This window comes from Sturnus vulgaris, chromosome W (genome assembly GCF_052056855.1).
Source record: "Sturnus vulgaris isolate bStuVul1 chromosome W, bStuVul1.hap1, whole genome shotgun sequence".
Classification (NCBI taxonomy): Eukaryota; Metazoa; Chordata; class Aves; order Passeriformes; family Sturnidae; genus Sturnus; species Sturnus vulgaris.
In genome coordinates, this window is record NC_142282.1 from 38,283,896 (window position 1) to 38,428,074 (window position 144,179).

Below are 144,179 nucleotides of genomic sequence, written 5' to 3' on the forward strand. Positions count from 1 at the left end.
TACACCTGCCTCAGGGTTGGTAGAGAGCTGCTCCATGAGTTAGTCTCCTTCTCACATATCCTAATACTCCTTAACCTTTCCACCTCCTCTTTAAGTTGTACCAATAGGCTGAGCAGGTCCTTGACCTGCTCACACCTCACACAGGTATCATCTCTGTTGCCTTCTGATACCAATGCCAGGCTCTGGCATTCCTTGCATCCTGAGACCTGGACCCTTGCATGTTTCCTTGGCAGCTTGGTTTGTGTTGTCATGTTCTTTCTAGCACATGCAGAGGACATAGCTCCCTGACGAGTAGATACCATTTCTAAGGTCACCTCTTGAGCTGATGGGTGAGTGACTGCACCCTTCCCCATGTTGTGGGGGGACCATGTCAAAGGCTTTACAGAAGGCCAGGTATATATCTGTAGCTCTTCCCTAGTCCACTGATGTAGTCACTCCATCATAGAAAGCCACTAGGTTGGCCAGGCAGGACTTCCTCTTGGTGAAGCAATGCTGGCTGTCTCAAATCGCGTCCCTGTCCTCCATGTACCTTAGCATAGCTTCCAGAAGGATGTGTTCCATGACCTTCCCAGGCACAGAGGTGAAGCTGACAGGGCAGTAGTTCTCAGGGTCCTCCTTTCTACTCTCTTTAAAAATGAGGGCATTTTTTCCTTTTTCCAATGTCTTGGGGTGACTGTATAATGCATATATCCCCAAATCGTCTGTTCTGTTAGTATTGAATATTAAATTCTGCAACTTTAAGACTGGTTCCAGGAGTAAAGGGGGGGGAAAAAGAAGTGCAAAGTTTGTTATCAAAGACTGCACTGGCTCCCCCGCATTGCTGCTCACAGACTGTGTTGTCTGTGGTAAACAGCGAGAGAGGGCTCTCCTTTGCTCTTAGTTAGTTTTCTGGCTAGCTGAGGCAAAGAAGCCCCCTGGATTGTTTTTTTTTCCTTTTTCTTTTTTCCTGGAACTGTTTGAACCTGCTCTGGACTGAAAACCCAGAAGAGCACCAGGAGCTCACACCTGTGGCCCACCAGGCCTGGACTGGGCCACAGCATTTCCCAGCACAGGAGGGACTGAGAACAGACTGAGTGAGCCGGACTGCCCACGGAAAGAACTCTTCTAAATCTCTCATCTCTTCAGAACGGCAAGAGGTTTTGCTGTTTAGTATTGTACATTTTTGTGCCGGAAAGTGTGTTGCCTGTTGAATAAACAGTTTTTCTTTTTTCTATTTCTCTCCAAAGAATTTTTTTTTCCCAAGCCGACTTGGAGAGGGACTGCTTAGATTTTTTCCTTTTTTTTTTCCTGAAAAGACCTCATTCAGAAGTTTTCTCCCAAATTTACCCTAAACTAGAACAAATATATTTTGGCACCCAACGTGGGGCTTGAGAAAGTAGAAAAAAAAAAGCCTGTTCTGATTGCATTTTGGTTATACTTCCTCTGTATTGGGGTAAAGCAGTCAGTAACCATGTTGTCTGAATTCATAATGTCTGTCGTGTCTGTCAGTGTAGAGGCCTTTATGGGTCTCAGGTCTCTAGGCTTTTTTGAGGTTTTAATACCTTTCTGGTCTCTAGGCTTATTTTCTTATCCGAAGATGGCTCCAGTAGTGTCCCTAACGTAGTTTTTTCAGCAGTGGAGCACGAATTAGAATAGCTATTGTGCTGGGCTCAGTGATAATGATTTATAGAAAGTTTATAAAACTACTGGAGTTTGTTCCAGATATTTATGGTTTATGGTTTCTTCGTCCTACCCTGCATCCCAGTTCCAATAGCATGTTTTGGGGGTTCATTAGTAATTGCACCCAGTTTGTTAGAGGAGGAGCAGGAGATGAGGCTTTTCAGCCTTTCCTTTCCTTTTTCTCCCTTGAATCTGTTAAGTCATTTTTTGAGAATGTTCAGTTTCCCCTGAATGTCAAGGATACCACCGTTCCTAGTATTTAATCTGGTAAGCTTCCTCTACACAGTCTGCAGCCTCTCTAGAATGAGGGCTGAGATGTCCAGAGGAGCTGATGGGACCCGTGACCAAGGAGTAGGCCCAGGCGTGGAAAATTCTGAGTAGTGTAGGGAATGGGAGAAAATGGGGAGAACCCTGAAGAAATTTTCTGATCCCCAGCCTGGGAATTTTCACGTGAACAAATTCAGAACCCAGACAAAGTGGGAAAATATCTGGAAGAGAAGTGACATGATAATTCTAATTAAAAAAAAGATCATTGCAATAAGCTGGGCCCTGGCATATGCTTATTGCACACTGCTAAATACTGTAGGGCATCAGAGAGAGGCAGGGGGCAGGGAGATAAATCAGCCAATACCCCAGTCACTCAGGTTGTAGCTAAACCAGATAGTAAATCTAAGCCACTGGCAGTTGCTGTGGGAAGGAAGCACACCAGTGTGTTGGTTTGAAAGTAAAACCAGTGCGAGACTCCAAGTCAGTAATGCAATTTAATAGGAGAAAAGAGAAAAAATAAAATACATGCAATAATATAAAAGAAAAACCACCAACAAAGTCAGAAATACAACCTGACACCCTGTCAGTCAGGGTGTTGGTAGCAGTCCGTATAAATGGTGGCTGCAGTCCTCCTGGATGACAGATGTGGTTCAGTTGAAGCAGTGCTCCTGTAGAAGGTGCAGTTTTCCTCCGAAGATCCAGTGATGATGTGGAAAAAGGTCCCACTTTCCTCTGGGATCCAATGGAAAGGTCTGCCTTCGCGTTCCAAACCCCAGTTTTTTATCTAGGTAGGAAAGGCTTGGCTCCTGCCCCTGGCTGGGGCATCTCCCAATGGGATGATGTAATCTTATCAGTCACACAATAGGACTTAATGGCCCATTAACGGAATATATCTTCTGGAGGAAGGATGGGTTGTGAATAGATAACGATGATCATCCCCCTGATCTTATCAGATGGCACATCAGCAGAGGATATCTCCCACAGAGATAAGGATCACCACTCCTCCCACATTTTAACAGATGGTGATAGAATACACATTTTTGCATTGTACCCCAGGACAATTAGTTAGAGGGTCTTTGTCTGTGATTATACTGTTTTTTTTTAGCGATTCACCTTCCTTTCCTGATTTCTTACACCTGGGTATCCAAAGCTCTTGCACTCTATGAAAAGCATCCTTAAAGATCTGCCAGCTCTGTTCTGCTCACTTGTTCCTGAGGGCAGTTTCCCAGGGCATCCTATTGACTGACTCCTTGAAGAGCTGGAAGTCTGCTTTCCTAAAATTCAAGTTCCTGACTGCACTCCACCTGGCCCATATCCCTCAGGAATGCAAACTCTATCAATGCATGATCACTGCAGCCCAGGCTGCCTCCAATTAGCTCACTTGCATTGGTGGCCATCTGGGCAGTATTGCATCCCCTCTGGTAGGGCTGTCTTTTACCTGGCTCAAGAAGTTATCTGTGGAGGGAGCAGAAAACATTCATAAAGAACAAAGTCTCCCTGCATCCTCAGAACAAGCCCCTTGGAAAACCATAGATTAAAGATAAGAAATGGCTTGTAAAATGTCGAATACAAAAAGGAATCCAGTTCCCCCCCTTGATAGACCCTCTTATCTATCTTCAATATTAGTGGTTCATTCTCTTTTAGTATCCATAGGCCGGCTTTGAATGTAAAATCCCTCAGGGATTGGTTAGAATGTCGAATTCCCTTGGTAATTGGTGCAAACTGTAAAACCCTCAAAAGATATAAAAACCCCTGTAAAACAATAACCGTTGGTATATGCTAGATAGGATGCCTTCATAGAATAAACTACAGATTTGTGCCTTTCTGTATATCCCGGTCTTTTTACCCTGCTGGTCTGAGAGCTCACCATGAGTCAAAATTCTATCTGGGCAAGGCTCGGGAACTTGCTTTGTTGCTGAGGGCTGCAGAAGCAGTCTCAGAGATCCCAAAGGGACCCCAAAAACCCAACCAGCGACAGTTATCCTATATGCATTCCAGGAGTCTCCTGGATTGCCTACAGCTCATCATGCTACTTTTCCAGCAGATGTTGGGGTGGTTGAAGTCCCTCAGCAGGACAAGAGTCTGCAAGCATGATGTGTCTTGTAGCTGGATCAAGAAGGTTTCGTCAATTGGCTCTTGTGTTGGTTTGAAAGACAGGCATTTTTCTAAGGAAAGGCGAGAACCCCTTTCATGAGATGCAGAGTGCAATCCCCTCCCTTCTAATTATTTTAGTTTCAAATCAGAGGCTGTCAGGCAGGAGATATGGGGATAGGAATAACAGTTCTTTACTGATATCTAACAAGGCAAAATAGCAGAAACAACAACAGCTATAAAAAATGACAACAAAACAGAACAGTATAGCTCAGTTCCAGTCCCTTTTTTGGCTACAGGCTCCCTCTCTCCCTGCGCTCAGTTACCGGTGCTGTGGGCAGGGCAGGTCCCGTGCAGTTGAAGAGGGCTGGAGTAATGGCGGCAGCGGCCCAGGGGTGAGAGGGATGGAGGAGCGACTCCCCCCCTCATGGTGTCGGTCTTGGTGCTCGGCAGAGTGTCCGGAGGTAGTAGGAAGAAGTGGGAAAGCAGCAGAGCGATGTCCAACGGCAGGGAATGTGGCTCTCGGCACTGGGATGGCGGGGAAGATGCTGGATCGGAGCACTGGCTGTCCTCCTTTCCACGAGCCAAGCGAGAGAGAGAGAGCCCACTCCAGACCCCTCTCCTACCTTTTCCTTTTCCGGTCTCCCCCCATCCCCCCACCACCCTGCGAGAGAAAGCTATAGCTACTAAGGTGTTGCCACAAATACTTAGCATAACAATGGGAGAAATTCAACAGAAAGAAAAGGGAACAATTCATCCCCCAACAGCTCTCCTTGATGGGGCAGCCTGTAGTAGAAACTGACCTTGAGGTTCCTTTTGTTGCCTTGGTCTCTGGTCCTTACACACAGGCTTTCAACCTGCTCATGGCTGTTCTTCAGAGACAGCTCTTCACAGTCAATCCACCTCTTGATGTAGAGGGCAACCCCTCCACCTCTCCTTCCTCCCCTGTTCCTTCTGAACAGCCTGTAGCCATCAGTAGCCATAGTCCAGTTATGGAATTCGTCCCACCAAGTTTCACGAATGGCAATTAGGTCAGAGTTTTCTAGAAGCATGGTGGATTCCAACTCCTGTTTGTTTCCCAGTCTGCATGCATTGGTGTAAAGGCACCTCAGCTGGGCTGTTGGCTGTGTCACATTCTTAGAGGAACACCCCATAATTCCTTTGAGATTTTTCACTGCTGTTTCCCTGTTGGCTCCTGTTACCTCAGGAAGCCCGGTTCATCTCTATAAGGCTTCAAGTGTTCTGCAGTGGACCAAGCTGTTGTGGATTAAGGAAGTCTGGTTTTCAGTTGGAGGGGGGGTGGTTCCTGGTGGGGAACCTGGTAGAGCCAATGAGCTGATTAGTTTTGAAGAGCCAATCATCTGACTAGGTTTGAAGATTGACACCTGGTTAAACCACTTAAAAGAGTTGAATATGTCTCTGTGTAAAAGCACATTTAAAAATGAGCAAAGTCAGTTTTCGTCTGTCAGCCACAGTAAACTCACTATTATGACATAAGAGTACTTGATACAGTTGTGTGATGGGTTGACTTGGGAAGAAGAAACTCAGAGAGAAGTTCTCTCTAAGGGAGCTTCTTCTGTGGGGGTTGGGACAACTTCAACAACCAATGGGAGAAAGTTAGTTCGCTCCGTGAACACACATTTTGAAGGAGGTAATCCGGAACTCAGTCTCTTTGTCTTTCCGGTGGCAGTGCAGGTAACACCAACCTGAGCTTATCCCCCCCCCCCCCCCCCCCCATGCGGGGGGGGAGGCTTGGGAGGCCGCTTGGGCCCCCTTTGCAAATGAGGGGACCCGATGGCCGGGACGAGGAGACACTTGTTGATAAGACCTTCATGGCTTCCTCCTCCACAGGCCTGTGGCTCTAGGCGGGGGGGGGGGGGGGGGGGGGCGGCTGATTCCTGCTGCTGGCTTGGAGCAGTTTCAGAAGGGCCAGGCCTGCCCAGCCCCCACGTGGCCTGGGGGAGGCAGCCGGGCCCTGTCTGGAAGCAGGGGTGGCCATGAGCAGTCTGGGGCTGCAGCAAGCCCCAGAAAGGCTGACTGACACCTCAGCAGCCCCCCTTCACCCAGCGCGGCCTGAGCCTGGCCCAACTCTTGTAGTTGTGTTAAACTTTAACTCTTTAGTGCTCAGATAAGATTTGCAAAACCTCCGGCCTTCCTTTGAATATGAAAGGGAATAAGATTTCTGTAGTCAGTGAAGCAAGAGCTAAGTTTTTTTAGATGGAAGGAGAATGAGGAGATGCTGTCAAGATGGCTGAAAATCCTTTTGTAAGATTGTAGGGATGAACTGATGTACTGAATATTCCTATAAACCATGGAGAAAGACATGGGGTGTTTGGAGATGTTCCATTTGATGGATGTTTTTACCAAAAAGCACCTGTGTTGAGAATCTTTTGCCCCGAGGAAAGAAGGGGATCTCAGTATTCTGAGGATGATGCATGAACAGAGAGAAAATAAATGAAGAGAACCTTTGCTGTGAAACATTTCATTCTTAAAAGTCATACCCCATGAGACAGACATGGCCCACATCTACAGCTTTGGGAAGGCTGTGGAGTTGGGAAGAGTGTCACAATTGCAGGTTCCTGGGCGGATGCAATTCGTGAAAAATGAAACCACGAGAGGACTGTTTTCTTCCTTCTTGTGGAAAAAATCCCTACAGCTTCAACAAGAGGAGGCTTCTCTCTCCGGAAGTGAACTGAAAAAGACTGAGTTGTGAACTGACAGAAGTATTTGTTGTATATTTGTTTTGTTGTTATGAAGGTTGGGAGAGGGAAGGAAGGAGTGGTCTGAGAAAAATCTTATTCTGAATTTGTTTTTTTCCCCCCTTTGTTTGTGTAGTTAATAAATTTCTTTTTTTATATACTCTCTTAAGTTTTAGGCCTGCCTTGCTTTTTTACTCCTGGTTCTGTCTCACAACCGAAAAATGAGTATATTTAAATTGGCAAATCAAAACCAAGACATTATTTAGTGCATTGGCCAGGAAACAAAATTAAATCAAGACATTTTTTTAAGAAATTAAATTAAACCAAGAGTTCAACAGATGCAGATGGGAATCACATCACTTATGAACATCTGTGCGGTGAAGGGGAGTGGGCTAACCCCGAGGACCAAGCTCGGGTGTTACCTAAATTCATTCTAGATCAAATCTGTGCGGTGGCACAAAAGATTTTTAACCAATTACCAACTATTGAAACTATGGGTAGTTATATTAATATTAAACAGTTTGCCTCTGAGCCCTTTCTGCAGTTTTTGGACCTCCTTCGTGCACAGGTGGAAAGACAAGTAGACGATCCAGTAGCACAGGCAGAACTTATTAAAGAGATGGCTCAGAGAAATGCCAACAAAGCCTGCTGTAGGGTAATCCTCTATGGATCCTCCATCCACACTAGTACAGATGATCAAAGCTCGTGCTAAGAACGCAGAACTCTTCTGTGCACCAGAGAAAAGGCTGGGACTGGGAAACCCAAAGACTGCAGCAGCTGTAACATCAGGAGTGAAGAGGCAACCGATGTCACCAGAGCAGCTCCGACATGTCATCTGCTTCCAGTGCAAGAAGCCAGGACACTTTGCCAGAGACTGTCCTGAAAGCCAAAAACACAGGAAGAAAAATCAAAGAGAAGGAGACACCAACAAAGAAAAAAACTAAGACCTGAGCGCGGACCCACCCAGTGCCATGGTATAAATACAGTGGGCTCCACAGTTGGGAAAGTCTCTCCCTTAACAAAAAAGGGGGAGGAAGGGAAGCAGGATACAGGACAGTTAGAAAATAAAAATGACAAACGTTTACTTAACAAAGTTTGGCAGCCTCACAGGCGTTTCAGGCTCATGACTTCCAAAGCTTTTCTTTTCAGATCTACTGGTTGGACAGTCATTGCAGTGGACTTGCTGGACAATTCACAGGACGATAAACCACACGGGACTGGACAGCAGTGAGTATTTTGTTATTGAGGACACTGCACACACACTCCTGGAGATGGAGGTGGCTCCCATGACCATCAAGGGAGGCATAACTCACCTAATTCTCCTGGCGCGCTGTCCTCAGCCACCCTTCTATTTGGCCAAGGGGAAAATCCTTGTCCAGGCCTGTGATTACTGCGCTAGAGAGAGAAAGAGACAGCAAAAGGAACAACATACATGGGCCTCTTTAGGGAAAAAAGATTAACTTTGTTGAACGGAAAACCCATATTTAAAGCATATTACAGAGAGCTAAGACAGGACAGTAGCTCATTGGATAATTGGGAAAAACATCAGTGAGACCGTACTTTAGAATGTGTCCCACAGAAAAACACCAGGTGTTAATCTTTATTGTGAATTCCATTCATTTTGACCAGATTATTTTCCTGGGAGAATTTCTCCCCAACTGAAGCTAAATCAGCTTATCAGCCTGGGAATGGAGCTGAGAAGCTACGGCCTAGAAGTAACTTTCCAGGCTGTAATTTTTCTAGCTTTCTAACAGTGTGTCCACACAGGCCATTCCCATTCCAACGGAGGTTCCAGTAGTTGAAAAAGCACCTGAAGTCTCCTGGGCAGAAGTGATTGGCGAGGACAAAACCTCTATGGCATGCAACCTAACCTGTGGGTCAGACCATCTCCACGTGGAAGGCTTCCTTGACATGGGGGTAGATGTGACTATCATACCTGAGAGGGTGTGACTGTCATATTGGGAATTGCAACCCGTGGCTGGCAAAATCCAAGGTGTAGGAGGGGTCAAATTGGCAAGGATCTCAAAAATTGAAGGGCTGGATGGAAAATTGGCCAGTGTCCATCCATTTGTCACTGACTACAAGTGCCCCCTTGTGGGGGAGAGACACCATGTACCAGTGGGGAGTCAAATTAGTTATCCCTAAGGCTCCCCAGGATTTTTAGATGCGGCCACTGTGGAGCGCCCTACCCACAAGTTAACATGGCTGGGTGACACTACAAGATGGGTAGGTCAGTGGCCATTAAGTAAGGAAAAGCTTAAGGTGCTCGAGGAGCTCATGGAGGAGAAATTAGCCCAAGGTCACATAGAAGAGACAACTAGCCCCTGGAATTTCCTGGTCTTCGAGATTAAGAAGCCACTAAAGTATAAGTGGCAGCTCCTCCATGACCTCTGGGAAATAAACAAAGTAATTGAGGAAATGGGGTCACTCCAACCTGGGATGCCTTCCCCAATGATGCTTCCCTGAAATTGGCAATTGGCTGTCCTGGATATAAAAGACTGTTTCTTCCACATTCCCCTACACCCAGAAGATGCCCCATGGTTTGCCTTCTCAGTTCCTACCATCAATCGAGAAGCCCCAATGAAGTGCTACCACTGAAGAGTATTGCCACAAGGCATGAAGTGTAGTCTTTCCATCTGCCAGTGGTACGTGGCCTCATTGCTGTCCCCTTTACGTGCCCAAAAAGGGGAGGCCACCATCCTCCACTACATGGATGATGTGCTTGTATGTGCCCCTGATGACTCTATACTCCAACACACACTTGATCTAGTGGTTAAAGTTTTAACCTCTGCTGTATTCCACCTACAGGAAGACAAGGCCCAAAGGATGCCACCTTGGAAATACCTGGGCTTGGAGATCCCTGTGCAGATCGTTGTTCCACAGAAATTGGAAATCATTAGTGATCCCAAAACCCTAGCAGATCTCCATTCCCTTTGTGGGTCTTTGAACTGGGTCAGGCCCTGGTTAGGCCACGCCAATGAGGATCTAAGCCCCCTCCTCAATTTATATAAGGAGAGAGAGAGCTGGTTTCTCCCAGAGAACTGACCCCAGAGGCAAAAGCCACAATCCAAAAGGCACAGAAAGCTTTGGCCCAGAGGCAGGCTCACAGTTTTCAGCCCAAGTTGCCTTTCAAATTCATTGTCCTGGGAAAGCTGTCACACTTGCATGATTTACTATTCCAATGGGTCAAAGGGCAGAAAGATCCACTCTTAATCATAGAGTGTGTTTTCCTCTCCCATCAACGATCCAAGACCATCACCAAGCCACAAGAGCTGATGGCTCAGCTGATCAGGAAAGCCCGGGTAAGACTGCGTGAGCTGGCTGGTTGTGACTTTGTGTGCATTCACCTCCCGGTCAAACTTTCTAAGGAGGGAAAGAACTCTCCCGAGAAGTTGACCAAGCAGATGTTTTGACTACCTGCCCCAGAGCAATGCCAACCTCCAATTATCTCTGGACAGCTATAGGGGACAAATATCAGTCCACGCCCCATCACACAAGCTGTTCAGTGAGGAATTCCACTTCATTCCTCATGAGAAAAGGAGCCGTAGGCTGCTCAAAGCTCTCACAGTGTTCACTGTCGTGTCTGGGGCATCCCACAAGTCAGTGATGACTTGGAGAAATCCCCAGACTCAGCATTGGGAAACTGATGTTGAGTTTGTGGAGGGGTCGCCCCAGGTTGCAGAACTGGTGGCAGTTGTGAGAACCTTTGAGAAGTTCTCAGAGACAATTAATTTGGTAACCAAATCAGCTGACATGGCGGGGGTAGTGTCCAGGGTGGAGTAGGCTGTTCTCAAAGACATTGAGAACAAGCATCTCTTCAGGTTGCTCTTGAAACTAATTTATTTAGTTTCCCATAGAGAACATTCATTCTATGTGATGCATGTGAGGTCACACACAGATTTGCCAGGCAAAATCGCAGAAGGGAATCGTAAAGCCGACTCCCTTGCTGCCCCAGCTGAGAAGGCACGCCTCCCAGACATCTTCCAACAGGCAAAGCTGAGTCACCAGCAATACCATCAGAATGTGCCAGGTCTGATCCTTCAGTTCCAACTAACACAGTCAGGCCCGGGCCATTGTGGCTACCTGTCGCAGTTGCTAGCTGCAGGCCATGCCATCACTGGGTGTTGGGGTTAACACCTCAGGCCTTGGGAGCTGCGAGGTGTGGCAGACAGACATTACACACATTCCCAGTTTTCATCACCTCAAATATGTATATACAAGCATTGACCCATATTCAGGTGCGGTTTATGCCTCTGCCCAGGCAGGAAAAAGGGCTGTGCATGCCAAACAACACCTAGTGCAACCCTTTTCAGTGTTGGGGATCCCTAGGGTAATCAAGACCAATAATGGCCCAGCGTATACATCCAAGGAATTCCTAGAGTTTGTCCAGCAGTGGGGAGTGGAACATAAAACTGGCATCCCCCACTCCCTCACAGGCCAAGGTGTGATTGAGTGTGCCCATTAGATGTTCAAGCAAGTTCTGTCTAAACAGAGCAGTTCAACAGTGTGGATGTCATCACAACAAAAGCTCTGCCAAGCCATGTTTACCATTAATTTTCTAAATTGTTCATTTGAAAATATGAGTCCTCTGGTGGTACGTCACTTTAACAACAGTGATCAGTTTAAGTTGTCCCAGAGTGCACCTGTCCTAATTAGAGACCCAGAAACTTGGGACACCAAGGGCCCTTATGAACTTATTACCTGGTGGCTTGGCTATGTGTGTGTATCCACCCCCTCAGGGCCACGTTGGATACCCCAAAAGTGGGTAAAAACTTTCGTTCCCAAAAACTCAACTCCAGCAGAAGGGGATGAGAAGCAAGTAGCACTTGCTTCAAAAAGAAGACGCAGCCTGAAGAGGGAGAGAAAACCTTCCTGAGATCTGGTTCCATTCCGACTGACACCCTGACTTTTAATATGCTTTTAAATATTTGTTTTTGCTTTTTAGAAAAACCTACCTCCCACCCAACCTCGCAATGAGCCCCATCCAAGTTGTCATCCTGTTCTCACTGAGCAGTCTGACAACTGTGTGGATCGTCCCTCAGCCATGCCAAAGCATCTGGGTGACCGTGGCACAGACACTGTATTGCCAGGAATTTGAAGGGCTTTGTTGCATGAACCTGACCTCAAAAGCTCCCAACATCCACGCAGCCCTCCGAGACATGAAAAGCTTGAGTGGACAAGTGAATCAAGAGTCTGAGGATTGCTTCAGTGAACTGTTCAAAGGCTGGGGACTCACGGGGTGGTGGACTTCAATAGTTAAAACGATTTTGTAGTTTTTTGTTCTTCTTTTCCTTATAGTGTTGGTGTTTGGAATTCTACGTTGCTTAATTTTCAAAACAATCAATGGCTTAATTTCTGCTACCTCAGAAGTCAGCCACGTGTCGTTAACAAACCATAAACAGTCTAACTCGCCCACAAATCATAAGTGGTCGGCAAATCCATATTCTGAATCTGAATAAGTCCGACGCTTTTCCTTTGATTTTATTTAACAAAAAAGGGGGAGATGTTGTATTGCACTGTTTGTTTCATAAGTTGCACTCTTCATAGTTTTATATTGCACTGTTATATTTAGATATTGCACTGTGAAAATGGTTTGCCCTTTATCTCCCCGGGGCTTGTGAAGTTGGTTCAGCCCTCCCTTAGCCCCTACCCGTCGGCGGTGTCCCATTGGTCACGGGCCTGTTCCTCCCCGCCCCTTTCCCTGAGTTTAAAAGTGCCTGCCATCTTCTCTCTCTCTCTTTCTCCTTTCGCCATGTGGACAGAATAAACCATGGATCACCTTCCCAAGGGAGAAAAGAGCCTTCTTTGATTTTTTGCCTTAGTCTATGAGGATTTCCCACCCTTCTCTAGTCCAGAGCTAGCCGGAGGACTGGAGAGGAAAAAGGGATTTACCTCACCCACCACCACCCTTCCTGCTACCTCAAAGCACCAAAACTCCTGGCAAATGCCGAAACAGGAGAAGCAGCGAGTTGGCAGGTCTCCCCACATTGCCACCACTGTTGATGCCTTTTCCCTGGTGCTAAAATTACAAGCTACACACAATTAGGTGATAAAAATGCGGCTACCTTTACAAGGATCCTTATGGTGTTCAACACAGTGGAATATATGCCAAAAATACGCCAAAGATGCACACCATAACAAAACGGGCACAATTTTATATGTTCAGCAAATTAGTATAACTCACAAGAATCCCCAATTAGAGACATAAATGATGAGGTAATTCCCTCCTTGTTTGACCCTTTCCTGAAACCTCCCCTTTGGATAGTAACTCAACTTTGTTTATGAAAAAGTGTCTTGAGAAGCCATTTTCACCTTGGTTCCCAGAGAATCTAACCTTGGTCCCCTTGGGGGTGGAATCTCTGGGGAATGTATTTTCTCTTTCTGTCTAATAGAGTAGGTAAAATGATAGCTACCAATCTATGCAGTTATACAATATTAGGCTACAGAGCTACAAATATATAGATGAAGAATATAGAGAATATGTAAAAGCCCAAAGGCAAAAATCAATTTAGCATCATTCTCCCCTTTAAAGTCTGACAAGACTCTACCTTGTCTCGTCTCTACTCCATATGTAACCACAGCACTGATTTACACAACCAGCTATCATAAAGAAACCAACTATAATTACAGCTACTATGAACACTTCTTTTATCCAGGTGCAGCTTGGTAATCATGAAGTGAGGGTGTGGAAGATCTAGTCAAAGTTCAAGGTGTTATTTTTGAAAGATATTTCATGTAAAATTTGAGTCTGCTTCCGAATTTCAGCCAAATCCTTCCAATTCTTCCACTCTGGTCCGCATAAGAACAACAGGTGGCGTTAAAGATAGCACATACACTTCTTTGTGTGGCCAGCAGGAAATTGAGAGCCATTCTGTTCTGCAAAATCATACAAGACAAATCATGGATTTCTTCTTGTAAGGACAAAATTGCATCTGCAGTCCACCGTTCAATATGTTCAATAATGGCTGAGATGTTTGCAACTGCTCTCCAGTGCAATTACTCCCGAAGAAGGAATGAGAGCTCTGATTACACTATGGAAAAGAGTGGGAAACTCAGCGAGGGGATTAATGGGTCCTGTCTTCCTCCCCATCCTTCCATTTGGATCCTCAATATGATCAAATATTGTTGTTTGGAATTACAGCCCCAAGGGCACAGGCCTGATCTTTATCTAAGGGCAGAATTTTCCAGCCCTCCTTTTTCCATATCCAATATCACCATCCCATGTGGTGGAATGAGTCTCCATGATGTCTGTGCCATCTTTCTCACAGATTTTGGACTTACTCTTGTTGCATATAGATAAAACCTTACAAAAGAATGGCATTGTTACCCTTGTAAAATCATGGGTCAGCCCTGCTACTTTGGCCAAGTAGAAAAGGACTATGGGAAAGTGACTCAGCTGAATTGGAGGTAGGAAAACAAGTTATACAAACATTACATGTTCACATCGTGGTTTATGGTGGTTGGTTGAATTACATCTGTTGTGCTTAAATGGAATGTAACTGGTAAAGGCCTAACTGCTTTAAAAGGCCTGTTTTTTTGCAATAAAGAGCCCTCTCTTGCACCTGTCTGGGGACTCTGTGTCTCTCTGCTTCATAACATTTGGCGCCCAACAATGGGAGATCAGATTACAGTGAGGAGGTGAACTGCAGCAAACACCTAAGCCCCACAGACCCAGAACAACAGGATACCAGACTGCAATGAAGAGATGGACTGCAACTCATCTAGGCAGCCCTTACAAGCCTGGAACCCTCAGACTGCAAGCAGAAAGCAGAGCTCAGACCCTGCTACAACAATAGGGGACTTTCTTTGCAAATCACCTTCCGGCAGAGATCAAGATGCAGGCATAGCCTACAAGGTTAGGTCAGTGGTGTTTGCTGGACGAAGAACCACGGGACTGTGAGTATCCTGGGACTGGGGAGGTTTCCCAGTAGCATCGGTGCAGCTTATAAATATTGCAGCACATTCTCTACATTGATGCAACTTTTATTATTGGTTAAAGAACCCTGTAACTATTTCCTAAATGAAAGAGACTTTGATGTTAAAAACTCCTGCACACAGCTGTGGCAGGGACTTCTGGAAAGGCTACTGATAAAGAACCTGGGCACAGATCCACAGAATTAATCCAGGGAACAGATCTGTTATAAATGACAATATAGTATTGACTATTGCATTTATGTATTAGCCTTTGCAAGTTATTATTAACCACAAAGATTTTGATATAGTACAATTTATACTTCCTTTTAGCTACTTTTTGGTATAGTATAATCTGTCAGTTTATGTATGTACCATATAGCTTATATAAATAGTAGTGTGATAAATATATATATTACGTATTAGGCATTAGCATAATATTAAAATAGAAACTATGTAATGTTAAAATACTTTTATTTGTGTAACTAACTCAAATAATAGTGTGAAATAGCTATGCTGTTTCTCACATTTGTGGACTATCTTATCTGAATGATAACAGTGACAAAAACCAGGATACCAAGAGGAAAAAATTACTGACTCTCTGTTATCAAGAAGTGTAAAAACAACAGAAGGGAGTTTCGAGAAGAAATAAAATATATTGATTTAATCTACAGAATGGCATGCAGACAAGTCAAAGGTTAAAACCAAGCAAAAAACTTCTAGAACATCTAAACTCACAAAATCTTTAAATATGTACAAAGGCTCATGAATATGCATTAACCCATGTAATGTAAAAGTATATACGAACATTGTTTTTAGCTAATGGTGTGTTTTTGGCAGATTGCCAAACACTCCAGCACTGAATATTGTTCCTTTTTCTCCCTTATTAAACTTTTAAAAATTCTAAAGAGTAAACTTTATTTTTCACAGATAGATCCTCCTTTTAGCACGCAATGTTGTGGGCACTAGTGAGGCTCCCCCGGAGCAGGATGTTCCCCCCAGAGCAAGACATTCCCCCCAGGAGCAGGACACTCCCTCCTGGAGCAGGAGCTTCCCCCAAGCAGGCTGCTCATCTCCCCCCCCCGCCGCGGTGGCTCTTCAGGCTGCTCTGCACAGTGACTCCCACGCAAGCAGCTTCTCGGCTGCCAGCTCCCCTTGCAGTTGCTCCTTTGCCCCTTTGCCAGCTGCCCCCCAATGCCCCCCCCCCCCCACCGAGGCTGCGTCACTGGCCCTTATAGGGCCCCCTTGGCCCTTGTTGGCTCCCTTGGCCCCCCCTGGGCCCATCAGTGAGGCCTCTTCACATACTGCCTCCGGTGCAGTGACTGCTCTCTAGGGTGCGTCTCCTGCTGCGACTTCTCTAGTGCCCACCCCTCCAACCTTGGCTTCTTCACTGCCCACTCTTCCTGCAGTCTCTCCGGCTTCCATAGCCCCCGTTCACCCAGCGGCAGTTGGCCCTTAATAGCTACCGTGGCTCAGCCTACCGTCCTGACCCCGAAATCATAAATTACGGCACTTGGCAGATTTGTAGCCTACACGGAATGCTGATGCTGTGGCACATTGCTGTCAGAATGCCAAGAAGACGCACTGAAACATGGAGATGTTTGGCTACTCTATTATCAGAGAATTGCAGAGACTAGTACAGGAGAGTTTCTCAGTCAGTTAACAGATGACACTGTGTACTCAAACCCCAGAATGCAGACAGGCTATCCTCATGAAATTTGTGACATTGTTACCTGGAACTCTCTTAAAACTAACCTTGTATTTTCAGTGAACTGTGGATTTTGACAGGACTGTTTATTGGGGAGATTCCAGGCTGTCTGTGTGAAAGTAGTGTCTTCCTGCATACTGGTAGCATAGCAAGGTCTGAATTCTTCAACAGAAATACTGATATATTGCATGATTGGCAAAACTTGCCATGTGGGATGTATACTGCCTTTTCAGGAATTTTGATTTGAAAGTCTGATTGGACTGAATTAATACCAAGTCTTTGCTCAGTTATAACGATGTTAGCTGTTACCATGAAAATTAGAATCTTGTATACCTGGAAAAATAATTGCAAGTAATTGCAAGTCCTCAGAGTACTATTCATCACTGTGTGGCTAACGTTTTAGTTCATGGATAGGAAGATTCATGTTTGTAAGATATTGTGGCCCCTTAGATAATTCAGTAGATCCCTCCTTAGAAATATTTCATGTGGATATTAACGGAACAAAATGTCAAGCCTAATATCAAAACACTGCATGATTTACAGGTTACTGGGAGCAATTAGATGAGTGAGTCCCATGCTGCTTTGCTCACTTGAAGGCAAACCTTGAGCTTTATCTGCAACAGTTATTTGAGAATTAGATATAATTAGCACACGAAACTCCACTGCAAAAGCAGGCAGAACAGATCTGGCTGTGCCTGTTTGCTTGCTTTTTTACCCCACAACTTTAATAAGGTAATTTTATTATGAATGATCCCAAAATTAATCCAAAGTAGGACACCTCTAAAAGCTCTAACCATTTTTACCGTTGGCTCAGGGTCATCCCACAAGTCAGTGATGACTTGGAGGGATCCCAGGACTCAGGAATGGGACTCTGATGTCCGAGTGGTGGAGAGATCCCCACACATTGCAGAGTTAGCCGCAGTCATTAGAGCCTTTGAGAAGTTCAAGGATCGACCCCTTAATTTGGTCACAGATTCAGCCTATGTTGCTGGGGTAGGTATGAGGGCTGAGCATGCTTTTCTAAAGGAGGTCTCAAACCAAAATTTGCACAAGTTGCTTTCTAAACTAATCCATCTAATCTCCCACAGAAAGCAATCTTACCATATTATGCATGTGAGGTCACACCTCCCAGGCGCTGTCACAGAAGGGAACATTAGCCATGGCAGTGGGGAGTGCCAGCCTTCCGGAAACCTTCGCACAGGCAAAACTCTCCCACTCCTTTTACCACCAAAATGTACCTGCCATCATGAGGATGTTCAAGTTGTCAAAGGATCAGGCAAGGGCAATCGTGGCGACCTGTCCAAATTGCCAGGCCTACCAAATTCCATCAATGGGTTCTGGGGTTAACCCCCGGGGCCTCAGTAGTTGCCAGTTATGACAATCCGATGCCACACACATTTCCTCCTTTGGCAAGCTAAAATATGTCCATGTATCTGTTGATATGTTCTCTTGAACAGTGTTTGCATCGGCCCATGCAGGAGAAAGTGCCAGTCATACCATTCGGCATTTTCTCCTAGCATTTGCTACCCTGGGAGTCCCAGATCAAATTAAAACAGATAATGGGCCCGCTTACACCTCCCACAAGTTGAAGGGTTTCTTCGACCAGCGGGGGGCAAAGCACAAGAGGGGCATACCAATTAATTCCATAGGGCAATCCATCGTGGAAATGACCTACCAGACCATCAAGAGAGTCCTTGATCAGCGGGGAGAAACAGAGATTATGTCTCCCATTGAGACACTCTGTAAAGGTATTAAAACCTCAAAAAAGCCTAGGGACCTGAGACCCATAAAGGCTTCCACCCCAACAGACACGACAGACATGAATTTAAACAACATGATTACTGACTGCTTTACTCTAATACAGAGTAAATATAACTAAAATGCAATCAGAACAGGTTTGTTGTTTTTTTTCCTACTTTCTCAAGCCACGTGTTGGGCGCCAAAATGTATTTGTTCTGGTTTAGGGCAAATTTGGGAGAAAACTTTTGAATGGGGTCCTTCTAGGAAAAAAAGATCTAAGCAGTCCCTCCCCCAGTTGGCTTGGGGAAAAAAAAAGATTTATTCGGAGAGAAGTGGAAAAAAGAAAAACTGTTTATTCAACAGGCAACACACCTCTCAGCACAAAAATGAACAATACCAAACAGTAAAACCTTTCGCCGTTCTGAAGAGATGACAGATTTAGAAGAGTTCTTTCTGTGGGCTGCCCGGCTCAGTCTGTTTACAGTCCCTCCTGTGCTGGGGAATGCCACGGCCCAGGCCAGGCCTGGTGGGCCACAGGTGTGAGCTCCCGGTGCTTTTCTGGGTTTTTAGTTTAGAGCAGGTTCAAACAGTTCCAGGAAAAAAGAAAAAGGAAAAAAAAATCTAGGGAGCTTCTCTGCCTTAGCTAGCCAGAAAACTAACTAAGAGCAAAGGAAAGCTCTCTCTCCCTGTCTACAGCAGACAACACAGTCTGTCAGCAGGAATGTGGGGAAGCCAGTGCAGTTTCTGATAACAAACTTTGCACTTCTTTTTTCCCCCCCTTCACTCCTGGAACCAGTCTTAAAGTTGGAGAATTTAATATTCAACACTAACAGAACAGACGATTTGGGGATACAGGCATTATACAGTTATTCCAAGACAGGGGGTCTTCTTTATCTATGGTGACAGGGCATGGGCTGGGATCCCCTCACACCCTCAAGGGGGTCCCTGTAGCCTTGGTCGGCTTGCTACCTTCACCCCAAACATAACAATTCTTCTAGACTTAAAGAATAATTCAGCACACAAATTGGCATGCCAAAAAAGATCCTGTACAGAATTTGATAAAAACTGTGATTCGCAAATTACCAATTGGAGCAAAGGAAAGAGGGTAGCAGTCTCCCTGTTTTTACCTTCGGTGGCCACAGCTAAAGTCCTTGGTGAGTGTAAGGGTTGGTCCGAAGTTCCCCTCGATTTTGCCTCCCGACCGTCACAAGGAGACCTCGAGGACCCCCACCCAGGCTGACTCTGAACAATGGTTTCCTGGCCGGGCCAAGGTGGATGCTCGTGACTGTGTGCTGGTGTATTGTGTTCACTGGACTGTGCTGTCATGGCACCAACCAGAGGTTGTGTTGTACCACCAACTGAGGACTGTTTGACCGTACCTGTCTCCTGCAGCACCACACAATGGTCCATAAATCTTCCCACCTCTTGGCCAGAGGCCACTCGCTTTGGAGAAGGACTATAAAAGAGCGACCCTCTGAGAAAGACCCTTTGAGATCTCTCCACTGATGAAGACCCGTCTACCCTCTGAAGAACACCCCTGAGATCTCCCCACGGACGAAGACTCGTCTATAGGATGACCCGTGAGGACCCCCATCTCGTCTGTTGGTAGCTATTTTCCCATCCCTTTCTTTCCTTCCCCTTTCCCTATACTTTGTTTCCTATACCCCTCCCCCTTACCGTAACTGAGTTGTTGGCATTTGATGAAATGCATTGCTGTTGTTGAATAAACTGATTTTCTGCTGTTGAATAAACTGATTTTGTCCCCTGCACTTTGCCTGTTTGCACCTTTAAGATCAAAAGAACCATCATGACTCCTGCTCTGTATTAATAGCGGATCGTGACAGTGAGCTAAATCACCTGGGGTGTTGGCTTAGCAAGAAGGCCAATGCGACATCTGCTGCCCTTAGCAATCTACTAAAAGATGAAGAGACTACCAGGCACACAACATTGCAAAATTGGGCAGCCATCGATTTCCTGCTCTTAGTCCATGAACATGGCTGTCAAGACTTTGAGGGCATGTGTCATGTTTTAATTTAACATCTTACAGTAAATCCATCTCAAAGACCATCAAGTTGCTAAAAGATCAAGTCCACCAGATCAAGACCGAGGAAAAGATCACGGACAGATTTAACGATTTCCTTGGACAGTGGGGACTCAAGGGTTGGGCGCTTTCTTTAGTTAAGGATGTTTTGTGGATTTTTGTTGTGATTATTATCATGTTGTTTATGTTTTCATGTTTTTTACGTTGCTTTAAAAAGGCCGTTGGGGAAGCTTTTTTAATAAACAAAGAAGAGGGAGTTGTGGAGGGCGATAAGCCCTCAGCACAGGAACCCCATGTGCTCTCGTGGAGGAGCGAGGCCTGAAGGCCAAAAATATCTAAAATACTCCGCAGGGATAGGGCTCCCAAGCAAGTCCCCTTATAGTTGTGACAAGAAGAGAGCTACTCCCATCATGCTCTGTTTCTTCATATTAATAGCCTGTACCCCGTTCGTCTCTTTCCCTTGTTTTGGTTCTGAGCCCTCAAACTATTTTCCCTGTTGCTCTACCACACCTCCTGCCTTCCCCATATAATCCCCTGTTTCTCCCCAGTTTGAGGGAGCTATCGCCCCTGGCACACTTCACAGAGTGGCCTCCTATAATAAAGACTCTGGTCTCTGTGAAATGCTATACGAGGCTCCTGTCCTTTATCCCCGCGTCACCCAGGAGTGACTTCACAGATCTAGAAATCACTAGAGCTGAAGTCACTCGCCGCTAACGGACGTGCCTGTGGCCCCTTGGGACGTCCCCTGCTGGATGCCTCTCCAGGAAGGTGGTGGCACCCCGGGAAGACCACCACCAGAACCCCAGACCGTGGCACTTTATGTCATACATTTTATGTCGCTTTCATTCCTCAGCAACTTGTATGCTATTTACGGAACTCATGAGCTGTCGTGAACTTCTCTGGGCACACTGGTCAAGTTTTAGTGTACTTCTTTGGAAATAATTTGTTCTGCCTACCTGTGGTTTTGTCTTTGGGCATTTAAAGGAACAAGTTTCTGTAGGTGCCACTGAGAGGGTGATATTCTATGGAAATAACAAGCAAAAGTTCTATAATGTATTTAAATGATAATGGATGGATTTCCAGTATTAACCAACCTGCTGAGTCTACAGTTCTCCAGCTGAGCTTTAAGATAAGGTCTGTGTCACTGTTGACCTCGTTTCAGAGAGACAAGACACACACTTTCAAGGAGTGTAAAAAGCTGCTCACTTATTTCATACATCCCTTTATATAGTTTTACGATCTATCCCTTGTCTATTCCCTATTGGTCAGTAACAAACTGTTACTCTGTAATAATTGATCAGTCCAGAAAAGGTGTCTACTTTCCTGGTTGCAGAGAGGGGGAGGAGCTTAGCACCATGTGGGTGTGACTAGGTTGCTATTCTATACCATCCATTCATTGCTGGGGGTCATGATTTTGGGGAAAGTTGAGTGCATCCCCCATCTCCAGCAGGATGGTTTTCAGGATCAGCCCTGTGGACCCTGTCTTCAGCCACTACTGCCCATCCCCCTACCTCTTCCTCTGAGATGCAGCTCCAAGATGTGGTGCTGAAAAGCAGCACAGGTGCAGGAAGTGCCATGTGGAACCAAGTGGCAGAGGCAAGTCTGAGCCCAAATGAGTCCAATCCAAGATGAAAGGAGCCAAGTCAAAGGCAGCTGAACAGAGTTGTGGGGAGTGGGATGGAGTGGTCAAAAGTGGCAGCACCAGCAGCAGCTGCATGGAATCAAGTCCAATATCCAAAGTGGTGGTGCGGCATGAGGTGGATGATCTAGTTTTTGGGGCTTTGTCAGTGTTTTCCATTGTCTAGGGCTTGGAAATGGGGACAGCCAGCTGTGGAAAGTGGATGCCATCTTGTCTTTGTCCTGGACACCATGTGGATGCAACCTCCATGGAGTGTTGGCTATCCTGTCTTTGTTTTGGTGGCTACAAGGAATTAAATCAAGGTAGTGAACACCTTTTGTGTGCAAAGGACATTTTTGTGTACTTTTGTTATTAATATTAATGCTGTTACTGTGCATTTTTTGTTCCATTGGGTTTTTTCTTTGGTGCTTTTTTTTTGCTTTCAATAGATTGTTATCTCAACACATAGTCTCTTCCTTTGTCCCTCTCTTACCAGAAGGGGTGGGGGGAAAGGAGTGGCTAATTTAAAGTTTAATTTCCAGCTGGTGTTAAACCACCACTAGCTTCTCAAGATTTGAATTAAACTTTGTAATTTTTTTTAGTTGTTAATCAGTAACTATAACTCGACAGTTATGGTTAAACAATTGCAATGTGAATGTCATATGTTTTTATTTTAAGGGAAAGAGAAGACAATCCCAAGATGAATGGGTTGTCTGGATGAGAGCCACCAGAAGTGAAGTCAGCAGGACTGAGCAGTAACTGGGGGAAAGGTAATTCTGGCAGTGGGCAATCTCAACCACCAGCTCATTAACCACCTACTCAAAATGGATCCCCAACTCAAATGAAGAGATGAACTGTGCTTGATGTTTAATTAGCATGCGAAGCAAGAGATATAACTAGCAAATAGGTGTTTGATTTCTTAAAAAGTACAAACAGTGTAAAGTTCTGGTGATCAGAGAGCCAGCCTTTTGTGGGTTACCACCCAGCTCCATACTTTGTGCAAACTAGAATAAAAAAAGAGAGATACCTTGCTTTGGTGTGTGAATTGGTCCTGAGCACTGGGCAACAAGTCCATGTTAGGAACAACAGATTTTGGCGACCCAGATGGCTTTGCCTAGATCGACTGACTGCTCTAGGCAATGGGGCTCAGCTGGAAAACCTCCAGCACACACTGACCTTTTGATTGTGGACTTGGGATGACCAGCCCTGAAGCCAGGACAACCAGCAACACAACAGCACAGTGCTTTATAGAGTTATTTCATTGGTAAAGGGGGATGATTGGTAAGTGTCAAAAAAGCAAGAGAATTTTGTTTTTGGACTCTGCATAAGCTGCAGGAACAATTACTTTGTTTCTACATTTAGGTGACACACGTCTTGGCTTTTTGGTATTTGGCACACGTTTTCAAGTTTGAAATATTTAGCACAAACGTTTTCACACTCAGATTTGTGTTGGGAGTTGGTTTTTCTTTTACTCATTGCCTGAGTAATTTTTTTCCCATTGACTTGCTAAAGAAGCACTGATGGCTAAGCACTTGAGATAGGGGAGGGGGAACCCCTCTAGTTTTTTGGGAGTTTCTCTCAGAGGGAGGGACAGAGACACCTCGAGATTAGAAACAGGTAAAAGGAGGGGGGGGGGGCATTTGCTCTTTCTTGCTTGCTCTTGGCTTCGGAGGCTACCACCCCCATAGCCCAGCCGGGAGTTCCCTTCTTCTGCTGCTGCTGGACCCCCCACCCCTGCCCTTCTAGGATATCCTGCCACTTCAGCTTGCTGTTTTCTGTGAGTCCTGCTGGAACACTGGGTCCAACACTGCCCCAGGGTTCATGAAGCAAAGCCTCTCTTTTCCATTCCTTCCCTTCTAGGACACAGCCACCATTACTAAGTGCTCCCTGAGCTCGCTCCACAGTGCCCCCTTCAGCCATGAGGGGATCATCGCACCTGCCCTGCCCACCAGGAGTCTGCCAGCGCTCCCTGCCAGCTGTGACGGTAACTGCACCAAAGGGGAAAGTGCCTGCAGCTGAGAGGACTGCTACTGGGTTCCTGGTTCTGTTTGTTATTCATTCCATAGGTGTTGTTTTGTTTGCCTTGTTGTACATACTAGTAAAGAACTGTTATTCCTATCCTCATATCTTTGCCTGAGAGCCCCTTAATTTCAAAAACATAATAATCAGAGGGAGAGGGTTTACAATCTCCAATCCAGGGGAGGTTTCTGCCTTCCCTAGCAAACACCTGTCTTTCAAAGCAAGACAATTTGGTAGTGTGAAAACTTGGGATTAAGGTGTGTGCACTTGGATAGTGTATGAAACACTGGAAGTTTTGGGACCAAGATGGGTTCCTCTGCTTCTGGAGAAATTCCCCTTTGCTCTCCCCTCAGATGCATTCTAAAGAATTGGAGTACTCACGATAAATTTAAAGGATATTGAAATGAATGGTAGCCTCAATATGAATTAGATGATGGTGAAAAAAGGCCAGAAAATGAGTCTTTGAAATATAATGCAATTTTGTAGTCGATATTATTTTATAAGAAGCAATAAAAGTGAGATGAAGTCCCTTATGTAGATTTGGTTTTCACTTTAAGAAATATCTGGGATATAAGAAAAAATGTGATTTAGTAGATTCAAATATGAAAATAGAATACATTCTTTGTTCAATGAAAAAAAAAGTCAAAATTCTTGTTGTGTGAGACAAAAAAAGAAAAAATATAAAAACTCCAAAGAGGAAGTCCAATTATTGGCAGCTTCTCCAAAGTGAGGAACAATTCAGAAGGTGGACAGTGAATCTAGCGATTAAGAACTTGTTGGTTTTGATGCAAGCCTTGTTTCTAGTAGGACCGGAGGAAAAGATAAAGTGGTATTACAAACACCTTTAAGGCAGCAGTCAGACTGGAAGAGAAGGCAGTGTATGTACATGTGCCTTTCACCACTTCAGACTTGCTGAATTGGAAGCAGTTAGCAGGGTCTTATTGCAGTAATCCCAATGGAATGCACAGTAAGATTAAAATGGTGACATTAACTCATAATCATCCAGGCTCTCATGGAATATTTGTTTACCCATGAGGAATGGAGGGCAGTTTTATAAAGGACTCATGAAGGAATAGTTAGGAAAAAAAAAAGGATTAGATCAAAAAGTTCAGGACGTTCTAAATCCTGACAAATTTCTCCCTAAGAATGACCTAAAGTGAAATTCCAATCAGAGTGCAGGACTAAATTAATTAAAAATATATCATAAACCATTTTTGTTTGTGCTGGTTTTACCTGGGGAAGGACAGACTCAGAGTTTTTTCTCTATGAGAACTTGCTCTGAGTTGATGGGACCAATTAGAGGCTGGTTTGGTTATTGACAGTCTGAGGAACCAATTGGAGGAAGTTAATTCACTCAGTGAAAACACATTTTGAAGGAGGTAACCCGGAAAAAAGCCTTCTTTTTTTTTTTTTTCCAGCAGCAGTGCAGGTAACAGGGCCCACCTGGCCCCATTGCAGACCTGCAGGTCTGGCAGGGGGGCAGGGCCGGGCCCCCTGTCTGGGGAGCTGGCATGTCTCGGCAGGGAGGAGGGGTGGCCATCAACAGTGAATGCTGTAGCTGAGCCCCAGGGAGGCTGAGTGAGGTCCCAGCCCTTTCCCCTCCTCCCCCTTTCCAGCACGGCCTGAGTGTTCCAAGATCCTGGCACAGCTCCAGCATTGCAGCCTTGCGTTCCCCGTGTGAAATCTTAACTCTTTCAATGCTCAGATAAGACTTGCAGACTTGAGATGAAAGGAGAATGAGGAGATGCTGTGAAGATGGCTGAAAATCCTTTTGTAAGGTTGTAGGGATGAACTGATATCACACTGAAAATTCCTATAAACCGTGGAGAAAAGACATGGGGGATTAGAGTGTTCCATTTGATAGATCATTTGACCAAAAGCAGCTGTGTTGAGAATCTTTGCCCGGAGAAAGAAAGAAGGGGATCTTAGTTTTCTGCGGATGAAGCATAAACAGAGAGAAAAGAGATAAAGAGAACTTCTGCTTTAGAACAGTTCATTCTTAAAAGTAATACCCCATGAGTTTAACATGGCCCATGAGCACAGCTTTGGGAAAGCTGTGAAGATAGGAGGAGCTTCACGACTTGCAATTTTTTTCCTGGGTGGATGCAAATCGTGAAAGTGAAGCCACGAAAGGACTGGGTTTTTTCCCTCCTTGTGGAGAAGTCCCTATAGCCGAACAAGAGGAAGCTTCTCTCCCTGAAGTGAACTGAATAGGATTATTTAAGTGGGGAACTGACTGAAGTGTCTTTGTATGTTGTTGTTAAGAAGGAATGGGAAGAGGGAGGAAGGAGTGGTCTGAAAATCTTATTCTGAATTTACTGTCTTCTTTTTCTTTGTGTAGTTAATAAATTTCTTTCTATACCCTTTTAAGTTTTAAGTCTGCCTTGCTCTTTTGCTCCTGGTTCTGTCTCACAACAGAAAAAATGAGTATATTTAAATTGGCAAGTCAAAACTATAACAGGTATCCAGAAGGGAGTGGAGAAACTGATAAACCTTTCCAAGTTGTAAGAAGTGAAGTAGGGAGCAAAGGAGTCTCCGTCGGCTTTTTATGAAAGACTGTGTGATGCACTCATAAATGGACTGATTTAGATCCAGAAAGTGAAGGAAACAGGATGCTGTTTAACACTACTTTTATTGGGCATTCTACAACAGACACTAAAAAGAAACTCCAAAAGATAGAAGGAGCAGAGGGAATGGTGTAACGCCCCAGAACACTTAAATGCTAGGGGGTTAACTGAGGTTCCTTTACTCTAGTTAGGCACACAGGAAAAATACCAACCAGATATTCTCAAGAAGTCAAAATGACACAAAAGTTTACTTACAAAATATAGAAAATCAACCAATTTCAGCATAAAACAGCCTTAACTTAGTCCATTTAACCTAGAAACCTTTGAACCCATGTTAAGTTACCCAAAATGTTCCATGAAAAGAGAATTAGGAGAAGAAGAGAGAGAGAGAAAAAGGCACATAATATATAGAGAAACACACATATTGCTACCAATTCCTGGGTTTCCACATGGAGTCCAAGAGAAGACAGGGTCAAGACAATGGCCATCTCATGGTCAGCCCTTTTGTCTTGGATTACAATGTAAGGTGTAAACAAAAGTAGGTATTCTACTACCATCTACATGAGCTGTCAAAAGGGGTGGAGCAGTGTTCTTTATCTTCTCCATGACTCAGCCCTGATCACTCCCTCGGGGGAAGCAGCAGCCACCCTGGGGGGAGGGGGGGGGCATCTCCGCTAATGGGACATCAAGGTCTCCCAAAATGACTCATAGAATTACATCATCCCATTGCTAGATGCCCTGCCCTGGGGGAGTTACTGAACATTCCTACCTGAATATAATTTGGGTTTTGGGACACCACGATACCACAACCACTGGGTACCCAGAGGATGAGCTCTCCACAACCACCACTGGACCCCCAGAGAAGGACCAGACCTTTCTACAGGATCACCACTTCGACAAGGCCACATCCATCACTTCAGTCAGACTGCTGCCACCACCCTGACCAACAGGGTTGTATTCTGACTTTGTCAGTTTAAGCCAGTGTTTCTGTACCATTGCCTTTATTGTAATTTTTTCCTATTAAATTGTAGTTCTGACTTGGAACCTCTCGCAACATATTTGTGTGGACTTAATTTCTCCCACTGGTATGCCTTTAAACCAGTACACCCTTTTAAACCTTTGGGCATTTATGGGCCTTCCCCGCAGGTGGGACTTTCAGCCACTCAGGGGCTGGCTTAGCACTGCCTCCAGTGTGTGTTTGATTGACAGCTCTGCTGGGGCTGGGGGGCCTACCTGAGGCCTGACTTGCCCTTCCCACCAGACACACACATAGAGGTATTCCAAGCATCCCAAAATGTCTTGAGACATCAGTCTTATCCAGTCTGTGACAGACGGTTATTTCACAATTGAAGCAATGTATTTTTTAGTGAATACTGGAGCAACTTATTCTGTAGTTACTAGCTGTAAGGGACCTTTAAGTAAAAGAAAAGTAAACATTGGTGCGACAGGGAGGAAATCCCTCAGAGTGTTTTTCACAATTGGAAACACAAAATTAACACATCAGTTTCTCTATATGCTCAAGTGCCCTTTGCCATTGCTTTGATGGGATTTGCTATGTAAATTAAATGCACGAGTAACTTTTTCTTAGTGCAAGATTTATGAGCATCAGGTAGTCCCAAATCCTCAATACCAGAGACTAATATGTACTTTCAACTTGTCTTTGCCTTTTAATGGGAGAATCCAACTGCAAGTTGGAAGATGCAGCTCTGTTTGACCATCCTCCCATAGGGATTACCCTAGAAAAAGAGCTGGAACAGTGGCATTATGAGTCTTTACCCAGCCACTTTACTTTCAGTCTCAGAGACAGAACTGCATCATGACTGTTTGATAACTATTGAACAAGTTTATTGAACAAGTTTATTCCAGTAGGCTGGATGTCCAAGACAAGCTGCTACCTGAGGCAGAGACAGAGCTTTGTACTGACAGGAGCAGTTCAATGGACAACAGAAAGCTAATTATGCAGTGGTAATTGTCAGAGAGGTACTGAAAGGTGAACCACTGCCCAGCAACACCTCTGCCCAAAAAGCCAAATTGGTACCTCTCACTCGGGGCTTAGAATTGAGCCAAGGAAAGAAAAAGTTTCATTATAAGTGTATTGGTTTTGAATGGCTAGGGTTTTTGTTTTTTATTTTTTTGGGGGGGGGGCTACAGGGGTGTCTTGGTTTAAGACAAATGTCTGCCAAGGAAGGTGGGAACCTTCCTGGAATGGAAAGATGACCCCTTCCTCCAAATTATTGAAACTTCTTGATAATGAGGCTTCAAGGCAAAAATATGGGAAAAGGAATAACAGTTCTTTACTAGAAAATATATATGTAACAAGACAGAACAAGCAGCAACAAAACAAGAAACCCCCCAATAACAGAAGTTTCCCACCCACTAAGCAGTTTCCCCTTTGGTGTAGTTATGACCACAACCAGCGTGGGTCCACTGGTGGCTCAGCTGAGGCAGAGAGGCTGCAATGAATTCCTCGTGGTTTCAGGGGGCGCTCTAATGCAAGTCCAGGACTTCCCCAGGACTTAATGGCGACCTCAGAGAGAGAAAGAAGATGGGAGGTTCATTTCCCCTGGAACACTCATGTAGACAGTGTGGGTTTCCTGGTGCTGGCGGCTGCCAAAGCCTCAGTCAACAGGCAGCTGAGAGCTGAGACCCTCTCTACCTCTTGTAAGCAGCAGGCTTAGAAGCGGGCAGCCGGGAGAACTTCACAGCAAGGCCAAGCCACTGAGCCGAAGTCCAGCACCAAAACCACTCAAACTCTTTCCGCTCCAAGCGCAGACTGAGTGTCGCCCTCCAGCTAAACCATGCCCAACCCCCCATTTCCCACCCTGAACGGTTTTCAGTGGAATGCTGGAGTGATTGGCCAGCTCTCTTGTGTCTTAATCATCAGCTTTTCATCCCCCTGGGGTCACCCCTTCTCCTCCTAGCGTCTTTTCAGGTGACAAACCCGAAAAATTCATCGAAAAATCCAAACCCACAAGGGATGGCTTTCTGTGAGAAGCTGCCATAAGCTTCCTCCATGTCCAGCAGAGCCAATCCCTGGTGGCTTCTGAAACACGGGGCTCCTTTAACATATGAAACATAGGACTCCTTTAACACAAGCACATTAGTATAAAGTATAGATAAATAAAAGTTGGGTGTTGGCTGCTATGCTCGATCACAACTGCTTTTGAAAGACAAGAAGTCTAACCCTGGAAGGGGCTACCGTGATAAGTAAATAGTAGATGCTATGCCTAATGTGAACTGTGTCACAGCACAAGCTGGCTTGTAGCTGGGCAATTAATTCAGTCATAGATAAGAAATTCAGTTCAGTTACCCTGGTTTGAGAAACGGGCCCCTAGGTGAACAATAATAGGATATATTCAAACACAAACAGGGACTTCACCCAATGATGTTCCATCCTAAGCTGCAGACACCTCACTGGTTAGAGAGGTGGGCAGTCCGAAGTCCCAACCAATCAGCTGTCTTGAGCTGAGGGATTCAAACCCCCTATATAAGAAAGGCCAGAACAATAAAATAGGCTTTTGTCATATGGATGTCTGAGAGTTCATGTCATCTCTGTCTCTGAGCCACGACTCCACTTAACACTAACCCCTCTTGAAAAAAACAAACCCAAGTGGGCTAAGATGATAAGGGAAAGGAATGCAAACTAATGGTTTGATTAGCCGCTTTTCTGCAGGACAAGGGCTTAACCCTTATGGGCTAAGCAATAAGAAGGAAGATGCATACTAACTGCTGTTTTAATGACAAATAGAAGAACTGTCACAAAAGGGTAGAATAATGTAATAAGAGAATAGGAACATAATACCCAATTATAGATGAAGTATAACTAATATAGCAACAAAGTGTGTAATAGTAAAATTGTGTATTAGCAAAATAGGTGTGTGATGAATGTATTAGATAAGAATACTGTGCCATGTTTGTAACCCTAAGATAAGGAAGCCACAAGTTATGTAAGACTCCAACCGCTTAAGACTGTAACTTTAAGATATATGAACAAAAAAGGAAGATGCCAAACATGTAAACCTATAAATAACCTCTGTAAGATGAACATGGTGGACATGCATATGGAGGTGCAAATCCTTGCATGCTGCCCCTGGCTAGGCCAATAAAGTTGTGCTTTACTTTACAGTACCTTACTGTGGAGTAGATTCCTTTGAATCAGTTCAAAGACATGTGCCACTGATCAAGGCTGGGCCAATTAGAATTGGTGGCAACACCTCTGTGATAACATATTTAAGAAGAAAGAAAAAAAATAAAGTGTTTGCACAGTTGTAATTGCAGCCAGAGAGGTGTGGGGTGAGAACATGTGAGAAGAACAACTATGCAGATACCAAGGTGAGTGAAGAAGGAAGGGGAGGAGGTACTCCATGTGCCAGAGTGGAGATGCCTCTACAGCCTATAGTGCAGACCATGGTGAAGTAGGTTGCCCCCTGCAGCCCGTGGAGATCCATGGTGATGCAGAGATCCATCCACAACCTGTGGAGGAGACCCATGCCTGAGCACATGGATTTGTGAGAGAAGGCTGTGGGCCAGTGTCAATTCACTACAGTCTTTTTGGTGAAAAATGTGGGCAAGATGGGGAGACCTTATGTTTTCCTCAAGGAGATTTAACCTTGGGGGAAAAATAATCTGTGGCGTAAGTTGTATTATTAAGAAAGTAAAGTAGCAAGAGTGACATGAACTGATGAGGAATTAATTTTTCGAGGAGCAAGGAGAATGCGACAATGACCCAAGCTGGGCCAGTGTCGGTGCCTAACGATCAAGTGTACTGCTTCTCCTATCCTGACCACTCATCCTAATGGAATGGAGCCCAAGTCATGGATCTGGAGGTATGGAGGAATCCCATGAAACAGGAAAATAATATGTGTCTGTGAAAAGATATAATATATCTGTGAAAAGAGGGGGGATAGTATTTAATGAAAATTTATGTTTCGTACAGAGATGGTTTAAGGATCTAGTTTAAGCTGTATGTGTGGGTAAAAAGGGATTGCAGTAATGAGAAATAAATACAGTGGAACAGTTGGAAGATATCAGAATTATGTGGGATCTGAGTATGATGCAAATAGTATGGAATAAGGGGTGGAGATTGTATTAGGTCTGACTGAGATAGAGTTAATTTTTCCTTAGCAGCCCTCACAGTGATGTGCTTTGCATTGGGAGCTGAAAGGGTGTTGATAACACACCAGTGTTTTGGCTATTGCTGAGTGGTTCTGTCCTTCTAACAACACCTCCCTCCCCCCACCCCACCCTCCATCAAGGGACTGGGAGTGGGCAAGATCCCAGGAAGGAATACAACTAGGCCAACTTACCCAAATTAACCAAAGTGATATTCCATACTATATGATGTCAGCTCAGATATTAATGCTAAGGGAGGGAGGAGGAACTGGGGGGCATTCTTTATTCTACGTTTGCCTTCTGGAGCAACTGCTGTGCATGCTGAAGCCCTGCTTCCCAGGAAGTGTCTGAACATCATTCGCTGATGGGAAGTAGAGATTAGCTTTTCCCTTTGCTTATGGGGTCACAAACTTTCTCTTTTCTTTTTTTGCCTTAGGAAACTGCCTTATCTCAACCTACTAATTGTTTTCCATTTTACTTTCTCTTCCCTGTCCCTCTGGGAAGGGGAATGATAGAGCAGCTTGGTGGGCACCTGGTGCCCAGCCAAGGTCAACTCGCTATATGCCACCTCTGTGTGCTGCCATACCAGACATGTTGGAAATTCAATATTAGCTGGAGTCAAAGGCAGCCAAATGGTATGCCAAACTTGATATCGTTAATGCATTTTTCTCAATCCCTCTGGCAGCAGAGGGCCTGCTGTAGATTTATCTCCAACTAATTATACAAAAGAATAAGACCAATTAGTAAAACAGCTGGAAAAATAAAGAAAGATAGTGGGAAACACCTGAAAAGCAGCTCTGGGTCCCTGAGAAGCTAGTGGAAACCTTACTTAAAAGGATGCATCAAGAGACATGCAGGAGCAGATGCATTGCAACTTTTAGCACAAAAGGAATTTTCAACCCAAAATGCAAAGTCTTGCAGATATAGTAATTAAAAAATGTGTAATTTGTGGTGCTTTTAATGCAAAAATAGGAAAGAAAATGCAGGGAGGAAGTGTAAAGTGAGGGATAACACCCAGGGAACATTGGCAACTAGACTTTAAAGAATTACTAAGATGTAATCAGTATAAATATGTATTAGCATTAGTAGATATTTTTTCTGGTTGGCCAGAGGCTCTCCCCTGTTGAACCAACAAGAGTAGAGAAGTAATTATGGTTTTGTTAAAATAAATAATACCCAGATTTGGTATACCAGAAGGAATATTCAGATAATGGGCCCAAATTTATAGCAGAAACAGTGCAGGAGATGTTGAAGTTTTTGCAGATTAATTGGAAATTACACACCCCAAGGAGACCACAGTCTAGCAAGAAGGTAGAAAGCATGAATTAGACAATAAAGAGGCAAATATCAAAGTTATGCCAAGAGACTCAGCTGAAATGGATGGTTGGCTAACAACAAGACTAGTAATTGCTACAATAATTACTACAATTACAATCATAATTATGATAGATTCCTAGTATTCCAGTCAGCCATCTTCTCAGTGATTATCTCCCTATTCCTTGAATCATTTTATTAAGCCAATTAATTTCAGAGGCCTTTTGCTACCTTGCTATCTTCAGCAGCTTGTCACATTTTGTCCTTAAGAAGGCCAGTTCCCCTTTGCCTACATCTCTCCTTCTTATCCAAACGGTTGATGATGTTCAGTTTGTCTATTGCATTATATTGCATTCCCCAAGGAATAGGTTCCCCTGCTAAACCAGGGATAGGGAGGCAGGCTATAATGCTGGACAGATTGTGGATCTTACTAAAGCCTTGAATTTAAGTAAATTTTAAGTTTTCTTAAACCCTCACCACCTAAAGACAAAAGATTCCCATAAACATTAGCCTATACATTTCACTACTTGTCTACAGATATCTGAAATTTTCAACTGCAGAGGTTTGGTGTTTTCCACTGTCCACTCTTGTCACCGGTGGGTTCTGGGGTCCCTTTGGGATCCCCGAGACTGCCTCAGCAGTCCTCGGCGACAGAGCACGTTCCCAAGCCTGGCTCGGATAGAATTTGGTTTGCGGCGTGCTCTCAAGCCAACAGGGTGAAGAGATTGGAACATGAAGAAGGGAACAAATCCATAGTTTATTCTATGAAGGCATCCAGTCTTGCATATTCAACTGTTGGGGTTTTTCAGGGGTTTTTATATCTTTTGAGGGTTTTACATTTTGCACCAATTACTAAGGGAATTCTACTTTCTAACCAATCCCCGAGGGATTTTACATTCAAAACTAGCCTATAGATACTAAAGGAAAATGAACCACTTATATTACAGATAGATAACAGGGGGGCCCCTAATGGGAGTTTGAATTCCTTTTGGTATTCATCATTTAACAAGCAGTTTCTTATCTTTTAAGCTATGGTTTTCCAAGGGGCCTGTTCTGGGGACACAAAGGGGCTCTCTGCTTTGGGAATGTTTTCTGCTCCCTCCACACTGAATCAAGAGCCTTCTTAATTCTAGTCCAACGAATCTAGGAATTAAGTCCTTTCACTTTAACTGCCATTCTTGTAGTCAACAGAACAAGATAAAGTCCTTTTCACTGTTTCTGATGTATACTTGATCTCCGGGCTGAAATGAATGAACTGGGGTCTATTGTAAGAAATTATGAGAGACAGATAAACTTTCTAATTAATTCTAGGATTTCCCCAGCAAAATTACTTACTAAGTTGCTATAGCATTTTAAATACTAAATGAGATCCTTTATCAGATAGGACCTTATAGACACTCCAAACCTTGATGACTCCCCTAGCCTTGTTGGTGCAGCAGGGGAAAGCTTCTGGCCGTCTGGAAAAAGGTATCTACCAACACCAGGAGACAGCTGTATCCCTGTTGATGTGGTAGCTCAGAAAACTCAATTTACCAGTAATCTCTGGTAGTGTTTCCTCTTTTGCTGATACCTGGAGGCAGTCCTTTTAAATTCAAAGGGCTATTCTTGAACAGACTTGACAATTCTTGTCATATGGACACTAAGTATCTGAATCTATAGACTAGTCACCATAACATTGTTTTCCCAGTGAGTTTGCTCCTTTGCAATTTGTAACATCAGTTGTGGTGGGATTATAATCTGATTATTGGGAATCACTATTCATCCACCCTCTTTGTTTTGGGCTTTTAGATAATTAGCTAATTTTAATTATTTTTGTCTGTCCAGGGTGAAATTCTGGAAGCAAAATAGCTTTCTCTGGTATTAATGCCAGGATACCTTGTTGTACAACCTCTTGTGCAGTATTATCTGCAAGTATATTTCTTACATGAATTTCAGAAACCCCATGTTGGTGTGTTATGATGGGGTCGTTGGTTGGAGACAGATGACATGAATTTACCAAAGGTCATCAAGAAACAGCCCTGATTTTATTATGGCCACCCCTTTTTATAAGGGGTTTGAATTTCCTGGGCTTAGACAGCTGATTAGTTGAGATCTCAGACTGCCCAGCTCTCTGACCAGTGAGATGTTTGCAGCTTAGGATGGAACATGATTGATCGAATTCCCTGTTTGGGTTTGAATATATCCTATCATTGTTCACCTAGGGACCTGTTTATCAAACCAGGCTAGCTGAACTCAGTTTCTTATTTATGGGTGAGTTATTTGCCCAGCTACAGACTAGCTGTGCTATGACAATTCTCCCTTTCCTTTTTATTAAAAATGCAAAATGTTCTCTGTTATCTTACCTGCAAGGGCCCTTTGCAGGTAAGATGACACAGACAGCATGAGTTTAATTTGAATGAGGATTTCCACCTAATTTGACAAACCTAGTTCCCCCAAGCAGCGATGTGTCCCATGTATCATTAGAGCTGCAGCACTCACGTCTTGGGAGCTGTCAGGCGAGACCACAATCCTTCAGGCTAGCATGTCATGAGTTAACTGCTTAAGGTTACAAATTACAACTTAACACTAAAAATAAGAAACCATTTAACCCTTAGAACCATCAGAAAAACTCAACTAACAGAAAAACAATTTGTAAACAGAAAAAACAATTTGTGAACAAATAATGTCCTTAAATGAGCTGTCACTTCAAGAGTCCCAGATTTCCATGACGTAGGTCAACAAGTTGTTTCAATCACTGTTCCACACACGGCTCCATGATGTCTGTTGAAGGACTGTCAGGAGGATGCTGCCTGTGGTCCGGAGCAGGACGTAGTGCCGGCCAAACACATCTGGCAGGTATCCAATGAGTTCCAGTGTCCATGGAAATGCAAGCATATCCACGTTACCAGGTGATGAGATTCCACGGGCCTTCCTGTGGAGGGAGCAGAAAACATTCATAAAGAAGAAGGTTCCTCTGTGTTCCCAGAACAAGCTCCTTGGAAAACCATAGCTTAAAGATAAGAAATGGCTTGTTAAATGACGAATACAAAAGGGAATCCAGCTTCCTCCCCTTGGTAGACCCTCTTATCTATCTCCAATACTAGTGGTTCATTTTCTTTTAATATCCATAGGCTAGCTTTGAATGTAAAATCCCTTGGGGATTGGTCTAAATGCAGAATTCCCTTGGTAATTGGTGCAAAATGTGAAACCCTCAAAAGATATAAAAATCCCTGTAAAACAATAACCTTTGAACATGTTAGATTGGATGCCTTCATAGAATAAACTATGGATTTGAGCCTCTCTTCATGTTTCGATCTTTTCACCCTGCTGGTCTGAGAGCTTGCCGCGAGCCAAAATTCTATCTGGGCAAGGCTCGGGAACGTGCTCCATCACTGAGGACTGCAGAAGCAGTCTCAGGGATCCCAAAGGGACCCCAAAAACCCGCCAGCGACACCTTCCCACCTATTGGTGATAAGGTCTCACACCATTACCTTGGGTTTGGGCAACTGGTCATTGATGGATGATTGTAGTGATAGGAAGTGATTTAAAATTAATGGGTTCTTGTCGCTGGTAGCTATATGATTAGCTATGGAACGATGAGAGTGAAACACAGAGACATGGTCTCCTTTCAAGATAGGAAAAGGACGACTTTATTATAACACTACATTTCTTATAAACACTAAATCACAGAACCGAGGATAAAATCAAACTCATTGGTCTAAGGATGACAACACTCCTTGTAAACACACTTTCACCAAAACATCATGTTTCTCACACATCCCTCCTGTCACAAGACCAGATGTTAGATGTTGTTATGAATTCTTTCACTCTCTGTTTTCCTTTGAGCAACCTGAGAAAACTCTGATTGCTCTTTTCCCTGGCTGTCCAGTATAGCACAGGTTCTGGGACTTGTCTAATACTCTCAAATGATTTAGTGTACAGATAGCTTTAGCTACCCTGCTCTGTGGAGATATACCACACATTCCTCCCTTTTGTTTTTCAAGTATATGTTTTAAAGTGCCATGAGCACGTTCCACAATGGCTTGTCCTGTTGCTAATTGGGGAATACCAGTGCCATGTGACACACCCCAGAGCTGTAGGAAATGTCTTGTTTTCTGTGAAATGCATGCAGGGCCATTGTCTGTTTTGATGGTACAGGGGATATCTAAAGCAGCAAAGGCTGAACGCCAATATGTGATGGCATCCCGACCTTTTTCTCCTGTGTGTACTGTAGCCCATATTGCTGATGAAAAGGTATCAATAGATAAACGTACATATTTTAGACGTCCGAATTCAGGGATGTGAGTGACATCAGTTTGCCAGATTTGCAAAGCACGCAGTCCATGAGGGTTTACCCCCATCTGCAGTGGTGCACAGTGGCCTTGGCAATCAGCACAGGTGTTAACTATATTACAAGCCTCTGTGTTTGACAGCTGAGGTTGCCTCTGCAAGGCTCGAACACCTTGATGGAAAAAATCATGTGATATCTTTCCTTGTGCCAGCATATCTGTCTGTGGTGCTGTCAAAGCAGGGCCAGCTACCATATCTGCTCTAGCATTTCCCTCTGTGATGAAACCTGGTAAATTTGTGTGACTCCTGATGTGTAAGATATAATAAGGGTAAGTTCTAGCTTGGATGCTATGGCATAGAGTTTTTAGTAAGTTAAATAATTGTGCATTGTCAATTTCCCTTAATAGTGCTCAGTCTAATCTCTGAGTGATGTCAGTTACATATGCAGAATCAGTTACAATATTTAGAGGAATGTGGGGAAAACATTGTAAAGCCATAGATACAGGCCTCAGTTCTACTGAGGTGATCCATTCTCATAACCCTCCAACGTTTGCCACTCACCTTCCTCTTTCCATGTTACAATGTCCTTTCCCATTTTCCCAGAACTGTCAGTAAACACTGGAACACCTTTTAAGGATGTTCGGCTATTAGGGGTTTCAGAGATAGGGCAGTTTCCCCACTTAATTTCAGCAATCTATGGCTTGGTAAATGGTGATTTGTCCAGAAAAATTTTGCAAGGCACTTTGTAAGGCTGTGCTGGTAGCAAAGTGCCATTCAAATTGTTCTTGTGTCACAAGAATAATAATTTTTGAAGGATCTTTAGCATTCAGTTGTAAAAACCTGTGGCGACATTTGATAATTAATTCTGCAATTAGTTCAAAGACGATGGGTGCTGTCTTTTTAGGCTGAGGTAAAAACATCCATTCTAGTATGTGCAAAGGATCAGGCCAGTGTGAATTCCACTGCCCAATAATGCTAGTAGGATGAAAATTGACAATGAGAATAAATACAGTGATACACACCTCTGGGCATATCCGGTGGACTTGTCTGTTTGTGATAACTTGCTCTACTGTTTCAAGAGCGGATTTTGCCTCTGGGGTTAATTTTCTGGGGGAAGTTAATTCAGGATCACCTTTTAGAAAGTCAAATAAGGGTGCTAATTGTGAATTGATCAGTCCTAGATAGGGTCTAACCCAGTTGATGGTACCCAGAAGTTTCTGTGTATCATTTAGAGTTTGAATCTTAGTTGAAAATCCAATAATTTGTGTCTGTATAGTCTGATTCATTATTTTGAGTCCCAAATATTTCCAGGGTGCTTGCTGCTGCGCCTTCTCTGGTGCTACCTACAACCCAAATGTTTTTAATGCTTGCAACAGGCTTGGTCAAATCTGTGAGAGTTTTTTTTTTTGTTTTGGATTGCTATCAAAATGTCATCCATGTAATGATAACAGTATGCCCCTGGAAATTGTTCTCTCACAGAGGAGAGTGCCTGTGCAACATACCACTGATGAATTGTGGGGCTGTTTTTCATGCCTTGCGGAAGGACTCATCATTGATAATGCTCTGCCAGTGAAGTGTTATTAACATAAGGCACTGTAAAAGCAAACTTTGGGGTATCGTCTGGGTGCAATGGAATAGTGAAAAAACAGTCTTTCAGGTCCACAATTAGGATGTCCCAGGAGGCAGGTATCATTGTAGGAGATGGCATACCAGGATGCAAAGCCCCCATGCTCTCCATCATGGAATTAATTTTTCTCAGGTCATGGAGTAACCTCCACTTGCCAGATGTCTTTTTTATAACAAATACCGGGGTGTTCCAGGGGATCATAGATGGCTCTATGTGTCCTTGAGCTAGCTGTTCTTGTACTAAGGATTTTAGAGCATCTAACTTCTCCTTTTCAAGGGACCACTGTGGTGCCCACACAGGCTGAGTAGTGAGCCACTTCAGAGCTAGTGTGGGATACCTTACGCCCTTTAATACAGTGGCCCCTGTTAAAAATTCACCCCCACCCGGACTCCCTATGCAGACAGAACATCCCTCCCCCACAGGTTAAGCAGTGCAGCAGTGATATATGGTTGAATTGTAGCTGTTTGTCCCTCAGGATTCTTAACCAGCACAGAGTTGCTACTCAAGCAGCTCTGTGTGGTCCCTCCGAGGCCAGCAACGGCAGATGCTGCAGGTATGGTAGGCCACGATGAAGGCCAAATGTTGGCAGAGATGATGGTGATGTCTGCCCCTGTGTTGATCATTCCACTGACCTTGATCTGCAAGGGCTTTGCCTGATGCATTGTAACAGTACAAACCATTTTAGGTCTTTGATCACCCACGACCTGAGTCCAATACACCTGGGGCTGTCCTGTTGATCTGAAGCCTTGGTCTCCTCGGTCGCTAGAATCTGCTTTAGAGACAGAAGACTTAAAGGAATAAGTTGTGCAATTTGGGTTTTTGCAGGGATAGTCATGGGTGGAGTAGAGGTTGACACCATGGTTTGTATTTGTCCTATGAAATCAGCGTCTATAACACCGGGGTGCACAAAGATACCTTGAAAGATGGCACTGGATCTCCCTAGAAGCAGTGCACTCAGTCCTTTCCCTATGAGCCCCTTGGCCTCAAGAGGGACTTTATGTACCTTTAATGAGCTTATAGTTATTGGGATTGAGGTGGAAACATCCACACCAGCTGATCCTCTTGTCCTTGCTGTGAGCTGCTCACACAGACTTGTGCTAGAGGATGGGAAAACATTTGTGTCATCACACGTTTTCCCTTTTGCGTTTGGCTTCTCGTTTCCCTGGTCTTTAAGAAATTGTCCATTAAAATGAAATTTGGACTTGCATACCTTGGTCGCCTGCCCAGACCTCCCACATGGTTGAAGCTTGCATTTGTGCTTCTCTGTCCTTGAAACATCTCCTGTGGAATGGATTTTTGGGGACAATTTACCTTCAGGTGGCCTTGTTGTCCACACTTGTAGCAGTGAGGTGTTGATTTAACAGTAGCTGTAATAATATTAGCTAACATATCCATGTTATGTGAACTAGTTCCAACCTTAGCACATGCATTTATCATATGCTCAAGAGGTGGATTTTCTTTGGGTAATGCATCTATAATCTTTCTACAGTTCTCGTTTGCATTATCTCTTGCTAATTGTAGTCCTTACCGACTTCTTGCTTTGCTGTTTGCTATTTGTTGTCCAATAGCAAAAGTGGAAAATGGAAAGGAAAGGGTCAACAACAGCAGGAGCAGGCAGGGGCTGGCAGTGGGGGAGGAGACTTTGCAGGGACAGGCAAGAGGTGTCAGAAGTTTGAGCACTGTGACTTGATGGGACCAATCAGAGGCTGGTTTGGGTGTTGACAGCCTGGGAAACCAAATGGACTATTTGGTCCACCTCTGTGAATTCACATTTTGAAGCCAGCAAACTCCAGTGTTTTGGTTTTAGTTCGATTTCCTGGGTGCTGCACTAATTAATGTTATAGTTTAGATTTGCCAATTTCAATATACTCATTTTCTGTTGTGAGATAGAATTAGGAGCAAAAGCAAGGCATGTCTAAAACTTAAAAGGGTGTAAAGGAAAACTTTACTAAGAACATTAAAAAAAAAATTCAGAATAAAACCTTCAGACCACCTCTCCCTCCTTCTCCCACACTTTCTTCTCCTTAACAACATACAAAAACACTTCAGCCAGTTACCAACTTAAATAATCTTTTTCAGTTCACTTTAGAGAGAGGAGTCTCTTCTTTGTTCAACTATAGGGTTTTTTCCACAAGAAGAAAAAAACAGTTCTTTTGTGACTTTACTTTCTACAAATCCCTCCCATTTTCACAGTTCTCCCAAACCGTGTTTATGGGCTATGTTAAACTCGTGGGTTATTTACTTTTAAGAATAAACTGTTCAAAAGCAAAAGTATTCTTCATCTCTTTTTTTCTCTGTTCATACTTTATCCCCAGGAACAGAGATCCCCTTTTTTCTCTCAGGGCAAAGGATCCTCAACAAGCGTGCTTTTGCTCAGTGATCTATTAAGTCGAACACTCCAACCCCCATGTCTTTCCCCAAGGTTTATAGGAATTTTTAGTGTAGTACAGTCCATCTCTATAACTTACAAAAGGATTTTTAACTTAAATTCACGACATCTTCTCATTCTCCTTCCATCTGGAACTTGGCTTCTGCTTTACTGACTTTGGTGTATTCTCTCTGTTCTTTTTCCTCTCACTCAAGGGAGGATTGAAGGTCTACAAGTCTTATCTGAGCATTGGAAGGGTTAAAATTTCACACAGAAGATGCAGGGGCTGCAGCCGGCTATGCTGGAGCTGTGCCAGGATCTCAGGACACTCAGGTCGCACTGGGGAGCTGGGTGAGGGCTGTCCTCCGAGTCCTGCTGCACTCAATTCCAGCCGCGGGCTGGGGCTCCTCCCTCCACCTTGCCCAGCAGGCAAGGGTGCGGAAGGGCTTTTGCTAGAATGGGGCTCAGATGCCTCCCTCCAGGCCTCGTGGGTGGCAGGGTGGGCTCAGCCACCCCACAGCTTCTCTCAGCCAGTGGCAGGGCAGGGCTTTTGCCGAGCTGCTGCCACCCCAGGGAAGGCTAAGATCTTAGCAACAAACCTCTCTTCCCCCTGGCTATCGGGGGCCTCCCGAGCCCACCCCTGCCATATAGGAAAGGGCCCGGGTCGGTCAGTGTTACTTTGTGAGAGGCCGGAAACAAAGGAGCCCTTTCCCGGGGTTTTACTGGCTTCAAAATGTGAATTCATGGAGGTGGACTAAATTCTTCAATTGGTTTCTCAGGCTGTTAACAACCAAACCAGCCTTTAATTGGTCCCATCAATTCACAAAGGAAGTTCTCAAGGAGGAAAAACCTCCATATATCCCTCCCCCAGGTGCTAACCAAAGCACAACCAGCACACCCGGGAATGGCTCTTTTCTCGTGCAGGTAACTGGGTCTGACAGGCCCAGGCCTGCTCCATTGCATGGCCTATGGGCCTGGCAGGGGGCAGGGCCGGGCCCCCCTGTCTGGGAGGCTGGCATGTTACAGCAGGGAGAGGGGTGGCCAGCGGCACTGGGTGCTGCATCTGAGGCTCAGGGAGGCTGATTGAGGTCTTAGCCATCCCCCTCCCCTTTCCAGAGCTGCCACTGCCGTCTCTGGCTCAGGCCAGTCCCTCCCAGTGCGGCCTGAGTCTCCTGAGATCCTGGCACAGCTCCAGCATGGCCTGGCAGCAGCCTCTGCATTCCCCGTGTGAGATCTTAACTCCTTCAATGCTCAGATAAAACTTGCAGACATTCAATCCTCCCTTGAGTGAGAGGCAAAAAGAAGAGAGAAGACACCAAGCTCAGTGAAGCAGGAGTCAGGTTCCAGATGGAAGGAGAGTGAGGAGATGCCATGAATTTAGGCTGAAAATCCTTTTGTAAGCTATGGGGATGGACTGTAATACACTAAAGATTCCTATAAACCATGGAGAAAGACATGGAGGGTGGAGTGTTCAATTTGTAGATCATGAGTAAAGGTACCCGTGCACGAACAGAGAGAGTGATGAAGACCCTTTACCCCGAGGGAAGAAGACCTCTGTTTCTAGAGATGAAGATGATTTTAAAGATAGATGAAGAGAATCTTTGTTTTTGAACAGCTCATTCTTAAAAGTAATACCCCATGAGTTTGACATGGCCCATAAGCACAGCTCAGGGAAGGCTGTGAAGATGGGAGGAGGTTCACAATTGCAGATTTCCGGGCGACTGCTATTGGTGAAAAGTGAAGCCAAGAGAGAACTGTTTTTTACTCTTGTGGAAAAGTCCCTGTAGCCTGACAAGGGGAGACTGGTCTCCCTAGAGTGAAGTGAAAGACTATTCTTAAGTTGGTAATTGACTGAAGTGTTTCTGTACGTTGCTGTTGAGAAAGAGAAGAGGGTGTGAAAGAGGGGAGGAGAGGTGGTCTGAAGGTTTTATTCTGAATCGTATTATTCCTTTATGTTGTTAATAAAAGTTTCCTTTACACCCTTCAAGTTTTAAGTCTGGCTTGCTTTTGCTCCTAATCCTATCTCACAGTAGGAAATGAGTATATTGAAATTGGCAAATCAAAACCACTACACTAAGGAAGCACAGCAAGCACTGCAATTAATAAGTAGCAAGGTTCTTGTATCTTACACCCATTGGTGGGATCCTGAATATGGTATTGTCTTGGTGATTTGTAATCATGACCGGCATCCTTTTGCCTTGCTGATGCAGTGGGTTTCAGGGAAAGATCCACTCCACATTTCCGAGTGGGTGTTTTTGCCACTGCAGCCCAAGCGCACAGTTACCACCTGAGTGGAGGCTTTGGCTCAGTTAGTAATGAAGGGTAGGCATTGTGTAGTGGAAATAGTGGAGATGGTACCTGCTTTTGTGGTGATTCTTCTTGTTGCTGAATACCTACAATGGGCCTTACGGCACTCCATGCCATTGCAGGTGGCACTGTTGGACTATCCTGGACAATTAAAAGTACATTATCCACCTCATAAATATTTTAGTGTTTTGCAGACTGGTCGAGTGGAGGAACTACCCAAGCAATCTGATCTTCCTGTTAAGGGGATCACTGTTTTTACAGAAGGTCACAAAAGGCAGCACTGACATGGCAGGAGGAAGGCAGATGGAAGGATGTGGTAATAACAGATTGTCAAGGTTCCGTGCAGCACTTAGAGCTGCGTGATGTTGTGGAAGTTTTCCATCGGTGGCGGAAGGTACCTGTGAACATAGTTTGTGATTCCTTGTATGTGGTGGGCATTGTGCCTTGTTAAAAGAGATAGACGACGAGCAGCTGTATGGCTTTGTTTCATGAGCTGTGGATGTTGTTAACGGATAGGGAACATGCGTATTTTATTATGCATATTCACAGTCACACTGGCATGCTGGAAGGCTTGGCAGAAGGAAATCAGAGAGCTGATGTGCTTGTTGCACCTGCATGGGTAGTGCCGGCACCTGATCACTTTGCACAAGCCAGGGGATCTCATGAATTCTTCCACCAATCTGCAAAAATGCTGAAACGTCAGTTTGGATTGGTGGAAGCTGATGCACATGGGGTTGTCCAGTCCTGTGCCGATTGTCAACAGCACTCAGGAGGCTTAGTCTCTGGTGTCAACCCCCAGGGAACAGGACCCTTAGAGGTATGGCAGATGGACATGACCCGTGTCCCTGAGTTCAGGAGGCAAAAGTGTTGTGGTTGAGGTAGTTGTTGAGATGGATGCAGGCAAAGAAGTGATGCCTTTAGTTTTAAGTTTTCCTGTTCTCCTTGGATGTGCTTTTCTGATATGCTAGGGTGATGAAGACAAAACAGTTCTATTCTAGTTAAAAACTCAAGGACAGTTTCTCCAAACTTCAGGCCCTAAGCACAAACAACGTGGAAACGTGGAGGGTGGGTTCATGCAAATGAACCAAAACCCATAAAAGTGTAAGATTTTGTGACCAATCCCTCCTTTGCTTCCATCTTGGAGCCATCCAGGCAGGGGTCACAACTGTAGCACTCATACTGCTAGGGTGTGGCTTTTGTAGGCCTTTTGTAGGCCTTTTGTAGGCCTCTCAATAAATACCCATTTTATTCCCCTTAATTCTGTGTGTAGCCTCTGTTCCAGCTCCTCAAGGCATCAAAGCAGGAAGGGCCTTTGCAGGTGTTTCACAGAGATGTTTATTTCAGCCATGAATGTGCACAGTCCAAGGTTCAGAGGCAAAGGCAAAGGGCTGGTCTGAGGGTCCAGGTTAACTACATGGGGGTTTTAAGGCAGGGGAAGACATATTAGGGACCAATTACCAGGGGGCATGGGGGTGACACAGGGGTGGAGTTAGTGCATGAGGGCCAACAGGGAAACAGGACGGGAGTGACCGAAAGGCTGACGGACAGGGAAAGGGCAGGGGGCTGACCCAAAGAACAGAACAGGGGTTGTCTTGGCCTGATAGAACAGGATTTATCAAGAGGAGACAGTTGAGAGAGGTCTCTTGTGTTCCCTAACTAGGGAGTGGCTTTCAGGGTCTCCACTCAAAAATATGTGCATGTAAGTGTTGACTGTTTTTCGCTTGTGATATGGGCTACAGCTCAGACTGGTGAATCTAGTAGGTATGTACAGTGTTACAGTTGGGTGTGCCAAGAGAAATTAAGACCAATAATGAACCAGGCTATGTGGCCCGAGCCACACTGGAATTTTTCCAGCCGTGGGGAATTTCTCACATTACAGGCACAGCTCACTCCTCGATCGGCCAGGCTATTGTGGAACGCATGAATCAGATGCTGAAACGACTGCTTCAAAAACAAAAAAGAGGAGAACAAGGATTACCACCAGATGATCATTTGAACAAGGCAGTATATTTACTTAACTTTTTGCATCTTCAACAGGATAGGCTAGTGCCGCCCATGGTTCAACATGGAGCAGAATTGAGTGGTGGACCGGGGGATGTAAAGCAGGCACAAGGGAAAGTACAAGTAAAAAATGGGGTGACAGGACTGTGGGAAGGCCCATATACATTGGTAACCTGGGGCAGAGAGTATGCATGTGTTGTTACAGGTCATGGAATTAGGTGAGTGCCAGCAAGGTGGGTGAAGCCATGTCTTGAGAAGGCACAGGATGTGTCAGCAAATGTGCTAGTCATGCCCCAGTGATATGACTCAATAACCTGGGGAAAAGGGTATGTTTCTGTCTCCACAGGAAATGGCCTATGCTAAATACCTGCCAATCCCGTTTGTCCTTATTTGGAGTGCACCTCAAGGTGGCATGACAGTAGATTTCCCTCGAAACTGGCACAACCAGAAAGTATGAGTGACCGTGGCACAGCAACTAAATCAAAGTAGTTTCTGTGTGTCCTTGGCACAACTATATTCTCCCTTTCACACACGTTTAATTGAGGCACCGATTAATGGAATTGAAGCAATTCAGATTGTTTCACAGATGACAAGGCTTAAACGTTCCTCTGAGAAGTGTTGTAATCAATCAATGCTTAATTGTGCAAGAAAAAAACAGCAAATAAAGCTTCGGAGTTATTATTGATGTTGGCAACAGACACCAATAGATTTAGACATGCTACTTTACAAAATAGGGCTGCTATTAATTATTTGATTTGCAGAATAGGGCTGCTATTAATTTTTTGTTGCTAGCTCACGGTCATGGATGTGTTCAATGGATGGGGTTTAAGTGGGTGGCTTAAAAGGTTGTTGGAAACAGCTATTTTGGTATTGTTACTGATTGTGCTTGTGCTACTTTGATTGCATTTTTTACTGTAGCTTCTGCAAAGGACTTACAAAAGTCGGTGAGGGCAGTGTTTGTAGGACAAAAACAAAAAGAGGGTGTGGCTTTTTCTGGCCCTTATGGGGTCTTCACCCTTTCGTCTGGACTAGCTCAGCTGTTAGGGCTCATCACAGGACCTAGAGAAGGGAAGCTTTTCTCTAAAAGGAAAGACAAACATTGTAAAACCTATTAAAAGTCTCTATCTGGTGGAATGTCATCCTCTATGAGAATTTCTTTTCCTTATTTCTGGCGGCGACTTCTTTTAGAAGCCACAGCCACCTGCTCCTCGTTCCCCTCAGTTGGAGCAGGATGTTTGGGGACATAAGGTTTCACCCACTTTTGGGGAATCCACCAAGGGCCTGAGGGAGTGGATACACACCCATACGTCCCCAGGTAACGAGCTCATAGGGATCTTTGATTTCCCAGGTTTCTGGGTCCCTAATCAAGACTGGAGGATGTTGGGATAACTTGAACTGTTTACCACTGTTAAAGTGACGTACCACAGGTGGACTCATGTTCTCAAATGAACAATTTAGGAAATTGATAGTAAACATGGCTTTGCAGAGCTTCTGCTGTGGAGACATCCAGGCAGTCGAACTGCTCTGTTTAGCCAAAACCTGCCTGAGCGTCTGATTGGCTCACTCTACTACACCTTGGCCTGTGGGGGAGTGGGAGGTGCCAGTTTTATGTTCCACTCTCCACTGCTGGACGAATTCCAGGAACTCCTTGGACTCATACGCTAGGCCCTGATCAGTTTTGATTTCCCTAGGGATCCCCAACAATGAAAAGGCTTGCACTAGGTGTTGTTTAGCGTGCATTGCCCTTTCTCCCATGTGGGCAGAGGCATAGACTGCGCCTGAATACGTGTCAATGCTAACGTGCACATATTTGAGGCGACCAAAACTGGGAATGTGTGTGATGTCTGTCTGCCATACCTCACAACTGCCAAGACCTCGGGGGTTAACCCCCATGCCCATTGAGGGCATGTTGTGGAGCTGACAGTTGGGACAGGTGGCCACAATGGCTCGAGCCTGACTCCTTGTTAGCTGGAACTGACGCATTAGACCTGGTGCCTTCTGGTGATGCTGCCGGTGGATCAGCTTTGCCTGTTGGAAGATGTCAGGGAGGCGTGCTTGTTCTGATGGGGTTGCTTGTTCTGCTGGGGTTGCAAGGGAGTCTGCCTGACAGGTCCCTTCTGCAATTTTGCCTGGCAAATCTGTGTGTGACCTCACATGCATCACATAGAACGGGTGTTCTCTATGAGAAATCAAATAAATTAGTTTGGAAAGCAACCTGAAAAGCTGCTCATTCTTGATGTCTCTGAGCACTGCCTGCTCCGCCCTGGACACTAACGCCGGTACATAGGCTGAGTCTGTTACCAAGTTGATTGGCTCCAAGAACTTCTCAAAGGCTCTTACCACTGCTGCCAGTTCAGCTACCTGGGGTGATCCCTCCACAAACTCAACATCAGCTTCCCAATGCTGGGTCTGGGGGTTTCTCCAAGTCATCACCGACTTGTGGGACACCCTGGATGCATCCGTGAACACTGTGAGAGCTTTGAGTGGTCTCCGACTCCTCTTCTCACGAGGAATGAGGTGGAATTCCTCATTAAACAGCTTGTGAGATGGGGCATGGACTGATATTTGTCCTCTATAGCTGTCCTGGGATAATTGGAGACTGGCATCACTTTGGAGCAAATGCTCAAACATCTCTTTAGTCAATCTCTCAGGAGAGTTCCTCCCCTCCTCAGACAGTTTAACTGGGAGGTGAATACATGCGAAGTCACAACCAGCCAGTTCATACAGTCTCATCCTTGCTTTCCGAAACAGCTGAGCTATCATCTCTTGTGGCTTAGTGATGGTTTTGGATCTTTGGTGGGAGAGGAAGACCCACTCTATGATTAAGAGTGACTCTCTCTGCCCCTCGATCCATTGGAATATTAACCCGTGTAAGTGTGGCAGTTTTCCTAGGACAACGAATTTGAAGGGCAGCTCGGGCTGGTAACGGTGAGCTTGCCTCTCTCCTAAAGCCTTCTGTACCTTTTCGATTGCAGTCTTTGCCTCTGGGGTCAGTTTTCTCAGAGAAAGCAGCTCTCTCTCCCCCTTCAATAAATTGAAGAGAGGTTCTAGGTCCTCATTAGTGAGGCCTAGCCAGGGCCTGACCCAATTCAATGAGCCACACAGGGAATGGAGATCCGCTAAGGTTTTTGGATTACAATTAATTTCCAATTTCTGCAGAACAATGGTCCGTGCAGTAATTTCCAAGCCCAGGTACTTCCAAGGTGGCATCCTTTGGACTTTGTCCTCCTGCAATTGAAATCCAGCAGAGGTTAAAACGTTAACCACGAGGTCAAGTGTGTCTTGGAGTAGAGAGTTATCGGGGGCACACACAAGCACATCATCCATGTAATGCAAGATGATGGCCTCCCTTCTCTGAGCACGCACCGGGGACAGCAATGAGGCCACATGCCACTGGAAGATGGAGGGACTACATTTCAATCCCTGCAGAAAAACTTTCCAGTGGTAGCGCCTCATTGGGGCTTCTCGATTTATGGTAGGAACCGAGAAGGCGAACCATGGGGCATCCTCTGGGTGTAGGGGAATGTGGAAGAAACAGCCCTTGATGTCTAGAACAGCCAATTGCCAATCTCTAGGAAGCATCGTTGGAGAAGGCATCCCAGGTTGGAGAGACCCCATGTCCTCAATCACTTTGTTTATTCCCCGGAGGTCGTGGAGCAGCCTCCACTTGTCCTTCCCCGGCTTCTTTATCACAAAGACCAGAAATTTCCACGGACTTGTAGTCTCCTCTAGGTGGCCTTTAGCCAATTGCTCCTCCGCAAGCTCCTCAAGCGCCCTGAACTTCTCCTTACTCATGGGCCACTGTGCTACCCACTTTGGAGTATCATCTAGCCATTTCAATTTTTGGGTAGGGAGCTCTACAGTGGCCGCCTCTAAAAATCCCGAGGAGTCTTAGGAATAATCAATTTTACCCCCCACTGGGACATGGCGTCTATCCCGCATAGAGGGCATTTATAGTCTGTAACAAATGGACAGATGCTAGCCAATTTTCCATCTGGCCCTTCAATTTGCACGATGCTTTTTGAAATTGTTGCCAATTTTACTCCTCCTACACCCTGGATTTTGCCTGCCACAGGCTGAAGTTCCCAGTGTGACGGCCCTCTCGGGTATGATAGTCACATCAGCACCTCTGTCCAGTACCCCCTCCACATGGAGGTGGTCTGATCCACGGGTTAGGTTGCATGCCAGATGAGGTTTGTCCTCACCCACCACTTCTGCCCAGTAGACTTCAGGTGATTTTCCATCTACTGGGACCTCTGCTGCAACAGGAATAGCCTGGGCGAGGATTTCTCCCTCAGCCAAGTAATATGGTGGTAGAGGACATCGTGCCAGGAGAATGAGACCGGTTATGCTTCCCTTGGATGGTCATGGGAGCTACCTCAATCTCTAGGGGTGTGTGTGCTGTGTCCCCCACAACAAAGTACTCACTGTCCAGTTTCATGTGGTTTAATGTCATGTCCTGTGTACTGTTATGTAAGTCCACTGTAATGACTGTCCAGTCAGGTGACCTGAAATGAAAACCTTTGGTAGTCACAAGCCAAAATGGCCTAGTGGCTTCTAAACCTTGTTAATTGAACATTTAATATTTTCATTGCCATGCATCCCCACACCCTCTATTCCATCCGTCCCCTTTTTGTTTAAGAGAGAGTCCTTTGCCAATGTGGAGCCCGCCGTATTTATAGCCAAGTGTGCTATTGTGTTAATGGCGGGTACGCGCTGTAAAGCTAGTTTTTTTGTTTGTTGGTCTTCTGTTTCTGTTTGTGTGGACAGTCTCTGGCGAAGTGTCCTGGCTGCTTGCACTGGAAGCAGATGATGTGCTGCAGCTGCTCTGGTGACATTGGTTGCTTCTTGGCTTCTGGTGTCACAGCTGCCGTGGTCTTTGGGCGTGCCAGTCCTGGATTTCTCTCGTGTCCACTGAGCAGTTCTGCTTTCCTGGCGCAGGCTTCTATCATCTGTGCTAAGCTAGGTGCTGGCTTGAGGGGAAGACTAAGGATAACCCTACAGCAGGTTTCATTACCATTCATCTGAGCCATCTCTTTAATCAATTCAGCTCATACCACTGGATCAGACACCTGTCTTTCCACTTGTGCACAAAGGCGGTCCACAAACTGTAAGAAATTCTCAGAAGCAAACTGTTTAATATTAACATAACTATCTTTAGCATCTACTGATGCTAATTGATTAAAAGCCTTTTCTGCAACATTGCATATTTTATCCAGGACAGACTTGGATGGTACTCTGGTTTGGCTCTCGGGGCAATGCCAATCTTTTTCCCCACATAAGCGTTCATATGTTATGTCATTATTATCAGCATCTTTTGCATCATCTGAGCTTTGAAGAAGCTCTTGTAAAAGCACTTTCAAAGATCTTTTCCACAGGCTTTCCCATAGATCATATTCTGAAGGAGTTAACAGACATGGGAAAAGCTCTTTGATATCATATGGAACCAGTTCGTTTGAGCTAAAGGTGGCTCTCATCATGCCTTTAAAGATTTCACTATTTCTGCCAAATTCTCTTTGTACTTTACAAATTTCCTTTTTATCTTGATAGGACAAAGGTTGATAACTTCTCCTACCGTTTCTCCTACCGAGATAAACTACAGGAGCACCTGATGGTACATACTCTTCTCCCAGGTGTTGACTCACAGAGCTGGGCACCCCCCTCCCCCCACTGGGCCCGGGAGGCTGCCCATCCCCCACCACCACAGGGACCCCATCTGTCCCACAGGGGCTGTAAGCTGATCTCCCCCCACCCCCATCTCCACCAGCACTGAACCCAGAAGGGGCTCCACTGCCCTCCCCCCTCCCGCTGCATCTTGGAGGCAAGGAATGTGAAACCGGAGCAGGGGAGGGGTGGTGGGATCCAGGGTTGCAACACATGTGGGCGGGGTTGGAGGATGCCGTCATGCAGGGCAGGGTCTGGGAGGGGGGAGGGGGCAAGGCAGCCTAGGGCAGGGATGGGTTATGGGAGGGGACAGGGTTAGGGGCAGGGACCAGAGGGTGAAGGGGGTTGCGGGATGAAGGAGGAAACACGTGGCTGCCACCATATGGGACCCCCCCCACTCAGTTTATCGCATGGCCAGAGCTATCTTGGACCTTGACCCCTTCAGGCGCAGCCACGTGGCCGTTGCCCTGAAGGCAAGGGTACAAGGAAGAAGGGCTGACAATTTTCGAGAAATTATCAGAACCGGGATACCGGGGAGGACTCAGGGACCCTGATCAGCTACGGCTGTGCTGGGTGCCCTGCGGTTCCCGGGGAGACCCATGGGTCCCCTCCAGGTCCAGGTTATAGGGTTTTGGGGAAAGGGAAGGTGAGTCTGAACTGTTTTGCTGCCACTGCCTGTTGTTTTCTGTCTGAATTAAAAGTTTCCGAATTTGTAAGAATATCGGGAGGAATACAGAGGCTGTTTTATCTCCATTTTCCACTTTTAAAGTTAATAAATCTCCTATTTCATCCCAAAATGAAATCGAATTTATATTTTGCAATTCAAGGTCAGATTTTTCAACAGACAGACAGCTGGCAAAACGGGCTAATCTTTTCTTAGATATTAAAACATTTCCTGAACTTAATATTTCCCTTAGTTGTTTTTTTATACTCTTTTGTAAGGCAGATTGCTGTAAGCTCATGATGTTTAACAATTTGCCGCTGTATCTACCCCACTACAGTTAAAACACAGGAAAGGAGTTAGTTGTTAAAACGTGCCAGGTACACCACGGTTTTCAGGCTTTACTGGCTGCGGAGCTGATGTTAATTTCGCTGTTTCTGTTGGTAAAACCCATGTGGCGCCCGCACCGCTGTAGGGACCGATCCTGCAAAAACCGCAAAAAACCGCAAAAAAAACCCAAACATGCCACCGCTTTGAAACCAATCAAAGCTGCCTGCCTGCTGTGCTGCGCCTGAGGTGGCCGCGTCCAGCCCCCCTCAGCTCCCGTGCCACACCACGAGCGCTGCACTATTCACGTGCCGCCGGGACACCGAGCTGCGCACGCCGCGCACACGCCCGCGCTTCCGCCTCTCCCGAGAGCGGCGCCAGGCCGGCTACCCCCCCACGGAGCTTCCGGGAAACACCCACCGCGAAAGGAGGCTTCCACTCACCTTTTTTTCTTGCAGGCAGAGGCGTCTGTGTAACTGTAGTCGGTCTCCGTCCAGAACCGACCTGCCTGGGCTCCTGACAGGCTCCCGGTTCATGCTTAAAAGTCTTCGAACTGCACAAAATGCAGCTTAAAGAAATTTAAGCTAGTTGATCAGCTCTAAGGCTCATTGAATCCAGAAAATAGGAGTCACAGCCGGTCGTGGGGTGCTCTGTAGAGACCAACCACGAGAGCGCCAACTGTGGCTTTTTCTGGCCCTTACGGGGTCTTCACCCTTTCCTCCGGTCTAGCTCAGCTGTTAGGGTGAAGCCTCCCGGGCCCTTGCCACACGGACGTAAATAAAAGATAACAAAAGAGGCTCTTTCCCCAGAGGAAGTTACAGGGTTTATTTCTTGTGAGGGCACAGGTCTTTTCTAGGGTCTGAAAGGGGGGCGGGGAGAAATTGGATCTCGGCCAGCCAGGTATGGCCAGGAAGGAGAGGCAACAGACTACAGGACATTGCAGGGGTCATGGAATGTACCATATCCAATGCATCTAGGGAAATGCAATAAGAGGGAATTGTGGGAATGTTTTTAGAGGAAGATGGACATGTAGTGAACGAGCCAGGAAAGGGATATGAATGCTTTTATGAGCCTGAGATAGGCCTGTAGCTTTGCCCTTGAAAGAGAGATAAGAAGAACAGCTGCGGCCTAATGTGGTAAATGTGATTCGTGCTAATTAAATTGTAACTATATTAACAAAATTGTATTTAGATCAATAAAAGACTATTGTTACCGAGTGACAGGGGGGGAGATGGGTGAGACAGGATAAAAGACATCTCCCAGATGTTGGGAGTCGAAGAAGGAGGTTAGAAGAAAGTCAGATAAGAATAGTCGAAGGACGGAGGTCTGATAAGCGGCATCTAGAAATACAGCTTCAACCTTGAAGCTGTCAAAAATGGAATGATCCCAAGCATGGGACTTAATTAAAGTCATGTTATGGAAAACATCTGCTCAGTCACACAGGGCGCCTGCGCTACCTGCAGGTCACACCTCGGTCACTGATGAAGATGATGGGCCTTCACCGGAAATAAGACCCTTAAAAGGATAAGAGACCCCCTAACCCATTAGTAGAGCATGCGCCGTGCAGTATAGTTACGTAGATCTTAGGAATAGAAACTAGGAGGAGCTTCCTAGAAACTTTTGTAGCCTATAGTATATAAGTGGGATTGTTAGCCCGAATGCTTTGGTACGAGAGGAAGGGCAGGCCCCTCCCCGTACCCCCGGTCGGTTTTGCTTATGCTTTATACGAACCTCAATTATACTAAAACACTTACTCTCAAATTTTATCCATCCCAAATTATACAATTGTAATACTTTACTTGGATGGTATTTAGTTTCAATAATTTTTGTAATCACCTTTAATACTTCTGATTGTATTCATTTATAATTGTTACTATTAAAAATTTGTTGTTACTTTTAATCTTTGTTGTTTGTTTAATTGGAAAAAAAGAAAACCATTCATAACACTAATAAGAAAACAAGAAGAGCTGAAGGTGATAGGTGAATGCCAAGGAACTCTGAAGCCAGTGTAAAAGTAGAAAAGTCTACATGTTTGCCTCATTCAAGAAGGCTTCTACCAATAAAAAGTTCTATGATCGCATGTAGGGGTAGAGAAATTTTATATTAGGGTTAGAAGAGAACAATAAAGTGGCACTTGCTTGATTCATATTGAAACGTGCAGTGTCCAGTTCTTTATCTTCTCACCATTCAACCCTGAATGCAGACATATCATTGGCCAGTGAGCTGGGCGGTGCTGAGACCCCGACCAATCCAATGTTCAAGCATGAGAATTTTGAACCCCCTATAAAAGGCACCAGACGCCAGCAAAGTGGAGCAGGGCCGCCCACCCCCACCACCACCACCACCACCACCAATCCGCATTGCCTAGCAACAACTGCGGCAACCATATCAACCCCTTCTGAGTTGCCAGTGAATGCCTGTAAGTCTGCTGGGGCTGGGGGCGAAGAACCAGAAGATGGCCCCTTGTCCCCTGATCTGTTTAGTCCTGGAGGAGACCTTGACAGTATCACAAAAGAGCTCTCACTGCCCCGCACCATATGGCTACTGGAGCTGTGTAGCAGTGAGTGGCTGGAGTCGGGAGGGCCCTTCCTAGTGGCTTGCCCCCTCTCAGCCCGTCCTCTGTGAAAGTGGAGGGGTGGTTGCAGAGGCGGCAGGAGGACGGGCTGCGGGAGCCCCTGGTGAGCGTGCGGTACCACAAAGTCACCTTCTCAGTGGGTCCCACGAGACGCCCGCAGCTTTCTACGTATGGGCAGTGAGGAAGCAACCCAGGGAGTCTGGTGGCACCGGCAGGGGCAGCGCCTGCAGAGGCAGCGCCATCTCCCTCCTCCCCGCACACGGCTGGCTTTGCCCGGAGAGGCGCGGCTGAGGATTTGTGTGCTGGCAGAGTCCTTCAAGCCGCCCGAGCGCCTCCTCCCACCAGCGCCACTCCTGCTGCAGCCAGGATTCCTGTTCACCGCACACCCTCATGAGCTGATACTGTGCTGGAAAAAAAAAAACCTAACTGAACAGGTAATTCCTTCTTCGGGGGGACTACAGCATTTGCACTGCCTTGTGCGAGAATAACTGCAGGCTAAACAGGTAGTTTCTGCATCTACTCCGTGGAACTTTTCTGTTTTTATTATTCAGATGGCAATTTGCTGCACGATTTGGGGGATCAGTACTGATGTTGTGCCTGTGGTACCACTATCCCAGACCCTCATTTAAGATTGTCCTTTTTACAATACCACCATATAACTCCCTGCTGTGAAAAGCAAGATTTACGATTTGGAATTTTTAAAAAGTTTAATAAAGGATAAAACAAGGACAAAAATAAAAAAAAAATTAACCAGCGCTGGGGTGCCCTTGGCGATTGACCAAAACGCACACCCCATAAATTCGTACAGTGTTATCTATATACTGTTGCATTACTGAGGTGCATATATATTCATGTGCTTCATACATTATTCAGACATTCTTGTGAGCTTCTGATGTCTCAGGAATTCTTTTGATTGTTTTCTTTACACTCTAACTTATCTGCATGACATCCTGTGAATCAAGTTGATATGTTTTATTTCTTCTTGTGTCTCTATCTTGTTTCACATTATCTGATAAGGAATTAACAAGTTTTCTTCAAGTTTAACAGGTATTCTCTAACTATCCTCCAGTGCTCTGGTTTTTGCCACAGTTATCACTTGGAGAGGTCAGGAAAGCATCTCAGCACTAGGTCAGTCAGCAGATGTGGGGGAACACATTCTGACATTTAGTGATTTGCTAAGGCCTATGGTATAATATATATTCATCACGCTACCATTTCTATGAGCTAGGCAATACATACTTAAACTAATAGATTATGTTATACTAACGAGCAGCTAAATAGAGTTATACATTGTACTATATCTAAATATTTATGGTCAATACCAGCATGCAAAAGCTAATACATAAATGTGAAAGCCAAGATTATATTGTAGTTTTTAACAATTTCTCCCTTTTTTTTACTGTATTTGGCTTGAGCTGCAACTTTTGAACTTTTGCATTCTTGGCATACTGATACCTTTCATAGAGTTTGCATGTCGTTTCTAGGCCTGTATTTTCTTTCATTTTTTTAAATACCATAATGTTTTGTTTTCTTTTTACAGTTTCCAGTTTTGGATTAGTGGGCGCTGTTATTAATTCCATATTTTGAACTACATAGGTAATTAACCAGATTAGGCATGGGATTAGACATGGAAGAAAAATTAGACTGGTTATCTTACATAGCACTAGAACTCTTGCTTTCTTCTACTAGGCTATCTTAAAGAAATCTTTTAACTATCTTTTATTCAGTATAGATTCTTATTTCTGGACTGGTACATGGGCTATTTGCTGGATGTTTTTAGCTATAGCTAAAACTGTATCCCTATTATTAATTAGATTATGTTGTACTAACGAACAGCTAAATAGAGTTATACATTGTACTATTTCTGAATATTTATGGTCAATACCAGCATGCAAAAGGTAATACATAAGTGTGAAAACCAGTATTGCATTGTGGTTCTTAGCACTTCATTGTGCTAATTGCCTTTTGTGAATAGATGCTCATGTAATAATTCTAATGTGTAAACTATCCTTTCAAGTAGAAATTAACTGACGTTTTTACAAGGTACTCTTTTCTGGCAAAACAGCTTCCACCTTGCAATTTCCCTGATGTGAAAAGTGCTAACCCTCTCATCCTAAATCAACTTCTGACGCAGGTCTTGTTATCTCTTGAAACCACTTAGGGAATTAATGTTAATATAATTTTAATGTCCCAAGCCTAGATTTCCACCTGTCACTTCTGTTTCTAATGTCTACAAAATCATTTCCATGCTGAAAATTACTAACAACTACCTTTCACATTTAAAATACTAATTGCATGTTTTCTTTTTTTTGAACCAAAATATGACCATGGCTTTTAACGTTGGGTCTTTGCAGCTAAGTATGCAGATGCAATAATCACAAAACTGAGGTCATTTGAGATTACAGAAAGGTTAAAAACTATGCATGAGATGGTAATAACAGGAACTTCTAATTAACAAAAATGGTTTATCCTGCAGCCTTGAGGTCATGTCCTTATACTTTTCCTGAAGAAAACGTATTAATTGCAGATGTATAATCAACCCAAAAGACATGTCTAAATTATTTGGAGTTGTTGATCTAGCCCATGTATACTGTAAATTAGCACCTTCTTTTTTATTTTTGCTAACTAACTCTGATTCAATTTCAACACTCATAACCAAAGGAAAAGTTTCATTGTTTGCACCGCTGCCATTGAGCAATGATGTTGGGTATACTGAGAATGCATTTGCAAAATTTTAGTAACAACTATGAAAGTTGAATTGCCTGGTACAGAGATCCAGCCATAAGATATTATTTGATGTTATTTGTGTGTATTTTTTTTATTATTCGTAAGTTGTTTATGTTGGGGAACTTTTTCAATGAATATTAATAAAGGTTTGTTTTTAAAGTAGGGAAAACCTTCCCAACCAAATTCCTGGCTCTGATCAAGCCCTGGACCTGGCTGGTAAGGGAAGTATGCCATAAATCCTAGGTATTGCTATCCTAAAAAGATGAAATCGAGTCACTTTGACTTGCAAATTTGGCCTTATAAAAGCTGAACCCTCTTTTTGAGGTCAACTTGGAAGCCTTGTTCCAGAAAAGGCTATCCAAGTCCAGCTATGACAGACTCTGGGTGAAGGTAAAGCATTTAAGTAGTTTCAAATAATTTTGTTTAGTAGTGCTTATTGTTTTATTGGATGTATTGTCTTACTGTTCATAAGATAATTGCATGTTATCTGAATTTAATGGATTAAACTATGTTCATGTTTATAGTTGTTAAGGCTGAAAACAGAGGTGAGTTCTCATAACCTATTCAATTACCACAGCAAACAAAACTCATTTGCCTTCATGTAAACACATCTAGTTAGTACCATACAGTGAAATGACAAATATCCATAGTGATTGACTAGTGCTCACCAGGTCAAGGCCTGCATGAACATTGAAACCCTTTAAATAATTCTGTCTGACCCATCATTCACTGTTGTTTATAATAATTTGCTCATATTCACAGGAATCCTTTAAAATTATTGTGCCACAGCCTGACAGCCAGCATTCATCCTAAGTATAAACTTAAGGCTTATTAAGGAATTGACCAAGATACCATAATCCAGTGAATTTTTATCAATTAAACTGATTAACAAAATTTTACTCTGTATTAATCTCAGCATCACAACCAGACATGCTGGCACAAGCAAAGACATCTCATTATTTTTTTTTTACATCAAGGTGTTCGAGCCCTACAGTAGCAATTCTGGCTGTCAAACACACCTGTGCTGACTGTGAAGCCTGCACTGCATCACTGCAGATGGGAGTAAACCCTCATGGACTGCGTGCTTTGCAAATATGGCAAACTGATGTAACACATATCCCTGAATTTGGCTGTCTAAAATATGTGCATGTATCAGTTGATATATTTTCATCAGCCATATGGGCTTCAATACACATGGGAAAGCAGTCAAGATGCCATTGCACATTGGTGATCAGCTTTTGCTGCTTTAGGTATCCCCCATACCATTAAAACAGACAATGGTCCTGCATATATTTTGCAAAACACAAGACAATTCCTACAGCTCTGGGGTGTCACACCACACTGGTATTCCTTACTCAGCAACAGGACAAGGCATTGTGGAATGTGCACGTGACACTTTAAAACATATTTTTGAAAAACAGAGAGGGGGAATGTGTGGTGAGACCCCACAGAGCAGAGTGGCTAAAGCTATCTATACTCTAAACCATTTAACATTATTAGAAAACTCCCAGAATCCAGTAATTTTAAATAATTTTTTATCATTGCAATCATCCAGTGATGCCCAGTCACCCAAACCCAAGGTAATGGTGCAAGACCTTATCACCAATAGGTGGGAAGGTCCTTGTGATCTTATTACCTAAGGATATGGATATGCTTGTGTTTCCACAGACACAGGAACGCGATGGATGTCGCTGTTGACCTCGTTTTAGAGAGATGAGACACACTCTTTTTTATGGAGGGAAAGAAGCTAAAGGCTTATTTCTCACATCCCTTTATATAGTGTTACAAACATATCGTGTCTATCCCCAATTGGTTAGTAACAAGTTGTTACCCTGTATTGATTGGTCAGTTAACCTGAGGTGTGTATCTGAGGGAGAGTTTGTTTTGAGATATTGTTTTCATTCTTCTCTTCAACGGTTTGGAATAGTTGACACAGGTGCAGACTAACTGTCTCTCCATCTTAGGGTCCTTTCTCAGGAAAACAAGCTGTTTTTCACTGTTGCAGGACTTTGATTTCACTGAGAGCTGGTAGCATTCTCACAGCTTATGTTGGAGCAAGTCAGAATTCAGTCTATGAGACTTGCTCAGGCCTATACAGGCCTGCTGTTTAGCGACCACAGATGGGTACCTGCCAGGTGTGTCTGCCCAGCTCTATGTCCTGCCCTGGACCACAAGCAGCATCCTCCTGATGGCCCCTCAGCAGACATTGTGGGGCTGTGTGGAGCAGTGATTGAAACAACATGTGCACCTACCTCATGGAAATCTGGGACTCTTGAAGTGACAGTTTATTTAAGGATTTTATTTGTTTACAAATAGTTTCTTCTGTTATTTGGTTTTTCTGACGGTTCTAAAAGTTGAATGGTTTCTTGTTTGTAGTGTTAAGTCGTATCTTGTAACTTCTAAACAGTTTGTGACATGCTAGCCTGAAGGATTGTGTTGTTGGTGATCTTGCCTGACAGCTCCTGGTGTGAGTGTTTCAGCTCCGGTGGTTCCTGGGATACATTGCTGGCTGGGGCTAGCTAGGTTTGTCAAGTTGGGTGTGAAGCCTTATTCAAACTAGGTTCATGCTGTCTTTGTCATCCTGTCTGCAAAGGGTCCTTGCAGGAAGGATAACAGAGAACACTTTGCACTTTTTTAATAAAACAAAAAGGGGGAATTGTCACAGCACAGCTGGTCTGTAGCTGCACAGATAATTTGGGTCATAACAGAAATCCAATTTGTCTAGCCTAGTTCATTATAGAAGAGAAGTAAACAGGACCCTCAGTGAGGCAATGATAGGTTGGATTTGAACTCAAACAGGGAACCCCTGCCAATCCCATTCAGTCCTGAATGCAGACATATCACTGGCCAGGGAGCTGGGGGGCGCGGAGATCCCGACCAATCAGATGTGTAAGTGCGGGAATTTTGAACCCCCTATAAAAGGGGGCACCCAACAATAAAATTCAGCTGTTGTCATGTGACCTTCGGTGTATTCAGTCATGTGCCTGTCTCCAACCTATGACCGTAACGTAATACATAGAGGGTGATTGGGCACTGGAACACACTCCCGAGGGAAATGGTCACTGCACCAAGCCTCCTTGAGTCCAAGAAGTGTTTGGACAACGCTCTCAGGCACATGGTGTGATGTTTGGGGTGTCCTGCATAGGGCCAGGACTTGGACTTGATGATCCTGTTGGGTCACTTTCAACTCAGCATATTCTATGATTTTATGATTCTAATGCGAAGTCTCGAGTCCTGCACTTGGGTCACAACAACCCCATGCAGCGCTACAGTCTTGGGGAAGAGTGGCTGAAAGTCTGCCTAGTGGAAAAGGGCCTGGAGGTGTTTCTCAACATCTTGCTGAACATGAGCTAGCGTGTGCCCAGGTGACCCAGAAGGCCAGTGGCATCCTGGCCTGTATCAGAAATAGTGTATCCAGCAGGACCAGGGAAGGGATCATTCCCCTATATTGGCACTGGTGAGGCCGCACCTCAAATACTGTGTCCAGTTTTAGGCCCTCCACTTCAAGAAAGATATTGAGGCACTGGACCTTGTCCAAAGAAGGGGAATGAAGCTGGTGAAGGGTCTGGAGAACAAGTCTTATTAAGAGCAGTTGAGGGAGCTGGGATTGTTCAGCCTGGAGAAAAGGAGACTCAGGGGAGACGTCATTGCTTATGACATTAGTGAGTCGTGGTTGGAAACAGGGATGACATGGACTCCTCGAGGGTCCTCAACAAACAGCCTGTTTTATTGTTCAGAACTTCTTTTTATAGGGCATTCAAAAGTCCCGGGTATACATACATGATTGGCCGAGGTCCCAACACCACCCAGTTCCCTGGCCAATGACACATCTGCATTTAGGTCTCAATGAATTGGCTGGGATCCTTTGTATGTGTTCAAATCCATCCTATCATTGCTCACCCAGGGACCCGTACACCTCTAGGCTGATTGAGTTTGGGGCCGCAGCTTCAGACTACCTCCAATGTGACAATTGCTCTCTACCACTACCTGAAAGAAGATTGTAGCCAGGTGGGGGGGATGTCTCTTGTCTCAGGTAACAAGTGACAGGATGAGAAGAAATTACCTTAAATTACACTAGGGGAGGTTTAGATTGGATATTAGGAAAAATTTCTTCACAGAAAGGGTTTTCAAGCATTGGAATATGCTGCCCAGGGAAGTAGTGGAGTCACCATCCCTGGAAGTCTTCAAAAAACACGTGGATATGGCAGTTGAGGACATGGTTTAATGGTGAACATGGTGGTGGTGATCGGTTGACAGTTACTTGATGATCTTAGAGGTCTTTTCCAACCTTAATGATTATATGATTCTATGATTGGTACTGCCTCTGTGAGAACATGTTTAAGAAAGGGTAAAACACTGCATAGCAGCTGTGAAAGATGACTGCAAAAAAAAAGTGTGAGAAACAACCCTGCAAACACCAAGTTCAGTGAGGAAGGAAGGGGAGGAAGTGTTCTAGGTGCCTGTAAAGGTCGGTCCGAAGTTCCCCTCGATCTTGCCTCCCGACCATCGCAAGGAGACCTTGAGGACCCCCACCCAGGCTGACTCCCAACAATGGTTTACTGGCCGGGCCAGGTGGATGCTCATGACTGTGTGCTGGTGTATTGTGTTCACTGGACCGTGCTGTCGTGGCACCAACCAGAGGTTGTGTTGTACCAACTGAGGACTGCTTGTCCGTACCTGTCTCCTGCAGCACCACACAATGGTCCATAAATCTTCCCACCTTTTGGCCAGAAGCCACTCGCTTTGGAGAAGGACTATAAAAGAGCGACCCTCTGGAAAGGACCCTTTGAGATCTCTCCACTGATGAAGACCCCTGAGATCTCCCCACGGACGAGGACTCGTCTATCGGATGACCCATGAGGACGCCCGTCTCGTCTGTTGGTAGCTATTCTCCCATCCCTTCCTTTCCTTCCCCTTTCCCTATCCTATACCTCTCCCCTTTACCGTAACTGAATTGTTGGCATTTGATGAAATGCATTGCTGTTGTTGATTAAACTGATTTTCTGGTGTTGAATAAACTGATTTTGTCCCCTGCATTTTGCCTGTTTGCACCTTTGAGATCAAAAGAACCATCACGACCCCCGCTCTGCATTAATAGCGGATCGTGACATTAAATTGGCGTCATGGACAGGATTTTCTGGCAGACAGAAGGGATGCAAGGTTGTCTGTAGTCTGTATCAGGGGAAGGAAGTCTTACTCCAGCCGCACCTAGCTGGCCACCTTGGATGGGTGAGCCTGTCTAGAAAGCAAGGGGGGTTTTTCTGATTTCCCACAGACTGCAGACACCTTGGTGTGGAGCATCCCCAGACTCACTTGAGGGTTCTGTCATCAGAATTTCACAAAAGATCTACTGGTGCAAAAGGTGGGACACCGTTGTTGTTGTTGTTGTTGTTGTTGTTTTTTATGATGTTTGACTACTTGGTGCAGTGAAGAGACAACCTGGTGTTTTGTAACTAAGGAGTGCCTCCCAAATAGTTTGGTCTCTTCACCCACACAGGGAAGCGAAGGGGGGCACACAGCGAAAGCTGTTTCGTTGTGTGTGGTAACTTAAGCAATAGACCTCCCTGTTGTGGTTTTTACTTATCCCTTCACAAAATGACTGAGAATTCCACTGTAACAGATAAAACTGCATTTTATGCTCTATTAGCTAAGTATAGTGCCAGACCGTCCCAAGGTGGGGAGGAATGGGCGAACAATAATTGGTTTAATCTGGAGAATGTGATTGATAGAATATATTCTCTGCAACATGAGTCAAAGTTCAAACTGGGCAAAGATAAAACCATACTCTGCTCGGTTTTAGGAGCTTGTCTTACGGCAGCCATAGAAACTCGCTCTGAGCGCAGAAATGAGGAAAGAACAATTATAGACTCTCTACAAAATCTTGTTCAAATTTTGCAAAAACAATTAGATCAAGAAAGGAATGAGAACCATTTGTTGCGAGATGAAAATAATTTGTTAAAAGCTGCCTTAAGAGAAGAATGGGACGAAAATTCAAAGCATGCTGATTCACCAAAAGGAAAACAGGAGAAGGAAGCTATTCACATTAATCCAATGTACTCTCCAAAAGACACAATTTTGATGAAAAATTGTGGGGAACACTGCTGCCCCAACTTGAAACCTGTGATTAAAATAGAATATGATTATATCAGTGATGCACCCCCCGAGCAACCTTCTCCACAGGTTCTGGGCAGTGTACCAGAGCAAACTTCTCCACAAGTTCTGAACAATGCACCAAATCAATCTCCTGCACAGGCTCTGGGAGTTGAGCCAAAGCAGTACACCTGCACTGGGCTTTCCCAAGGGTCTGAACATTCCCCCACTTCGGCCCACCACACTTTAGCCCAGGAATTAGAAAAGATACCCAAACCTGACAATACAGCTGTCTATCAATACATTGATGATATTCTGGTGGGAGGGGATGAAATAAAAGTAGTGGGGGATACCCAACAAAAAATAATCTCTCATTTGGAAAACCCTGATTTGCAAATTTCCTCAGAGAAAATTCAAAAACCTTCTCAGGAGGTGAAGTTGTTGGGAATTTGGTGGAAAGGAAGTATGACATGTATTCCACCTGATATTCTAACCTCCCTGGATCAAATTAAATTGCCTGAATCCAGGAAAGATATCCAACAGGCTCTAGAATTATTAGTGTTCTGGAGAAAACACATCACAGTCACTATTGAGACCCCTCCCCCTGACGGGGTGGCCCAAAGATCCTCAGTTGGGAAGTGGTATGCCCAGATCAAACATTACTGTAACATCTTCTCAGTGATAGAAAGAGCTGTAAAAAATCTGGCAATACAAGAGACTGAGAGCTTGGCAAATAGCCATGACAAACCTGCCTTGGTAAATAAAGTAGCCACTCCTTTCTCCCCTGAACAATCAGCAAATTCTTGTTTCACTGATGCTTCTGCCAAACGAGAGGGAAAGGTGGGGAAATACAGGGCAGTAGCCCTCCCCACTTCTGCTGGTGAACAAATTATTACTGAGGGAGAAGGCAGCTCTCAGACCGGTGAGCTGACAGTTGTTTGGAGTGTTTTCCAACTTGAGGTACAGAATATCTCTCTTGTTTACATCTACACTGACTCCTATGCTGTGTTTAAAGGAGGTACAGAGTGGCCTCCTTTTCAGCAGCAAAATGATTGGGAAATTAACAGAATTCCAGTCCACGCTACACACTGGATAGTTCCATCATTTTAATCTCCTGCCTCCTGGAGGCAGACTCTGTTTGTGTTCACTTTTCACAGAAGAACACCGAGGGACATGAAGAAGCACCCCCCCTTAGTGTTGGATGACAAAAACAAGGTTTTTCCTCCTTTCATGGTGACACAAGGTGATGATGTCGCAATAACTTGTAAATTAGCAACTGGATCCCTCACCGAACCTGCATACAGTTATGGCATAGGATCTCATGGCCGGACTTTATATTGCAAAACCCAAAATCAAGACTGTTGGCTAAACCTAACTGCTGTACAATTTTCCTATAAAATCATGTGTGGAAAAAATGATACAAAATACTGGGGAGAACTTGATGTTAATGTTGTAACACCTACTACCCAACCACCGGTTGTGCTAAGCCCTACGATTTTTCAATTTGGACATTATGTAATTAGAAAAACTGGCCAACAACAAATATTGTTTAATCCGGCATGGTCTCTCAAACAAATCAAATTATTGATGCAAAATAATGTCTCAGAAGTCCAACCAGTTTGTTCACCCTTTCTACAAACTTCTTTTGAGGGATGGACAACCTGGCTGCGGAAACGAAATCCTGCTAAAAAACGAATGGCAAGAGACATAACCGGTGTTGTGGGAACAGGATTGGGAATTTTGAATAGCATCGATTCGGAAGTACTAATGAATAAATTGGCTACCACAGCTGGAGATGTAACCAAATTACAACGGCCCCTGCAAACAGCCTTAACAGCTTTGGGGACCCAACAATGGTTGTTATCAAACATATTACCAAGTTGGGAAAAGGTAAACATAAATGACCACAAATTGATAATCGATGCACTTGGTGCTACTCAAAATATCATCTCTTTGGCTCTCAGTTGTATCCAGGCCCAGTTGTGGATACAGTCAGTTGCTGCTTTAATTATAAGAGAAGGTGAGGAAGGCACTTTTCCCACTGAAATCTGAAAAATAGTCTGGGACAGTGCCACTGATTTTGAAAAAGAATTCCAGTCCTGGTGGAACCTAATAAATTTTACCTATGATCCCAGCACAAACACAGCCACAGCCTTTGTACTGACAATTTGTAATGCTTCAGTGCATTCAATATTCCCCATCATTGCATTGGGGTTGAACCATGATGGTGCTATTCTCTATCCTTTCGAGCATAGGGAATGGGCCCGTCAAATTGGTGGGAGGTGGCAAACTGTCAATTTGGAAACTTGCATTGTCCGGGAACAACAAGGGTTTATCTGTGAAAGTAATGCAATTAGAGCTCAAGATATCTGCTTGGACACAGAACAGAATGTTTGTAACTTTGAAATTCATCCAAATGAGATTCCTGAAACTGTACTGGTATATATAGGCAATGGATGTGCATGCTTTAGAACTGCTTGTGATAGTGTATTCATAGAAAATTTGGTACTGAATACTAAAAATCATTCAAACTTTTGTGTCTGCAACTTTACTAGGATTTCAGGATGTGATTTTTCCTATGTAGCCCCAGTTACTTCTCCCCATCTTTTGCAGTCAAATTACACACTGATCCACCATCTATTGCCCACTCCAATTGGAATGAACCTCTCTCTGGTGAAGCAATTGTTGCTCCACCAAGATCTGATCGAAATTTTGGAGAAGATCAAGAAAAACGGACAGAAAACTCTAATAGCTGTGGAAAAAATACATCGTGTTTTAGAAAGAGTAAAGACAGATGCTGAACACAGGTGGTGGGATACTCTATTTGGGTGGTCACCTACTGCTACAGGTGTCCTGAACAAATTGTGTCATCCCACCCTTGTTCTTTTGATTTTAGTTTTAATTGGTTTTGTTTTGTCAGCAATTCTATACATCATGACTTGGAGAATAACGAAACGATTAACACAATTGGCATCTGTGACAGATATACCCAGATCGGCTACTGTTGACATCCCCAGGGTTATTGACACAAGGTTTCAAATAAAATAAAATATGATTTTTTTTTTAACTAGAATTATCTTCTAATTTCAATTAGAATTGTTTAATCAAAAACTTGCTTTAAAAATTGATTTATTTCTAATCAAAATTGAAAAATTTAAAGAATTGAACAAATCGTTTGAAGTTGTTAGCAATCAACAAAATTGAACACAATTAATCTGTTTTGTTTTCCCTTTTCTCCTTTTCCTTATCCTGTCCCTTATCTTTTTCCTACTTTCCTGTCTCTGTTTTCCGGGATATGCTACCAACTGGGACGAGTCCTGAAGACACCACAACTGAAGACTTCACTACAACTCTACAAAGGGGCGCTCTTGACGACAATCGTGAGTCACGGGGTGGTGTAAGGGTCGGTCCGAAGTTCCCCTCGATTTTGCCTCCCGACCGTCGCAAGGAGACCTCGAGGACCCCCACCCAGGCTGACTCCGAACAATGGTTTACTGGCCGGGCCAGGTGGATGTTCATGACTGTGTTCTGGTGTATTGTGTTCACTGGACCGTGCTGTTGTGGCACCAACCAGAGGTTGTGTTGTACCAACTGAGGACTGCTTGTCCGTACCTGTCTCCTGCAGCACCACACAATGGTCCATAAATCTTCCCACCTTTTGGCTAGAGGCCACTCGCTTTGGAGAAGGACTATAAAAGAGCGACCCTCTGGAAAGGACCCTTTGAGATCTCTCCACTGATGAAGACCCCTGAGATCTCCCCACGGACGAGGACTCGTCTATCGGATGACCCGTGAGGACGCCCATCTCGTCTGTTGGTAGCTATTCTCCCATCCCTTCCTTTCCTTCCCCTTTCCCTATCCTATACCTCTCCCCTTTACCGTAACTGAATTGTTGGCATTTGATGAAATGCATTGCTGTTGTTGATTAAACTGATTTTCTGGTGTTGAATAAACTGATTTTGTCCCCTGCATTTTGCCTGTTTGCACCTTTGAGATCAAAAGAATCATCAAGACCCCCGCTCTGCATTAATAGCGGATCGTGACAGTGCCATAACAGATATTCCCCTGTAGCCTATGGAGAGGACCATGGTGAAGCAAGTTATTCCCCTTCAGCCTGAGGAGAGGACAATTGTGGAGCAGATATCCACACTGCAGCCTGTGAAGGACCCCATGCCACAACAACTAGATATGTCCTGAAGAAAGCTGCAGCCTGTGAAGAGCTCGTCCTGGAGCAGTCTCCTGGAAGGAACTGGGGCCTGGGGGAGACCCATGCTGGAGCAGGGAAAAAGTGTCAGGAAGAAGTATTGGCAGAGATAAGCTGTTATGAACTGACTGCAACCCCCCCATTCTCCATCCCCCTTGCACTGCTTTTCAGTGGTGGAAGTAGAGGAGTTGGAAATGGAGGACTTAAATTGAGAGTGGGAAAAAGAAAGGAAGGGTGGAGGGATGTTTTTTAGCTTTGTCTTTTTTTTTTTTCTCACCATCCTAGTCTAATTGTCAATAAATTGAAATATTTTTCCCAAGCTGAGTTTCTTTTGCCTGTGATAGTTATTGGTGAGTGATCTCTTCCTGTCCTTATCTCAACCCATGAGCTTTTCCATCTTATTTTCTCCCCTTGTCCTGCTGAGGAGGGGGAGTGAGAGAACAACTGTATGGGGATCTGGCAATCAGTCAAGATCAACCCACCACAAGCTCTACTTGAAGCTACACAGATATGGTTATTTGGATGTCCTGGTCTAGGACAAATTTGGGGAAAAACCTCTGGAAGGAGCCCCCAGAAAGCAAACCCCCATGACTCCTCCCCCCACCAGCGGGTTCCGGAAGAATTTCCTGAGAGAGAAGTGGAAAAAAACCTTTTTATTTAACAAGCAAAACACTCCCCAGCACAAAAAAAAAAAAAAAAAAAAAAAAAAAAAAAAAAAAAAAAGAACAACACCAGATGACAAAAACTCTTTCACCGCTCTGAAAGGATGACAAACTCAGAAATTGTCTCCTGCGAGTGGTCACCCAGTTATCAGTCTCTGGCACTGGGGATGACTGCTGCAGGTCACAAAATGCAGACTCCCGGTGTTTCTTGGTATTTCCCAGGTCCCCATCCAGAACAGGTTCAGATGGTATTCAGGAAAGGGAGATAAAAACAAAGAACAGTCCAGGGAAAAAATTGGACTGCCTAGCTAAACTAATAAGCAAAAGCAAGGGCAAAAGCAAAAAGTAGCAGCTAAAGCAAGCAAGCGAGCCTAGACTCTCCTAAACACAGACCATGGGGGAGGTGAGCTGGCTGATAACAAGAAAAAACAAACCTTCACTTTCAGAGTCAGTCCTGAAAGCACAGAACATAATACCAAGCACAAACAGAACACACGACTGGGGATACAAGCACCATAACGTCACCCTAGGACATTGGAATAAAACCATTTTCTGGAAAAATTGGTGCTATGATCCTACTGAAAATTTAAAAGCAATAATATAGCTTTTTACTTCACTGTACAGTTTATATCATAAAAACTGCTTGCAGAATATATGTGCTGTTAGAGGCTGTACTTGAATGTTTTATTTGGCTTCAGTTTTATGTTTACTTAATGCATAAATGAACCTGACTACAAACAAAATTTAAGTCTCTTAAATTTCTTCAGTTTCTTTTACTCTACTTCTAAAATTGTTGCCGTGGTTTAACCCCAGCCAGCAACCAAGCCCCATGCAGCTGCTTGGTCACTCCCCCACCAGCAGGACTGGGGAGAGAATTGGTATGATAAAAGCTGGAGAACTCGTGGATTCAGATAAAGACCATTTAATAGAGAAAGCAAAACCCACTCACACAAACAAAGCAAAACAAGGAATGAATTCATTGCTTCCCATGGGCAGGGAGGTGTTCAGCCATCTCCAGGAAAGCAGGGGCCCATCATGCATAATGGTGACCTGGGAAGACAAACATCACCACGATGCAAACATCCCCTCTCCTTCCTCCTACTTCCCCCCCCTCTTTATATACTGAGTATGATGTCGTGGTCTGGAATATCCCTTTGTGTAAGAGCCTGACGAAGAGATGGAGGCTTCAGACGGCTCTTAAAATATTGTTTATTGCATAGACGAGGTTACAGCAGTTGTGGGTCGTGGGTGAGCCTATAGCTGCTGGCGATAGGCAAGCCGTGTGTCCTGAAGTCCCATTCTAGTTCTGGTTACAATACATTATATACTTTTCATTACAGAGCATCTTAATACAGGGCTACCAATCAGCATCATACACAATACCTTTTACATTTACATACAACCTATCCAAACTGCTAAAATTACCATATTATGTTAGTGACTAGCTAATTATTAGAGTTAGTAGTTACATATTAATGTTTGGGACTTTTTCTGCAGTGGAGATTTCTGAGATCTTTTCTCTACTTGCAACATTGGCTTTCTTGTTTGCCTGTGAAAATCCTTTTGTTTGGTAAAAACATCTTTTGTTTAAGGTGGATTTATCCTTTGCTCTAAGCCATAAAAGACCCTTCCAACTCACTTGCTCTTTGCCTTCTAGTTACCCAGTAAGTCTGGCTCAGCAATTCTTTTCTTCTATATCAAAACTTGCTATAATTTCTATTCCTTCTTCAGATTCTACATTCAAAGATCTTTCTGTTATACATACATACATATCTGTGAGAACTTCCTGTCAAATCCTTATCCTTCCAAACACCTTTGGTAAGTTTGGATCACCTGTCCCAGCTGTGTCTCCTCCCAACTTCCCATGCACCCCTAGCCTCCTCGCCAGCATGGACATATGAAAAGTAGCAAAGGGCTTGGCTCTGTGTAAGCCCTGCTCAGCAATGCCAAAAACATCTCTATATTATCAACACTACATTCAGCAGAAATCCAAAACACAGTCCCATACCAGCCACTGGGAAGAAAATTAACTCTACCCCAATCAAAGCCATCACAATTGTATTTAATATACTTTTTATTTGCTAGAAGCAAGCATACTTTAATGAGTTCTTTTCTTAAAGAAAATATTTTCACTTGAGGCTTGCACAATTTGCAAGGCTTCTAATTCCTGATAAACACGAATTAATTTTTTTACGAGCTCTTGTGCTTCCTTTAGGAACTTGGTATTTGTGCTAGGGATAGGAGTTTGTTTCTGCATTCACAAAAATAAACCTAATAAGACCACTCCATTAGTTTTAGCTAAATATCACTATGAGAACAGCACAGGAGCTAAGCATCAAGAAGACTGGAGAAATTCCAGAGTCAGGATTGAATATCACAACTCAAGTCTATCTTCACATATTTAAAGCACACATATTTCAGTTTTTTTCTCTCACTGATTATAAAGAACAGTATTTCAGATGATCTGTAACAATGTCATGATCTGTGATTCCTGAACAAGTACATAGTGGAACAAACATAGGCATTCCACATTTCTGGATAAACTATGTGCAATCTTCTTATAGATAACTATGTAATTATTGGCTTTCTCTATTATGTACTAGCTTTTGTAAATTATTGTTAATCACAATGATTTTGATATAGTACAGTTTGCAATCACTTTTAACTGCTTTTGATATAGCATGATTTGTCAGCTTTTTGTGGCCAATGCCCTGGCCCTTGTGTAGCTCGTATCCTCAGAACATCATTTATGGATCATATTTTAGTTTGTGGACAGTGTGAAAAACGCATATTATAGTTTTGGCTTTCACAAATATTAAAGTGTTGTGCATTATAATGTTAATTTTTGCAGAAATAACTGTAGTTCTGAAATAATACCTAATGCTTTTATTTTTGTAACTAACTGAAAAATAATGAGAATAACGCAAATATATTTGTGAAATAGCTGATGTTGATTTAAAGTACTTGTGGGCAACTTACAATAACACAAATAGCTAAAACAGCATGGTCAGATAATATTTAGGGAACAGATGGGAGGAGGACCCCTGCTATTGACCCTTGGAATATCAATAATTGTCTCTTGTTGAAATCATGGAACAAGGGGCCATTGTGAGGAAGTGACACACGACCCTCAAAACCACATTGTCTTGGTTTGAAAGACAGGTGTCTGCTAAGGAAGGCAAGAGCCTCTCTTGAAATGGAAAATGTAAACTCGCTCTCTCTAAATTATTATAATTTTGAAATTAAGGAGCTCTCAGGCAAAGATATGGGAATAGGAATAGCAGTTCTTTATGAGGAAAATTAAAATAAAAATACAGTAATACAAAAAACAAAACACTGACAGTCAGAATACAACCTGATACCCTGTTGGTCAGGGTATTGGTAGCAGTTCGATTAAATGGTGGCTGCAGTCCTCCTGGAGTGATAGATGTGGTTCTGTTGAAGCAGTGGTCCTGTAGAAGGGTGCAGTTTTCCTCTGAAGGTCCAGTGATGATGTAGAAGGGTCTGTTTTTCCTCTGGAATCCAGTGGAAAAAGGCTGCTCTGATGTTCCAAATCTCAGATTTTATTTAGGTAGAAAATGCTTGGCTCCTCCCCCTGGGTGGAGCATCTCCCAATAGGATGATGTAATTTTATCAGTCATGCAGTGGGACTCAATGGCCCATTAACAGAAGATACCTCCCTGGAAGAAGGATGAGTCATGGAAAATATAAAGAACACTGTCCCACCTGGTTTTAACAGCTGGCCCATTAACAGAAGATAACTCCCCCGGAGATAAAGAACACTGCCTCACCTGGTTTCAACAGATGGTGATAGAATACATAGTTTTGGTTACATCCTGCATTGCAACCCAAGCCACACATCTACGAATACTGCATGTACTCTAAAAAGGCAGGTCAGGGGTCAAACCGAGCTAAAGAATTCTTGGAACATGTATACGAGTTCAAAGAAATGTTTGAATGTGCATAATCTTTATGAATATATATTTGACCAATGCAATAGAAATAGTATATAAGAAAAATTGCTATGGTTAGCCATTGTGTCTCTGGCTACGGCTACGTACCCAGCACTGTTATTTTGTCCCTTTTTATCCCTTACTAAACTTTTAAAAACTTCAAAACTTGAGATTCATTTCTGTGGAGGGAACAGGGCCCCTAGCAAGACCTCCCTGGAGAGCTATCCCCTAGATAAGAATTGCTTAGTCATGTTGACTAGGCTAAGAAACCCTTGTCCCCGCTTCAGACCCCCGCTTTATCTCCTTGTAAAACTATTGGTCATATTTCCTCAGCCCCAAACCACTGGTCATTCTGTCAAGCCATACTTTCCCTATAAAACGCCCTGATTTTACCCAGTTCAGCAGATTGCCATTGTCACTGGAACCCTTCGCAGAAGAAGACAATAAAGAACTCTGTGGAATCTCTACACAGCGCTTACCAGTCTCTCATTCCAGCATTGGCTGAGGTACCTTGCCAGCTAAGCTGAAATCACTTAGAGCTGAAATCACTATAAGAGCTGATTGCCTGAAATCCAGGCCTTGCTTCGTATTGGTACCTTTGTGGCTGAGACTGCCTAAGACTCCAGGAAGGGTTGTCCCTTGCGGGACCCCCTATCCAGGACGTTGGCGGCAGCCAGGGTCTGACCAACCCCAGGCAGAGGCTGCTACACATTTCTCACAAATTTTTTTAGTAACTTTCTGGCAACACACTTGAAGATCTAAGGTACAAAAATATAAGTACATCCTTAAGCACACACAAATAAAAAGTTGATGAAAAGAGTTAAAGAGCTAAGTAATGAGACTGTAATTACCGGACTGCAGCTAATGAATGTAATACTAGAAGAATTAATGAGATACAGTTCTAAAAAACTGGTATTCTATAATGCATGTGAGTGTCCTAGGGTGACTATATGATGCTTGTATTACCAATCGTCTCTTGTGTTTATGCTGGATATTAAGTTCTGCAGCTTTAAGAGTGGTTCCGAGATTGAAGGGGGAGGCAAGAAGCATACAGTTCGTTTACAGAGGCTGTGTAACTGCACTCGTTAATTTGCAGTGCTTTCGTCGCTGCATGGTGGGGGAGTGTCACTGGTGGGGTTTCGGGGTCCCTTTGGGATCCCTGAGACTGTTTTCACAGCCCTCAGCGACGGAGCAAATTCCCGAGCCTTGCCCAGATAGAATTGTGGCTCGCGGTGAGCTCTCAGACCAGCAGGGTAAAGAGATCAGCATATGCAGAAAGGCACAAATCCATAGTTTATTCTATGAAGGCATCCTATCTAGCATATACCAACGGCTATTGTTTTACAGGGGTTTTTATAACTTTTGAGGGTTTTACAATTTGCACCAATTACCAAGGGAATTCTACTTTCTGACCAATCCCTGAGGGATTTTGCATTCAAAGCTGGCCTATGGATACTAAAAGAAAATGAACCACTAATACTGAAGATAGATAAGAGGGGGGAAGCTAAATTCCTTTTGTATTCGTCATTTCACAATCCATTTCTTATCTCTAAGCTATGATTTTCCAAGGAGCTTGTTCTGAGGATGCAGGGAAACTTTCTTCTGTGTTTTCTGCTCCCTCCACAACTCCTCTCTCTGTATTTACTAAAAAGGCACTTCCAGCAACTTTCTTGAAACATTGAACAAAGCATGCAAACATAATTAACACAATGACAACTATGATTAAAATCCATAAAAGTCCCTTGACCAGAGATGCAGCCCACCCCGTCAGTCCCCATTGTCCAAAAAGGTTGTTGAGCCAGTCTGGGGTGGTTTGTACTTTCAAATCCTTCACGAGGTCCTTCAGCTTCTGGATGTTTGCTTGGATGGATGTTGAACGTGAGGAGAGATTGAGCAGCACATCCCTTCAGAGTCTTCACAGCCATGTCCGTGGGCGAGCAGCAGGAAGTCGATTGCAGCTCGGTTTTGCAGGGATGCATGTCTCGTGGTTTCTTCATCCTTTAAAAGATCACTCAAAGCAGCAGATGTGACATTGGCTTGCTTACTGAGCCAACATCCTAAGTGAGTAATTTCACCAAGGGCTTTTGCTGCAGCCACCCATGGAAAGAACAGGGATACAGCAGCTCTTGTGGGTCTGTTCCAAATGTACAATTTAGGGTCACAACTTTCATCAAATTCAGTGTAAGATCTTTTTTCACGTTTTGATTCACTCTCCTTTTTCCAATTATGTAATAAGGTAACGTTGGGGGTGAGGGTAGAAAGCTTGCCAAGGCTGCAGGGTCCCCCCTGAAGGCGAGAGGGGATTCCAGCCCAAACCTGATCACCACAGATAAGAAACATTCCACGGGGTAATGTTTTGGGGTGGAGGGAGGATTCAGAGAGAGCATGAGTTGTGTAATTGCACCAATTTGGATAATTGTAGGCTTTGTTGATAGGTGATATGTCTTTGCTGTATATGTTTCGAATTTGATTCAATTCAGGCCAATTTTGCTTTGGACTTTTGTAATAGAATTTGACACAGTATGTTGCTTTGGAGGACCCCAGCAAATCTAATTCTTGGGGTTCCTCGGGGGCATTTGGCAGTATTTTTGTCCAATGGTCCCAAGTGTCAACCGGATTTGGTCTCTTAGCAGTGGTGCGGAGGAGCTCTGAGTTCTGGACGGGCCATTCGTCTACTACAAAGGGAATTCCTACCAAACGTGGAAAGTGGGTTATCAAGGTTGCCCATGGACAGGCACATGTTATCTTGTTTCAATGTCTTTGCTAAAGTAACTGCACTTGTTACCTCAGGGTGCTTTTGCTGCCACGTGGTGGGAGAGGGGTCAGAGAGCACGACAGACTCCTTAGCTCGTTCAAGGACAACAGTGTCAGTTTATTCATGGAGGCTACCTTTTATAGGGGGTTCAAAATTCGTGTGCCTGAACATATCCTTGGTCGAGGTCTTGGTGCTGCCCAGCTCCTTTGACCATCATATGCCTGCAGCCTAGATAGAACCTGATAGGATGAATAGCTACTCAGGGACTGGCCCATGGAACCAAGCCAGATTTCCATGGCAACTGCCTATTACAAGCAGCTTGCACTATAACAAGACTGCACTTGCTCCCATGCATCCTTCACACAGACAGTGTTGCCTGCAGTGGACTGTGGGAGAGAGTTCTCCTTTGCTTTTAGTTAGTTTTTAACTAGCTGAGGCAGAGAAGTTCCCTGGACTGTGTTTTTTTTCTTTTTCTTGTAACTGTTTGAACTTGCTCTGGACTGAAAACCCAGGGGAGTACTGGGAGCTCACACCTGCTTCCCATTGGAGCCTGGGCCACAGCATTTTCCAGTGCTGGACAGACTCATAACAGACTGAGCTGAGCTGCAACCCATGAAAGAGATGTTCTGAATTTGTCATCTCTTTGGAGCAGCGAGAGGTTTTGTTGTTTACTATTGTTCATTTTTTGTGCTGGGGAGTGCTTTGCCTGTTAAATAAACAGGTTTTTTTCCACTTCTCTCTCAGAAAATCTTTTCCCTAACCAGTTGAGGGAGGGAAGGCTTGAGTCTGCTTTCTAGAGGAACCCCTTTGGAGGTTTTCTCCCAAATTTCCCCTAAACCAGGACAAATACATTAATTGGCGCCCAATGTGTGGCTCGAGAAAGTAGAAAAAAACTTTTACTGATTGCATTGTGGTTGTACTTACTCTGCATTGGGATAAAGCAGTCAGTAGCCATGTTACTTGAATTCATAATGTCTCTTGGGGTGGAGGCCTTTATGTGTCTCTTGTCCCTAGGATTTTTTGAGGTTTCAATACCTTTCTGGTCCCTAGGCTTATTTTCTTATCCGGGGATAGCTCTAGTATTGTCCCTAACACATAGTTTTTACAGTAGAGGGGCACGGATTAGAATAGCTATTGTGCTGGGCTTGGTAATAATGATTTGTAGAAAGTTTACAAAGGTACTGGAGTTTGTTCCAGATATGTATGGTTTATGGTGTTGTAACTCACTAGATGTGTTGAAAATGGTAGATTCCGTGACCCCTACAATGTCCTGTGGCCTGGTCCCTCTCCCCTCTGGCCATGCTTAGATGGCCGAGATCCAATTTCTCCCCACCCCCTTACAAACCCTAGATAAGACCTATGCCCCCTGACCTCACCCTCTTTTCGCTCTTGGAGGACCACAAGAAATAAACCTCAGATTCTCCCCAGGGGGAAAGAGCCTCTTTTGTTATCTTTTATTCACCTCCATGTGGCAGATCCCTGAGGCTTCATCCTGACATCTGAGCTAGTCGGGAACAAGGGTGAAAGTCTCAGCAGGCCAAGTCGCATTATGGTTTCTTCGTCCTACCCTGCATCTCAGTTCCAGTAGCATGATTTGGGGGTTTATTAGTAATTGCACTCATTTTGAGGAGGAGCAGGGGATGAGGCTTTTCAGCCTTTCCTTTCCTTCTCCTTTGAATCTGTTATGTCACTTTTTGAGAATGTTCCGTTTCCTATGAATGTTAAAGAGACCACTGTCCTGGTATTTAATCTGGTAAGCTTCCTCTATATGGTCTGCAGCTTCTCTAGAATGAGGGCTGAGATGTCCAGAGGAGCTGATGAGACCCCTGATCCAGGAGGAGACCCAGGCATGGAAGATTCTGAGTGGTGTGGGAAATGGGAGAGAATGGGCAGAACCCTGAAGGAATTTTCTGACCATATAGCCTGGGACTTTCCACATGAACAAATACAGAACCCAACTAAGGTGGGGAAATACCTGAAAGAGAAGTGCAATGATGACTCTAAGGAGAAAAAGCTCATTGCAATAAGCTGAGCCCTGGCATATGCTTATCTCATGCTGCTACATACTGTAGGGCAGCAGATAGAGGCCAGGGGGCAGGGAGATAAATCAGCAGCTACTCCAGTCACTCAGGTTGCAGTCAACACCCCAGCTACTCGGGTTGTAGCTAAATCAGACAGTGAGTATAAGCCACTGGCAGTCGCCGCAGGAAAGAAGCACATAAGCAAAAACTGATCGGCCAGTGGACAGTGATGATCTGGGGGAAGGACCCTCAAAGCCAGCTCCAGCAACTGACACAAAATCAGAAGTCACTAGTGAGTTACTTTCATTTTGGGATCTTTGGGATCTGTGTCACATGATCTGGTTATCAACCAAGGAATGATGAGGGGGGGCTAACTCTCACAGTCTCTGGGAACGGGTCCTGGGAAGTGTGGCACAAAGATATCTGTGTGCAGATGATCTCTATATGCAGCAAACTCAGTGGAAGACCATAGAACAAGAGATTAAACGCTTAAGAGAAATGGCAGTGGCAGAGATTGTCTTCTTAGATGACCAAAGAACTAAGAATCCAGACTTGGTACCATGTACATCTGTGATGTGGCAAAAACCTCTACGACTTGGGCCACAAGAATATGCTTCTGCTTTAGCAATAATGAAGTGGAATGACAGGGAGGAGATCATGCTTGGTATGGCAAAGAAGCTCTGAGCATATGCAGATGCCATGCATGACCCAACACATGCCAGAATAGCAGCTGTGGAAACATGTCTGCAGAAATTAGAAGATAAGATACAGGAGAATGACAAGGAACTCAGGGAGGAGATTAAAGAGGACCTTCTCCAAATCTCGGCAATACAGATCAGAGATTCTAGTACCAAACACAGACGAGAGAAGATACACCCCACGAGCTGAGCTGTGGTTCTTCCTGTGTGATTGTGGAGAAAACATGAGGAGATGGGATGGAAAATCTACTGCTGCTCTGGCAAAATGGGTGCTTGAATTGAAGGACAGCAAGACTCAGAGTGGAAGTTCCACCAAAAAGGAAGCAGCTCTAGTAGCCCATAGCTGATCTGCCTGGTATGATGATGATGATAACATGTCTGATCCCCTTGAAGGAACCTCCAAGACACATGCCCAGGGAAAGAAGAACAACCAGGCTTAGAGGGGCCCTGCCTCTAGCCAGGTAGAGGCTAGGGAAAACCGTGTTTTTTGGAGTGTGTGGAGTCATTGGCCTGACACATCAGTGTGGAAGGAGCAGAAAATATTCAAGAAAGTCTCCCTGCATCCTCAGAACAAGCTCCTTGGAAAACCATAGCTTAGAGATAAGAAATGGCTTGTGAAATGATGAATACAAAAAGGAATCCAGCTTCCCCCCCTTGGTAGACCCGCTTATCTATCTTCAATATTAGTGGTTCATTTTCTTTTAGTATCCGTAGGCTAGCTTTGAATGTTAAATCCCTCAGGGATTGGTTAGAATGTAGAATTCCCTTGGTAATTGGTGCAAACTGTAAAACCCTCAAAAGATATAAAAACCCCTGTAAAACAATAGCCGTGGGTATATGCTAGATAGGATACCTTCATAGAATAAACTATGGATTTGTGCCTTTCTGCATATGCTGGTCTCTTTACCCCGCTGGTCTGAGAGCTAACCGCGAGCCAAAATTCTATCTGGGCAAGGCTCGGGAATTTGCTCCGTTGCTGAGGGCTGCAGAAGCAGTCTCAGAGATCCCAAAGGGACCTCAAAAACCCAGCCAGTGACAAGTGGCGCCCGGACGGAGGTGGACTCTGACCACTCTCTGCGAACGGCATCAAAAATTGATTGTATCCGTCTTCGAGTGTCACAAAAAAATCGGCAGTTAAGTCTCTGTTCTAAAAGACTTAACTTCTCCGAATTCATTTCAACAACCCTGAGACCTCTCCCCACTCAGGACTGAAGTTGACCAGCACCTGACGAGCAGCCTTTAACGATCCGTCAAAGATAAGCTTTGTGAGTACAATCAGGTTTCCTTCCCCTAGGGTCTTGTTTTGAGTTTGGTTTTTTCTTTTGTTTTCTCTTTTTTCTGCTCGTTTGGCACGGGGTCGCTATGGGAAATTCTTTTTCTAAAATTATTCTTTCCCATAGGGAAAGAGATCGTTATAATATAATAAAACAAACTTAATCCACTGACAATTTCTCTTTTTCAAAACACTCTTGTTCTAAAACTGTCCTGAAAAGATTATAAAATGGAATTACCAAACTATCCATTTGGAGTCTTTCTGGGACACTGTTGGCATGAAAATCTATGAATGCCAAGCAAATGCTCATTTTTCTGTGACCTCTTTTATTCCTCTTTTTCGACATATCATAAGACCAAGATGAAAACTCAAAAAAAATACTGTCCCTACACTCCCCCCACTTTCTTCCCTCCTTATCCCGTCCGACAATACCCAAATCCCCTCACACACACACCCCCATCCTCCAAAACCCTGTTTCCACTGCCTCAGCCCCTGCGCCCCGTTTCACCCTCTTTCCCTTATAGCGGTGCCCCCAGCCACAACCCAGACCCCAGTCCCCATTGCTGATCCTATCCCTGCCCCCCCTTCCTCACTCCCTACCCCTAAAAGTCCTGTCTCAATGGAAACCGACATTTCTACCCACACACAAGGTCACACACAAACACCCACCTCTCCAACTTTTCTCCCCGCTCCGCCCCAGACCAATACCCGCCTTCCCAAACCCCACATCCAGTCCCGAACCCCCCCACCCTCCTCAACCCGCACACCTTCCCGTTTCCAACACCATGCCACAGCTGCAACCCAGCACAGGCACCCCCCCATCCCACACAAACTCACCTCCCCGCAGCTGCCTCCCTGCCCCCCCACAATGCGTCCCCCACAGCTCCCAGGAACCCAGCCACGGGTCCTCTGCCCATCCCCCCCCACACACCGGCACCCTCACTAAATACACTCTCCTTTGTTCACACAAGCGCCAACTCCCCTAACCTTGAAAATCCTCCTCCTCTCCCTTCTGTGCTCTGAAATTGTCCCCCCACGCCTCATCTGCCCCCTCTGCCCCCTCCTCCCTTCGGTATCCCACCTCCCCGGGGGCCCCCTGTTATCTCTCTCTCCTCAGCACCACCCCGCCCCCCAACAACTGATAACCTAACTATAGAAACTACCTTTGCTACGCAGTTTCCAAACTCTGCCCTTCACACAACGAGTTCTCCACACCCCCAAGCTGTCACTCACCCTCCCACCACCATAGCCCAGCCCCGCTCAGCTCACACAGCTCCAAACCCCGCTCCCACCTCGATTTTCCCAGCCCCAAACCCCGTTCTCTTGGCGACCACCCCTCACCCATCTCTAACCCATCCCCCATGCCATGCAGAGTTTGTCTCCCTTAGCTTTGGAACTCCTCAAGTTACACAAACAAATGTCAACACCTCGCCACACAACCCTGCGTTTTCCCACCACGGCTCGTCCCCTAATGATACCCCAGGATGCTTCCTCCAGCCCCCGGGGTTTCCCCTGTCCCTGTTTCTGTCCCGAGAAATGTTTTACCGCCTTCCCTTCATGCTTCCTCGGTCCCCGCAGGTTCCTCTGCTCCTTCTTCGGTCCCAGTCATGCTCCCAACAAACATCCCCGCTTTTCCCAAAACCCCTATTCCCCCCGAGAGCGCGGTCCCACTGCACTCCCATCCCCCGAAGCCTGTCCTGTGCCTTCCTAACGACTCCCCCTGCATGGCAGCCCCACACCCACCCATCCTCCAGCACGTCTCGGATTTCAACTGCACTGCCTGTGCAGCTCCCCCGCCACAGCAAAGGTTCTAGGCTGGCACAACTGCGACTGCTGCGCCAGCGCCACCTTTTGGCCAAACCATGCAATGCACCCACGCACATCCTTTTACAATTTCAGACCCCTTCCCTGCCCAAGCCCCCCTCCTCCAACCTTCCCCCCGCGTTCTAAAAAGCATCGTGCCCGAATAAGACGTAACTCTTCATCTGAATACAGCGGCAGTGATTCCACTGCCTCTGATTCAGAAGAACCAGATATATGGGCCACTGCAAAGTTACAAGCAACCCAAGATGGTAATTAGGAATTAGTACAAAGAATCTCTGCCTTTCCTGTGATTTATAAAAGAAGGCGCAGAGAAGGATCCTCAAACAGAGCAGAATGGCAATTAATTGACACAAAACAAGTAACAGAATTGGCAAAAATTGCAAAAGAACACCGCAGATCAGCACACAATTTTAGAAATTTTTTAGAGGCTCTTTTTGCTGCTTTTGTGATGGTTCCCCATGATTTCAAAAACTTAGCTACTTGCCTTCATTGGAAAAAACAATTAAAAATACTATCTGATAAGTATTCAAAAGATCCCAATCGACAGAATTTTACTGTTGAACAACTCGCTGGTGAAAACAAATTTTCTAAACACTCAGAAATAGCTAACTCTGTTCCTGAAGAAACACTGCAGGACATTGCTAATGCAGCAAAAACTTCATTCCTTCTTACCCCTGACGACTCTATTCCTAGCTTTCAATTTTCCAATATCAAGCAAGGAATAGATGAGACTTTTATAAAATTTATAGACAGGCTCAAAGATGCTCTTGAAAAACAAATTGAGAGCAAAGAAGCACAAAAGAAACTTTTAAGAAAACTTGCTTTAAGCAATGCAAATGAACAATGCAAAACCATTTTAAGAGCTTTACCTATAGACACTGACCCCACCATCGAGCAGATGGTGGAAAGCTGCACACACCACATGTCCACTGAAAACACAGTGGCCAAAGTAGTTGCCAAGGGCATTGCTGATGGAGTTTCTGGAGCCTTTGCAGCGATGGTCTCCAAAGACAATGCTCGTTGTTTCTACTGTGGGGAACTTGGACATTTTATCTGAGACTGCCCAAACAAACCACCCACCCAAAACCCCCACAACAACTACCACAAACCCCAAAAGCAGCACAAACAACAACAGCAGTCAAAAAACTTCCAACGTAGCCCGGTTTCAGCTCCAGGCGCAGACAACAAACCAAAAGCTGCCTTCCACCCAGCCCCAATGATGACAAAAGAGGGACATCAAACTCCATCGTCCTCGAAAATTCCAAACTACATCAGGCAGACCCAACATTTGGCTAGATTTCGATGGGAACCGGCTGCCAATTGGTGACTGTTTTGTCTTTAAACATTACAGATGAAAAATTTTATCATATCCCTACAGGAAAGTATGGACCACAAGATGGTCCTTGGGACATTTTAATCCTCAGTGACAGTTTCCATAGTCCACCACAAATTTCTGTTTTACCTGAAATACAAACTGTAGCACCTGGAAAATAAATCTTTGTCCAATTGTGTTGCACGGACATTCCCTTTTTTCTTCCACGGAAAACACCTATAGCACAAGCCTTCCTGCTTCCAAAAAAGCACATGGAACGGATTCCTCTCAACCCTACAATAATGTGGACATAAATTATGGGTCCAAACAAACCCATCCTCGAATGCAACCTTTTCTGCTACGGGGAAAGAATTCAGAAACCAGGAATGATAGACACTGACTCTGATGTCACTGTCATTGCCTGCTCGGAATGGCCACCACACTGGGAACTTCAACCCGTAGCAGGCATGCTGTCTGGAATTGGGGGTGTTGCCGTTTCCATGAGAAGCAGACGCAACGTTGTCATTGAAGGGCCTGAAGGAAAACTGGCAACCATCCGACCATTCGTGGTAAGAGCCTCAATCACCCTATGGGGCAGAGATGCCCTGACCCAATGGGGGGCTTCTCTCCAAGTTCAAAGTCGGGATTTTTGATGGGGGCCATTGAAGCGCGCACTGTCCCGCCCACTCCTTGTCTCACCTGGAAGAGTGATGAACCCCTATGGCAGGCACAGTGGCCCCTTTCAAAAGTCAAATTGCATGCATTGCAAGCCCTCGTTGAAGAACAGCTAGCAAAAGGCCAAATTGTTGAGTCTAACAGCGAAGAGACACAGAAATTTTATCTCCAGTGGAAAGACTCTGCAAAGCTCTCTATGTCATCAATTTCCTAAATGGAACTGAGTCAGAACCAGACCCACCAATACTCCGACACTGCGAACTCAACCCAAGCAAACCTCACTGAAAAACCACCAGTGCTGGTGAAAGACCCTGAAACACATCAGGTTTCTGGACCTTTCCAATTAATTACCTGGGGAAGGGGGTACACTTGCGTCTCCCTGCCATCTGGACCAAGATGGTTCCCAGGAAAAAACATAAAACCATACCTAGGCACGGCAAAACCTACCCCAACACACAACAACAAAAGCTCCCCAGAGTCAAATACAAGACCTCCTCAAAACCAAACCAGCGCTGCTTGGAGAAGAAGACAAGGCAGAACACCTGCACATCAAAGAAAAGATCGTCCTGTCACAAGACAGCAGACGAAACAAAAAACTAAGCAGCACTCTGCTGCATCAGGCAAATCATAAGCCAGACATAGTCTGGCCACAGAGTGCCCTTTAGTTAGATGTTGATGTTACTACCTCTACTGAAATACCCTAGTATTAGTTTCCCCCCCCACACACATGATTTTACTGTAACCCCTAATCCTGTATTCACTTCCCTATCCCTCGAGAGAAAAACAAAACAAAAAAAATTTAAAAAAAAGGGGGGGTGTGGACACACATTCAGAGAGCTAGGGAATTAGAGCTTGGAAATCCTTTTCAGGCCTGGATTCCTCCTGACTCTCAGGTCCATTCCCAGGCTGACAAGCTGACTACAGCTTCAGTTAGGGAGGAAGTCTCCCAGGATGATAACATGGTGAAAAACAGAGTGGAATTCATAATAAAGATTAACACCTGGTGTCTTTCCAGTGGGATACATCCTGAGGTACTGTCCCAAGGATGTTTTTCCCAATTGTCCAATGAACTACTGTCCTGTCCTAGCTGCACTTAACACACCAGGTTACCGGGGAGGAAGGTGTTCAAGTAGATCCAGCTGAGCTCAGCCCGGTCCCTGAGGGGACTGGGGGACCTCAGGCCTTTCCTGTCTTCAAGGCTGTGCCTGGCCCAGGGCAGGCAGATAGGCACGACACCATAGCTTGGCATGTGGTCCAAGATGTACAGGACAAGGTGGCAAAATATGGTCTCGGTTCTGCACAAGTGATGCAAATTATTAGGGTGCTGAATACCGATTTACTAGCTGCCTATGATATTAAGCATCTGGCCCAGGTGCTGTTCCAGCCTGTCCAATTTAGACTGTTTGAGGACAACTGGAGACAAATGGCTGACAGAATATGCAGTGACCCCGGCCAGATCCTAGATATGCTGTGGGGACAGATACTTTGATGGGTCGACATCAATTCGCTAGCCCTGACATGCAAGCTACCTGGGACCCCCTGATTCTAGAACAATGTCAAAAAATAGGGCTTGCAGCCATGTTAAAAACTATGGAAGCTGCTGCCCCACGACAAAAATATGTGAAAATTACTCAGGGTCCCAGAGAACCTTTTCTACAATTTGTTGAGAAAATTGCAGCTGCCTTGGAGAAGCAGGTTGAGGATGATGCCCTAAGACAGTTGTTATGTAAACAGCTGGCTAGGGACAACGCTAATGTTGATTGTTTAAAAATCATCCAGGCTATGCCAGGGGACCCCTCTTTGACTGAGATGATCCAGGCATGTGCTAAGGTGGGAACCATAGATCATAAGATCTCCACTTTAGCAGCTGCCATGTGGCATCATCAAAACATGTCAGGGGGTGGTCAGAAAAAGCATGGGAAAAATAATACTAACAATAAGCAGAAGCCACAGCAACAGAGGGCTAACATGCCTACTTTTCTGTGCGCTAAATGCAAAAAACCAGGACACTATGCTAATCAGTGCAAAACAAAGAAGCCTGTGCCAGACCAGGGAAATGGGACAACAAGCACTCGGGGATGCAGTGCACAGACACAAATGGCACCCCGGAACCCCTCACTGGCACAGGTTTCCTCAGTCAGCATGCAGCCTGCACCCGGGGCTCCGCCAGCATGGATGTACACACCGCAGCCACAGTTGTCCTAGACTCTGTCGGTATGCACAAGATCCCTTTGGATGCCTTTGGTCCTCTGGGCCATGGGCTCAGTGCCCTGCTCGTAGGTCGATCCAGTGCCACCATCCATGGAATCTTCATCCACCCACGGGTCATTGATGCTGACTTCACAGGACAAATCTGTGCCATGGTTTCCACTCCATGTCCTCCTGTCACTATCCTGGCAGGAATCCGTATCACCCAACTTGTGCCTTTTCCCTCATATGTTCCCAGGGCTGATCATCGAGAGTGGAAAGACGGCGGTTTCGGCTCCACAGGAACACCACAGGTCTTTTGGACAATGAATATCTCCGATCAGGGTCCACAAATGGTGTGCACTTTGTCGGTGACAGCTGCCAACCCACACCAGATCCAGCTCAGAGGTTTGCTCGATACCGGGGCAGATGTCACTGTGATTTCCTATTCTGCCTGGCCTCCCACATGGCCGATGGCCCCTCTTGGCCAGGCCATTGAAGGTGTGGGAGGCACAGCACAGACTTTTGTAAATCAGTGGCCTGTGCTGATCAGGAATTTGGAAGGGCAGACAGCTACCGTCTGACCCTACATAACCTCAGCTCCGGTCAACCTCTGGGGACGGGATGTTTTGGTTGCCTGGGGAGTGCACATTCAGTCAAATTTGTAATTGGGACCACTGAAATGAAGGGCAGGAATTATCCTACGATGCCTCTCCAGTGGTTAACTAATACCCCGGTTTGGCAAGCACAGTGGTCCCTGCCAAAACCAAAATTATTAGCCCTTCTCCAATTAGTCCAAGAACAATTAGAACAAGGACACCTCAAATCTTCCAATAGTCCCTGGAACACCCCTGTTTTTGTGATACAGAAAAAGTCAGGGAAATGGAGATTGTTACAAGATCTCCGAAAGATAAATGCTGTCATGGAGAGCATGGGGGCATTGCAGCCTGGGATGCCATCGCCCACCATGCTCCCCCCTGGATGGGACATTCTGGTCGTTGATTTGAAAGACTGTTTTTTTACAATCCCCTTGTGCCCTGACGACAGACCAAAGTTTGCTTTTACAGTACCAACAGTGAACAATTCAGAGCCTGGACAGAGATATCAATGGAGGGTTTTGCCTCAAGGTTGTCGAAACAGCCCAACAATTTGTCAGTGGTATGTAGCTCAGGCCTTGTCTGGAGTTTGTGAGCAGTTCCCTAACGTGTATCTCTATCATTACATGGATGACATCCTAGTAGCAGCTCCTACTCAGGATGAGTTGCTGAGGATAGAACCTCAGCTGCTCTCTGCTTTACGCTGTTATGGGCTGCAGGTGGCTCCAGAAAAGGTCCAGCGACAGCCTCCCTGGAGGTATTTAGGGGTCAAGATCCTGGATCGAATGATCTAACATCAGGAGGTGCAATTCACAGATTCTATAAAGACTTTAAATGATGCTCAGAAGTTGCTGGGTGTCATTGGTTGGTTGCGTCCTTATTTAGGATTGACCACTGAGCAATTGTCCCCACTTTTCAGTATCCTGAAGGGGGACTCTCACTTGGATTCACCTCGAACATTAACCCCTGAGGCACGACGAGCACTGCAGCAGGTGCAGCATGCTCTGTCTACCCGTCAAGTATGCCGAATAGACTCCTCTGTTGATATCACTGTGTTTATCATCAATCCAGATTTGCATCCTACAGGTATCGTTGGCCAATGGAATGATACCTGGCCTGATCCCTTGCACGTTTTGGAATGAGTCTCATACCTGTGGCCCACCAGGGCCTGGCCTGGGCTGCAGCATTTCCCAGCACCAGAGGAACTGATAACAGACTGAGTGAGCCGAGCTGCAACCCATGAAAGAGACTCTTCTGAATTTGTCATCTCTTTGGAGTGGGGAGAGGTTTTGTTGTTTAGTATTGTTCATTTTTGTGCTGAGGAATGCTTTGCCTGTTAAATAAACAGTTTTTTTCCACTTCTCTCTGAGGAGGGTTTTTCCCGAACCAGTTGAGGGAGGGGCTGCTTGAATCTGTTTCCTAGAGGGACCACATTCAGAGGTTTTCTCCCAAATTTCCCCTAAACCAGGACAATCTACTCATTTGGACATGACTTCAAGGCTGCGGGATAAACCATTTTGTTAATTAGAAGTTTTTCTTAATAGTTTCTCATGTAGTTTCTAACCTTTTTGTAATCTCAAATGACCTTAGTTTTGTGAATATTGCATCTTCAAACTTAGTTGTAAAAACTTAATATTTAAAAGCTATGTTTATACTTTGGTTCTGTTGGGGGTTGAATTTTTCCCTTTTCTTTCTGTGGAATTTTTCCTATTGTTATGCTAAGTATTTGTGGCTACATCTTAGCTCAGTTAGCTAGGGTAACAGTTTCTCTCACAGGGCGGTGGGGAGAGGGGGAGTATTGGAAAAGGAGAGGTGGGGCAGGGACCTTCTCTCTTGGTCTCTCACTCACTCGTGGAGTCGGAGGAAGATGGCTGGTGCTGCTACCTAGCACCCTCCCTGCAATCCCAACGCTGGGAGCCACGTTTTCCTGCTGTCAGACATCACACTGCTGCCTTCCTGCTTCATCCTACTACCTCCCGGCACTCTGCCGATCACCACGACCAACACCATGAGGGGGGGAGTCGCTCCTTCATCCCTCTCACACCTGGGCCGCCACCACCATCACCCCAGCCCTCTTCAGCTGTGCGGGGACCTGCCCTACCCCCACCACTGGTAACTGAGTGCAGGGAGAGGGAGTCTGCGGCCAAAAAGGACTGGAACTGAGCTATACTGTTTTGTTTTGTTGTCAATTTTTATAACTGTTGTTGTTTCTTTTGTTTGCCTTGTTAGATATATTAGTAAAGAACTGTTATTCCTACCTACCATATCTTTTGCCTGAAAGCCCCTGATTCCAAAATTATAGTAATTGGAAGGGAGGGAGTTGCACTCTCCATCTCAGGGAAGGGTCTCTTGCCTTTTCTTAGCAAATACCTGTCTTTCAAACCAAGACAGGTTCAAAATAAGAAAACATGCAAATCTGCGCTTTAATGATAGCAGCGATAAGCTTGCTTTATTTAGAAATTTGCTGTTAATTTTAACAGTAGTTAGTATGAATATTTTAGCTATGTAGAAATATGAAAGGTAGTTGTGATTTTCAGCATGAAAATTAATTTTTAGACATTGTAAACAAGCAATAAGAGATAAGTACTTAGCTCTGCAACTGAAATCTGTTAATGAAACACAAAGTTGTGGAGTTTATGAAAACTTTTAGGTTATTAAAAATAGTACATATTTTAAGGATAGTATGTTTAACAAAAGAGTTTGTATTTTCAGTATTTTACTTTAGGATGCAAGAGGGTTAGGATTTTTAATGCCAGTGGTAACCTTTTCTATATTAGGGAAGTAGTAGAATGGATGCTGCTCTTCTGAAAAGAAAGGTACTTTGAAAAAACATCAGTTAATTTTTGCTTGAAATGATAGCTTATAATTTAAAAAAATTACAGGAGTATCTATTTATAAAAGGTAATTCGAGCAATGCAAGGGATTATAAAATGGTATTGTAAAAGTGGTATTGTAAAAGTGGTAACACAGGCGCAACACCAGTACTGATTCTGAATAATAAAAACAGAAAAGTCCCACAGATTCACTGTAGCAAATGACAGGTTTAGATTGCAGTTGCTTTTGCAGAAGGCTATGTAGATGTTGCAGTCTGAGGAAAGAGTTACTTTTTTGGCTGGAGGTGAAGGTGGGCTGGGAGCTTCTATAGCAAAGTGGGACATAGAAAAAATGGTGAATGGGCTTCATAGGCAAGGCAAGGGTGGGGCCCCGAACACCGCGCGGCCAGCACAGCAGGGGGGGTTGCAGCGCTGCCTTTGTCAGTGCTGCTCCTGCCGCTCCCCCTGGGCTTTTTTGGGTTGCCCCCGCCGAGCCCCTTGGGACGGGCGCTCCGCGGGGCAGACGCCGTGGTTCCCAGCTGGCCCTCGTCGCCCTTTGCCTCCGCAGCTCCTTGTGTCTTAGCACACTCCCTTCCCCCGCCGCCTCTGTCGTTGCCTCTGCTTTCGCAGAGGGCAGGCGGAGGGGAAAACCGCTGCTAGGAGGGACCCCCCCGTTCCCCCCTTCTAGGAATCAGAAGAGGTAACTGGCTGGGCCTGGGCCAGCCCCTCCTGGCCGGGTTGGGTAGGGCCTGGCCGGGCTGGGCCTGTACGGCCCACGTGGCCAGGTCGGCGTGCATCTCAGCTGAGATTTCTTCGGCCGACGGGCCATGCCACCGGGACTGTCCCGGCACCACGGGGGACTGCACGGCTGGGACTGCTTGGCCAGAGTCAGCGTGGCTGGGCAGCTCCACGCGGCTGAGGCTATCTTGGCATAGCTTGCAAAATAAACTTTGTTTACTCCAGGATCAGTGCCAGGAGTGGCCCCATGGCTGGTGCTGGGGGCAGCCCCGAGGCCAGAAGCAGGCCGGGACAGGAGTGGCCACGTGGCCGGGACTGTTCAGCCAGAATTGGCACGGCTGTGGCTATGTCAGTATGACTCGCAATGGATTTTGCTTAGCCACTTTTAGCCTGCTATGCTGCAGATAGAAGGACAAAAGCAGCGGCAGCAGTTTTTTTCTTTTTCCGATGCCCGGCATGAAGGAAAAGTGCAGGGGTGGCGCCAGCAGCCAGCGAGGACCACGTGATCAGCAGCTAAAGACAGTGATTCCTCAATTGCGGAGCCTGGATGAGATCAACCTTTCAACGATGCCGAACTCTATACAAACTGTTTCAATTGATAAAGCTTGAGAACAAATGAACCTACGAACACCAATTCTCTCCCGAATCAGGAAAAGGAAAGGGTGAAGACACATAGAGAAAACAACATGGAGCACTGAGTTTAGGAAAGGAGTCAAGTTCTAGTTGGGAGGAGATTGAGAAGATGCCTTGGTCTTGGGCTGAAATTCTTTTGTGAGACTATTGTGAAGATATACTTTTTGATATATCAGACTTTGTTTTTTCCCTGTAATTCATGAAGTGTATGGGGTGTGACAATTGATAAAAGATTCGTGTTAATCACAAAAGCATTGGGGTTTGTATAACCCAAAATACTAAGCTCTGAAGTGAAGCATGGACACTAGATAAAGGAAATTATATGATTAAATAATTCTGTTTAAAATCACTTTGTTATGTTATATTATGTTATATTATGTTGTATTATGTTACATTATAATATGTTATGTTATGTTTTTCAAATAAGTTATATCGGCTGCCAGCTTGCAAAATCGGACTTCCCAAAAAGCCCTTCCTGCCCTTGTCTAATCAATACTGCCTATCCCAAAAACCAGACTCCCAGAACTTCTCTGGTGGTTATCTACAAAAACCAGACCTCCAGAACTTCCCTGGTGGTCATCTACAAGGACGGGATGGCTATCTGTGACTGATTATCACCCAAAGGCTTTGTGAATTTGTGTACAACGAGAACCCACAGTATAAGAAGAGGCTGCAAACCAAGGTTCGGTGGAGCGTGGAATGGGCGGTGACCCCTCACGTTCCCCAGCGCGCTGCTTGCTCTTTCTATATCAAATAAAACAATCTAAATTTTGCTGAATATCGAGACTTTTGTCTCTCATTTATAACAGGGGGATGCAGCATTCACCCACAGCCCATGAGAAAAGGACACTCATGCTGGAGCGTGTGAATGCTGAAAAGCTGTAACCCAATGAGAAGCTTGAACAGAGAGACATGAGAAATTTTGCCCCAGGGATGGAAGAAAAACCTCTATTCCAAGAGATAAAATAACTTTTGTTTTTATGCTAGAACAGCTCATCCTTAAAATAGTACCCCATAAGTTGATATGGCCAATGAAAGCAGCTTTGGGAAAGCTGCAAGGCGTGGGAGGGACTTTCACACTGCAAACAGATTTTTCCTTTCTCAGGCGGCTGATTTGCTGTGACATTGAAGCCACAAGAGAACTGTTTCTTGTGGAGAAGTCTCCATGGCATGGCAAGAGAGACTGTTCTCCCTAAGTGGACTGAAGAAAGATTATTTTAGAGGTGGTAAACTGACTGAAAGTTCCGGGGTTTTGTCTCTTTACGTTGTCAGTGGGAAAGAAAAGAGGGTGTGGGAGGAGAAGTGTTTTGAAGGTTTATTCTGATTTTCTTATAATTTTTCTTTAATTCTGTTAATAAAGTTTTCTTTATACCCTTTAAAGTTTGAGCCTGCTTTGGTCTCCTCCTAACCCTTACAGCAGAAAATGAGTGAATAATTCTAGTGGGTGCCTGGTATTTGGCCAGTGTCAGACCCACTACACCAGCACATCTCAGAGCAATAGGCTGAGGCCCCTCGCTAGCACCCTGTCCCTGTAACCTTGGCATGTCATTCCACAGCTTGTCACAGGCAAGCCTGATATTATCCCCCTCCTGATTCAAGCCTGGTTTAAAGCTCTGTCACTAGCTCATGAGCAAAGACCCTCTTCCCCCTTTGAAAAAGGTGAATCCTACCTAATGCCAGCATGCCTGTTGCATGTAGACCATCCCATTATTGAAAACCCTAAATTTGTGGTGGTGACACAAGACACAGAGCCATGGATTAATAGTCTGGGTCCATCTGTATCTTCCAATGTCACTGCCTGCAACTGGAAACATAGAGGAAAAAATTCTCTGTGCTCCAAATTCCCTTACCAATTGTCCCAAGGACCTAAAGTCTCTTTTGATCACGCTTTGACTAAATAGACATTTCTGGTTTTTCTGTGGGGAAAACTTTTCCCTTGGAGGCAAAGGCTTGGATTTAATACTAGTCATTCCAAAATTTGTCTCCTTGATCATTCCTTTATCTGATGTGATCCCCAAATTTTCAAATATTTTTAGGACATTAACAACATTTCAATTTTAGTGAAATAGTGTTTATTTCAGTTCTGAAACTAAAAAAAGAGAAAAGGAAGTGCCACAAAATAATGAGTCACGAAAAAAATAAGAAATATGCAAAGTAAAACACAGAGTTATGGAAAAATTATCGAAGTAATATCTTCAGAGCAAATCAATGGTTGAATTACTAAGCAACAGCTCAGAAGCAATGGTACTAATCAAAGCCTCTGCTTTAGTGGATTTGTCATGACGATAAGCTTATATATAAAGGTTTTCATGCTGGAAAATAAAGGGAAAATTTTTTGCTATAGCTTTTGCCTCAGTGGAAGTATTCATGTGTGTGTGTGTGTCTGTGCGTGTTCACACACGTTTTTGCATGTGTTAGAGGGACCCCTCCCTCCCCAAAATGTAGAGTATTCAGGTTCTTAAGAATTCTTTCAAATTTGATTTACATTGGTCCAGAAAACCAGGCTAGAATCAGGACTCCAATTTGCATAAAATTTCAGGCTTCTGATTTTCCCAGTGTATCTTACCAGCTGCTATGTGCTTGTAGGGACAAAAGTGTTTTCTTAAACAGCCATGCAACTTTCTATACTGGGGGAACAAAAGAAAACCAGACCTCATCTGATTTTCCTTATGCTTTATCTGCTTACATACACGTAAGTTTACTGAAATCGGAACTATAATGATGTAAAGTTAGAGCTACACTGCTGATGGGAGAATCTATCGGTAAGGGTCGGTCCGAAGTTCCCCTCGATTTTGCCTCCCGACCGTTGCAAGGAGACCTCGAGGGCCCCCACCCAGGCTGACTCCGAACAATGGTTTACTGGCCGGGCCAGGTGGATGTTCATGACTGTGTGCTGGTGTATTGTGTTCACTGGACCGTGCTGTTGTGGCACCAACCAGAGGTTGTGTTGTACCAACTGAGGACTGCTTGTCCGTACCTGTCTCCTGCAGCACCACACAATGGTCCATAAATCTTCCCACCTTTTGGCTAGAGGCCACTCGCTTTGGAGAAGGACTATAAAAGAGCGACCCTCTGGAAAGAACCCTTTGAGATCTCTCCACTGATGAAGACCCCTGAGATCTCCCCACGGACGAGGACTCGTCTATCGGATGACCCGTGAGGACGCCCGTCTCGTCTGTTGGTAGCTATTCTCCCATCCCTTCCTTTCCTTCCCCTTTCCCTATCCTATACCTCTCCCCTTTACCGTAACTGAATTGTTGGCATTTGATGAAATGCATTGCTGTTGTTGATTAAACTGATTTTCTGGTGTTGAATAAACTGATTTTGTCCCCTGCATTTTGCCTGTTTGCACCTTTGAGATCAAAAGAACCATCACAACCCCCGCTCTGCATTAATAGCGGATCATGACATTAAATTGGCGTCACGGACAGGATTTTCTGGCAGACAGAAGGGATGCAAGGTTGTCTGTAGTCTGTATCAGGGGAAGGAAGTCTTACTCCAGCCGCACCTAGCTGGCCACCTTGGATGGGTGAGCCTGTCTAGAAAGCAAGGGGGGTTTTTCTGATTTCCCGCAGACTGCAGACACCTTGGTGTGGAGCATCCCCAGACTCGCTTGAGGGTTCTGTCGTCAGAATTTCACAAAAGATCTACTGGTGCAAAAGGCGGGACAGTGTTGTTGTTGTTGTTGTTGTTGTTGTTGTTGTTGTTGTTGTTGTTGTTGTTGTTGTTGTTGTTTTTTATGATGTTTGACTACTTGGTGCAGTGAAGAGACAACCTGGTGTTTTGTAACTAAGGAGTGCCTCCCAAGTAGTTTGGTCTCTTCACCCACACAGGGAAGCGAAGGGGGGCACACAGCGAAAGCTGTTTCGTTGTGTGTGGTAACTTAAGCAATAGACCTCCCTGTTGTGGTTTTTACTTATCCCTTCACAAAATGACTGAGAATTCCACTGTAACAGATAAAACTGCATTTTATGCTCTATTAGCTAAGTATAGCGCCAGACCGTCCCAAGGTGGGGAGGAATGGGCGAACAATAATTGGTTTAATCTGGAGAATGTGATTGATAGAATATATTCTCTGCAACATGAGTCAAAGTTCAAACTGGGCAAAGATAAAACCATGCTCTGCTCGGTTTTAGGAGCTTGTCTTACGGCAGCTATAGAAACTCGCTCTGAGCGCAGAAATGAGGAAAGAACAATTATAGACTCTCTACAAAATCTTGTTCAAATTTTGCAAAAACAATTAGATCAAGAAAGGAATGAGAACCATTTGTAGCGAGATGAAAATAATTTGTTAAAAGCTGCCTTAAGAGAAGAATGGGACGAAAATTCAAAGCGTGCTGATTCACCAAAAGGAACACAGGAGAAGGAAGCTATTCACATTAATCCAATGTACTCTCCAAAAGACACAATTTTGATGAAAAATTGTGGGGAACACTGCTGCCCCAACTTGAAACCTGTGATTAAAATAGAATATGATTATATCAGTGATGCACCCCCCGAGCAACCTTCTCCACAGGTTCTGGGCAGTGTACCAGAGCAAACTTCTCCACAAGTTCTGAACAATGCACCAAATCAATCTCCTGCACAGGCTCTGGGAGTTGAGCCAAAGCAGTACACCTGCACTGGGCTTTCCCAAGGGTCTGAACATTCCCCCACTTCGGCCCACCACACTTTAGCCCAGGAATTAGAAAAGATACCCAAACCTGACAATACAGCTGTCTATCAATACATTGATGATATTCTGGTGGGAGGGGATGAAATAAAAGTAGTGGGGGATACCCAACAAAAAATAATCTCTCATTTGGAAAACCCTGATTTGCAAATTTCCTCAGAGAAAATTCAAAAACCTTCTCAGGAGGTGAAGTTGTTGGGAATTTGGTGGAAAGGAAGTATGACATGTATTCCACCTGATACTCTAACCTCCCTGGATCAAATTAAATTGCCTGAATCCAGGAAAGAGGTCCAACAGGCTCTAGAATTATTAGTGTTCTGGAGAAAACACATCACAGTCACTATTGAGACCCCTCCCCCTGATGGGGTGGCCCAGAGATCCTCAGTTGGGAAGTGGTATGCCCAGATCAAACATTACTGTAACATCTTCTCAGTGATAGAAAGAGCTGTAAAAAATCTGGCAATACAAGAGACTGAGAGCTTGGCAAATAGCCATGACAAACCTGCCTTGGTAAGTAAAGTAGCCACTCCTTTCTCCCCTGAACAATCAGCAAATTCTTGTTTCACTGATGCTTCTGCCAAACGAGAGGGAAAGGTGGGGAAATACAGGGCAGCAGCCCTCCCCACTTCTGCTGGTGAACAAATTATTAATGAGGGAGAAGGCAGCTCTCAGACCGGTGAGCTGACAGTTGTTTGGAGTGTTTTCCGACTTGAAGTACAGAATATCTCTCTTGTTTACATCTACACTGACTCCTGTGCTGTGTTTAAAGGAGGTACAGAGTGGCCTCCTTTTCAGCAGCAAAATGATTGGGAAATTAACAGAATTCCAGTCCACGCTACACACTGGATAGTTCCATCATTTTAATCTCCTGCCTCCTGGAGGCAGACTCTGTTTGTGTTCACTTTTCACAGAAGAACACCGAGGGACATGAAGAAGCACCCCCCCTTAGTGTTGGATGACAAAAACAAGGTTTTTCCTCCTTTCATGGTGACACAAGGTGATGATGTCGCAATAACTTGTAAATTAGCAACTGGATCCCTCACCGAACCTGCATACAGTTATGGCATAGGATCTCATGGCCAGACTTTATATTGCAAAACCCAAAATCAAGACTGTTGGCTAAACCTAACTGCTGTACAATTTTCCTATAAAATCATGTGTGGAAAAAATGATACAAAATACTGGGGAGAACTTGATGTTAATGTTGTAACACCTACTACCCAACCACCGGTTGTGCTAAGCCCTACGATTTTTCAATTTGGACATTATGTAATTAGAAAAACTGGCCAACAACAAATATTGTTTAATCCGGCATGGTCTCTCAAACAAATCAAATTATTGATGCAAAATAATGTCTCAGAAGTCCAACCAGTTTGTTCACCCTTTCTACAAACTTCTTTTGAGGGATGGACAACCTGGCTGCGGAAACGAAATCCTGCTAAAAAACGAATGGCAAGAGACATAACCGGTGTTGTGGGAACAGGATTGGGAATTTTGAATAGCATCGATTCGGAAGTACTAATGAATAAATTGGCTACCACAGCTGGAGATGTAACCAAATTACAACGGCCCCTGCAAACAGCCTTAACAGCTTTGGGGACCCAACAATGGTTGTTATCAAACATATTACCAAGTTGGGAAAAGGTAAACGTAAATGACCACAAATTGATAATCGATGCACTTGGTGCTACTCAAAATAACATTTCTTTGGCTCTCAGTTGTATCCAGGCCCAGTTGTGGATGCAGTCAGTTGCTGCTTTAATTATAAGAGAAGGTGAGGAAGGCACTTTTCCCACTGAAATCTGAAAAATAGTCTGGGACAGTGCCACTGATTTTGAAAAAGAATTCCAGTCCTGGTGGAACCTAATAAATTTTACCTATGATCCCAGCACAAACACTGCCACAGCCTTTGTACTGACAATTTGTAATGCTTCAGTGCATTCAATATTCCCCATCATTGCATTAGGGTTGAATCATGACGGAGCTATTCTCTATCCTTTTGAGCATAGGGAATGGGCCCGTCAAATTAGTGGGAGGTGGCAAACTGTCAATTTGGAAACTTGCATTGTCCGGGAACAACAAGGGTTTATCTGTGAAAGTAATGCAATCAGAGCTCAAGATATCTGCTTGGACACAGAACAGAATGTTTGTAACTTTGAAATCCATCCAAATAAGATTCCTGAAACTGTATTAGTATATATAGGCAATGGATGTGCATGCTTTAGAACTGCTTGTGATAGTGTTTTTATAGAAAATTTGGTACTGAATACTAAAAATCATTCAAACTTTTGTGTCTGCAACTTTACTAGGATTTCAGGATGTGATTTTTCCTATGTAGCCCCAGTTACTTCTCACCATCTTTTGCAGTCAAATTACACACTGATCCACCATCTCTTGCCCACTCCAATTGGAATGAACCTCTCTCTGGTGAAGCAATTGTTGCTCCACCAAGATCTGATCGAAATTTTGGAGAAGATTAAGAAAAATGGACAGAAAACTCTAATAGCTGTGGAAAAAATACATCGTGTTTTAGAAAGAGTAAAGACAGATGCTGAACACAGGTGGTGGGATACTCTATTTGGGTGGTCACCTACTGCTACAGGTGTCCTGAACAAATTGTGTCATCCCACCATTGTTCTTTTGATTTTAGTTTTAATTGGTTTTGTTTTGTCAGCAATTCTATACATCATGACTTGGAGAATAACGAAACGATTAATACAATTGGCATCTGTGACAGATATACCCAGATCGGCTACTGTTGACATCCCCAGGGTTATTGACACAAGGTTTCAAATAAAATAAAAAAATGAATAATTTCTTTTTTTTTTTTTAATCTTCTAATTTCAATTAGAATTGTTTAATCAAAAACTTGCTTTAAAAATTGATTTATTTCTAATCAAAATTGAAAAAATTTTAAGAGTTGAACAAATCGTTTGAAGTTGTTAGCAATCAACAAAATTGAACATAATTAATCTGTTTTGTTTTCCCTTTTCTCCTTTTCCTTATCCTGTCCCTTATCTTTTTCCTACTTTCCTGTCTCTGTTTTCCGGGATATGCTACCAACTGGGACGAGTCCTGAAGACACCACAACTGAAGACTTCACTACAACTCTACAAAGGGGCGCTCTTGACGACAATCGTGAGTCACGGGGTGGTGTAAGGGTCGGTCCGAAGTTCCCCTCGATTTTGCCTCCCGATCGTCGCAAGGAGACCTCGAGGACCCCCCACCCAGGCTGACTCCGAACAATGGTTTACTGGCCGGGCCAGGTGGATGTTCATGACTGTGTGCTGGTGTATTGTGTTCACTGGACCGTGCTGTCGTGGCACCAACCAGAGACTGTGTTGTACCAACTGAGGACTGCTTGTCCGTACCTGTCTCCTGCAGCACCACACAATGGTCCATAAATCTTCCCACCTTTTGGCTAGAGGCCACTCGCTTTGGAGAAGGACTATAAAAGAGCGACCCTCTGGAAAGAACCCTTAGAGATCTTACCACTGATGAAGACCCCTGAGATCTCCCCACGGACGAGGCCTCATCTATAGGATGACCAGTGAGGACGCCCGTCTCGTCTGTTGGTAGCTATTCTCCCATCCCTTCCTTTCCTTCCCCTTTCCCTATCCTATACCTCTCCCCTTTACCGTAACTGAATTGTTGGCATTTGATGAAATGCATTGCTGTTGTTGATTAAACTGATTTTCTGGTGTTGAATAAACTGATTTTGTCCCCTGCATTTTGCCTGTTTGCACCTTTGAGATCAAAAGAACCATCACGACCCCCGCTCTGCATTAATAGCGGATCGTGACACTATCATAACACTTAAGAACATGAAACAACATTGTCTCATTGCAACTATTGTGTTTTGATAGCTCACATCATCAACCCAACGAACATGGACAACACAATGAAGTCCATTTCCATAGAAACATATTAGGTGAGTATGTATACCAATTAAGTTTTCTCAGTCAAAAAGTCTGTATTGCAAATATTTGGCTTTGAAATATATTTCAAAGATAACTAAAAAGGAGTTTTAAAATCGAATCTTAATTTTATTTCAAATGCCAATAAATTCAGTCAAAGAAACTGATAAGACCAAATGTTGATGCACTTATCAGTAACATGAGTGAAACAGCTTGTCAGCATAAATCTGCATAAGGCTTTGCAAGCGGTATGAGAAACTGAAAATCTGAAAAAGTTAGTCTCAAACACTCAGCAGAAGAAAAAAAGGAACATTACCATGCCAACAAGATACGGTGTGGTTAGAAAAGAGGGTCTTGTGGAGGCAGAATAGCACTTTTCTGGGACCAACTTCCTTATCTCAAGTAACTATCTGTGTGCACCCACCATCTATGCACCCACCTGTCTTGGTTTAGGACAAATTTGGGAGGAAACCTCTGAATGAGGTCCCTCTAGGAAAAAGGAAAAAAAATTGGAGAGAAGTGGAAAAAAAAAGAAAACTTTTTATTCAACAGGCAACACACTTCCCAGCACAAAAATGAACAATATCAAACAGCAAAACCTCTCACCGTTCCGAAGAGATGACAGATTTAGAAGAGTTCTTTCCGTGGGCAGCCCGGATCACTCAGTCTCTTCTCAGTCCCTCCTGTGCTGGGGAATGCTGCGGCCCAGGCCAGGCCTGGTGGGCCACAGGTGTGAGCTCCTGGTGCTCTTCTGGGTTTTCAGTCCAGAGCAGGTTCAAACAGTTCCAGGAAAACAGAAAAAGGGAAAAAACAATCCAGGGGGCTTTTCTGCCTCAGCTAGCCAGAAAACTAACCAAGAGCAAAGGAGAGCTCTCTCTCTCTCTGTCCACTGCAGACAACAGAGTCTGTGTGCAGGAATGTGGGGGAGCCAGTGCAGTCTCTGATAACAAATTCTGCACTTGTTCTTCCCCCCCCCCCCCCCCCTTCACTCCTGGAACCAGTCTTAAAGTTGCAGAATTTAATATTCAACACCAACAGAACAGACGATTTGGGGATATAGGCATCATACAGTCACCCCAAGACATTCCACCCCTTATTCCCATATCATCAGCTTACTACCATATCTGATACATACTCTAATTCTATAAACACATACATCATACACATATATACGAGATACAGCTACAGACAGACAATGACAGTGATATTCAATAGTAATATTTACATATGGTTCTCATCCAACAATTAGATTTTTCTGAGGTACACATCGTGTTGTCCCATCCTTCTGCATTATCCACCATGTGCAACCTGGTCCTTGAGCAAAGACAATCCCATGAATGGGTTTGTCTGTATTCGAGGCAGAATTGATCCAAACTCTCTTCCCTAATAAACCTCTGGCATGCACCACTGGGACTTTGTCTACTGTATGCAAGGACTCTGACTGGGCAGGACCTGCTTGATTTGTGGAACCTCGGGTATTAACTAACCAGGTGGCCTTTCCTAAATGCTGCTCCCAATTCTTAAAAGATCCCCCACCCAATGCTTTTAAAGTGGTTTTTAACAGTCCATTCTACCTCTCCACCTTCCCTGCAGCTGGTGCATGGAGGAGTTGTGTTTCCATGCCAACCACTTTTGAGGCAGCTTGAACTCCTTCATAGGCAGACAAGATCTCCTTCTCTGTTGGAGTGTAGTTGGCCTCAGACTCTCTGTAACTTCGGCTCCAGAATCCCAGAGGTCGCCCTCAAGTCTCCCCAGGCACCTTCTGCCAAAGGCTCCAGGACAGACCATGGTTCCCGGCTGCAGAGTAGAACACATTCCTCACATCTGGTCCCATCCTGACTGGGACAAGGGCTACTGCATGGGCAATCTCCTGCTTGATCTCGGTGAAGGCTTGCTGCTGCTCAGGGCCCCAGTGGATATCGTTCTTCTTGCGGGTGACCAGGTAAGAGGGCTCACAATCTGGCTGTACTCAGGAATGTGCATTCACCAAAACCTTATGGCACATAGGAAAGCTTGTGTTTCCTTCTTACAGGTTGGTGGAGACATTGCAGTGATCTTATTGATGACCTCAGTGGGAATCTGGTGCCGTCCATCTTGCCACTTCACTCCTAGGAACTGGATCTCTCGAGCAGGTCCTTTGACTTTGCTTTTCTTGATGGCAAAACCAGCTTTCAGGAGAATCTGGATGGTTTTCTCTCGTTTCTCAAATACTTCTGCTGCTGTGTTCCCCCACACGATGATATCATCAATGTACTGCAGATGTTCTGGAGCCTCACCCTTTTATAGTGCAGCCTGCATCAGTCCATGGCAAATGGTGGGGCTGTGTTTCCACCCCTGGGGCAGTTGTTTCCAGGTGTACTGCACACCCTTCCAGGTGAAAGCAAACTGAGGCCTGCACTTTGCTGCCAAAGGAATGGAGAAAAATGCATTGGCGATGTCAATGGTGGCATACTGCTTTACTGCCTTGGACTCCAGCTCATACTGCAGTTCCAGCATGTCGGGCACAGCAGCACTCAGTGGTGGAGTCACTTCATTCAATGCTCGATAAGCCACAGTCAATCTCCATTCTCCTTCAGATTTACACACAGGCCAGATGGGGCTGTTGAAGGGTGAGTGAGTTTTTCTGACCACCCTTTGGCTCTCCAGCTCACGGATCATCTTGTGGATGGGGATCACAGCATCTTGAGTCGTCCGGTACTGCCGGAGGTGCACTGTTGAGGCGGCAATTGGCACTTGTTGCTCCTTTACCTTCAGGAGTCCTACTGCAGATGGGTTTTCTGATAGTCCTGGCAAGGTGTTCAATCGCTTAATGCCTTCTGCCTCTACAGCTGTTGCAACTCCCTAGATGTATCGGAAATGGTAGATTCCGTAACCCTTGCAATGTCCTGTGGTCTGGTCCCTCTCCCCTCCTGGCCATACCTAGCTGGCCGAGATCCAATTTCTTCCCGCCCCCCCCCCCCTTTTCAGACCCTAGAAAAGACCTGTGCACCCTGACCTCGCTCTCTTTCTCCCTTTTTCTCCCTCTCTTTCTCCCTCTCTTTCCCTCTTTCTCTCCTTTTGCTCCTGGGGAACCACAAGAAATAAACCCCTGCAACCTCCCCAGGGGGAAAGAGCCTCTTTTGTTATCTTTTATTTACGTTCATGTGGTGGATCCATGGGGCTTCACCCAACAGCTGAGCTAGTCCGGACGACAGGGTAAAGACTCAAAGGGTCAAAGCCACAGTTGGCGCTCACGTGTTTGGTCTCTACAGAGAACCCCACAACCGGCTGTGACTCCCACTTTCGGGATTCCATAAGCCTTTGAGCTGATCAAGTACCTTAAATTTCTTTGAGCTGCATTTTGTGCAGTTTGAAGACTTTAAGGACGAACCGGGAGCCTGTCAGGAGCTCAGGCAGGTCGGTTCTGGACGGAGACACACTACAGTCACACAGAAGCCTATGCCTGCAAGATAAAGGGGGAGTGTAAGCCTCCTTTCGCGGCGGGTGGGTTCCCGGAACTCCGCGGGGGGGTCTCGCTGGTGGCATTTGGCCAGCGTGGCACCGCTCGTGAGAGGCGGTGGCGTGGGGGTGTGACCCAGCGGGCACACGATTTGTGCAGAGTGTGGGGCGCTGCGCGCAGGCTGGGGGGGACTGGACGCAGCCACCTCAGGCGCGGTGCGGCAGGCAGCAGCATTGATCGGTTTCAAAGTGGTGGCATGGGGTTTTTACGGCTTTTTTGCGGCTTTCTGTGGCTCGGCTTGGCTGGATCGGTCCCAAAAACAGCTCCTGCTCCACGTGGGTTTTACCGACAAAAGCAGCGAAATTAACATCAGATCCGCAGCCAGCAGAGCCTGAAAACCGTGCTGTACCTGGCACATTTCAACAACTAACTCTCTTCCTGTGTTTTAACTGTAGTGGGGTAGATATAGTGGCAGATTGATACTAAACATCATGGGCTTACAGCAATCTGCCCTACAAAAGAGTTTCAGTTCCCAACTAAGGGAAATATTAAGTTCAGGAAATGTTTTAATATCTAAGAAAAGATTAGCCCGTTTTGCAAGCTGGCTGGCTGTTGAAAAATCTGACCTTGAATTGCAAGATATAAATTCGATTTCATTTTGGGATGAAATAGGGGATTTATTAACTTTAAAAGTGGAAAATGGAGATAAAACAGCTTCTGTATTCTTCCCGATATTCTTACAAATTCGGAAACTTTTAATTCAGACAGAAAACAACAGGCAGCAGCAGCAAAACAGTTCAGATTCACCTTCCCTTTCCCCAAAACCCTATAACCTGGAACTGGAGGGGACCCACGGGTCTTCCCGGGAACCGCAGGGCACCCAGCACAACCGCAGCTGCTCTGGGCCCCTGAGTCCTCCCCAGTATCCCGGTTCTGATGATTTTTCGAAAATTGTCAGCCCTCATTCCTTGTACCCTTCCCACCCAAGTCTTTTTCCTTCGGACCAGTGTTCCGAAAGCTATAGAAATGAGCTCCCTTCCCTTCAGGGCAATGACCAAGTGGCTAAGCCTGAAAGGGTGGGGGTCAAGGTCCAAGATAGCTTTGCCCATGCAATAGAGCGAGTCGGGGGGTCCCATATGTTGGCAGCCACTTGTTTCCTCCTTCATCCCACAACCCCCTTTACCCTCTGGTCCCTGCCCCTAACCCTGTCCCCTCCCATAACCCATCCCTGCCCTCGGCTGCCTTGCCCCCTCCCCCCTCCAAGACCCTGCCCTGCATGACGGCACTTGGCAACCCCGCCCACACGTGTTGCAACCCTGGATCCCACCACCACACCCCTGCTCCGGTTTCACATGCCTGCCCTCCAAGCTACTGCAGGAGGAGGGGGGGCAGTGGAGCCCCTGCTGGGTTCAGTGCCGGTGGGGATGGGGGTGGGGGGAGATCAGCTCACAGCCCCTGCGGGACAGATGGGGTCCCGGTGGTGGGGGGGGGGTGCCCAGCCTCCCAGGCCCGGTGGGGGGGAGGTGCCCAGCCCTGGAAGTCAACACCTGGGAGAAGAATATGTACCATCAGTTGCTCCTGTAGTTTATCTCGGTAGGAGAAACAGTAGGAGAAGTTATCAACCTTTGTCCTATCAAGACAAAAAGGAAATTTGTAAAGTACAAAGAGAATTTGGCAGAAATAGTGAAATATTTAAAGGCGTGATGAGAGCCACCTTTAGATCAAACGAACTGGTTCCATATGATATCAAGGATCTTTTCCGATGCCTGTTAACTCCTTCAGAATATGATCTATGGGAAAGCCTGTGGAAAAGATCTTTGAAAGCGCTTTTACAAGAGCTTTTACAAAGCTCAGATGATGCAAAAGATGCTGATAATAATGACATAACATCTGAATACCTATGTGGGGAAAAGGATTGGCATTGCCCCGAGAGCCAAACCAGAGTACCATCCAAGTCTGTCCTGGATAAAATATGCAATGTTGCAGAAAAGGCTTTTAATCAATTACCAACAGTAGATGCTAAAGATAGTTATGTTAACATTAAACAGTTTGCTTCTGAGAATTTCTTACAGTTTGTAGATCGCCTTCGTGTGCAAGTGGAAAGACAGGTGTCTGATCCAGTATTACAAGCTGAATTAATTAAAGAAATGGCTCAGAGGAATGCTAATGAAACCTGCTGTAGGGTTTTTCTTAGCCTTCCCCTCAAGCCAGCACCTAGCTTAGCACAGATGATAGAAGCCTGGGCCAGGAAAGCAGAACTGCTCAATGGACACGAGAGAAATCCAGGACTGGCACACCCAAGGACCATGGCAGCTGTAACACCAGAAACCAAGAAGCAACCAATGTCACCAGAGCAGATGCAGCATATCATCTGCTTCCAGTGCAAGCAGCCAGGACACTTCGCCAGGAACTGTCCACACAACCAGAAACAGAAGAAGACCAACAAACAAAAAAACTATCATCCCAGCGCGTACCCGCCATTAACACAATCGTGGGCTCGGCTATAAATACTGCGGGCTCCACACTGGTAAAGGACTCTCAAACAAAAAGGGGAAGGATGGAATAGAGGGTGTGGGGATGCATGGCAATGAAAATATCAAATGTTCAATTAACAAGGTTTGGAAGCCACTAGGCCATTTTGGCTCGTGACTACCAAAGGTTTTCATTTCAGGTCACCTGATTGGACAGTCATAACAGTGGACTTACATAACAGCACACAGGACGTGACGTTAAACCACATGAAACTGGACAGTGAGTACTTTGTTGTGGGGGACACAGCACACACACCCCTAGAGATTGAGGTAGCTCCCATGACCATCAAGGGAAGCATAACCGGCCTCATTCTCCTGGCACGATGTCCTCTACCACCATATTACCTGGCTGAGGGACAAATCCTGTTCAGGCCATTCCTGTTGCAGCAGAGGTCCCAGTAGATGGAAAATCACCTGAAGTCTACTGGGCAGAAGTGGTGGGTGAGGAAAAACCTCATCTGGCATGCAACCTAACCCGTGGATCAGACCACCTCCATGTGGAAGGGGTACTGGACAGAGGTGCTGATGTGACTATCATACCCAAGGGGATATGGCCATCACACTGGGAACTTCAGCCTGTGGCAGGCAAAATCCAAGGTGTAGGAGGAGTGAAATTGGCAAAAATATCAAAAAGCATCGTGGAAATTGAAGGGCTGGATGGAAAATTGGCTAGCATCCGTCCATTTGTTACAGACTATAAATGCCCTCTATGGGGGATAGACGCCATGTCCCAGTGGGGGGTAAAATTGATTATTCCTAAGACTCCTCGGGATTTTTAGAGGCGGCCACTGTAAAGCACCCTACCCAAAAACTGAAATAGCTGGATGATACTCCAAAGTGGGTAGCACAGTGGCCCATGAGTAAGGAGAAGCTCAAGGCGCTTGAAGAGCTTGTGGAGGAGCAATTGGCTAAAGGCCACCTAGAGGAGACCACAAGTCCGTGGAATTTTCTGGTCTTTGTAATAAAGAAGCCAGGAAAGGACAAGTGGAGGCTGCTCCACGACCTCCGGGGAATAAACAAAGTGATTGAGGACATGGGGTCTCTCCAACCTGGGATGCCTTCTCCAATGATGCTTCCCAGAGATTGGCAATTGGCTGTTCTAGACATCAAGGACTGTTTCTTCCACATTCCCCTACACCCAGAAGATGCCCCATGGTTCGCCTTCTCGGTTCCTACCATAAATCGAGAAGCCCCAATGAGGGGCTACCACTGGAGAGTTTTGCTGAAGGGAATGAAATGTAGTCCCTCCATCTGCCATTGGCATGTGGCCTCATTGCTGTCCCCGGTGCGTGCTCAGAGAAGGGAGGCCATCATCTTGCATTACATGGATGATGTGTTTGTGTGTGCCCCCGATAACTCTCTACTCCAAGACACACTTGACCTAGTGATTAAAGTTTTAACCTCTGCTGGATTTCAATTGCAGGAGGACAAAGTCCAAAGGATGCCACCTTGGAAGTACCTGGGCTTGGAAATTACTGCACGGACCATTGTTCTGCAGAAATTGGAAATTAATTGTAATCCAAAAATCTTAGCAGATCTCCATTCCTTCTGTGGGTCTTTGAATTGGGTCAGGCCCTGGCTAGGCCTCACTAATGAGGACCTAGAACCTCTCTTCAATTTATTGAAGGGGGAGAGAGAGCTGCTTTCTCCGAGAAAACTGACCCCAGAGGCAAAGACTGCAATCGAAAAGGTACAGAAGGCTTTAGGAGAGAGACAAGCTCACCGTTACCAGCCCGAGCTGCCCTTCAAATTCATTGTCCTAGGAAAACTGCCACACTTACACGGGTTAATATTCCAATGGATCGAGGGGCAGAGAGAGTCACTCTTAATCATAGAGTGGGTCTTCCTCTCCCACCAAAGATCCAAAACCATCACTAAGCCACAAGAGATGATAGCTCAGCTGTTTCGGAAAGCAAGGATGAGACTGTATGAACTGGCTGGTTGTGACTTCGCATGCATTCACCTCCCAGTTAAACTGTCTGAGGAGGGGAGGAACTCTCCTGAGAGATTGACTAAAGAGATGTTTGAGCATTTGCTCCAAAGCGATGCCAGTCTCCAATTATCCCTGGACAGCTACAGAGGACAAATATCAGTCCATGCCCCGTCTCACAAGCTGTTTAATGAGGAATTCCACCTCATTCCTCATGAGGAGTCGGAGACCACTCAAAGCTCTCACAGTGTTCACAGATGCATCCGGGGCTTCACACAAGTTGGTGATGACTTGGAGAAATCCCCAGACCCGGCATTGGGAAGCTGATGTTGAGTTTGTGGAGGGATCACCCCAGGTAGCTGAACTGGCAGCAGTGGTAAGAGCCTTTGAGAAGTTCTCGGAGCCAATCAACTTGGTAACAGACTCAGCCTATGTAGCTGGGGTAGTGTCCAGGGCGGAGCAGGCAGTGCTCAGAGACATCGAGAATGAGCAGCTTTTCAGGTTGCTTTCCAAACTAATTTATTTGATTTCTCATAGAGAACACCCGTTCTATGTGATGCATGTGAGGTCACACACAGATTTGCCAGGCGAAATTGCAGAAGGGAACTGTCAGGCAGACTCCCTTGCAACCCCAGCAGAACAAGCAACCCCAGCAGAACAAGCACGCCTCCCTGACATCTTCCAACCGGCAAAGCTGAGCCACCAGCAGTATCACCAGAATGCACCAGGTCTAATGCGCCAGTTCCAGCTAACAAGGAGTCAGGCTCGAGCCATTGTGGCCACCTGTCCCAACTGTCAGCTCCAGACCATGCCATTCAATGGGCATGGGGGTTAACCCCCGAGGTCTTGGCAGTTATGAGGTATGGCAGACAGGCATCACACACATTCCTAGTTTCGGTCGCCTCAAATATGTGCATGTAAGCATTGACACATATTCAGGCGCAGTCTATGCCTCTGCCCATGCAGGAGAAAGGGCAATGCACGCCAAACAACACCTAGTGCAAGCCTTTTCATTGTTGGGGATCCCTAGGGAAATCAAAACTGATCAGGGCCTAGCGTATGAGTCCAAGGAGTTCCTGGAATTTGTCCAGCAGTGGAGAGTGGAACATAAAACTGGCACCTCCCACTCCCCCACAGGCCAAGGTGTAGTAGAGCGAGCCAATCAGACGCTCAGGCAGGTTTTGGCTAAACAGAGCAGTTCGACTGCCTGGATGTCTCCACAGCAGAAGCTCTGCAAAGCCATGTTTACTATCCATTTCCTGAATTGTTCATTTGAGAACATGAGTCCACCTGTGGTACGTCACTTTAACAGTGGTAAACAGTTCAAGTTATCCCAACATCCTCCAGTCTTGATTAGGGACCCAGAAACCTCGCAAACCAAAGGTCCCTATGAGCTCGTTACCTGGGGACGTGACTATGCGTGCATATCCACTCCCTCAGGCCCTGGGTGGATTCCCCAAAAGTGGGTGAAACCGTATGTCCCTAAACATCCTGCTCCAACTGAGGGGAACGAGGAGCAGGCTGTGGCTTCGAAAAGAAGACGCCACCGGAAAAAAGAAAAAGAAAAAGAAATCCTCCTAAAGGATGACATTCTGGCAGATAGACGCTTTAAACAGGTTTTATAATGTTTGTCTTTCCTTTTAGAGAAAAGCTTCCCTTCTCTCAGTCCCGTGATGAATCCCATCCAAGTTGTCTTCCTGTTAACACTGAACAGTTTAGCAGCTGCATGGATCGTCCCTCAGCCACGTCAGAACACCTGGGTGACCCTGGCACAGACACTCCAACAGGAAAACATATGTCTGTCCCCTGCAGCAATAACAAACCCTATGTCCACCTGCCTTGTAGGAATCCCATTGAAGGCTGGAAAATATTCAGCCAGCTTTGAAACACAAATGCCCAATGAACTTCCTGAGTCACACACCATTTCATCACACAAAAATCATAAGCAGCAAGCTGTAATGAGTTAGAACCCCATAGAGGAGTTGCTGCCAAGTTTGCCCAAAGCAGCTCAGGAACCCCAAGAATTAGAGCTGTTAGTTTCCTACCCAGCACAATATTGCATTCGCTTTAGGATCTTCCCAACACCTTCTAGCATAAAAGAATTCCACAACATAATGCAATACCGTGAGGAATTCACTGCCAAAAGGTGGTGCAATACTATAAGCCATATTGCAGCTAATACCCGAACTCATTCAAGCCCCAAAAGCCTCCCTAGGGGATTGTTCTTGATTTGTGGAGATCGGGCATGGGCAGGGATTCCTTCTCGGCTCTTAGGAGGGCCGTGCACCTTCGGTCGGTTGTCCCTGTTGGCACCCAACGAAACCTTAATTAACGATTGGACGCACAAAAACAAATTGAGTAATAAAATCCAAAAGAGAAGTGCAGACAATTTGGACCCAAACTGTGATTCTGAAATTTTCCATTGGGCCAAGTCAAAAAGAATTGCTGTGTCCCTGTTTCTTCCGTGGGTTGCAGCAGCTAAAGCTTTAGGCAAATTGGGCCACCTAGAGTGTTGGGTAGTCAAACAGGCAAACTTAACATCCACTGCAATCAGCTCCCTCCTACAAGACAAGGAAATTGCCAGGCAGGCCACACTCCAAAATCATGCTGCTATAGATTTTCTCCTACTGCTGCATGGACATGAGTGCCAGGAATTTGAAGGACTTTGCTGTACGGACCTGACCTCGAGAGCTCCTAACATCCATGCTACCCTCCGAAACATGAACAACTTGATCGGACAAGTGAATCAAGAATCTGAAGATTGGTTCAATGAACTGTTCAAAGGCTGGGGACTCAAACGTGGTGGACTTCTATAGTTAAAACAATTATGTTAATTTTTATTCTTTTCCTTGTAGTAATGGCTTTTGGGATCCTACGTCACTTGGTTTTCAAGGCTATTAATGGTCTCATTCCCTCTACCTCAGTAGTCAATCACATAGAAATGAAAAACTTAGAACAATCTAACCCTCCCACCAACTGCAAGTGGTGGGCAAAATCATAATTTGAATCAAGATGAACCTAATATCCTTCTTTCAACTTTGTTAAACAAAAAACGGGGAGATGTTGCATCTCCCTAGATGTATCGGAAATGGTAGATTCCATGACCCCTGCAATGTCCTGTGGTCTGGTCCCTCTCCCCTCCTGGCCATACCTAGCTGGCCGAGATCCAATTTCTTCCTGCCCCCCTTTCAGACCCTAGAAAAGACCTGTGCCCCCTGACCTCGCTCTCTTTTTCCTTTTCCCTTTTTACGCTCCTGGGGAACCACAAGAAATAAACCCTGCAACCTCCCCAGGGGGAAAGAGCCTCTTTTGTTATCTTTTATTTACGTTCATGTGGCGGATCCCGAGGCTTCACCCTAACAGCTGAGCTAGTCCGGACGAAAGGGTCAAGACTCAAATAAGGGTCCAAAAAGCCACAGTTAGCCACTGTTGGGCTCTGTGACTTAAGACTGTTTTAAGGTCATGTGGTGTGTGTATTCTGATTTTTCCCTGCAAGGTTAACTTTTGAGCAGCTTCTAATAGGATAGCTGTAGCAGCAATTGCATGTAGGCAAGTTGGCCAACCTCTAGCTACTGGGTCTAGCAGTTTTGATAAAAATGCAAAGGGCTTTTTACTTCCTCCCCATTCTTGGGTCAATACCCCATACACTATTCCTTTTTTTGCGTTTACAAATAACTTGAAGCCCTTCTTAAGGTCGGGCAAGCTTAGCACAGGTGCTGAGGGTAATTTGTTTTTTAAATCTTGTAATTGTTTTTCATCTTCTGCTGTCCACTTTACTGGCTCAGGGTTGACTAATTTGTCATAGAGAAATTTAACACTTTGGGTGTATTGGTCCAACCACAACTTAAAATACCCAAACAAGCCTAAGAGCTTCCTTATGTCCTTTTTAGTTTTAGGGGCAAGGATGGATAAAAGGCCTGCAATTCTCTCAGGGCTTAATTTCTTACATCCTTTTCTGATAATGTGGCCAAGATATTTAACTTCAGTTTCTACAAACTGTAATTTGTCCTGGGACACCTTTAAGCCCTTTTCCCCTAAGAAATTTAAAAGCTGGATACTGGCCACTTTAACTTTGCTCTGTTCTTCTCCAGATAGTAACAGATCATCTACTTACTGTAAAACCTGTACGTTTTCTCCAGGGGAAAATTGTTCGAGTAGGCCTTCTAAAGCTTGCCCAAAAAGGTTTTGAGACTCCATAAAGCCCTGAAGTAAAGCTAGTTTTGTATTACTACCTTGGGGAACGGACTCCTTTATTCCTCTGACTATGAGAGATCGATAGTCTTTCATGTTTCTCCTCCCCTCCTCATGGTTTGGGTCCCACCCAGGATCTACTGGGGTGCATTTTGTTGTCTCCTGGGGGCCCTAATCTATTTTCCCTCTCCCAAATCCTCATACCGGCTGCCCAAATCATCCTGACCTCTTCTGGGCAGAATAGTATATTAGGAATAGAATTTAACTCTCCCCAAGTATAGATATTAGGCCCTAAAAACGGGTCTACTTGATTTGACATTCCTACTGGATCTTCTACTAAATTCCCTATATCCTTTTTAAATCCCCAAACCTCAGAGGCTGTCAAAGGAGTGTTCACAAATCCAACTCCTCAGGCCATTCCACCCATAGGGACCTCTCTGAGGGGAAAGAGTCTTTCTGCCCTTGATGTTTTAGACCTGGTGTGGCAATAAGGTCCTTCTGCCAGGTCATCACCTTGGGAAGCAGATATATTGGATGTTGTAGTGGTATTTGAAGATAACCAGTTTAAGTTCCAATCTAGAGGAGGAGGAGGAAGGGTATTGGGCAACGGAGAGGAGATTGAATCTACTACGGGGGACACTGGGGATGGGGTTAAGGAAATAGGTGAAGGGACAACAGAGGGGTCTGGAGGCACGGGCGAATTAGGGGAAGGTGTTAGGGCGGTAGACTGGATAGGTAAAGGAGTCAGGTTTTGGGTAGAAACACTAAGAGCAGGTGATGACTGAATCACTGGTGGCTGAGGAATGGAGATTATGAGTTCTGAGGGGAAGGGAATCAAAGGTTTTGTAATAGAGATCAAAGGGGGGACTGAAGTGTTTGCAGAGTAAGTTGAGGGAGGAACTTAGGGCATAACTGGGGGAGCTAGAAGAGGGGCTTCGGGTACCGCTGGGTAGATAGGAGGGGGAGATGGTAGATATTCGAGGGGGTCCCATCCCTTGCTTGTTTCTTTTCCTCCCTCATTCCCCTTGTGTTTTTCGTTTATTTGTAATTTATGTATCTTTGCACTATCACAGCCTGTGGCAATTTCCTGCCAACAGGCAGCATAGGCCAGCTGTTCAAGGTCAGGACAACTTTGAACTCTCAGGTATTGGCTTAGTTGTGAGCATATCCATTGGTCTTGGGTCCCGTACCAAGGCCAATCTCCTTGCAGTTGTAGTTTAGGCCAAATCTCTGTGCAATAATGAACTAGTTTAATTTTATCTAGGCCTTTTGTGACTTCCAGAGTATCCCATTTGTCAAGTAGTTGCGCAAGAGGGCTATTAGGTGGAATGTTTTTTATCTTTTTCTTGGAGGAGCTTGTTCTTTTACTACAGCGCCCTCCCATCTCTTTAAACCCAAGCTTTCACTAGCCTTTCTAGGCTTAAGGCCCAAAACTTCCCATTGGGCCCTTGGGGCTTGTCCTAGTGACCAAATCCCCTACATACCCCTGCGCCTCGCCCCTGCGGAACTCTGAGCACTCCTGTTCGATGCTGCCAGGGTCTCTAGCACTAGATCTACCTGAGGACCTCCCCTGCCTAGCCTCCCGCCGGGCTGGATATACCCACACCCCGGACTAAAAGCAGTCCTACATCTAGTGTCAGCGCCTTCCTGAGTTTTTCGTAGAGTCGGGAAGGAACAAAGACTCTCAGGGGTTACCTGGGGGTAACCTCTCTGTTAGCAGGAGGTCACCCAAGCAGGGCCCGACCCCTTTGCCTTCCACCGGCCCGACTTGGCAACCCTTCCCCAGAAGAATGACCTCGGCTAAAGGGATGCGAGTGTGTGTGTGTGATGCCTGCCTCACCTGTCCTCACGCGATTCCCAGACTCCCCACCACTGTGCTCTGGGCAGCGGCCTACAGCGCGTCTGGTCCGACCCTGGGGACCGGGGCCTTCCTGGACACTCGGCGCTGGCAGTACCTGGGGGTTACCCTGTAAAAATGCGCACCACTCACTCAACACCTAGGCTTCTGCGTCTCAAGCATTGAGTAGGCCTTGAAAGACCTCTTTCGCTTCCCCCTGTTTCCGGGCGGCCAGGAACACGGTATGAGGGGTCCCACTCAATTCAGGGGTTCGGGTCGCTTGCCTCCTACTCCCGCTACCGGCTATACTCCAAAGTGAAATAAATAAGGGCAAGGAGAACAGCTCCTGTTTTAATGCCTTTATTGAGAAATCAGCTCTGGGTGGGAGCCCGACAGGTCACGTGCACCACCCCGCTGCTCCCGATGGACGATCCAGAGGAGGAGGAATTCAGCTTTGCTGTGCAACAGAGCTGCGCCTTCTGTCCTCACAGGAGTCCCGCAGAAGACCCTGACTGACTCGTAGTCTAGGGATGTCATGTCGATCGGGTGCTGTTCAGGTCATGGTGACAAGGCAAGAGAGTCCTTGTTGGTGATTTCATCTTCTTCACTGTTTTTCTTACTTGGGAGTACCATTTTTAGTTTTCGATGTTATATTGGCTCGTTGTTTTTAGGGGTTCTTTTATTACTGAGTTGTGTCCCATAAGCACTTGCGGTCTTCTCATTTGCTAGGCATCATTTTGGGAGCAGGGAAGGCGTTACCTGACAGGGAGGAAAAGGGCATAATGGCAAGGCAATTCCAAGGAGTGGGAATCAGAACAGAACAACAGCAACAATTAACATTAAAAAAGGGTGTTTTCCACAGTTAACAGAACAGTAAAAGAACAAATGGGAGCTTGTTCATAACACTAGGGAGCCCTCCTGGGAGAGAAATTCCTTAGATAACGATTGCTTAGTTAGAGTGACTAATCTAAGAAACATTTCCCTACTTGCAAGCCTCCTGCTTTATTTCCCTGTAAAACTATTGGTCATTTTCCCAAACCCCTAAGCTATTGGTCCTTTTTCCAAGTGTGCTGGTTTTACCTAGGGAGGACAGACTCAAAGAGGTTTTTCTCTATGAGAACTTCCTCTGTGAGTTGATAAAACCCATTGGGGGCTGGTTTGGTTATTGACAGCCTGTGGAACCAATTGGAAAAAGTTAGTTTGCCCCGTGAACACACATTTTAAAGGAAGTAACCTGGAAAAAAGATTTTTTTTTTCTCTTTTGGCAGCAGTGCAAGTAACAGGGCCCTGGCCTGGCCCCACTGCAGGCCTGAGGGCCTGGCAGGGGGACAGAGCTGGGCCCCTTGTCTGGGGAGCTGGCATGTCCCGGCAGGGAGAAGGGGTGGCCACGGGCAGTAGCTGCTGCTGTTGAGCTCAGGGAGACTGGTGAAGATCCTAGCCATTCTCTTTCTTCCCTTTTTCCAGCGTGGCCACTGCCATTTTGAGCTTGGACCAGCCCTCTGAGCACGGCCTGAAACTTTTGAAATTCTGGCACAGCTCCAGTATTGCAGCCTTGCATTCCGTGTGTGAAACTTTAACTTCTTAGTGCTTGGATAAGACTTGCAGACCTTTGGCCTTTTTTTAAATATGAAAAAGAAAAAAGAAAATACTCCGAAGTCAGTGAAGCAAGAGCTAAGTTTCTTTAGATAAAAGAAGAATAATGAAATACTATGAAGGTTGGCTGAAAAATCCTTTTGTACGTTGTAGGAATAAACTGATATTACACTGAATATTCCTATAAACCACAGAAAAAGACAGGGGGGAGGTTGGAGTGTTCCATTTAATAAATTGTTAACCAAAAGCACCTGTGTTAAAAATCCTTCACCCCGAGGAGAAAAGGGGATCCCTGTTTCTGGAAATAAAGCATGAACAGAGAAAAAGAGAGATGAAAAAAATTTTTACTTTGAAACAGTTAATTCTTAAAAGTAAATACCCCATGAGTTTAACATGGCCCATAAACACAGCTTTAAGAAAGCTGTGAAAATTTAAAAAGCCTCACAATTTGTAAGTTCTTTTTCCGAATGGATGCAAATCATGAAAAATAAACCCACGAAAGAACTATTTTTTTCTCTCCTTATAAAAAAGTCCTTATAGTCTGACAAAAAAAAATTCTCTCTCTGGAATGAACTAAAAAGACTAAGTTAGGAACTGACTGAAGTAGTTTTTTATATGTTTGTTTTGTTGTTATAAAGGAATAAGAAAAAGAAAAAAGAAGTAATCTAAAAATCTTATTTTAAATTTCTTTCTTTCTTTCTTTGTATAATTAATAAAGTTTTTTATACCCTTTTAAGTTTTAGGCCTGCCTTGCTCTTTTGCTCCTAGTTCTGTCTCACAACAAAAAAATAAGTATATTTAAATTAGCAAATCAAAACTCTGACATCAAGCCACACTGACCCTATAAAAACCCCTGCTTGTAAGCAGTTCAGTGGACTGCTGCTGTTCCTGGAACCCTTTGCAGAAGAAAATAAAGAACCCTGCGGAACACCATACAGCGTTCCCGGTCTCTTCTCTCTAGCTGGCCAGAGGTACCTCGGAAGCTGCATTGCTTGCATAGAGGTACCTCGTGGCTGAAACCTGCTTGAGACACCAGGAGAGGCTGGTCCTTGCGGGACTTCCTTTCCGGGTCGTGGCAGCTTGAGGATCCCAGGTGTCGCCAAATCATCGAGCCTGGATCCTTGCCAGCCCGATAGAAAGCGGCGTTCTTTTGAACTGTTACCACCGTCGGGCCGTCACCATCTCAGCCCATAGCATCTAGAAAGAAGCTACCTCCCCCGAGACGTCCAGCAACCTCAAAAACTACCGTTTCTGAGGACTGGACATCGGCCGGCACCAGCCAGCAATCTGACCCACATCGGCTGCAAGTTTGTAACTATCAGCCTCTTAGCGCACTTTTTACTTTGAGTCTGGTCGGGTTTTGGGTTTTTTTCTCTTTTTTTTTTCCTTTTTTCTGCTGGACTGGCAACAAGACTCAGTATGGGAAAAAAGCTCACAAAGCCCTAGCTATCCCATACTGAGAGAGACCTATACTCCCAAATCCTACAAATCCTATCTACTATCAACTTTTCTTTTTCTAAAGGCAACCTCTCTAAAACTACTTTAAAAAAATTATAAAATTGATTTCTGCTCAATTTCCCAATTTCGATAGCCAGGCTATCCTTGACTCCTTCTGGGACTCGATGGGGACAAAAATATATGAATGCCAAGCTAACGGAGACTTCTCTGTCAATCCTTTCATTCCTATCTTTCAGGTTATTATAAGAGCGGGACAAAAAACCCTTTCAAAACTGCTCTCTTCCTAAGCCTCTACCATCCTCCCCATCCCCTTATGTCTTCCACCTTCTCTCTTCAAATGCAAATGCAGATAACACAGTGTCCTTCCCAAACTCAGAAAACGCGAACCTCACCCCCCGCTTCGCCCCCCCCTCCTCCGCAGGCAGCGGTGAGCCCGCGGCATCACGGCATCCCCCAGTAACCCTCCTCCCTTCTACAGGAGGGGCCCCTCCCCCCTCCACCTCCCTCTCTCCTGCGGGCACTGCTCAGCCCACGGTTTCAGCACCGAATTGCCCTGCGCAATACACTGCCAAACCCCCTCCCGTATCGGCGTCGGGTCCTATCGCATTCCCCCCTCTCACCCTACCCCCCCCCAGCGCCGCCGCCTGCGGCCCCCTGGGGATTATGTTAAAGCATTGGGTCTATTGGGAAGAGATAAAAGTAAGGAAAAAATTATTCAGTACTGTATGGTTACATGGACCAGGGAAATTATAAGACCTGACAATTTGTTTTGGCCCATATATGGGTCTTTTGAGAGCTGGATATGTCAGGCACTGAACAAATACGTAAACAAGAAAAAACCTTTTAATCGAGAAGAAAGTGAGTATGCAACATGCTGGCGCGGGAACAGGCTGTCGCCACTATATGCCTTAAGAAATAAAGGGGAGACAGAAAAGGATGAAAAGCCCTGGGACCCTTTAGATAACCTTCCCCCTCCTTACCCTCCACAAGCACCATCACCGGCACAAGCCGATTTTCAGAACCAGAGAGCATATAGCCAAAACACGGCTGCCTCTGCGGCTTTTCTAAACTCGGCTCTCCCTCCCCCTCTGAACACCATGTCGGACGTGGTTTTTCATGCCCGGCTCTCCCTCCCCCAATGAACACCACACCTCCTGTAGTAAGAACTCGCCAAAAAGGTAAAGCCAGAATTATGGCATTAGAAGAAGAGACGAGTGATGAAGAAAGTGGGGGTCAGTTATATCCACTACAAGAGGTCCCGTTAGGGAGGGATAGAATTCGTGAATGTGCTTCTAAGCGCCGAGGATTTGAGAGTATTTAAGAAAGAAATGGGAAAGTTGCTGGAGGATCCATTAGGAGTATCGGATTGTTTAGACCAGTTTTTGGGACCAAATACCGATACCTGGGGAGAGATCCAATCTATATTTGGGATTTTATTCACCATAGAAGAACGACAGATGATTAGACAAGCTGGAATGAGGGTATGGGAAAGGGCACACCAGCAGGGGCCACCAGGTGATCAGAAATGGCCAAATGTAGATCCTAATTGGAATCATAATGCAGCCCCTGATCGGCAAAATATGATAGATCTTAGAAATATAATGATTCAGGGAATCAGGGAAACAGTTCCTAAGAATCAAAATATTAACAAAGCCTTCAGTGAACATCAAGGGAAGGATGAGTCTCCCATAGATTGGTTGGAAAGACTCAGAAAAAATTTACAAATGTATTCAGAGGTCGACCCAGATACAGCGATAGGAGAAGCATTATTAGACTCAATTCGTTGCAAAATTGTGGGATGATATAAGGAAGAAATTGGAAAAATTGGATGATTGGCAAGATAGAAGATTGCAAGAACTTTTGCAAGAGGCACAGAAAGTATATGTGAGAAGGGATGAGGAAAAAGCAAAAGCCAAAGCGAAAGTATTTGTTGCAGCAGTAAGAGAAATTCAAAAGGGAATCCCGAATCAGAATAACTCAAGAAAAAGTTCCTCAAGAGATGAGACAATTAGGAGGAGTAGTAATCCTCCTGCTACTTGTTGCTATTGTCAAAAAAAAAAAAGGACATTTAAAGAAGGACTGCAGAAAACGGAAAACAGACGAAACAGTGTTTGAGGAACAACAATAGGGGTATCAGGGGCTCTATCTCTTGGGGACTAGAACATCGAAGGAGCTCTTGATAAAGTTAAAACTAGGTCCCCAAGGGGAAGAATTTGAATTTTTAGTAGACACCGGGGCGGAAAAATCTACAGTTCAAATTTTACCAAATGGATGCAGACCAAGCAAGGAAAAAGTTGAAGTAATTGGAGCAAAAGGAGAGGCTTTTAAAGTCCCGGTAATAAAAGATGTAACAATAGAGTCAGCAAATAAAATAGTTCTAAATAATCTACTATTAGTTCCGGAAGCAGATTTTAACTTGCTAGGAAGAGATCTAATGTTGGCATTGGAATTAGGGGTAATACCCCAAAGGCAGTGAGCTAAAAGTATGAGTGTATAAATTAACTGTGCAAGATGAGGAACAAACACACCCTAAGGTGTGGTCTACTCCAGGGGAAATCGGGAAATTAAACATCGAACCTATTATTGTGAATATTATTAACCCTGAATTCCTATTAAGGGTAGGGCAGTATCCCATTTCCATGGAAGGAAGAAAAGGACTAAAACCTGTAATTGATTAATTGATTAAGCAAGGTACGTTAAAACTATGCATGTCTCCCCATAACACTCCAATACTACCAGTTAAAAAGGGAGACAGCAGTTACCGTCTGGTCCAAGATTTAAGAGCTGTGAACCAGAGAACTTTAACTTGATTTCCTGTGGTGGCAAATCCATATACCTTGCTTAACCAAATATCCCCTGAATTTGTATGGTAGAGTGTAGTGGATCTAACGGATGCTTTCTGGGCCTGCCCACTTGCAGAGGAAAGCCGAAATATTTTTGCATTTGAATGGGAGGACCCTGAGACTGGCAGGAGACAACAGTTAATATGGGCTGTATTGCCACAGGGGTTTACAGAATCCCCTAACTTATTTGGGCAAGCTTTGGAAAAATTGTTACAGGAATCTGAACAACCCAAAGGAAGTAAATTGGTTCAATATGTAGATAATCTTTTGGTGGCAGGAAAAACTCAGGAGGAAGTACGTGAGACAACAATAAAGTTGTTAAACTTTTTGGGAGACAAGGGATTAAAGGTATCGGAATCCAAATTACAATTTACAGAACCCGAGGTGAAATATTTAGTGCATTGGCTGAGTAGGGGAACAAAGAAACTGGACCCTGAACGAGTTTCTGAGATTTTAGCTTTATCACCTCCCAAGACAAAACGGGAAGCTTGACAATTATTAGGACTTTTAGGATATTGTAGGCAATGGATAGAGGGATACAGTCAGAAAGTAAAATTTTTATATGAGAAAGTTACTCAGCATGTTATTAAATGGAACAAGGATTATGAGAAGTTGGAACAAGTTAAGGCAGCATTAATACAGGCCCCATTATTGACTCTGCTGGATTTAAATAAAAATTTTCAATTGTTTGCAAGCTCAGCGGATCAAGTGGCATATGGGGTGTTTACTCAAGACTGGAGAGGAGATAAGAAATGTGTAGGATTTTTTTTCAAAGTTATTAGATCCAGTTAGTCGTGGATGGCCCATTTGTTTACAGGCCTTAATAGCCACAGCACTTTTGATAGAAGAAGCAAGAAAAGTCACCTTTGGGGCTCCTATGACTGTGTATACTCCCCATAATGTTAGGAGCATATTACGCTGAAAGGCTGAAAAATGGCTCATGGATAGTCTAATTCTAAAATATGAAGCTATCCTTATACATTATCCCGAGCTGGAGTTAAAAGTAACTACCTCACAAAATCCGGCTCAGTTTATTTATGGAATGCCCACTAAAAATGGGGGTTTGGCTCACAAGTGTGCTGATTTGATAGAACTACAGACAAAGGTTAGACCAGATTTGAGTGAAGTAGAACTTGAGGAAGGAGGTCGATATTTTGTAGATGGATCATCTCGAGTTGTTGAAGGGAAACGAAAATCAGGATATGCAATATTTAATGGGTAGAGTTTGTCAGTGTATGAAAGGGGGAAGTTAAGCTCCAGCTGGTCAGCTCAGGCATGCAAGTTGTATGCCTTATACAAGACCTTAATATTATTAAAGGGAAAAAAAGGGGACAATTTATACTGATTCAAAATATGCTTCTGGAATAGTACACACTTTTGGAAAAATCTGGAAAGAAAAAGGACTAATAAATACTCAGGGGAAGGAATTAGTTAACGAAGACCTAATCCAAAAGATTTTGGAGGCTTTGCAAGAGCCAGAAAAAATAGCAGTAGTGCATGTTAAAGGCCACCAGAAGGAAATGAGTTTTCTAATTAGAGGAAACAACTTAGCACATCAGGCAGCAAAGGAAGCAGCCCTGAAAATTGGCGAGATATCTAAATTACAAGTATTGAGTGAAAAGCCAGAAAAGGAAATCCATTTAATTTATAGTCCTCAAGAATTAAATTGTTACGGCTTCTTCCCGGCCTATAACAGAGTCTTTCACCTTCCACCGGTCTAGCTCAGGTGTTGGGATGATATTCCTCTGGGCCTTAGCCACAAAGACGTAGATAAGATATCAAAAGAGGCTCTTTCCCCTGATAAAGTTACAGGTTTATTTCTCGTGGGTAGTGAGTGAAAAGGGAAGGGAAAAGAGCGGGGGAAGAGAGAGAAAAGAGGGGGAAGAACAGGGTAAAAGCGTGGGGGGGGAAAAGAGAACGGGGGAAGAGAAAAAAGGGGGGAAAAAGAAAGAGCGGGATAAGAGATCTGGGAAAAAAGAGATGCGGGAAAAGAGTGGGGGAAAAAATGCGGGAAAGAGAGAGTGGGAAAAAAGAGAACGGGGCAAGAGAGGGGAAAAATGCGGGAAAGAGTGGGGGGAAAAAGAGAGTGCAGGAAAAAAGAGAGTGGGAAAAAAGAGAACGGGGCAAGAGAGGGGAAAAAATGCGGGAAAGAGAGCGAGGTCAGCGGGTCCTGACCTTTTCTAGGGTCTGGAAAGGGGGGGCGGGGAGAAATTGGATCCCAGCCAGCTCTGTGTGGCCAGGAGGGGAGAGGGACCAAGATACAGGGTACAGCAGGGGTCACGGGATGTACCATTTACAATGTATCTAGGGAACGCAACATCTCCCCGTTTTTTGTTTAACAAAGTTGAAAGAAGGATATTGGTATCATTTAAATTACGATTTTGCCCACCACTTGTAGCTGGTGGGAGGGTTAGATTGTTTCAAGTCTTTCATTTCTATGTGATTGACTACTGAGGTAGAGGGAATGAGACTATGAATAGCCTTGAAAACCAAGTGACGTAGGATCCCGAATGCCATTATTACAAGGAAAAGAATAACAAAAATTAACACAATTGTTTTGACTATAGATGTCCACCACCCTGTGAGTCCCCAGCCTTTGAACAGTCCATTAAACCAATCTTCAGATTCTTGCTTTACTTGTCCGATTAAGTTGTTCATGTTTCGGAGGGCAGCATGGATGTTAGGAGCTCTCGAGTTCAGGTCCATACAGCAAAGTCCTTCAAATTCCTGGCACTCATGTCCGTGTAGTAGCAAGAGAAAATCTATTTTCTTGTTGGAGTGTCTGTGCCAGGGTCACCCAGACGTTCTGACGTGGCTGAGGGACGATCCATGCAGCTGCTAGACTGTTCAGTGTTAGCAGGAAGACAGCTTGGATGGGGTTCATCACGGGACTGAGAGAAGAGAAGGTTTTCTCTAGAAGGAAAAACAAACATTATAAAACCTATTAAAAGTCTCTATTTGCCGGAATGCCACCTTCTATGAGGATTTCTTTTCCTTTTTTCCGTCGGCGTCTTCTTTTTGAAGCCACTGCTACTTGCTCCTCGTTCTCCTCAGTTGGAGCAGGATGTTTGGGAACGAACGGTTTCACCCACTTTTGGGGAATCCACCGAGGGCCTGAGGGAGTGGATACACATGCATAGCCACGCCCCCAGGTAACAAGCTCATAGGGACCTTTGATTTCCCAGGTTTCTGGGTCCCTAATCAAAACTGGAGGATGTTGGGATAACTTGAATTGTTTACTACTGTTAAAGTGACGTACCACAGGTGGACTCATATTTTCAAATGAACAATTTAGGAAATTGATAGTAAACATGGCTTTGCAGAGCTTCTGCTGTGGAGACATCCACACAGTTGAACTGCTCTGTTTAGCCAAAACCTGTTTGAGTGTCTGATTGGCTCTCTCCACTATACCTTGGCCTGTGGGGGAGTGGGAGGTGCCAGTTTTATGTTCCACTCCCCACTGCTGGACGAATTCCAGGAACTCCTTGGACTTATACGCTGCGCCCTGATCAGTTTTGATTTCCTTAGGGATCCCCAACACTGAAAAGGCTTGCACTAGGTGTTGTTTGGCATGCATAGCCCTTTCTCCTGCATGGGCAGAGGCATAGACTGCACCTGAATATGTGTCAATGCTAACATGCACATATTTGAGGCGACCAAAACTAGGAATGTGTGTGATGTCTGTTTGCCATACCTCACAACTGCCAAGACCTCGGGGGGTTACCCCCATGCCTATTGAGGGCATGGTGTGCAGCTGACAGTTGGGACAGGTGGCCACAATGGCTCGAGCCTGACTCCGTGTTAGCTGGAACTGACGCATTAGACCTGGTGTATTCTGGTGGTACTGCTGGTGGCTCAGCTTTGCCTGTTGGAAGATGTCAGGAAGGCGTGCTTGTTCTGCTGGGGTTGCAAGGGAGTCTGCCTGACGGTTCCCTTCTGCAATTTCGCCTGGCAAATCTGTGTGTGATCTCACATGCATCACATAGAACGGATGTTCTCTATGAGAAATCAAATAAATTAGTTTGGAAAGCAACCTGAAAAGCTGCTCATTTTCGATGTTTCTGAGCACTGCCTGCTCTGCCCTGGACACTATCCCCGCTACATAGGCTGAGTCTGTTACCAAGTTTATTGGCTCTGAGAACTTTTCAAAGGCTCTCACGACTGCTGCCAGTTCAGCTACCTGGGGTGACCCTTCCACAAACTCAACATCAGCTTCCCAATGCTGAGTCTGAGGATCTCTCCAAGTCATCACCGACTTGTGGGATGCCCCAGATGCATCTGTGAACACTGTGAGAGCTTTGAGTGGTCTCCGACTCCTCTTCTCACGAGGAATGAGGTGGAATTCCTCATTAAACAGCTTGTGAGACGGGGCATGGACTGATATTTGTCCTCTGTAGCTGTCCAGGGCTAATTGGAGACTGGCATTGCTCTGGAGCAAATGCTCAAACATCTCTTTAGTCAATTTTTCAGGAGAGTTCTTTCCCTCCTCAGACAGTTTAACAGGGAGGTGAATACATGTGAAGTCACAGCCAGCTAATTCATGCAGTCTGATCCTTGCTTTCCGAATCAGCTGAGCTATTAACTCTTGTGGCTTAGTGATAGTTTTGGATCTCTGGTGGTAGAGGAAGACCCACTCTATGATTAAGAGTGACTCTCTCTGCTCCTTGATCCATTGGAATATTAACCCATGTAAGTGTGGCAGTTTTCCTAGGATAATGAATTTGAAGGGCAGCTCGGGCTGGTAACGGTGAGCTTGCCTCTCTCCTAAGGTCTTTTGTACCTTTTCAATTGCAGTCTTTGCCTCTGGGGTCAGTTCCCTGGGAGAAAGCAGCTCTCTGTCCCCTTTCAATAAATTGAAGAGAGGTTCTAGGTCCTCATTAGTGAGGCCTAGCCAGGGCCTAACCCAATTCAATGACCCACACAGGGAATGGAGATCTGCTAAGGTTTTTGGATTACAATTAATTTCCAATTTCTGCGGAACAATGGTCCGTGCAGTGATTTCCAGGCCCAGGTACTTCCAAGGTGGCATCCTTTGGACTTTGTCCTCCTGCAATTCAAATCCAGCAGAGGTTAAAACTTTAACCACTAGGTCAAGTGTGTCCTGGAGTAGAGAGTTATCGGGTGCACACACTAGCACATCATCCATGTAATGAAGGATGATGGCCTCCCCTCTCTGGGCACGCACCTGGGACAGCAATGAAGCCACATACCACTGACAGATGGAGGGACTACATTTCATTCCTTGTGGCAGAACTTTCCAGTGGTAACGCTTCATTGGGGCCTCTCGATTGATAGTAGGAACCGAGAAGGCAAACCGTGGGGCATCCTCTGGGTGTAGGGGTATATGAAAGAAACAATCCTTGATGTCTAGAACAGCCAATTGCCAGTCTCTGGGAAGCATTGTTGGAGAAGGCATTCCAGGTTGGAGAGACCCCATGTCTTCAATTACTTTGTTTATTTCCCGGAGGTTGTGGAGCAGCCTCCACTTGTCTTTCCCTGGTTTCTTTACCACAAAAATCGGGAAATTCCACGCACTTGTGGTCTCTTCTAAGTGGCCTTTAGCCAATTGTTCCTCCACAAGCTCCTCAAGCGCCCTGAGCTTTTCCTTACTCATGGGCCACTGTGCTACCCACTTTGGGGTATCATCTAGCCATTTTAACTTTTGGGTAGGGCGCCCCACAGTGGCCGCTTCTAAAAATCCCGAGGAGTTTTAGGGATAATTAATTTTACCCCCCACTGTGACATGGTGTCTCTCCCCCATAGAGGGCATTTATAATCTGTAACAAATGGACGGATGCTAGCCAATTTTCCATCCGGCCCCTCAATTTGTACGATGCTTTTTGATATTTTTGCCAATTTTACTCCTCCTACACCCTGGATTCTGCCTGCCACAGGCTGAAGTTCCCAATGTGACGGCCACATCCTTTCAGGTATGATAGTCACATCAGCACCCGTGTCCAGTACCCCCTCCACATGGAGGTGATCTGATCCACGGGTTAGGTTGCATGCCAGAGAGGGCTTGTCCTCACCCACCACTTCTGCCCAGTAGACTTCTGGTGATTTTCCATCTACTGGGACCTCCTGTGGAACAGGAATGGCCTGGGCAAGGATTTGTCCCTCAGCCAGGTAATATGGTGGTAGAGGACATCGTGCCAGGAGAATGAGGCTAGTTATGCTTCCCTTGATGGTCATGGGAACCACCTCAATCTCTAGGGGTGTGTGTGCTGTGTCACCGACAATAAAGTACTCACTGTCCAGTTTCATGTGGTTTAACGTCACGTCCTGTGTACTGTTAGGTAAGTCCACTGTTATGACTGTCCAATCAGGTGACCTGAAATGAAAACCTCTGGTAGTCACAAGCCTAAAACGGCCTAGTGGCTTCCAAACCTTGTTAACTGAACATTTGATATTTTCATTGACATACATCCCCACACCCCCTATCCCATCCTCCCCCTTTTTGATTATGAAGAGAGAGTCTTTTGCCAGTGTGGAGCCCGCAGTATTTATAGCCGAGCGCGCTATGGTGTTAATGGCGGGCACGCGCTGTAAAGTTAGTTTTTTTGTTTGTTGGTTTTCTTCTGTTTCTGGTTGTGTGGACAGTCCCTGGCGAAGTGTCCTGGCTGCTTGCACTGGAAGCAGATGATGTGCTGCAGTTGCTCTGGTGTCACTGGTTGCTTCTTGGCTTTTGGTGTTACAGCTGCCATGGTCCTTGGGTGTGCCAGTCCTGGATTTCTTTCGTGTCCACTGAACAGTTCTGCTTTTCTGGTGCAGGCTTCAATCATCTGTGCTAGGCTAGGTGCTGGCTCCAGGGGAAGGCCAAGGATAACCCTACGGCAGGTTTCATTAGCATTCCTCTGAGCCATTTCTTTAATTAATTCAACTTGTAATACTGGATCAGACACTTGTCTTTCTACTTGCATACGAAGGCAGTCCACAAACTGTAAGAAACTCTCAGAGGTAAACTGTTTAATGTTAATATAACTGCCTTTAGTATCTACTGTTGGTAATTGATTAAAGGCTTTTTCTGCAACATTGCATATCTTATCTAAGACAGACTTAGATAGTACTCTAGTTTGGTTTTCAGGGCAATGCCAATCTTTCTCCCCACATAGGTGTTCATATGTGATATCATTATTATCAACATCCTTTGCATTATCTGAGCTTTTTAAAAGCTCTTGTAAAAGCACTTTTAAAGATCTTTTCCATAGGCTTTCCCATAGATCATATTCGGAAGGAGTTAACAGACACCGGAAAAGCTCTTTGATATCATGTGGAACCAGTTCGTTTGAATTAAAAGTGGCTCTCATTATGCCTTTAAAGATTTCACTATTCCTACCAAATTCTCTTTGCACTTTACAAATTTCTTTTTTATCTTGGTAGGACAAAGGCTGATAACTTCTTTTTCCGTTTCTCTTACCAAGATAAACTACAGGAGCAACTGATGGTACATACTCTTTCTCCTGGTGCTGACTTTCAGGTTTGGGCATCCCCCCCCCACCGGGCCCAGGAGGCTGCCCACCTCCCCCCACCACGGGAGCACCATCCATCCCCCAGGGGCTGTGGGCTGATCCCTCCCCACCCCCACCCCCTCCGGCACGGAACCCAGCAGGGGCTACATTGACCTCCCCCACCCTGCAGCAGCTTGGAGGGAAGGAATGTGAAACCGGAGAGGGGGAGGGGTGGTGGAATTCAGGATTGCAACACCTGTGGGCGGGGTCACCAGGTACCAGGCAGGACAGGGTCTTGGAGGGGGGAGGGGGCGGTGGAGCCGAGGGCAGGGAGGAGTTATGGGAGGGGACAGGCTTAGGGGCTGGGACCAGAGGGTAAAGGGGGTTGGGGGATGAAGGAGGAGACACGTGGCTGTCACCATATCGGCCCTCCCCCACTCCCTGAACCGCATGTCCAGTGCTATCTGGGACCCCAACCTGTCCAGATACGGCCACGTGTTCGTGGCCTGCAGGGGAAGGGAACAAGGAAGGAGAGCTGATAATTTTAGAAAAATCGTCAGAACCGGGATACTGGGGAGGATTTGGGGTTTCAGCACAGTTACAGCCGTGCTGAGTATGCTGCATTTTCAAGGGAGACCCTGGGGTGCTTTCCAGGTTATGGTTATAGGGATTTTTGGAAAGGGAAGGTGAGCTTGAATCATTTTGCTGCTGCTGTCTGTTGTTTTCTGTCTGAATTAAAACTTTCCGAATTTGTAAGAATATCGGAAGGAATACAGAGGCAGTTTTATCTCCATTTTCTACTTTTGAAGTTAATAAATTCCCTATTTCATCCCAAAATGAAATCGAATTTACATTTTGCAATTCAAGGTCCGATATTTCAACAGACAGCCAGCTGGCAAAACGGGCTAATTTTTTATTAGATATTAAAACATTTCCTGAACTTAGTATTTCTTTGAGTTGTTTTGTTATACTCTTTTGTAAAGCAGATTGCTGTATCCCCATAGTGTTAGCAATTTGCACTATATCTAGCCCACTACCGTTAAAACACAGGAAAGGAGTTAGTTGTTAAGACGTACACCACGGTTTTCAGGCTTTACTAGATGCGGAACCGATGTTAATTTCGCCGTTTTTTGTCAGCAAAACCTATGTGTGTGGCGCCCGCGCCGCTATAGGGACAGCCCCCGTGCCGCAAACACCCGTAAAAACCGCAAAAAACTCAAAAAAACCTCCCTGTGCCGCATCTTTGAAACCGATCAAAGCTGCCTGCCTGCTGCGCCGCGCCTGGGGTGGCCGCGTCCAGCCCTCCCCAGCCCCCGCGCCGCACCACGTGGCCGAGGGCTTCCAAGCCGCGCGCACTGCAAACACGCCCGCGCCGCCTGTCCTTCCGAGGACGGCTCCGGGCCGGCAAAATGCCACCGGTGAGACGTCCCCCGCGGAGCTCCGGGAACCACCCGCCGGAAAGGGACGCTTAACTCACCTTTTCTCTTGCAGGCAGACACGTCTGTGTACACGGTAGTGGATCTACGTCGTGAACCGACCTGTCTGGGACAGACAGGCTGCCGGTTCGTGCTGAAAAGTCTTCGAACTGCACAAAATGCAGCTTAAAGAAATTTTAGCTAGTTGATCAGCTCCTATGCTGGTCGAATCCCGAAATTAGGGATCACAGCGAAACGTGGGTGCTTTAAAGAAACACGCACGTGGGGCGCCAACTGTTACGGCTTCTTCCCGGCCTATAACAGAGTCTTTCACCTTCCACCGGTCTAGCTCAGGTGTTGGGATGATATTCCTCTGGGCCTTAGCCACAAAGACGTAGATAAGATATCAAAAGAGGCTCTTTCCCCTGATAAAGTTACAGGTTTATTTCTCGTGGGTAGTGAGTGAAAAGGGAAGGGAAAAGAGCGGGGGAAGAGAGAGAAAAGAGGGGGAAGAACAGGGTAAAAGCGTGGGGGGGGAAAAGAGAACAGGGGAAAAAAAAAAGGGGGGAAAAAGAAAGAGCGGGATAAGAGATCTGGGAAAAAAGAGATGCGGGAAAAGAGTGGGGGAAAAAATGCGGGAAAGAGAGAGTGGGAAAAAAGAGAACGGGGCAAGAGAGGGGAAAAATGCGGGAAAGAGTGGGGGGAAAAAGAGAGTGCAGGAAAAAAGAGAGTGGGAAAAAAGAGAACGGGGCAAGAGAGGGGAAAAAATGCGGGAAAGAGAGCGAGGTCAGCGGGTCCTGACCTTTTCTAGGGTCTGGAAAGGGGGGGCGGGGAGAAATTGGATCCCAGCCAGCTCTGTGTGGCCAGGAGGGGAGAGGGACCAAGATACAGGGTACAGCAGGGGTCACGGGATGTACCATTTACAATGTATCTAGGGAACGCAACATTAAATGTGATTCAAAAATTAGAGGCTGAACAGAAGGAAGGAAAAGGGATTTTAATGGATGGAAGGGGAATACTTCTGAAATCCCAGACCAGGGGAATTTTAAAACAATTACACCAACAAACCCATTGGGAAACTAGGGCCTTGTGTGACCAATTTTTGAAATTCTACGGGTGTATAGGAGTATTTGAGATAGCTAAACAAATAGTCCAAGGGTGTTTAACATGCCAAGAGGTGAATTAAAAAGCAATGAGACAGACCCCTTTAGGGGGAAGAAAAGTAGCATTCCGTCCTTTTGAAATAATACAGATAGACTATACTGAGCTCCCAAAAGTTAATCTCTGGAAATATGTTAGTAGTAGTAGATCAGTTTACTCATTGGGTAGAAGCATATCCAGCTACAAAGGCCACAGCAAGATTTGTAGCAAAAATATTATTAGAACAAATAATACCGTAATTTGGGATGATTAACAGCAATCGATTCAGACCAGGGGACACATTTCACCTCAAAAATTATTAAAAATTTGGCACAAGCATTAAACATTACCTGGGAATATCATACTCCATGGCACCCTCAGAGTTCAGGCAGGGTAGAAAGAATGAACCAAACCCTAAAGCAACAATTGACTAAGTTAATGAACAAAACTAAAATGTCATGAGTAAAATGGCTACCATTGGCATTATTAAATATAAGGACTCTTCCAAATACTAACATAGGACTGTCAGCCTATGAAATGCTATATGGAATGCCATATTCCCAGGAAATACCACATGACCCTATAGTAATCGAAGATTACACCATTAAAAAATATATACAAACTATTGGACAGAATGTAAACTATTTAAGAAAGCAAGGGATATTAGCTCAATCAGTACCCCTTAGTTTTAACATTCACAATATCAAGCCAGGAGATTGGGTACTGATAAAAGGGTGGAAAGAAGAAAACTTGACCCCTAAATGGGACGCGCCGTATTTAACTCTTTTAACTACAAAAACAGCTGTGTGGACTGCTGAAAAGGGATGGACACATGCCTCTCGAGTTAAAGGACCAATACAACCTCGGCCTGAACCTATAAGGAAAGTTGCTTCCACCCCGGGTGACCTACAAGTAAAATTCAAAAAACAACCTTGATAAAGTTGACTCATGTCACGGCAACCAGTTAAATATCTTTTAAGATATTCCAGGGAAGTAATTTGTCAAACTCCTAATTGTAATTGTAAACCTTAGGTATGTTTTTACTGTCTTAAGTGTGAGAATTTGTGGTATAGACATTGTACATGGGGAAAAATAACAAAACTGAGGAACTCCCTCTGTCGTGAATGTGCAAAAACAAAAAGAGAAAGCAGACTAAGCTAGCACTTAGGATTGAGATTCAGATGAGCATTAGGTACCTAAATAATTATATATATTTAGGCTAAAAAATGAGACAAGTTTAAAACCTGGTGGGAAAAGTGGCAACAGAAAAAAAGAAAAGTAAAAGCACATTATAAATTACAAGAGGGCAAGACTGGATTGACCTCTATTCTTGCTACCGAGCAGATGCATTACCCAACTGCTGGTGGCAACCCAGTAGGTTGGGGAGGTAGAAGAATAAATCATACCGGACTTCTTAAATGGTGGATACTAATGTGCTTAATACCTCTATAAGCTAATGGAGACTGCTCCAAATGCTACCAACTTGTACGTATTGGCCACCACACCGAATATACATTTGCAGCCAACACTCACATGAATTCTGTATGTTATGACCAGCATCAATTAGCATCTTGTGACATAGCCGGACGATCCTTCTGGGTAACCCGAAATCTTGCACCAGGAGGAACGCGGCTGGGTTTGCCTTGACCCAAGGGAGAAGAATATATTTACTTTACTAAAGAAGGCATGTGGGACCTTACAGACAATGGGGGGGGAGGGGGGTGCAGGACAAATTTCAGGAACAATTAGTAAAGAATGTTCCAAAACTATTAAAAGAAATAGCAAAAAAAGATAATAATAAACCCCAGAAAATACACTACCTATATTCCAACATACGGGAACACCTTTCAGAAATAGAATTGCCCACTCTAGGAAAGAATTTATTCGTAGATTTAGCGGAAAGGATTGCAGGAAAACTAAACGTGTCCAATTGTTGGGTTTGTGGAGGAGCATTAATGGCTGAACAATGGCCGTGGAAAGGTGAAGGATTAGATAGCACTCAAATACTTAAATGGAATTGAACAAAAATTGCTGAACAAGGACATAGGCCAGAAGGGTGGGTTTTGATTAACACAGTTGTGGGTCAAGAATGTATTGCCAGAGAAGGGAAATCAAGGATTTTTAAAAGGGTAAGCAAAACCCCATGCAAAAGGGTATATACCACAAATTCAAGCACTACCTGGTGGTAGCCAAAAAGCCCAAATAGATATTGGAGCATACGAAACAATACTAACTGTACCTTTAAGGAAAAAGAAAAATTGTTTTGGTGTAGTAAGAATGATACTAACCCTTTTCAAGGAATAGACACATTTAAAAGGTTCTGGGAAAACCCCCAAGATACTGTAGAGGATTAGAAAGCTCAAGACGGAATGTTTTGGATTTGCGGAGAAAGAGCATATAGCCAGTTACCCTCAAATTGGAAAGGCAGCTGTACCATAAGAATTATTCAACCTGGATTCTTTCTCTTACCAAGAACAAAAGGAAACACCCTTGGGAGGCCTTTGTATGAGCAGCTAGAAGTACGCTCAAAGAGAGATCTCATTGGGGGAACCCAAAAATGAGGGGATGATGAGTAGCCTCCTGAGCAGATAATAGAAGCTTATGGACCTGCTACTTGGGCACAAGATGGCAGTTGGGGATATAGAACTCCCATTTATATGCTTAACCGAATTATCAGACTTCAAGCAGTAATAGAAATAATAACCAATAAAACAGCCCAAGGTTTAGAATTAATAGCTAAACAAACGTCTCAAACCCGAGCAGCAGTGTACCAAAACTGCGTGGCATTGGATTATTTGTTAGCTGAAGAAGGTAGAGTTTGTGGAAAGTTTAACATGTCTGAATGTTGTTTACAAATTGATGATAAAAGAGAAGTTGTCACTCAGCTAGCAGAAGATATTAAACGACTAGCACACGTCCCAGTTCAAAACTGGAATTCCATCCTTCAAGGACCTTGGTAGAATCAGTTGTTTGATGGAGTCTGGTAGAAGAAAGCAGGACTCATGATACTGTGTTCAGTACTAGGGTTACTGGTTTTGCCATGTCTAATTCCATGTTTTACTCAGCTCATACACTCAGTAATCCACGGCATGCAAATTTCAGCCATCCCCCTCAATCTTGAACTTGCCGCCTCTGAGAAAACTCACAAACTAATGATATTAACTAAAAATAAAATCAAACAGACCCCGGCACAAAAAGCACAATCTCGATTTGAAAAAAAGACACAAATCAATGAGATAAATAAGACGATGAGGGATTGTGAGATGTTATATAGTGATTCGTGTCATTATGGAAATACACCACGGGATCAATATTGAGAGGAATGTTAAATTTGTCTTTACAAATGAGTTGTGGATCAGCCTATAGATAAGGCTAGCACTGAGAGATAAAAGAAACAATGGGATGGATTCCACTGATTGATGAATGGAAAGAGATATTTGCCTTTACAAACAAAGTGTAGGGCTGCTGATAAATGAAATTGGATATCGAAAGATGAAAGAAGCAACGGGGGGAAAACTATGAATTCTATAAGAATTAAAAATTAAAAGGGAGGGTTATACATTAGAGGGGAATTTCAGGTATCAGGCGTTCCGGGAAGTCTGTGCCTCTCAAGTACCTAAGCCAATGGGAAAAGAGAGAGGGAAATGCGGCCGGGAAAAAAAGATAAAAAGGAGGCTGCGTCCTCCGAAAATTTGAGAGATCCCAGGGGAATGTCCCATGGCCTCTCCCTTTATTCGAATAAAGCAAAAAGGACTCCTCTGTCTCCTTTTTGGACATAAACCTCTGGTGTTTGTGGATTAATTTTCCTGACAATTTGGGGGCTCGTCCGGGATCTTTCCACCGTCCGGGGCGGCGGGCGGCGAGCGGAGCTGAAGGCGCGCCTCACCCAGTTTCGGTGATCAGCTCCCCTTGGTGCCGGCCGGCACCGGGCGATTGATTGGGTTCCCGAGACTGTCCAGGAGACAGACGAGTGGCGGACCAGGGGGGTCCGTGAAGAGTCCGCAGGGAAGGACTACTGAAAATCTCACCGGTGAGTAAAATGGGATCTTCGGGGAGCAAACCTGGGAGGGCACCCATGGAGGGTAGCACAGGTAAACCTGGGAGGGCACCCATGGAGGGTAGCACAGGTAAAACGGGGCACCCAGAGAGGGTTGGAAAGGTAAAGCCGCGAAGGGGCCCCGGCAAATGGGATGACGATCCCATAATACCCCCGGAGAGTCCCTTGGGGTGAATGCTGAGGTCTTGGGAAAGATTGTATATTCACCCAGAAGTAACTATGGAAATTATGGTAAAATATTGTTATTTTGTGTGGCCAGAGTATAAGTTGGCAAGGGGACTTATATGGCTACTTATGGAACAGATAAAATTCATTTGTGTCGAATTTTGTGAAGGTATTTAGAGGAAAGTGGTGAGGATTGGAATGTTTTTCAGCACCTTCCCCCGTCTTGTCCTCCAGTGTTGCTAGCTGACCCAGAGCCAGCTGCAGGTCGTCTGTATCCTCAACTTTCAGAGCAAGGGGATCAGGGAAATGTTATTCCTACAGCCCCACCTGAAAAGGATAATGGTGTAGGGGGAGGGGAGCAGCATGTTGTATCACCCCCCAGAACTAGAAGAGGAACTCAGTTTAGGGCATCAGAAGCCCCCCAAGAGACAGGGGTACACCAGATGCCACTCTGTCAAGTTCCTTTGGGGGGGTCAAGGGGGAGGATTTGGGTTTGTAATTGTACCACTCACTACCCAGGATATAAGAGGGTTGAAAAAAAGAATTACCCCCATATTTGGATGATCCCATAGGGGTGGGGGAAAAGATAGAGGAATATTTGGGAAATGCGGATTATACATGGAAGGATTGGGATTTTCTTTTGGGAATTTTGTTTGAGTCATCAGAGAAACGAATGATTTTGCTGAAAGCTCGACAGCTGTGGGAGGATGAACATCCACAAGCAGCAGGGGGGGCTGGACCCAATGCACCTACGGTGGGTGATGCCATCCCCCAGGCAGACCCCCAGTGGGACCCAAATAACCAGGCCAGTCTGGCTCACCGTGATTGCCGTGCTTATTTGATCAGGGCAATCAAGTCTGCGGCTCCCAGAACTAACAACATAGCTAAGGCTATGTCGTTAGAACAGGAGAAACAGGAAAGCCCTCATTGGTTGGAGAGGATTAGGGATGCCTTGAGGAAGCACGGGGGGATGGATCATGAAGGGCCAGCCTTCAACACATTGCTTAAAGTACAATTTGTTACTAAAGCCTGGCCTGATATACGGAAGGGGTACAAAAAGATAAAAAGTGGCAAAATAAGCCTCTAAAGGAATTGGTTAGAAAACCACAGCAGATATGTGTAAGAAGGGATGAGGAAAAGGCAGAAGCTAAAGCAAAGATGATGGCAGAGTTTTTGCAGCCCCAGAGGAATAAACCGCAGGGTCCAAGGGGTCCCCAGGGACAGAGGGGACGGGGTCGGCCACAAGGAAGTGGCAGAGGGATTCCCTCCTCGGCAGGGGACAGCCGACCCAAACAGCGGCTGGGGAAGAACCAGTGTGCTGTCTGCAGGGCAGAAGGGCATTGGAAAAACGAGTGTCCGCAAAAACAACTGGACCCTCAGGAGGAGGAAGTCCAGAGAATAATAGAAATGGATTGTTAGGGGTGTCAGGGGCTCCTATTATACCAAGGACCCACCACTCAGGAGCCCTTGATAACTTTTAAGGTGGGTCCGGATCGAGAGGAGGTGTGTTTTTTGGTAGACACGGGGGGCCTCTCGGTCCACCTTAAATTTTATACCTAAGGGGGGGAAATTGTCAAAAAGATCCTTGGTTATTCAAGGAGTAAGCGGGAAGGATGAGCGAGTGCATTTTATTCAACCGCTGTTAATAGATGTGGGGGACAGATTTAAACTGCATGAATTCTTGTTTGTTCCTAATTGTGATTGTAATTTACTGGGAAGAGATTTGATGGCTAGAATGGGAATGCAAATTAGTATTGTACGAAGTGACACGGAGTCCGAAACTGTGATATCTTTGTGTAAAATGTCTGAAAAGGCTTATGCTAAAATAAATCCAGAAGTATGGGCAGCTCCAGGGAAATATGGGAAACTGGACATAGAGCCTCTCCAATTTGAAGCAACCAGGACAAGTGGTGTCTAAAAAGCAATACCCTCTTTCAAGGGAGGGAAAGAAGGGGTTACAGCCTGTTATTGAGTCCCTGCTAAAAGCAGGTCTTTTAGAGTCGTGTATGTCTCCCTATAACACTCCTATCCTGCCGGTTAAGAAACCGGATGGAACCTACAGAATGGTGCAGGATTTAAGAATAATAAATGAGATTGTCAAACCAAGGCATCCCACAGTTCCAGATCCATACACAATCCTAAATCAAATCCCTTCTTCACATCAGTATTATTCTGTACTGGATTTGAAGGATGCTTTCTGGGGGTGTCCAATCACAGAAGATAGTAAACAGTATTTTGCTTTTGAGTGGGAACAGGAGGAAGGAGGGAAAATGATGAAACAACAATTGACATAGACAGTACTCCCTCAAGGATATACAGAGTCACCAGTTCTGTTTGGGCAAGCTTTGCAGAAAATATTAAGAGAGTTTACTCCACCCTTAGGAGTCAAGTTGTTGCAGTGTGTAGATGATTTGCTCTTATCAGGGGAACAGGAAAAGGTGGTTGAAGAGGCTACTGTAAAGCTGCTTAATTTTCTTGCAAAAAAGAGACTTAGAGTATCCAAAAAGAAAGCACAGTTGGTAGAAAAGAAGGTCAAATATTTGGGACACATTCTGTCCGAAGGGTTACGGTGTATTGATCCTGAAAGGATACAAGGGATTTTACAGGTACCATTACCCCAGACTAAAAAGGAGTTACGGCAGTTTTTAGGGTTGGTGGGGTACTGTAGAGCATGGATCTAGGATTTTTCTGTGGTGGCCAGACCTTTATATAACTTTTTAAGTCAAAACAGTCCTAATGTTGTGGTATGGACACCAGAAGGAGAAAAAAAGCTTTAAGAAATTAAAAGACAAATTGGTTAAGGCCCCAGTCTTGGCTCTTCCAGACGCAGAAAAAGAATTTCAACTATATGTGGATGTCAAACAGGGTCATGCTAAAGGAATTTTGGTGCAAGAGCATGGGGGAACACGGAGGCCTGTTGCCTGTTTTTCTAAGTTGTTAGACCCGGTGGCCAGAGGCTGGCCCCTTTGTCTGCAGAACTGTGCAGCCACAGCTCTGATGGTGGCTGAAGCCCGAAAGCTGACAAGGGGAGGGTATCTCATTGTTAAAGTCCCACATCAGGTTAAAGCTTTGTTAACTGAGAGAGCCTCTAAGTGGATGACGAGTGCTCGATTATTACAGTATGAATCTTGTTTAATGGAACAGGAGGATTTAGAATTTAAAGGTGGGGAAATTTTTAATCCAGCCTCTTATTTAAATGGCCCTGGAGAAAAGGGGGGCCAGGAAGAAATCCATGATTGTATCCAGGTTATAGACCTCCAGACACGGGTTAGAGAAGATCTACGGGATATTCCCTGGCCTGAGGGAGAGAATGTGTTCATTGATGGGTCCTCCAAGGTGGTAGAAGGGAAACGATTTACAGGATACTCTATCGTGAATGGGAAACAATTAAAGGAAGGGGGGAGGTTACCACACACCTGGTCAGCTCAGACAGCAGAGCTGTATGCGCTTGTGAGAGCCTGTGAATTATACCAGGACAAGACAGTAAATATCTTTACTGATTCTAAATATGCATATGCGGTAATACATGCATTTGGAAAACTATGGGAAGAAAGAGGTTTATTAAGCTGCAGAGGACAGACATTAGCTCACGAGAACTTAATCTCTCGCCTATTGGAGGCAGTGAATTTACCAAAAAAAAGGTGGCGATAATCCACATTAAGGGACATCAGGCAGGATGGTCGGAAGAGGCAATAGGAAACCGACTGGCTGATGAAGAAGCTCGCAAAGCTGCATTGTTGCCAGAAGTCTCTAAGATCCTGCCTTTGCTCCCAGTAACTGCACCGCTGCCAGAGAAACTCTCTTTTCCACCAGAGGAACTTGAGATAATTAAAAAAAAGTGGGGCAGAGAAAAGAGAAAATAATTGGTTTACAAGGGATGGTAAGCAGTGGATACCAAAAGCTCTAGCCTTACAATTGTTAAAACAACTTCATGAAGGGAGTCATTGGAGCTCCCGAGGACTGGCAGACGCCTTCCTCAAAATGAACGCTGCTGTTGGTCTCTTTAGTCTGGCAAAGCGAGCCACTGAAGGCTGTTTGACTTGTGCTAAAACCAACAACAAAGTTACAAAGAAACTGGCCGGGGAGGGAGGCGTTGGGCAGTACGTCCCTTCCAGAGATGCCGGGTGGATTTTACTGAAATGCCTCGAGTGGCAAGATTTAAATATCTTCTGGTAATAGTATGTCAATTAACCGGGTGGCCAGAAGCATTTCCAACTGTGTCAGCAACTACAGGATCAGTTGTTAAAATATTTTTGGAACAAAAAAATTCCAAGATAAGGGATGGTGGAAGCGATAGATTCAGATAGGGAAACTCATTTTACAGGAAAAATTCTTCAAGGAGTTATGACTGCTTTAGGAATACGGTGGAACCTCCATACCCCCTGGCACCCACAAAGTTCGGGCCAGGTTGAGAGGATGAATGGAGAAATAAAGAAACATCTCCTAAAGCTGGTAATAAAAACTAAGATGCCGTAGGTACGGCTCCTGCCCCTGGCTTTAGCAAGGATAAGACCCAGGGAAGATATTCAATTATCTCCCTTTGAATTGATCTTTGGAATTCCTTACCCTTGTAATTCTCAGCCGAGTGGGGGGATAAAGATAAGTGATGTGTATTTAAAACAATATATGGCTCGGATACTGTCTCTTGTGAAATCTCTTTGACAGGAAGCTCAGCTGGCACAAACCTTGCCTTTGGACTTTTGCTGTTCACAACATCCAACCGGGACACTGGGTCCTGGTTAAGGAGTGGGAAGAAGCACCACTGGTGGCCAAGTGGCGTGGACCTTTCCAGGTGTTACTGACCACAGGAATAGCCGTCAAGACAGCTGAACATGGGTGGACCCATCACACTCGGGTCAAGGTCTCTGCAGCCCCAGAGATTTGGACATCTCAACTGGAGGAGAAGGACGGGAAGCCGCGACTGACACTCGTCAGGAGTGGACTGGAGCAGCAGCCAGTGCGTCGACATCGGGGGAAGCCTCGTGTGCCCACCCACAGAGTGCCTGCTGAAATAGTCTGTGTGGGCATCCCTCCTCTCAGATCTCCAGTCACTGGGGACCAACCCTTGCTGTCATTGTTTTCTTTATGTTAAGCTGTTTCTGTGCCTTCACTCGCCACAAGTGGTGTGAAAAACAACGTGAAAGTAAAAATTAAGTTAGGAAATTAGATTACACAATCAGAATGTTTCTCTTAATAATGTTACCTTTATATTATCAGTTAGGTTGGAGCCAAAAATGGGAAAATAATTGTTTTGACCTTAGGAGAAAAAGTAGCAAAAACCTTTATGGGAATGGGACATGTTTTCTTGGCTACCTGGTGGACTATGGGTTAAACAACTACTTTTTTTCCTCTTATGTGCTGTAGCAACTCTAATATTTTTACCATGCATGATCCCTTGCTTAGTACAACTTATTCAACATGTGATCAAAGGGATGCAGGTAATAGCCACGCCTACTGATCCAGAGATGGTTACAAAAGAAATTGATGTCACTCCAAATAATTACAAAACCAAAAAGAACTCAGAAACAAGAAATTAAGTCAATGATAGCTAAAGTTTGTAAAGACAATTATTAAACAAATAAAAGAGGAGGGATTGAGAGGAATGTTAAATTTGTCTTTACAAATGAGTTGTGGATCAGCCTATAGATAAGGCTAGCACTGAGAGATAAAAGAAACAATGGGATGGATTCCACTGATTGATGAATGGAAAGAGATATTTGCCTTTACAAACAAAGTGTAGGGCTGCTGATAAATGAAATTGGATATCGAAAGATGAAAGAAGCAACGGGGGGAAAACTATGAATTCTATAAGAATTAAAAATTAAAAGGGAGGGTTATACATTAGAGGGGAATTTCAGGTATCAGGCGTTCCGGGAAGTCTGTGCCTCTCAAGTACCTAAGCCAATGGGAAAAGAGAGAGGGAAATGCGGCCGGGAAAATAGGATAAAAAGGAGGCTGCGTCCTCCGAAAATTTGAGAGATCCCAGGGGAATGTCCCATGGCCTCTCCCTTTATTCGAATAAAGCAAAAAGGACTCCTCTGTCTCCTTTTTGGACATAAACCTCTGGTGTTTGTGGATTAATTTTCCTGACAATATAAACAAGAATACTGAACTCAAAGTAAAGCATGGACATGAGAAACAAGAAAATATAATTATTTCATTATATTTGTTTAAATCACTTTGCTGTGAATTGTTGGCTTTTGTTTTTATGTATTTTTTATTATTTTGCCACTATAATTATGAATTGTATCCACTTTTTATGTACAAGGAAGCATGGGCTTGTGTGGATATGAACAGACTTGTTACTGCTGTTACCTGCTTGCTAGGAGTGTAACCTGACATGTTCGAGCCTTGTCCAGACCTGGTGGACACTTGTAGCCACTCCTGCTAGCCAACATGTTCGGGCTTGCTCAGACTTGTACCCCAGCACAGTAGGCATGACACGGCCCCAGCAGAAACTGCCTATAAAAGGGGCAGTGACCAGGGGCAGGATGGACGTGTTGGTGGAGCACAGACTCTCTGCATCCCCAGTGCTGCTTGCCTGTTCCTTATAAACGAATTAATTAATTGACTTATTGATTGACCATCTTGATTGTGGTGAGTAATTTATAACAATGTTGTGAACAGCAAAATCCAAAGGCAGGGTCTGTGCCAGCTGAGCTTCCTGTCAAAGAGATTTCACAAGAGACAGTATCTGAGCCACATTTTGTTTCAAGTATACATTACTTATCTCTACCCCCCCCCCCCACTAGGCTGAGAATTACAAGGGTAAGGAATTCCAAAGATCAATTCAAAGGGAGATAATTTAATATCTCCCCTGGGTCTGGCCCTTATTCTTGCCAAAGCCAGGGGCAGGAGCCGTACCCACAGCATCTTAGTTTCTATCACCATCTTCAGAAGGTGTTTCTTTATTTCTCCATTCATCCTCTCAACCTGACCCGAACTCTGTGGGTGCCAGGGGGTATGGAGGTTCCACTGTATCCCTAAAGCAGTCATAAATCCTTGAAGAATTTTTCCTGTCAAATGAGTTCCCCTATCTGAGTCTATTGCTTCCACCATCCCATATCTTGGAATTATTTGTTCCAAAAATACTTTAATAACTGATCCTGTAGTGGCTGAAACGGCTGGAAATGCTTCTGGCCACCCTGTTAATTGACATACTATTACCAGAAGATATTTAAATCTTGTCACTCGAGGCATTTCAGTAAAATCCACCTGGCATCTCTGGAAGGGATGTACAGTCTAAGGCTTCCCTCTCCTGGCAAGTTTCTTTGTAACTGTTATTGATTTTAGCACAAATCAAACAACCCTCAATAGCTCGCTTTGCCAGGCTAAAGAGACCAACAGCAGCGTACATTTTGAGGAAGGCTTCTGCCAGTCCTCGGGAGCCCCAATGACTCCCTTCATGAAGTTGTTTTAACAATTCTAAGGCCAGAGCTTTTGGTATCCACTGCTTACCATCCCTTGTAAAGCAATTATTTCCTCTTTCCTCTGCCCTACTCTTTTTAATTATCTCAAGTTCCTCTGGTGGAAAAGAGAGTTTCTCTGGCAGCGGTGCAGTTACTGGGAGCAAAGGCAGGATCTTAGAGACTTCTGGCAACAATGCAGCTTTCCAAGTTTCTTCATCAGCCAGTCTGTTTCCTATTGCCTCCTCCGAGCATCCTGCCTGGTACCCTTTAATGTGGATTATTGCCACCCTTTTTGGTAAATTCACTACCTCCAATAGGCGAGAGATTAAGTTCTCATGAGCTAAGGTCTTTCCCCCGCAGATTAATAAACTTCTTTCTTCCCATAGTTTCCCAAATGCATCTAACACCACATATGCATATTTAGAATCAGTAAAGATATTTACTGTCTTGTCCTGGTATAATTCACAGGCTCTCACAAGCGCGTACAGCTCTGCTGTCTGAGCTGACCAGGTGGCTGGTAACCTCCCCCCTTCCTTTAATTGCTTCCCATTCACGAAAGAGTATCCGGTAAATCGTTTCACTTCTACCACCCTTGAAGACCCATAAATGACACCTCAATACAGTCATGGGTTTCTTCAGGGCCGTTCAAACAGGAGGCTGGATTAAAATAGTTGAAATTCCCGTTCTGCGTCTGGAAGAGCTAAGACTGGGGCATTAACCAATTTGTCTTTTAATTTTCTAAAGCTTTGCTCTCCTTCTGGTGTCCATACCACGACATTAAGACTGTCTTGAGTTTAAAAGTTATATAAAGGTCTGGCCACAACAGAAAAATCCTCAATCCATGCTCTGCAGTACCCCACCAACCCTAAAAACTGCCGTAACTCCTTTTTAGTCTGGGGTAATGGTACCTGTAAAATCCCTTGTATTCTTTCTGGATCAATACACCCTAACCCTCCAGTCAAAATGTGTCCCAAATATTTGACCTTCTTTTCTACTAACTGCGCTTTCTTTTTGGATACTCTAAGTCCTTTTTTAGCAAGAAAATTAAGCAGCTTTACAGTAGCCTCTTCAACCACCTTTTCCTGCTCCCCTGATAAGAGCAAATCATCCACATACTGCAACAACTTAACTCCTGAGGATGGAGTAAACTCAATATTTTCTGCAAAGCTTGCCCAAACAAAACCGGTGACTCTGTATATCCTTGAGGGAGGACTGTCCATGTCAATTGTTGTTTTATTATTTTCCCTCCTTCCTCCTGTTTCCACTCCAAGGCAAAATACTGTTTATTATGTTGTGTAATCGAACATCCCCAGAAAGCATCCTTCAAATCCAGTACAGAATAATATGGATGTGAAGAAGGGATCTGATTCAGGATGATATAGGGATCCGGAACTGTGGGATGCCTTCATTTGACAATTTCATTTATTATTCTTAAATCCTGCCCCATTCTGTAGGTTTCATCTGGTTTCTTAACCGGCAGGATAGAGGTGTTATAGGAAAACATACCTGGTGAAATGAATAATGGCAAGGAGGAGAACAGCTCCCGTTTAATGCCTTTATTGAGAAATCAGCTCTGGGTGGGAGCCCGACAGGTCACGTGCACCACCCCGCTGCTCCCGATGGACGATCTAGAGGAGGAGGAATTCAGCTTTGCTGTGCAACAGAGCTGCGCCTTCTGTCCTCACAGGAGTCCCGCAGAAGACCCTGACTGGCTCGTAGTCCAGGGATGTCATGTCGATCGGGTGCTGTTAAAGTCATGGTGACAAGGCAGGAGGGTCCTGGTTGGTGATTTCATCTTCTTCACTGTTTTTCTTACTTGGGAGTACCATTTTTGGTTTTCGATGTTATATTGGCTCGTTGTTTTTAGGGGTTTTTTATTACTGAGTTGTGTCCCATAAGTACTTGCGGTCTTCTCATTTGCTAGGCATAATTTTGGGAGCAGAAAAGGCGTTACCCACGGGGAGGGAAAGGGCACAATGGCAAGACAATTCCAGGGAGTGGGGATCAGAACAGAACAGAACAACAGCAACAATTAACATAAAAACAGGGTGTTTTCCACAGTTAACAGAACATTAACAGAACAAACAGGAGCTTGTTCTTAACACCTGGCTCCAAAATAACTGCTTTTAGCAGGGACTCAATAACAGGCTGTTACCCCTTCTTTCCCTCCCTTGAAAGAGGGTATTGCTTTTTAGACACCACTTGTCCTGGTTGCTTCAAAGTAATTTGGAGAGGCTCTATGTCCAGTTTCCCATATTTCCCTGGGGCTGCTCATACTTCCGGATTTATTTCAGCATAAGCCTTCTCAGACATTTTACACAAAGATATCACAGTTTCGGACTCCGTGTCACTTTTTACAATACTAATTTGCGTTCTCATTCTAGCATCAAATCTCTTCCCAGTAAATTACAATCACAATTATGAACAATCAGAAACTCATGCTTTTCAAACCCATCTCACACATTCAGCAAACTCTCACGGCCTTCCCCGTCTTACTTGTATTTTCCGGGAAAACTCACAAAATCCTTAAAAGAGAATCCTAATCTTTTCACGTACAATCTGCATTTCCCGGATATTCCTTCATCCTTGTTCTCCCTCTCTTTATCACACACTGTGTACCAGAGCTGGTTCCTGTCCTGTCACAGTCCAAACACAGCTCCTCCCCCACCGGCGTTCCCAGTGGACACAGCCGGCAGCATCACAGGCGGCCAGCGGCCACTGCCGCCCCTGCTCGGGGGTGGCGGGATCAGGCACTGCCTGGCGCTGAGTCCTGGCAGCCCCACAGCCCCCCACAGGACTCTAGGCCGTGCTCCTGATCCCGCACCTCCGTGCCGGGTTCTGCCGCTCCTTGCCTCACCCATATCTCTCCACACTCCCCTTCAACCAATTCTGTGCCAACACACAAACACTATCTGTCCATCCGCTGTTGTCGAGACCCGTTCTCTACTCCCCTTATTGCCTCCCCCGGGCATGGATTGTTGAGACCCCTTCTCGACTTCCCTTATTGCCCCCTTTGGGCATCTATATCCTTAATTACCTATGAGAGAATGTATAAACCAACTCCACATTCTTCCAGGGATTCAAAAAGATATATTTCGGGATCATCATCCCTTTTGCCCTTGCTACCCTCCATGGGTGCCCTCTCAGGTCCGTGGGTGCCCTCCCAGGTTTGCTCCCCGAAGATCCCATTTTACTCACCGGTGAGATTTTCACTGGTCCTTCCCTGCGGACTCTTCACGGACCCACCTAGTCCGCATCTCGTCTGTCTCCTGGACAGTCTCGGGAACTCATCCGATCGCCCGGTGCCAGCCGGCACCAAGGGGAGCTGATCATTGAAACAGGGTGAGGCGCGCCTTCAGCTCCGCTCGCTGCCCGCCGACCCGGACGGTGGAAATATCCCGGACGAGAACCCTCAAATTTTCAGGAAAATTAATCCACAAACACCAGAGGTTTATGTCCAAAAAGGAGTAAGAGGAGTCCTTTTTGTTTTATTCGAATAAAGGGAGAGGCCATGGGGCATTTCCCTGGGATCTGTCAAATTTTTGGAGGATGCAGCCTCCTTTTTATCCTATTTTCCCGGCCACATTTTCCTCTCTCTTTACCCATTCGCTGAAGTACTTGAGAGGTACAGACTTTCCGGAAGGCCTGATACCTGAAATTCCCCTCTAATGTATAACTCTCCCTTTTAATTTTTAATTCTTATAGAATTCATAGTTTTTCCCCATTGCTTCTTTCATCTTTCAATATCCAATTTCATTTATCAGCAAACCTGCAGTTTGTTTGTAAAGGCAAATATCTTTTCCATTCATCAATCAGTGGAATCCACCCCATTGTTTCTTTTATCTCTCAGTGCTAGTCTTATCTACCAGCAGATCCACAGCTTGTTTGTAAAGACAAATCCGACATTCCTCTCATTTGTAGAGACAAATTTCTCATTCCATTTATCAATCAGTGGAATCCTTCCCATTGTTTCTTTTATCTCTCAGTATCTAGCTTTATTTACTAGCAGACTCACTGTAGAGAGAAGTCCCTCATTTCTTTCACTGTCATGGGCAAAACAGACTCAACTTAGAGATATGAATTAAGTTTATTACTAACAAAATCAGTGCAGGATAATGAGAAGTAAAATAAACCCTTAAAAACACCTTCCCTCAACCCCTCTCTCCTTCCAGCTCTACCTCCTCCCACCAACCATTGCAGGGAGATAGGGAATGGGGGTTACGGTCTGTAGGTCTGTATCACCCGTGATTTCTTCGTCTGCTCAAGGGGAGAGTTGTTCTCCTGTGGGGTCCCTCCCATGGGAGACAGTTCTCTGGGTACTTCTCTGAGTCCATCTCACAGGCAATGAGTCCTCCTCAAACTGGTGCAGCATGGGTGTGTTGGTTTTGCATGGCCTGGTTTTTGGTAGTGGGGGAGCCACAGAGGTGC

The 144,179-nt window shown here is 44.9% G+C and overlaps 2 protein-coding genes, 1 long non-coding RNA gene and 1 pseudogene across 3 annotated transcripts; 2 read left to right on the plus strand and 2 right to left on the minus strand.

Moving 5' to 3' along the window:
• Positions 1 to 8,594: 8,594 nt before the first annotated feature.
• LOC148220132 (syncytin-1-like) lies at positions 8,595 to 54,787 on the minus strand (annotated as a pseudogene).
• A 118-nt stretch (positions 54,788 to 54,905) lies between these two features.
• On the plus strand, positions 54,906 to 67,890 carry LOC148220133 (uncharacterized). Its single transcript, XR_015798864.1, has 2 exons — positions 54,906 to 54,979; positions 61,963 to 67,890. It is a non-coding gene; the product is annotated as an uncharacterized LOC148220133 (long non-coding RNA).
• Positions 67,891 to 69,421: 1,531 nt separating this feature from the next.
• On the minus strand, positions 69,422 to 75,047 carry LOC148220134 (uncharacterized; the record flags this gene model as incomplete). The annotated part of the gene is given in 4 exon segments (XM_088155790.1): positions 69,422 to 71,908; positions 72,020 to 74,074; positions 74,077 to 74,879; positions 74,881 to 75,047. Coding segments are annotated over 3 exon segments (1,314 nt in total), but the record flags the coding sequence as incomplete, so codon positions are not given.
• A 6,114-nt stretch (positions 75,048 to 81,161) lies between these two features.
• LOC148220135 (endogenous retrovirus group K member 8 Gag polyprotein-like) lies at positions 81,162 to 85,191 on the plus strand. The gene is given in 2 exon segments (XM_088155496.1): positions 81,162 to 84,166; positions 84,169 to 85,191. Coding segments are annotated over 2 exon segments (897 nt in total). The 5' UTR covers positions 81,162 to 84,045; the 3' UTR covers positions 84,945 to 85,191.
• Positions 85,192 to 144,179: the final 58,988 nt, after the last annotated feature.